The 144,179-nt window shown below is 33.3% G+C and overlaps 5 protein-coding genes across 8 annotated transcripts; 4 read left to right on the top strand and 1 right to left on the bottom strand.

Annotated features, from left to right (window-relative positions):
• Positions 1-47,815: 47,815 nt before the first annotated feature.
• On the top strand, positions 47,816-53,440 carry LOC120177360 (heterogeneous nuclear ribonucleoprotein 1-like). The gene is made up of 3 exons (XM_039183541.1): positions 47,816-48,046; positions 48,535-49,738; positions 52,952-53,440. The coding sequence occupies exons 1-2, from the start codon at positions 47,816-47,818 to the stop codon at positions 49,513-49,515; spliced, it is 1,212 nt and encodes a 403-aa protein (XP_039039472.1). The 3' UTR covers positions 49,516-49,738; positions 52,952-53,440.
• A 6,470-nt stretch (positions 53,441-59,910) lies between these two features.
• Positions 59,911-69,782, top strand: LOC120177268 (protein ENHANCED DOWNY MILDEW 2-like). Its single transcript, XM_039183482.1, has 8 exons — positions 59,911-60,022; positions 65,898-65,950; positions 67,926-67,967; positions 68,709-68,819; positions 69,124-69,195; positions 69,277-69,395; positions 69,475-69,535; positions 69,615-69,782. The coding sequence occupies exons 1-8, from the start codon at positions 59,911-59,913 to the stop codon at positions 69,780-69,782; spliced, it is 738 nt and encodes a 245-aa protein (XP_039039413.1).
• Positions 69,783-79,818: 10,036 nt separating this feature from the next.
• On the top strand, positions 79,819-81,930 carry LOC120177134 (protein IQ-DOMAIN 1). The gene is made up of 6 exons (XM_039183360.1): positions 79,819-80,054; positions 80,146-80,427; positions 80,574-80,780; positions 80,954-81,067; positions 81,161-81,541; positions 81,612-81,930. Exons 1-6 carry the CDS (start codon positions 79,977-79,979, stop codon positions 81,708-81,710), a joined length of 1,161 nt encoding a protein of 386 aa, XP_039039291.1. The 5' UTR covers positions 79,819-79,976; the 3' UTR covers positions 81,711-81,930.
• A 22-nt stretch (positions 81,931-81,952) lies between these two features.
• LOC120177135 (eukaryotic translation initiation factor 1A-like) lies at positions 81,953-83,345 on the bottom strand. 4 transcript variants are annotated; one of them, XM_039183362.1, is made up of 2 exons: positions 83,199-83,345; positions 81,953-82,559 (listed from the first exon to the last, which is right to left on the bottom strand). In XM_039183362.1, exon 2 carries the CDS (start codon positions 82,534-82,536, stop codon positions 82,108-82,110), a length of 429 nt encoding a protein of 142 aa, XP_039039293.1. In that variant the 5' UTR covers positions 82,537-82,559; positions 83,199-83,345; the 3' UTR covers positions 81,953-82,107. The 4 variants fall into 4 exon arrangements, with proteins under 4 accessions (XP_039039293.1, XP_039039294.1, XP_039039296.1 ...); XM_039183363.1 differs by having other exon boundaries at positions 81,953-82,555; XM_039183365.1 differs by having other exon boundaries at positions 81,953-82,578; positions 83,199-83,340.
• Positions 83,346-89,778: 6,433 nt separating this feature from the next.
• On the top strand, positions 89,779-125,353 carry LOC120177207 (protein-tyrosine-phosphatase IBR5-like). The gene is made up of 7 exons (XM_039183427.1): positions 89,779-89,785; positions 92,132-92,138; positions 109,652-109,893; positions 111,648-111,747; positions 123,794-123,851; positions 124,263-124,369; positions 124,864-125,353. The coding sequence occupies exons 3-7, from the start codon at positions 109,657-109,659 to the stop codon at positions 125,160-125,162; spliced, it is 801 nt and encodes a 266-aa protein (XP_039039358.1). The 5' UTR covers positions 89,779-89,785; positions 92,132-92,138; positions 109,652-109,656; the 3' UTR covers positions 125,163-125,353.
• The last annotated feature ends 18,826 nt before the right edge of the window (positions 125,354-144,179 follow it).

Below are 144,179 nucleotides of genomic sequence, written 5' to 3'. Positions count from 1 at the left end.
TTAGTCCCTGGTAATTTTAATAAAATTTATTTTAACCCGGATAATTAATATTGAGGCTAAATTACACTGTTAGTACATATCTTTTTTAATAATTCAAATTAGGATATTTAGGTTTTATATTTTATATATTTGTCACTGTTTTTTTAAAATTTTCATTTTGTCTATTAATTTATATATCTTATATTTTAATCCTATAATTTTAGTTTTCTTTATTTTGTCATTGTTTTATTTATTTATATGTTTAATTGCAATTTAATTTATATTATTATCATTTCAATTTCAATATGTTTAAATTATTACTTTAATCATTATTGTTATTATTATTATTTAGTCATATTCATTTATTTATTTTATTTGTTTTTATTAAAATTCTATTTATAAATTTAATTTTATAAATTACTTTTAAAAAATAATATTTTAATATATATTTATTTTTTAATATTAAGAAATGACAGTCTTAAAGCAACTGGATGTCCATTTTTTGATATTTTTAAATAAATAAATATTTTACTTTTATAAATTATATATATTAATCTATTTTTTATTTTTAGATAAATGTTTTATTAATATTTATTTATTTTTTAATACTAAGAAAAGAGCTGTCTTAAAGCACCTAGAAGTCTTTTTCTGATATTTCTAAATAAATATCTTATTTATAAAAATAAAATTATTTTGAAATAACATGATTATAAATTAAATACATCTTTGAATATTTAAATTTCTAATAATAGAGACAATTTATAATTAATAAGTACCAATTTTGGGCGTTGTGGGGGTGCTAATCCTTCCCCAAACGTAATCGACCACGAATCCCTCTTTATTATTAAAAAGAACAAATTTTTGGTTAAAACGTAGACCAATTTATCTTTTAACTGATGTTTTTTTAAAAACTCTTTTAAAAGATAATTTTTAGGTATTCGACCTACCTGATCCAAAAGGTCGATGGCGACTCCCAAAACATTTTTAAAAAACCATTTATTAATACATCACTTTTCCCGCCAAGTAAAAATTTCGTTCCCGGGCGAAAATTAGTTACGACAGCTTGGCGACTCCACTGAGAACCTGATCAAGCTTTAAAATCAATTATAAATTGTTTCTATCAATTAGAAATTAAAAATTCATATTTATTTAATTTATAATTCTTTTCTTTCAAAAATTTTTTTACTATGATTTTCATAATATTCATTATATTTTAATGTTTTTATTTTATTTTCATATATTAAATTTCATATTATTTGTTTGTCAAAGGTTTGAATATTTTTCCTCACACACAACACTTGCATTGCATAACATAAGCTTGTCCCTTTTAAGTGGGAGTGAAAACGACGTCTTCGTGAGAATTTATTCTCCGTGTTAGACCTAGAAAGTAACTCTCAGGGTTTATATGTCCTATGTCTTCGTGAGAATTTATTCTCCGTGTCAGGCATAGCAAAATGTGTCCCCTCGAATTGAACTCGATTCGCTTAAGTCTGTAATGGACTAGGATTGGGGGTTTGACAGCCCAAGGGGGCATCAACAAGGACAGTTTGAGTATCACTCCTAGAACTGAAACCCTGCATATAATAAATCCTAGAAATTCTCCTGATCTAAGACAATGCTGAAACCCTGTCCGTAGGTGTACACAAAGGAGAAATAAGTTCTAATTTTTGTTTTTTTTATTGATTTTATTTTTTCTTCTGAATAAATGCATGTGAACTAGAAATCATGCAGTTAGGTTAATATTTCCAAACAAAGCATGGAACTAGAAAACATGAGGTTATGATATATTATATACCATGATAGATAGAATATTTTCTTTCCATTAATTGATACTAACCATTTTATTTTTCCTTTCTCATTTTTATTTTGATTTCTTTTGTTTGCATTACATGATCATGGCATAATCAAAAGGTGTTGACTTGAAAGACTGCTCATCAAATTGGAAAGAATTCATAAATGGACAAAAAGTTTTATGATCAAGCAAACTATGACGCAGCCAAGGAATGGCACCCTGAGGGAACTCCGAAGAGAGATGAGAGTTATGCATTCAAAGATCCTGTTATATTAATACAAAATGTATTACACAAAGATCATGCCATATTGATACCAAAAGCAGTCTACGGTAAGAGCATCAGTCAGGGAATTCAGAATAAAAGAAGTTTTTATGAAGCTTAAGTATGTTATTTGAAGGATCAAAATAAGAAATTGAGCACAAAAATAGAAACCATTCATGGAGATTTCTAGAAGATCAGTCAAGCCTTTCAAAATACTGGCATAGGAAATACCCCAGAAGAGTGGATAACGGGGGTCACCAAACTGAAAAAGAACTGCAACATATATGAATATCTTATCCAAGAACTTGTTGGACATAAAGATTCTATTACAAGGGAAAATGAGCAACTCCGAGAATTGACACAGAAGATAAAGGAAAAAGAGAATGTCATGGAAGAAGCTGCAGTCCAGACAAGCAATATGGCCCATAAGCTGATAGACCAAGTTGACTTTACAAGGAATTGAAGCAGACTGATAATTCAACTGTTAAGCATGAATGGAAACTAACTTGGTTTCAGAGAAGTTAGGAGGGAAAGTTATCCCCTATATGTAAAGTTTTGAAGATAGGACTGAAAGTTATCCCCTATATATAAAGTTTTGTTTGATGCACGTAAACTTTTGTGTTCAATGAAATCTGTTCTAAGATGATCACTCTTGAGTAACACCTTTTCATTTGCATTGTGCATCTTTGTATTTTGCATTTATACTTTTATTGCACAATTTGCATTTTTATTGTTACATTCATATATTTACATTTGCATTTACATTTTGCATTTTTGCATTTTTATGTTTGTATTTACATTTTCATTTTTACATTTGCATCTTTGCATAATTACATTTTATTTCAAATTATTTTACATGCATTTAATCATGAAAATATGGGAATAATTCAGGGAGGATTCCATGACAGAATTTCTGAAATCAAAGTGGGGCTAAACTTAGTCTTCCTAAAAGAAGGATAATAGCCATGAATGAGATTTTAGCTAGGGTTAGTAGAATTAAAAAACTGCAAGAACAATTTATCAAGACACAACAGGAGATGACTGATCAAGTAAAAAAGTTCCAGGACGATTCAAAGGAACAACTGACCAAATTAATGGACCTGGTGAATATTGTAATCCATGGAGAGAAACCCTTAGAGAATCCTGTTGTGAAAGATTTGAATGGGATTATGAATGATATAGCTAATACAATGGAAACAAATGATCAGAACTTTGTCAGGGAATGTGGAAATTCGATAAATCTCCAAAAATAGGGCATGTCCCCAGAAAATGAGACAAAGATCAAGTTGAAGAGAAGCATGGAAGAAGTTTCAGTGCCATTGAAGAAAGTTAAACAAAGGAAACATCTAGTTCATCAGTCACAAGATCTTCAAGAAAGCAAAGTAAACAGTTGTAATGTGACGGTGATGTCAGGGGAAATTCTACCCAAGTTTCCTTCAGTTTCATGCAGTAAGTTATATCCTGAGTTACTCAAAGCCCATCTTATTGGCCCATGTCAGGCTAAGCCTTTGTTGCCTCCTTACCCGAAATGGTATAATGAGAAAGTCTTTTGTGAATATTATGCTGGAATCCGAGGACACTCCATCGAGAATTGCGGTAACTTCAAACGACAAGTTCAAGACCTTTTGGTTCATAAAATCATAAAAATGGATGTTAACAGTCAATCTATTTTGATCAAATAATTGGGATTCAAACCCCAAAATGAAGTTAACAAGGTCAAGGACAATGAAGATCATACAGCAGAAGATATTGAAAAGAAAAAAGGCAAAATTGAGGAATATGAAGTATGTATGATAGATTCAACTCCTGATACTTCTCTGATGCTAAAAAATGAGAAAGAAATGAAAGGAGAAGTAATTCGAGACTGGCCCACAGGTTTAAGAATAAATGGGAAAATGTAACTCTGAAGAAATCTCAAACAATTATATTAGATTTTCTGAGGACAAGTGAAGCAGTGGGCAATATAAAGAGTCTGGTGAATACTACTCCAATCACAGCTGCAAGATGCATTCAGAATCAAAACAAAACTATCATCACCAAAGGAACCTGTTCTGAATATAAAATTGAGCCCAATTTCCACTCGGGGAAGAAAAAGATGATGATAGAGACTGATCAGGAAAAAAATAAAGATTTCTGCATTTGAGGGTTTATCCAAAAAAATTGACACAAAAGATGATCAAGAAATGGGGGCAAATGAGGACAAGAACCTTAGTCCGATTACACGCCCAACATTATAGGAATAATGAGGCATTATAAATAAACAAGTGGAAGTTGTTATCTACCACTGTAGTACCTTCCATTTTCAGCATCTTGTTTGAACTTGTTTTTTGTTCCTTTTCTCCGCCTTTTGTACAATAAATAAATTTTTGTTGCTTTTATGGTTATGAGCAAGGAATTAAGTTTTAATCTTGAAATTCTTGATTATCAAGTAGATTAAATATTCTTTTTCAAGAGTTATAGATCTTTGGCAAGTGGTAAAATTATATCTTCCATATCCCATCCAACCCCAATTACTTAACCCTTACTAAAACCAAATCCTGACACTATAATTATCTGAGACTCTGAAGAAATGTCTCTACCTATTTTTGAGAGACCAACTCCAGATGTTTACTGGTTTATGATACTACCTTCCATCATATACATGACTTCATAAGTCACACTTTTGTCTTTCCAAATACAAAACCATCATACTGGTAAAACCAAAAGACTTCAAAAGAACTAAACTTTCAATTATCCGTGAATCTTCCTGCAAGAAGAGACGGGATGAGGCATCATGGATCAATTTATTGAAGATAATTTCAAGTGATTGGGGCATACTCAAAGAAGAAAAACTGGATTGATTTAAATAAATATATCATGCATTAATTACATTGTTTTCATGTAAATTAAAGTTAATCTTGAATATTCATCCCCCTGGAGGTACCTCTTTTTACAAAGATTTCTATGTATGAGACGACTGAACTTTACGATCAAGCATACAAACTCAGTGACATATCGCTAAAATATGAATGGGATAGTTGAAGGATCAAATAAAAACATTAAGAGGATCATTACAAAGATCACTGAAACTTACAAGGATTGGTACGAGAAGCTAGTTTTTACCTTATATTCATATCGAAATACTGTTCGAACATTACTGGGGTAACACCTTATTGTTCAGTCTTACCAATTTGAGATCCCATTACTTTGTATCTTAAAGGAGGTAAAATTGGAGGAGGCTGAAGGGATCCAAGCTCGATTTGATCAATTAAACCTTATTGATAAGAAGAGATTGAAAGCTATTTACCATGGGTAGATGCATCAGAAACAGATGATGAAAGATCACAACAAGAAAGTACATCCTAGAGAGTTCCAATAGGGTGATCTAGTGTTTAAAAAGATCTTTCCTGTACATAAAGATTTCCGTGGGACATGGATGCCTAATTGGGAAGGGTCATATGTTGTAAAAAATGGGCCTTTTCCGGAGGAGCATTGATTTTGGCAGAAATGGATGGGAAAGTTCTATGTAACCAAATAAACTCAGATTCTGTCAGGAAATATTATACTTAAAAAAAAGAAAAAAAGAGAAAAAAATTGAATCAAAATAGGCGACTCATAGAGCCTTAAGTTACAAGATTTATCAAGTAAAATTAGTTCAAAGAATCATATTCAACAAGAAACACAAGAAATACTAGAGATGAATGAATCTTATGGAAAAATCCCTAGCAAAGCAGATCAAAGTCAAGCAAAGCAATGTTGAAGGCATCTAATTAAAAAGAATATCTTCAGAATTCATTCCGTCTCTCAAGATTGATTTTTATTTGCAAAAATCGGTTTTTAAAATCTTTAATGCATTATATGAAAAATGATAAAAGGGGGGTTCAAGATGTAAATTTTGAATAACATCTTGAAACCAAAGGAGGATTCGAGTTGAAAACCTGAAAAGGTGGCTCGAATATTAAATGGTGCAACAACGACATAAGAGACGATCTTAAGCTCTTAATGAAGCACCACACATCCCAAAGATGTTCCTGAGAGTCTGTAAACAAGAAGTATCTCTATCAGATAAGTATGACAATCATTTCTTCAAAGTTAATGGAAACCCAAAGAGACATATATGCTGGATTAACCTGAAAGACCTTACTTTACCACGATCAACCTACACCTTAAATCAGTCAATAATTTTGACACTTGCCATAGGACTATGATTTTTGAATGATTTAAAAGAGTAGTTGATTTATTTGATACTCATTAATTTCATTTATTATGATTTAATTATATTGTGAACCTGTAAAGGGCAATACTTGACAAAATTCTATCATTCTTCAATAAAGAAAGGAGAAAAAACATTTTCAAATAGGACAGTCTCAAATGAAGAAGGTCCTTAAAGTAAATTGTTGCCTATTCTACTTCTATTGTAGAAAAAGAAAGTGATGCCAAAAAGATGAAGCATTTCACATTCTTAAAGGCAAGAGGTCTGAGAGTCCAAAAAATCTGGAGAATTGAACTTGTGACGCTCTCCTGTGACATCATTAACAATCCATCAAGAAAGATTATCACTTATCTTATGCTGAGGGCGATAAGCATCACCAGACAAATTATTTTCCCCAGCCATCAATCCATGTTCTCTAGAATATTAAATCACAGATATATAAGTCCCATTAAGGTCTATTATAGGAATAAACCAGTCACCACCTGCACTCTGGTTATACCATGATACTGGCTCAAGTTTTGATATATCATTGCAGCTTCTTCCATGTCGATCATTTTTCCTTATCAGGATTATATCCATTATGTCCTTCAGAAGATTACTGAACTTGAATTTGAGGACTTATGGCACATAATAAGGCATTGGAACAGATCCTAAACTTATAGACCTTTCATATGGGGTAAATTTGGTTACAAGATTCAAAAAGTAAAGATAACCAGTTTTGCTATCAACTAAACCTTTCCATGGTTCAGGAAGAGTGTGATATGTAGGTGTGTATCTTGAAGTAGCAGAAGAGGCAGAGGCAGTAACTGTATCAGTCATTGCAAGAAAATGTACCAACAAAAATCTTCTAGTTCATCCTGATGATGTTTATTTCTTCCAGTAAGGTTGTTACACTGAATGCCACCAACAACAAGGTCAAATTTGCCAAATCTACTCATTAATTGCTCCAACCGATCACCATTCAGTTCTTGCTCATCTATTTTCAAAGGTATGCCAAGACAGTAGAAAGCAACATCTGCATCACTGATCCTAGAGAAAAGAGACAAAACATTGATATCACTGGGGAACATGTCTCTAGCAGATCCTCCTCCTCGTGTATGGTTTTTAGGAAAACCTATAAGCATTTCCACCTCATCAGGTTCAAGTGGAACAACTTTATTCCTTCCAACCCATACCAGATTCCATTTTCGGCGCTCATCAAGAACATACTTCTGAACACTCGAAGGTGGTTCATCCTCATAAGCTTCAAGAGCCTCACAGATCATTTCTGTCAATTTGGAACTTCCTGTACATAAACAATTCAACTTTGTTTTTGGAACCCAGGAAGGCTACCATTTTTTACAATGGAAAAACATCATGTATGGTGCGTGGAGGAAGCAGAATAAGAGGAAATCCGTTCTTAATTGGTAGATTATGAATATAGCCCTTTTCTATGCAGCAGCACAAAAATACTTCGAATCTACAAATTCTGACTCTACATCGTATAAGTACCCTAACATTTCGGTCCAAACACCAACTAGAACAAGTACCACGTTCTCGTAGTAGAAATAAAGAGTCCCAATAGCATATTCTAGAAGTGTTCTTTGAGTTATCTGATCTGGTTCGGTAGAAACCCCAAAACCAATCATTAGATTTAGAAGATGAACTACATGATCACCTTCATTAAGAAGCTTCTTTTCAAGCTTCCTCTACTTCTTCCTTTTCCAAAAATCATAGCCCGAGTTTTACTTTTGCTTGTAATTGGGGTCATTACATAATGGTTTCCTATATTCTATCGAAAGAAGTACGTCAGCAGCCTTAGCCATTTGAGCACCACATATAAAATCTGTCAACTCTACAATTGATGAATCCGGGCCACATCTCTCCATGGCTATTGAAGCCTAAGCCTCTGAGTACCCCATTTTTGACAAGTATAACAATTTATTCTCCTCGTCAGAATAAGAATTCAGGATTTCTTCAGTATTAGAAGAACTATCAATATCTGTGCAATCATCCTGAAAGATTACTTCATAATCAGATGAGTAGTTATCAGAATCAACATGTTGCATGAGTGCAGACTTTTCAAAAACCTGTACCACTGTATATATAATCTTGCTATTGCATCAATGTAAGATTATTGTTCACATAAATTGGTTTCTTTCCCACAGAAAAGTATATTCTAGAAATAGCCTTCACTGAAAGCAAGATTCACTGTGTCAGCCTAGAATGAATTACCAAGCGATTTATACCACTCTGTCCGACTAGATCCCTCTAGATCCAAAAAAAGTGCACATCATTCAGAAGAGACACATATCTCAGACATTTCCGTTAGAATGATTGAGTATTTCTTAAGTTTGTGACAACATGAAGAGAATTCCTCAAATTAATTGACAACTGCTGTTTAATGACACCATAATGAGAGTATTCAAGATAAACAGATTTGAGGCACAGACAAAGCTGTAAGTACCCACAACAGTGCATTATCAAAATTAGAACTCGTGGGGATCATAATATTAAAATCAAACAAACATTGAAAGTGAATCTGAAGCAAAAGGTTGGGGGCATTTCGAAGGCCCAATTCAGACAAATCCATTTTAACCATAAATAAAATGTTGGGACATTTTGAAAGCTCATGGCAATATAATATTTGGGCATTTTTGGAGGTTCAGATTAACAAGAAGCAAATGATGGAGCATGCTGAAAGCCCATTTCAATCATAATCAGGAATATTGACACATTTTGAACGTTTGTATTAGTCAATTCTAGGGCATGCTGAAAACCCCATTTCAATTAGAATAAGGAGTGTTGATGTATTTTGAACGTTCATATCAGCAAATCTTGGGGCATGCTGAGGGCCCATATCATCATGTGTCAAGATCATTGACTTGAGTAAATATTTCCAATGAGACAGAAAAATATGAAGAATGAAAATGGAGAAGTAATGGCAGTCGAGCTGACTATACATAATTGCTTCATTCATCAAACAATTGTATTAGTGTCCTGATGTTGAACAAATACTTACTCAACAAGTATGGTTTCAAATACCCAATATTCTTAACCATGTGTCATATGAAAGCGTGCTCTTTGTTAAGCTACATCATGGTTGCATGAATAAAGATGGTCCCCAGGCAGACCATTCGATCCAGGGTTCAGTTCCTCAAAATCTCGGCTTTGAATTTTGTATTCTGTGTGTCGATGATGATTGGAAATATTTCTTTGAGATTTCTGGCAGTTAGTTTCAATCATGTTGTTGAGGTTACAAAGTCATTTTTCATATCAATTTCGCTTACTTGATGACATTGAATAAAGAGGATCAGCTTACGTATATTGCACTTTCCCGTTGTTACTGGGGTTATCATTGCCAGTCAGGATGAACTGAGTTTTCATCTATTTGGTTTATCATGTGCGTTTCATCCACAACAACAAGAATTCCATGAACTTCCTTCTGTACATGGATTCTATAGCTGATGTGTTTCTACTTCCTACAATGCTCATTACAGAAGAAAACGTTATCAGTATCACACTTGCCTTGCTCAAGGTGATATCAAGATCAGTTGGTATCTCTTATTCAATTCAACATTAACATATTTTGTGAATTTGACCAACTTTTTGGTCATGAAACACACCAACATCTCACTTCTATTCCCACCGGGTTTTGTTCTCAAGTGGTCTTGTGACATCATACAAAAGCTTTGAATACTGTGCAAAGAGCTTCATTAAACAGAAATCCGTGCAGAAACCACAGAAAAGGATGAATATGTTGTCAAAAGCTTTACGAAAAATCTGGGCAGAAGCCACGAGAAAGGATGAATGTATTGTCACATGTTTTACGAACCAATAATTATAGTGCTGAACCAATGTTGCTATCATATGATGTTTTCATTTATTGATCTGAAATAAAGTTTGACTTCTTCAACCCCAAGGTCAGAAGTGAGATATGATGAAGATTTCTTTCCCCGAAAGGGAAGCAGAAATTTTAATAACAAGAAACTAGTGGATCCAACTAAGGTTGACCGACATGTTGTTGTTAAGCATCTCGACATGATATAGTCCAAGTTGCCTTGTTCGAGATCTGATTAGATGTGAAGACATGAAAGGAATTAGGATAAATCCTCTTTGTGATGTGTTTCAAAAGTCAAATTAGAATAGACTCTACTCCCCTAATTAATCCCAACTGAGTCAGACATATCTACATATACACTCTTTAAAGATGATATATTCTCTTTTCAAAGATGATAGATTCTCTTTTCAAAGATGAACGCTTTATTGGATTTCTACACAAGTCCAAACGAAGAAAGTCGATGTTATCAAAGACAATAATGGAGCATCAAGGTCATAGTTCTGACTACGACAAGAGTTCCATAAATTTCTTCTAAGACTTTCATGAGACAAAGGAGACACAAAGATACAAGTTGATCAAATGGTTCTTCAGCTTTATGGCATATGTTGCTACACTGATATCCAAAGGTAACCCTAGAAATAAATGATCAAGTGAAGGAAGACCGAGTTCACCACTTTGAAGTCAAATAAAGATTGCATAAACATTTATGCATTCATAATAACATCATTTGCATAACAGAAAATGCATTACATTGCTACATTTGATTGCATTCAAACATAAGGTTTTTTTTTCCAGATATTCGTATGAAAAAGAAGATTCATGATAAAAAATACCTTACAAGAATAAGGTAGAATTCAAAACCTCAAATACAAAAATCACGCAAATATCTGAAGATAGATGGACGCAATCCATAAAAGAAACATTATTTTGAAATTGGGCTTGTTACTCAATCAACAAGTTATTTTGAAAAATGAGAAAATGATTTCCAAAGTTTCTCATTTAATCTTTTCTGAAAATAAAATTGTTGAATAGTAAGAAAACGATTTCCAAAGTTTCTTACTTAGCAAACTATTTCCCAAATTTGTAAGTCCTATTGGCCATGAATAAGAGCTTCAGTGCAGGATGTTTTAAAATAGCAATTTATCTCACTTGAGATTGTTTTTCTTAAAACAAACTGTTTATCGCTTGAGAAAATTTCACTCGAAATAACAATTTATCTCACTTGATATTGTTTTTCTTAAAAAAAACTGTTTCTCACTTGAGAAAGTTTCACATAAAATAAATTTTATCTCACTTGAGATTGTTTTTCTTAAAACAAATTGTTTCTCGCTTGAGAATGTTTCACTCAAAATAGCAATTTATCTCACTTGAGATTGTTTTTCTTAAAACATTTCCAGAAGAAGTTTGTAATAAGAAGAACTCATCTGAAAAGGAAGAAAAAGTTCATAATCTGAAGAACGTATTCAACCTTTTGCTCGACTCTATCGTAGAAGGAGATAGAGCAGCATCAATATTTCCAGAAGGAGTTCGTAATAAGAAGAAGTTCATAATGAGAAAAACTTTTAGCTCAAGTTTGAACAATTCAAGCTAAAAATGGTGCTTTTAAGTCTTTGTTATATTCATGTTCTACAGCAATGAGCAAATAGGGGAAGTTGTAATCACCATTTTTACCTTCTCATTCCAGCAGCTCCACGTTTGAGCTTCAACAGCTCCAACAACGATAACCGTCCAGCCGTTCCTCTACTTTAACTGCTCCGCCGCCTCTACTCCAACTGCTCTACTGTTATGTTCCCCAATTAGCTACTGCCACGTTACCACAACTGCAATGAAGATTCCAGAAGAGATGAGGACGATCGCACACTTCATTGAAGCTAAGGTGAGTCACCATCGTAGATCCGGTGACTCACCGAACAAATAGCGTTTTGAAGGCCTATAAAAAGGTCATTTAACCTGCAAATAAAAAAAGAAGCAAGAGAACCAATCTACCACTAGCAGTAAAAAAACCGAAAGGAAAAAGAAGGAGAGAGCTTACCACGGTCATCGAAAAACCAAAATATCGAAGGTATAAATTTAGATATAGAAAATTCTATGAGTTTTTAGGGAAAATGGAGGCCGAATTCGGCTTTAGGGTTTTCTGATCTACGATTTGGGGGTATTTTTACATTTTCCGGCCACCAAAAATAGTGACCGACGACCAGAATAGTGATCGACGGCTGGAATAGTGACCGACAGTGCTTGGAATAGTAACCGACGGTAACCGATCGGTGACCGGCAGTGGCCGACTGGTGGCTAAGTTTAGAGAGAAATGAGGAATTCTGGGAATTTTAGGCTATTTAAGGTCTATTTATACCCTCTTCAAAACTACGTCGTTTTGGGGAGGGACTTCTGTGTAATTTCCATCTGGGAAGAATCACGTGTGTAGCCATCCTAGTTTTGTAACTTTCTATTTCAGTCACTAAAATCAACTTCTAATTATTTCAATTCGGCTTTATAGTTTTATTTAATTTATAATTTAGTCACTATTATTATACTTATATATTTATGGTAAATACTTTATTTAGTCCCTAGTAATTTTAATAAAATTTATTTTAACCCGGATAATTAATATTGAGGCTAAATCACACTGTTAATACATATCTTTTTTAATAATTCAAAGTAGGATCTTTAGGTTTTATATTTTATATATTTGTCACTATTTTTTTATAATTTTCATTTTGTCTATTAATTTATATATCTTATATTTTAATCCTATAATTTTAGTTTTCTTTATTTTGTCATTGTTTGCTTTATTTATATGTTTAATTGCAATTTAATTTATATTATTATCATTTCAATTTCAATATTTTTAAATTATTACTTTAATCATTATTGTTATTATTATTATTTAGTCATATTAATTTATTTATTTAATTTAATTTTATTAAAATTCTATTTATAAATTTAATTTTATAAATTACTTTAAAAATAATATTTTTAATATATATTTTTTTTCAATATTAAGAAATGACAGTCTTAAAGCAACTGGATGTCCATTTTCTGATATTTTTAAATAAATAAATAAATATTTTACTTTTATAAATTATATATATTAATCTATTTTTTATTTTTAGATAAATGTTTTATTAATATTTATTTATTTTTTAATACTAAGAAAAGAGCTGTCTTAAAGCACCTAGAAGTCTTTTTCTGGTATTTCTAAATACATATCTTATTTATAAAAATAAAATTATTTTGAAATAACAGGATTATAAATTAAATACATCTTTGAATATTTAAATTTCTAATAATAGAGATAATTTATAATTAATAAGTACCAATTTTGGGCATTGTGGGGATGCTAATCCTTCCCCAAATGTAATCAACCACAAATCCATCTTTATTATTAAAAAGAACGAATTTTTGGTTAAAACGCAGACCAGTTTATCTTTTAACTGATGTTTTCTTAAAAACTCTTTTAAAAGATAATTTTTAGGTATTCGACCTATCTGATCCAAAAGGCCGATGGCGACTCCCAAAACATTTTAACAAAACCATTTATTCACACATCACTTTTCCCGCCAAGTAAAAATTTCGTGCCCGGGCGAAAACCGGTTACGATACCTTTAACCAAGAAATGATGTGCATTTTGAGTGGACTCCTGATTGTCAGAAGAGTTTTGAAGCATTGTAGAAAGTTTTGACGGAAGCTCCGGTGTTGGTGTAACCGGAATCAAACAAGGATTTCATAATTTTTAGCGACGCTTCCCATAATAGTGTGGGATGTGTCTCAATGCAAGATAGAAAGGTAGTTGCTTATGCTTCAAGACAGCTTAAGCCTCATGTAAAGAATTATCCGACGCATGACCATGAGTTAGCAGCTATGGTTTTTACATTGAAAATTTAGTGGCACTATTTACATGGTGAGCGTTGCTACATCTTCACCAATAAAAAAAGTTTAAAATATTTGTTTACGCAAAAGGAGTTAAATTTGAGTCTAAGAATATGGATGGAGTTTTTGAAAGACTATGATGCCATTATAGATTATTATCCCGGGAAAGCCAATGTTTTAGTTGACACTCTTAGTCAGAAGACTTTCACCGCTTTGCGTAGTTTGGTTGCTCGAATCATGTTAAAGAAAAATGGTGCATTGATGGCTGAGTTAATATTGAAACCATTATTATTAGAGCGGATTAAGTAATTATAAAGAAATGATAATAAGTGTTTAGCTTGGTTCGAACAAGTAGAGAAAGACGGACTCAAGGACTATGACATAAAGTTGGAAGGGTGTTTATATTTCAAAAATCGAGTTTATGTTCCTAATGATTGTGAGCTGAAACGAGATATTTTGTATGAAGCATATTGTAGTCCTTTAACAATGCACCCAGGAGGAAACAATATGTATCAAGATTTGAAAGAGTGTTTTTGGTGGCCATGCATGAAAATAGACATTACGAAATTTGTATCAAAGTGCTTAAATTGTCAACAAGTAAAGGCTGAACATCAAGTACCCTCGGGATTGTTGCAACCAATCTCAATTCCTCAGTGGAAATGGGAAAACATTATGATGGATTTCGTAACAGGTTTGTCTTTATCGCAGAGCAAAAAGGATTCAGTTTGGGTAATTGTGGATCGCCTTACAAAGACTGCGTATTTCATTCCTGTACGAACGAATTTCTCTATGGATAAATATGTTGATTTGTATATCAAGGAGATAGTGCAACTTCATGGTGTTCCAATTTCAATAGTTTCTGATAGAGATCCCAGATTCATTTTGAGATTTTGGAAGTCTTTGCAAGAAGCTTTGGGTACCCGATTGAATTTTAGCACTGTTTTTCATCCTCAAACCGATGGTCAATCTGAGCGAACAATTCAGGTTCTGGAAGATATGTTGAGAGCGTGTGTGATTGATTTTATTGGATCGTGGGAAAAATATTTACCGCTTGTGGAATTTGCCTATAATAACAACTATCGATCCAGCATCAATATGGCACCGTATGAAGTATTATATGGAAGGAAGTGCATAACACCACTTAATTGATATGAATTAAAGGAACGAGAAGTGCATGGTCCAGACTTGATTAAAGAAATGAAAGAAAAGGTTCAAGTAATTAAGCACAATTTGAAAGTGGCATTAGATAGACAAAAGTCATACTTCGATTTAAAAAGAATATAAATTGAATTTCAAGTTGGTGATAAGGTATTTCTAAAAGTATCACCTTGGAAGAAAGTATTTCGCTTTGGGCGTAAAGGAAAAATAAGTCCTAGGTTCATTGGCCATTATGAAGTTATGAAAAAAGTTGGACCAGTAGCCTATCAATTAGCGTTGCCATTAGAAATAGAAAAGATACACAATGTCTTCCATGTGTCTATGCTTCGGTGGTATTGATCAGATCCTGCACACATTATAACTCCAGATGAAATAGAAGTTCAATCTGACTTGACATATGAGGAAAAACCAGTTCAGATCCTAGCGTTTGAAATCAAACAATTGCGGAATAACACGATTCCACTAGTTAAGGTTCTTTGAAGAAACCATAAAGTAGAAGAAGCTACCTGTGAGCATGAAGAAGATATGAGGAATCAATATCCCCACCTCTTTGTGTAATGAAAATTCGAGGATGAATTTTCTTAAGGGGGAGAATTGTAACATCCCAATCATCGGGTCAGTGACCAAAATGTAAGAATATTAAATTTAGTGGTTGAACTAGAATTAATTGATAAATTTAATGATTTATGGTGGAATTTATGTGTAGGGCTAATAACAAATTTGGATTATTAGAAAGGGCAATATGGTATTTTCTTGTTAAAAGATAATTATTTCCTTTGCTTAAGAGATTAACACGTAGGAATTGGAGTTATTTGGAAACCTTTTTCTTACTCTCTTCTTCTTCTATCGTGAGTTTCACTCCTAAAGGTAAGATTCTGAAATTGGTGGCTTTTCTTTAATTTTTGGTTTGGTAATGGAAGTTTGGGTGTTATATAAGCTTAAGTAAAGCTTATAAGATTAAAACAACAAGATGAGTAAATTAGAAAGGGATTTGTAAAATGGGTTTCAAAATGAATTGTTGATATAGTGTAGTTTTTGGAGTTTTGTTTACATATTTGACTTGTCAATGATCAATTTAAGAAGGTAGGAGTAATAGAAATGATTAAGAACATGTTTGGAATCTTGGTATGATTTTGAGATTTAAGTGTTTATACAAGATTTTGGATAATTAGGAGTAGTAAATGAGGACAAGTTGATTTGGAAGTATAAGGGTGAGCTTAAAGGCTTAAAGTATATTAAATATAAGAGATTTAGGAAGCTTTTTGGTTTATTTCGAAGTGGAAATAGCCATTATGGGCATCGAGTATCGGTACCATTAGAACAGTACTGATACTTCAAGGGTTAAATATATGGTTTCTAAGGGAGGTATATATATCGTTTGAAGAAGGTATCGATTCTGAGTGGGTAGTATCAATACCATAGGTATGATATCGATACCATTTTCAAAATACAATTCCAGAACCTCGGAATGGTATCGGTACCGTAAGGAGGTATCGATACCCTTGAAGGGAAGTATCGGTACTGTAGTGGTAGTACTGATATTTCTAGGCATGAACAAAAATTTAGTGTTTCTTTCAACATAAGTTATTATGATTGGATATAAACGATTTGAAGTATGATTTTGATTTTTGATTGTTTTGTGTAGTGGTTGAACGTAATCAACATCTGGTCAACTCGACATTATAAGTATCGATTCAAATTTCACTTAGGACTTCAGTGAGACAAAGGTGAGTGCAACTTCTCGTTTTTGTAACAAAATTGAGAAAGACTTGCGATAAGCCAACCTCAATTTTTCGATCGAAAACCTTATAATTTCTTTTATGTTATATTACAATGTTTTATTCAATTTATATTATATAAGTTATGTTTTATAATTATATGATTATGGAAATGTGATCTTTGAACAAGTGTATGAGAAAAGACTCTATGTGAAAGTAAATATGTGAATAAGAAACACTTTGAATAATGATTGAAAATAATTATATGATTAATATCCCAAGGTATATGTATGAGGATTAGAGGTATAGTTGGCATGCCAAGAGTCGAGGGTTTTATGTGGTCATTTGAGACAATTATGTGGTCCTTTGGGACTAATATGTGGCACTTCGGTACAAACCTATGTGGTCATTCGGGATAATTATGTGGAACTTCGGTGCAAATTACGAGCTGTGGTGACATCATTAGTGTACAACCTCAATGCATTCAAATACCTAGAGTTCTCAGTATTATACATTGGGCTTTTGGAACAAAACTATACAAAGTGAATAAAACACATAAGATACCCTTTATGATAGGGAAAATAAATTAGAATTTTTCTATAAAATGTTTTGATAAAAACAAATAAAGATTTTCATTTATTAAGTTAGAACAATCAGTGTTTGCCTCACTAAGTCATCGACTTAGTGTGTGATTTCCTCACACGTAGGTTTGAAGAAAGCTGAAGACTGATTGGTTGAGGATACCGTACTTCGGGAAGATCAGGTCAGGACAAATTAAACGTAGGTTTTTGTTAATTTTGTAAACTTTTGACATGTATTATATGTTTAATTTGAAATGCTTTGATCGATTTTGTAAACTCATATATTGGTATATATATAAATTATCAAAGCTTTGATTTAAATATAAATGTGAAATTTTTTTCTTATTTAAGTTAAGGTTTATACCTTTTTTATCTTGATTAAAAATTTAAATTTGTTAATTACATTTGTTATAAAAAGTCCATGTGACACATTGGATTTGTATCCGGGTCGGGTACAGGTTAAGGGTGTTATAATTTAGCATACTATGAATATATGTGATTATAGTTCATGTAGGGAGCATGTATGAGTGAATAAAGCGAGTACTAGAAAACCGAGAGATTGAGAGAGCTTAGCAAAGCTTTGTTTAAGTGTGGTGTTTATAAACTAGCTACAGTTAGTGTCTATTTATTGTTCATGATTGTGTTGTATTTTGGTTCGTATTAATATTATCGTATGAGTTATAAGTTTATTGATTGTCCACCAATGTTTCCAACAAGTGGTATTGTAGACACTCGTTTTTGTCCGGGTTATAAATATTATAAATATTATATTATTATTATTATTATTATTATTATTATTATAACTATTATATTATAATATATTATTATTATTATTATTATTATTATTATTATTAATGTTACATATTATATTTTACAGGCTCAAGACCCAGATTACAAGTTCCCTACAACTTATCCCAAACCAGTGACCTTTACCCCAGCCGCCGCTCAAGTTACAGGTTTCATGAGCCAATCACCAAGCTAAGTCATTGCCGCCAATCATGCCACCATTGAAGCTGATATGCACGAATTATCAAAGGAAAAAATCAATCAGCCATCGAAAATATCATTATTTTCACCTAAACACATCAGCATCCTATCAAACACAAGCAAATCAAACAAAAGGACAAGGGGCTTTCAGTGAAATGAAAGAAAAAAAAGGAAACAGGCAGAAAAGACGAGGAGAAGAGGTGAACATAAAAACGATAGAGGGATGATCATCAAGGGGGCTCTTGGACAGCAAAACAAAAATAAAAAATTAACTAAAATAGCAATCATCACAAAAGGGAGAGGATTCGAACCAGGGAGAAAAGAAAAAGAAAAACCCAAAAGAGACTCACCTCGTTCATTTTCGTCGCTAATTGGAATCACTACGTTCACAACTTGTCGAAGGTAGTGTCTTTACCTCTAAAACTAGGCTTCGTTCTAGTATTGTTTGAGGTTGGGTAGAGTCTTTGTTCTTGATTGTATCCAAATGAAAGTGAAGGAAGAGATGGGGGGCTTTAGAGAGGAGAAACTGCTGTGTAAAAGAAGAAAAAAGGAGCGATTTAAATGTTTTAGTTTTATGTTAAAACCTGAAACACGGTTTCATTAAAACCCTTTCAAGCTCCATCTGTTTTAGCTTGGGTGTGGGCCCCTCTTTGTTGTTAGGTTATTTCTTGTATGACTTCTGTCTCTAATAAATATATTTTATATCTCATTAAAATAGCCCACAGAGGCACATGTGATTACAAGGGTTTGGTACATTCATTATTGCAGCCCTTTGCATGTCTCCAAGAGTTCATTCTAGTCCCATTTTCCTTTAAAAGTGTATACTTTGATTTTTGATTCAACTTTTTTTCATTTTCATCTTTCATTTCAACAATCACTCTTTGTTATTTAATGTAACGGGAAATTTTCATATTAAGCACACTTATTTTTATTTTATTTTAAATTCTCTTTTTTTGTCTTGGTTTGAATCGATTTATACTCTGTCTGTATACTTGGTTTAATCTGAGACTGGGGATATTAACTTTGTTATCATTTCGTTTATGTCCTTATGTTTAGTTTAAACTTACATTTTATAGTAGTATACCCACTGCTTGTTCATTCTAATCCCGTTACATCATCCTCACCTCGTATGTATGCATACATGCATTATCATATGCCATAGGCCTTGTATTGCGTGCTGTATATCATTTGTATGCATGTCAATTGGGTTTTGTATGCAGTGGATGTTTCTTATAACTTAGGCATATATATATATATATATATAGTGAATTGTCATTTCGTAAATGATGTGCGCGTGTATATATATATATGTATGTTTTGTAAGGAATCATTAAATGTCCTAGTATATGAAGGCCCTGTCTTGGTGAACATTTTTTTTTGGATTTTAAATTTAGTTACATGACATCATCTTTGTAAAATGTATGTTATCTTCACGTGCATAACTCGACCTAATTACATAATCGGATTAATGGTAATATCCTTTTAATTCAAAGTTGTCGGAAGGACTTCTCTTAACTCACTAGAAAGTTACTTTCGACGATTTTAAATTATAAGTGTATCCCATCATTGACACCCAAAAAAATTGATTTTTCACTTTAAAATTTGGGAATAAAAGAAAAAGAAATGTTCGACTATTTAAATTTGTCGAGAAAATATTGTTAGAACTTATCTAAGATCTTGTCTCGATATTTTTAAATTATCGAATATTCTTTATCTTTCTAATGACTGAGTAATTTTAATTTAATCTATTTTGGTGGTTTTGAACATTGTAAAATTCATATGTTTTTTTTTGAGATCATAAATCAAATTAAAATCGAACTTGTAAATTTCATTGCAATGACATTAATTAATCGACTAGGTACCGATTTAGGGCGTTGTGGGGTGCTAATTCTTCCCCACTCGTAACCGACTCTCGAACTCATTTTCTAGTACACAAACCTCAATTTGTTATTTTACTTAAAATTATTTTTTATTTAAAATGACAAAACAATTTTAGGTGCCCAATCACACCCTAATCAAAGATTGGTGGCGGCTCTTCGAACCATACATTTTTATTTTTTTGAAAGGAATCCCAAAATTTTTTCAAAACGAGAGGTTTTCTAAAATCACATTGTTTTTAATTAAAAATCAACCATAAAAAGAATAATTAAAAATTGATGTGGTTTTCAAAATCTCACTCCTAAGAAAAAAATCATTTCGACAGCTTAGCGACTCCGCTGAGGACTTTTTTAGAGAGTCAGGCTGATAGTCAATTAATTAATTGTCTTTGCAAACGAAAGTTATAAGTTCGTTTTAATTTGGTTTTTGATCCCTTGTTTGATTCAAATTTCTTGTTTGCATTCTAGTTTGTGATTTGGATAACGAATAAATAGTTATACTAACATGTGATTTCCATGTTTCAATTTTCTGATCTTCATTTTAGTTTGTTGATTGTCTTGGATTGAGGCAAAGGATTATGAGTTTCCCCTTACTGTCGTTATAACCTTTTGATATTTAGAGCCTTCTAACTGTGCTCTGTCCCGTTAGGTAGGGGTGAATGCTACGCTTACGTGAGAAAAATTACTTTTCTCCGCATGGGCTTTAGCAAGTAACCTCCGGGGTACATGCCTTATGTTTACGAGCGAAATATTGAGTTTCCTTGCATGGACATAGCGAAGTGTATCCTCTCGAATTGAACTTGACCCGTTTAAGCCTATAATGGGTGAGGGTTGAGGGTTTGGCAAGCCTAAGGGGGTACCAACAAAGGACAGTTCAAGGACCCTGTTAGTGATACCAACATTCTGCCTGTCTTATGCTGAATCTCTGTCCGCAGACACAAAGGGGGAAACTCTTTCTAACTTTTTCTTCGAATTTATTTATTTTTTGTAAGAAGTATGAGAACTAGAAAAGCATGCGGTTAGGTTTTATATTTCTGTACGAAGCATGATAATTTGATACATTGCGATTAGGATTTTTTGTGAACAACAAAGCATGAGGGTAGATATCATGTTGGGTAGGATCTACTAAAGCATGATTGGGTAGCTAGCATGTGAGGGTAGGTTTTATTTGATGTTTACGGTACTTACTATCTTGTTGATTATCTTGTATGTACTAACCTATTTTTGTTATGTGTTTATTATTGTGATTTTATTGCATTTGCATCTTCATATCATTCAAAGGTATTAATTCAAAAGTGATTGACTAATAAGAAGGCTGACCATATTGAGGCAAGAAATTCTCATCCATGTAGTCAAACCGGGAGATCCAAAGATGTTCAAGTGATCCATGGAGAAGGATATTCGATGAATGAAGAAATCTGAAGCTACTGAAGAATTCCTTCAAAGGTGTAAAGGCCAAAATGTTGACTCAAGAGATAGATATAATCATATCAAGGACGAGAAGACCCTTCATAGAGACATGAATACCACTTCACATTGGAGGTAAGAGCGAAGATCTCAAGGTTCAATCTAAGGATATCTATCGTCATCAAAGGTGATAAGATACGCCGACAACTTTGGGTGCAATGTTAGATTCCATGAAGAGTATGACTCAAGGAAATGAAGAATTACAATTGTATTTTGACTACATGGTGTACTTACTGAATTCTTGTTGTCTAAATGAAGGTTGTTCTATAAGTGGTCACTTTTGGAATTAACACCTTTTGCATTTGCATTTGGAATCCACATTTGCATTCACATTACTTTAATTTTAGCATTTTACATGCATCAATCATGAAAGTGCGAGAGTAACTTGTTAAGGATACTGTGATTGAACCTTTGAAAGCAAATTAAAGTTACTTGGGTGTGAGAGAATTCAGGAGGCAAAAGTTGGCCAAGGGCTAGGACGTCAGTTGCAAGGATCGGTGGGTCTGATCTACCCTATAACTAAAAGAGACAAGCTTGGTCTAAGGTATCAGCCAACTTTAAAGGAAAAACTGAGAAGCATCAAGAAGAGTCAAGAATTAAGGAAGGCAAGATTGACGGGTGATGACCCAAGCTGGGAACCCATGACATTCCCACCACTAAGCAGCACTTTCGTGTCAGGAGGGCATATGTTTCAAGGAGCTTTGGGAAGCAGTAAAGTGATAGTTGAGAATGCCTTGAAGAATTTAAGCATTAATGTCATTATTGATGAGGAGTTCAAAGAAATGAGGACTACGGGCATTTACCCTGTGTCACCGGGCTTTGTATTAAATAACTAGACTTCGGAGGAACTGCCTGTGGTTTACAAATCTTTTGTAGAGTAATACGCTAGAACCTTTCCCTATTGTTCATACCCTGGGACAATAGGTGATCTGATGTAAAGGGTTAAGTTGTGTGTTTTTACCTGCTTTCAATAAAAGATGTGTTCTGTTAATTCTCAAATGACAAACATTCTATCATGCATTTCATTTTAATTGAATATATGTATATATTATTTGTTTTCTATTTATTTATATGGGAAAAGAGTCTCCCATATGTATATATGTATATATGTATATATATATCCTCTTTTCCATTATTCTTTCAGGAACTCAGATATCAATAATACAAATGATGATGATCCTGACCCGGAGATTGATTTCGAGATGCTCATATGTCAAGGGGAAATTGAAGGTTGTGATGATGATGAGGGATGTGAGTTACCTTCTGAATTTATAAAGATGGTGGAGCAAGAAGATAAAGAGATTATGCTCACACGAAGAGCATACAGAGACTTTGAATTTGGGTACAAATGAGGATAGGAAAGAAGTAAAGATTGGCACCACCTTGTCTGTTGAAGGAAGACGAAGCTTGATAGAACTACTTCAAGATTTCAAGGATGTATTTGCTTGGTCGTACGAAGATATGCCAGGTTTGGATACAGAGTTGGTTATCCATAAACTACCGATCAAGCCTGATTGTAAGCCCGTTCAACAGAGACTGAGAATAATGAGACCGGAGATGTTGCTCAAAATTAAGGAAGAAGTGAAGAAACAATTTGATGTCGGTTTTCTTACGGTGGCCAAATATCCTGAGTGGGTAGAAAATATTATCCCGGTACCAAAGAAGGATGGGAAAGTTTGAATGTGTGTCGACTATAGAGATCTTAATAGAGGTAGTCCAAAGGACAACTTTCTTTTGCCACATATAGACACGTTGGTGGACAATACTACCGGAAATTCCTTATTCTCATTTATGGATGGTTTCTCTGGCTATAATCAAATTAAAATGCACCCTGAAGATATGGATAAAACAACGTTTGTCACTATGTGGGGAATATTCTGTTATAAAGTCATGCTGTTTGGGTTGAAGAATGCGGGGGCAACCTATCAGAGGGCCATGGTGACGTTATTTCATGACATGATGTATAAAGAAATTGAAGTTTATATCGATGATATGATTGTCAAAGCCAAGACGGAGGAGGAACATATCGAGAATTTGAGGAAGCTCTTTCAAAGATTAAACAAGTGCCAACTAAAACTTAACCCAAATAAGTGTACTACTGGGTGACATCGGGAAAGCTGTTGGGATTCGTAGTGAACCGAAGAGGAATTGAAATAGATCCAGATAAAGTAAAAGCCATTCAAGATTTGCCACCCCCAAGAACACAGAAAGAGGTTCGAGTATTTTTGGGGAGATTGAATTATATAGCCCGATTTATCTTGCAGTTGACTGAGAAGTGTGATCTCATATTTCGCCTTCTACGGAAGAATAAATCAGGAGAATGGAGTGAGGATTGTCAAGAGGCTTTTGAGGCAATAAAGAGATATTTGTCAAATACTCCGATACTAGCGCCACCCATCTAAGACAAGCCTTTAATTATCTACTTGTCAGTTTATGACAATTCAATGGGATGTGTATTGGGATAACATGATCAGACTGAGAAAAGGGAGAGGGCTATCTATTATCTCAGTAAGAAGTTCACTGAGTGCGAGGCCAGATACTCACCAATTGAAAAGTTGTGTTGCACTTTAGTATGGGCTACCAGAAGACTTAGACAGTATATGTTGTATCATACTACTTGGCTCATATCTAAGTTGAACCCTTTGAAGTATCTAATGGGTGTACTTGCATTGTCTAGAAGATTAGCCCGTTGGCAAATCCTGTTGTCCAAATTTGATATCCAGTATGTAAGCCAAAAGGCGGTTAAAGGAAGCGCCATAGCAGAATTCATTGCACGTAGGGCTTCTGAAGAATATGAACCGTTGAACTTCTATTTTCTAGACGAGGATCTAATGGCTATCTCGGAGGAAGAAACAATTACACCCATCGGTGAATACTAGAAGATGAACTTTGATAGTGCTTCAAACGCCTTGGGGCATGGGATTGGGGTAATTTTGGTTTCACTAGATGAAGATCATTATCCTTTTACCAGTCGGCTCAATTTTGATTGTACAAACAATATGGCTGAGTACGAGGCTTGTGTTATGGGTCTTAGAGCTGCTATTGAACGCAAAGTAAAAATGCTCAAAGTATATGGGGATTCAGCTTTGGTAATTTACCAGCTCAGAGGAGAATGGGAAACAAAAGATCCCAAACTTGTGGAATACCACAAATTAGTCCTGGGACTTATTGAAGAATTTGAAGAAGTGACTTTCAATTACCTCCCCAGAGAAGAAAATCAAATGGTAGATGCCCTGGCTACTTTGGCAGCAACCTTTAAGATGAACGAGCATGCAAATATGATGCCTATTGAGATGAAGGCTTATGAGTATCCAGCTCACTGCTTTAACGTTGAAGAAGAAGAAGATGGAAGACCTTGGTACTATGATATCTTGCAATATATAAGGTATCAAAGTTATCCTGAACAAGCGACTGAAAATGAAAAAAAGACCATTAGAAGAATGGCTGCAGAGAATGTGCTCGATGGTGAGACCCTATATAAGAAAAGCATGGATCAGGTCTTATTAAGGTGTATGGACACTAAAGAAGCCAAAATGATTCTTGAAGAAGTATATGAAGGAATATGTGGTATCCATGCTAGTGGGCATGTAATGGCCAGACAGATTATGAGATTTGGGTATTATTGGTCAACTATGGAAACTGACTGCGTCAATTATACCCGAAAATGTCACAAGTGTCGGATTTATGGAGATAGAATGCACACCCCTCCTCATCAATTGCATGTGATGATAACTTCGTGGCCATTTTCTATGTGGGGTATGGATGTCATTGGACAAATTTTGCCGAAAGCGTCAAATGGCCATCGCTTCATTCTGGTAGCAATAGATTACTTCACCAAATGGGTAGAAGGAGCTTCCTATGCAAGTGTTACCCAGTCAACGATATGTAAGTTCTTGAAAAAGGAAATCATCTGTAGATATGGCTTACTGGAGAGGATTATCTCTGACAATGCATTGAACTTAAACAACAAGATGATGAACTCTGTCTGTGAGCAATTCAAGATAAAGCATCATAATTCTACTGTTTATCGCCCAAAGATGAATGAAGCAGTAGAGGCGACTAATAAAAACATTAAGAGGCTTATAGAGAAAATGACAGAGACTTATAAAGATTGGCACGAGAAGTTGCCATTTGCTCTGTTTGCCTATCGAACTTCAGTACGGACGTCAACTGGGGCAGCTCCGTTTTCTTTAGTTTACGACATGGAAGCTGTCCTCCCTATTGAAGTGGAAATTCCCTCACTCCAGGTTTTGTTAGAGGTGAAGCTAAATGAGGCAGAATGGGTACAGGCCAGATATGACCAATTGAATTTGATTGAAGAAAAGAGATTGAAAGCTATTTGTCATAGTCAGATATACCAAAAACGGATGATACGAGCACACGATAAGAAGGTTCGCCTTCGAGAAATCCACGAAGGAGATCTGGTGCTCAGGAGGATATTGCTTATTCAAAAATATTTTCGAGGGAAATGGATGCCCAAGTGGGAGGGACCCTATGTTGTCAAAAAAGCCTTTTTTGGAGGAGCTCTAGTATTAACTGAGATGGATGGGTCGGAGCTACCATATCCAGTGAACTCCGATGCAGTTAAGAGGTATTTTGCTTGAAGATGGAAAGGAAAAAATGAGAAAAAAAATGAAAAAATGAAAAAAAAAAAAAAAATGAATAAAAGGGGGTTCAAGATGAAAACTCGAAAATGGCATCTTGAAACCAAATGAGGTTTCAAGTTGAAAACCCACAAAGGGCGGGTTGAGTTTTAAAATTCAGAATTCATGCATAGTGGAGGTTCTGAATTGCTTTTGGAAGTGGAAAAGAGCTCCCGATATGGGTATCAGCAATAAAAGTGGGTGATCAAGATTGAGGCCAAAGATTAATGAGTCTCGATGGAAACAACATGGGAGAAATTGAATACACACGAGATTCAGTACTGGTTTAGGGCATCCAATAATGGGAGATTTGGTAATTTAGAAAAAGCTTCACACTCTTAGGCATCATCACAATTTTGGAAGTCCTTTTGACAGAAGCTACACTCGAGTCATTCTAACGGCGTGCCAGTTCAAAAGCATTTGCATTATTGATGTTTGAGGACGCCTATCCTTTTGTTTTTCAAACCAAAAGTTTTCCATGTAGTTGCCTAAAAATTTTCAGCATTTATATAAATAAAGAGACATTTTTCCTTTTCAATTTCCCTTTTACAAGCATCTAATTTTGAAAAAGTTAAAACGCATAGCTTAACTTGTGGTACATGAGATCATGTTGTATTGTTATGCAAAAGGTTTTGGATAATGCAGGTATTTTGAAGCTAACAATGGTTTTCACATGTAAGCTTGTATGGTTATGGGAAGCTAAAACCTTGGAATTCATAGAAAATCCAGTCATTAATAGATGAACAAAAGAGATTGTCATTTATCAAGAAGTGGTCATGGATACTGGCAGGTTTCAAGAAAGAAAGAAGTCAAAGCCCTGTCAAGCCGAAGGTTATGGTATTGAGATTGTAACTGGGGTGAACTGGTCAAATGTTCTATGCCCGAGACGAAATCGAGTTCCATTGAAATCAAAGGAGATGGTGTTCCTTCGAAGAAGAAAATGCATTAAATTGCATACTTGCATACATTTTAGGTATGAATAGGATCATGAAATTGCATGATGACTTAAATATTTATAGGTTTCCCAATGATAATTGAAGATTGAAGATATTGAAGCATCAAGATTGTTCGAGTCTTATACTCTCTGAAGGAATAGGGAGCGGACACGATTGTTGAAGATTTTTCGAGTCTTATACTCTCTGAAGGAATAGGGAGCAGACAAGATTGTTGAAGATTGTTCGAGTTTTAGAATAGGGAGCAGACACGATTATTGAAGATTGTTTGAGTCTTATACTCTCTGAAGGAATAGGGAGCAGACACGATTGTTGAAGATTGTTCGAGTCTTATACTCTCTGAAGAATAGGGAGCAGACACGATTGTTGAAGATTGTTCGAGTCTTATACTCTCTGAAGGAATAGGGAGCAGACACGATTGTTGAAGATTGTTCAAATCTTATACTCTCTGAAGGAATAGGGAGAAGACACGATTGTTGGAGATTGTTATAGTCTTATACTCTCTGAAGGAATAGGGAGAAGACACGATTGTTGAAGATGTTCGAGTTCTATACTCCCTAAAGAAAGAGGGGGTGAACCCGTGGGAAGAAGATGTTCGAGTTCCATACTCCCTAAAGAAAGAGAGAGTGAACCCGTAGGAAGAAGATGTTCGAGTTATATACTCCTTGAAAGAAAGAGGGAGCGAACCCGTTTGCAGAAGATTATTCAAGTTCTATACTCCTTGAAAGAAAGAGGGAGCGAACCCGTTGGCAGAAGATTTCTTGAGTTCTATACTCCCTGAAGCAATAGGGAGCGAACCCGTTTGCAGAAGATTATTCGAGTTATATACTCATTGAAAGAAAGTGGAAACGAACTAGTAGGCAGAAGATTGTTTGAGTTCTATACTCCCTGAAGCAATAGGGAGCAAACCAACTAGTCGAATTTTGTTCAAAGAAGAGAGAGTAGATCCCTCATCAAGTTTCAAAGCATGAAGAAAGAACTGCACAAAAACGCACTGTCTTTTTTTATCTTTGCCATATTCTTGTTAACACAAGAATGAGCAAAGAGGGGCAGCTGTAGACACCCGTTTTTGTTCGGGTTATAAATATTATATTATTATTATTATTATTATAACTATTATATTATAATAATATATTATTATTATTATTATTATTAATATTACATATTATATTTTACAGGCTCAAGACCCAGATTACAAGTTCCCTATAACTCATCCCAACCCAATGACCATTACCCCAGCCGCCGTTCAAGTTACCGGTTTCCATCAGTGCATGAGCCAATCACCAAACTAAGTCACTGCCGCCAAGCATGCTACCATTGAAGCTGATATGCACGAATTATCAAAGGAAAAAATCAACTAGCCATCGAAAATATCATTATTTTCACCTAAACACATCAGCATCCTACCAAACACAAGCAAATCAAACAAAAGGACAAGGGACTTTCGGTGAAATGAAAGAAAAAAAAGGAAGAAGACAGAAAAGACGAGGAGAAGAGGTGAACATAAAAACGATAGAGGGATGATCATCAGGGGGCTCTCGGCCAACAAAACAGAAACCATAAATTAACTAAAAAAACAATCATCACCAATGGGAGAGGATTCGAACCAGGGAGAAAAGAAAAAGAAAAACCCAAAAAAGACTCACCTCGTTCATTTTCGTCGCTAATTGGAATCACCACGTTCACAACTTGTCGAAGGTAGTGTCTTTACCTCTAAAACTAGGCTTCGTTCTAGTATTGTTTGAGGTTGGGTAGAGTCTTTGTTCTTGATTGTATCCAAATGAAAGTGAAGGAAGAGATGGGGGGCTTTAAAGAGGAGAAACTGCTGTGTAAAAGGAAAAAAAAAAGGAGCGATTTAAATGTTTTAGTTTTATGTTAAAACCTGAAAGACGGTTTCATTAAAACCCTTTCAAGCTCCATCTGTTTTAGCTTGGGTGTGGGTCCCTCTTTGTTGTCTTTTAGGTTATTTCTTGTATGACTTCTGTATCTAATAAGTATATTTTATATTCTCGTTAAAATAGCCCACAGAGGCACATGTGATTACAAGGGTTTGGTACATTCATTATTGCAGCCCTTTGCATGTCTCCAAGAGTTCATTCTAGTCTCATTTTCCTTTAAAAGTGTATACGTTGATTTTTGATTCAACTTTTTTCATTTTCATCTTTCATTTCAACAATCACTCTTTGTTATTTAATGTAACGGGAAATTTTCATATTAAGTACAATTATTTTTATTTTATTTTAAATTCTCTTTTTTGTCTTGGTTTGAATAGATTTATACTCTGTCTGTATACTTGGTTTAATCTGATACTGGGGATATTAACTTTGTTAACATTTCGTTTATGTCCTTATGTTTAGTTTAAACTTACATTTTATAGTAGTATACCCACTGCTTGTTCATTCTAATCCCGTTACATCATCCTCACCTCGTATGTATGCATACATGCATTATCATATGCCATAGGCCTTGTATTGCGTGCAGTATATCATTTGTATGCATGTCAATTGGGTTTTGTATGCAGTGGATGTTTCTTATAACTTAGGCATATATGTATATATATATATAGTGAATTGTCATTTCGTAAATGATGTGCACGTGTATATATATATATGTTTTGTAAGGAATCATTAAATGTCCTAGTATATGAAGGCCCTGTCTTGGTGAACATTTTTTTTTTGGATTTTAAATTTAGTTACATGGCATCATCTTTATAAATGTACGTTATCTTCACGTGCATAACTCGACCTAATTACATAATCGGATTAAGGGTAATATCCTTTTAATTCAAAGTTGTCGGAAGGACTTCTCTTAACTCACTAGAAAGTTGCTTTCAACGATTTTAAATTATAAGTGTATTCCATCATTGACACCCAAAAAATTGATTTTTCACTTTAAAATTTGGGAATGAAAGAAAAAGAAATGTTCGACTATTTAAATTTGTCGAGAAAATATCGTTAGAAATTATCTAAGATCTTGTCTCGATATTTTTAAATTATCGAATATTCTTTATCTTTCTAATGACTGAGTAATTTTAATTTAATCTATTTTGGTGCTTTTGAACATTGTAAAATTCATATGTTGTTTTTTTGGGATCATAAATCAAATTAAAATCGAACGTGTAAATTTCATTGCAATAACATTAATTAATCGACTAGGTACCGATTTAGGGCGCTGTGGGGGTGCTAATTCTTCCCCACTCATAACCGACTCCCGAATTCATTTTCTGGTACACAGACCTCAATTTGTTATTTTACTTAAAATTAATTTTTATTTAAAATGACAAAATATTTTTAGGTATCCAATCACACCCTAATCAAAGATTGGTGGCGACTCTTCGAACCATACGTTTTTATTTTTTGAAAGGAATCCCAAAAAATTTTCGAAACGAGAGGTTTTCTAAAATCACATTGTTTTTAATTAAAAATTAAATCGAAAAGAGAATAATTTAAAATTGGCGTGGTTTTCGAAATCTCACTTTTTTAAGAAAAAAATCTTTTCGAAAGGTATCAAACTAGGTTCAAACTTGGTTTGAATTTATGCAGTGGTGAAGATGACCAATATGATATAATTGTAAATCTCGAGATTGACAAAGTTAAATTATGGCAACTGAAGCATTTAAATGAAGGTGCTACTTGATTTCCAAGATTGTTGGGATATTGTTGAAGAATGTTATATTGAACCTGAGAATGCAACAACATAAACGACCTTAACAAATGAAGAGAAATGGGTTTTGAAGGAATCCCGTAAGAAATATAAGAGGGTGTTGTTATTTATTTTTCAAGAAGTTGAAGAATCAACCTTTGAAAAAAATCTCTGATGCAAAGATCGCAAAACAAGCGTGAGAGATTTTGTAAAAATGTCTTCAATATGTTGAAAAAGGAACATTTACAATCGCTTAGGGCTGAAAATGAAAAATACACTAAGCATAAATGATTATGTCAACTATATGAAAGCGGTGGTAAATGAAATAAAAATAAATGGAGAATAACTCGATGAAGTCAAAGTGATGATTTTTTTTACGATCTCTGATACAAAAAAATTGATTATGTGGTCGTGGCAATAGAAGAATCAAAAGATTTATCTCATATGTCTATTGACGAGATTGTGGGTTCACTCCAAGCCCATGAGCAAAAGATGAAGCAAATTGAAGATACTGAAATTTTAGAGCAAGCCTTGCAAAGTAAGATGAATGTCAACAAAGGAGAAGCTAGCAACAGCTACATATGAGGCCGTTATGTTTATCGTGGTAGATTTAGAGGTGGACAAGAAACTCATGGACGTGGTGGTTGTTCATATGGCATCACTCAATCAAGTGAAAACAACCAAACATCAGGCCATGGACGAGGATTTAGAAGTTGAGGTCAAGGTCAATATCAACAAGGAAATAAATCACAAGTACAATGTCATAATTGCAATAAATATGGTAACTTTAGTTACGAGTGTAGATCATCTCCGAATCAAGAAGAAAAAAATAATGTTGCAGCAACTGAAGAAGAAAACGTTGAAAAATCCCATGTTTTTCTTACTCATAAAATAAATGGTGAATTCTAGAAAAATATTTGATATCTCGACAATTGTGCTAGCAATCACATGTGTGGCCGAAAGGAGCTGTTTGTGAAGTTAGATGAAACTATCCATGGTCGAGTAACATTTGGAGACAACTCACATACAGAATTCAAAGGCAAATATGAAGGCAAAGTTATGGTCACATAAAAGAATGGTGAAAAGAAATATATCTCAGATGTGTATTACATATTGACTTTGAAAAGCAATATCATCAGTCATGGTCAACTCCTAGAAAAAGGATATAAAGTTCAGATGAGGAATCACTCCCTCGCCATCAAAAATAAAGAAGGATAATTAGTTGCAAAAGTCATGACTCGAAATTATCTTTTTACCATCGACATCGAGGTAGGAGAAATCAACTGTATGAAGACAAAAATTAAAAATGATTCATGGTTATGGCATTTAAAATAAGTGCATATTAGTTTCTCAGGCCTAAAATTGTTATCAAAGGAAAGTATGGTGAAAAGAATGCCAGAAATCAACCCTCCAGATCAATTGTGTGAGGCTTGCATAAAAGGAAAACAACATAGACAATGTTTCGAAGTTGGCATATCCTAGCGAGCCCAAAGACCGTTAGAGATTACGCACACACACATATATATATGGCCCTTATGACATACCATCACTTGGAGATAACATGTACTACTTAACTTTTATTAATGATTTTAGTCGAAAAATTTGGATATATACCCTAAAAGAAAAGTCTGAAGCATTGAAGAAATTGAAAGAATTCAAAGCAATGGTAGAAAAACAAAGTGGATAATATTTAAAGATACACAAATCTGATAGAGGAGGCAAGTATACATCATATTTATTTGAAGACTTCTACAAAGAGCATGCCATTATCCATCAGTTGATAATTAGATACATTCCTCAACAAAATGGAGTAGCTGAAAGAAAGAATCACATTGTCCTTGACATGTCAAGGTGTATGGTAAAAGGTAAGCATCTACCAAGTAATTTTTGGGCTGAAGCTGTTCATTGTGCAATTCACCTGCTGAACCGATGTCCAACAAAGAGTGTGAAGTATAGGACGCCAAATGAAGCATGGAGTGGTCATAAACTAAGAGTTGGACACCTCAAGATTTTTGGATGCATCGCATACGCCAATGTTCCTGATCAAAAAAGAAAGAAGCATGATGACAGATGAGAGAAATATATTTTCATTGGTTATGATGAAAGTAACAAAGCCTACATGCTCTATAATCATCTTACCAAGAAGGTAATAATTTCAAGAGATGTCGAGTTTGACGAAGTAGAATATTGGAAATAAAGCAAAGAGGAAAAGAAAGTTGAAGGACTATGTTTTGATGAATATAAAGATGATGATGTTCTTATCGATCAAGACAAACAACATAATGATCAAGGTCCTCAACAAAATTCAACTACATCATCATCAAGCAACAACAACAGTGGTAACAACGGATAAGAAAATCCTGAAGTACCTCCCAAAGAAGTTTGAAGATCTACGAGGGAGAAAAGAATTCCAGAAAGTTATAATGATTAAGCATTAAATAATGTTTCACTATTCTGCTTACTTACAAATAATGACCCAATAACATATGAAGAAGCGGTTGAATATGACAAGTGGAAGAATGCAATGGATGAAGAAATTTCATTAATAAAAAAAATGATACTTGGGAGTTAAACAATCAACTAGAAGGTCATAACCCAATTGGATTTAAGTGTGTGTACAAGACGAAGACCAACAAGGAAGGAAAATTCAAGAAATATAAGGCGAGATTAGTTTCCAAAGGTTATAAGAAAAGACAAGGAATAGATGACGACGAAATATTTGCTCTAGTGGCAATGATCGAGATGATTAGACTTCTCACAGCAGTAGCAACACAAAACAAATGGAAAATTTATCAGATGGATGTGAATTCAACATTTTTGAATGGTTACCTAGAAGAAGAAGTATATATTGAGCAACCACCTGGATACATTAAAAAAGGGCATGAATACAAAGTCTACCGATTGAAGAAAACCTTGTATATATTGAAACAAGCTCCAAGAGCATGGAACACGAGAATAGATTAATACTTCCAGAGAAATGGATTCATGAAGAGTCCATATGAGCATGCCTTATATACAAAGAAAAATAAAGATGGTTGTATCATGATCATGTGCTTATATGTGGATGACATGATTTCACGGGAAACAATCCAAGTATGTTTAATGATTTCAAGAAAGATATGACTAAAAAAATTGAAATGACAGATATTGGTGAAATGTCATACTTCCTTGGAGTTGTGGTGAAACAAATACAAGATGGAATATTTATTTCCCAAAAAAGTACGCAGAGCAAATTTAAGCAAATTTATAATAGAAGATTGCAAGCCGGTAGCCACTCCAGCAAAATTAAGCATGAAAGTAAGTGTAAATTCAACAAGGGAATCGGTGAATCCAACCTTGTTTAAAAGTCTTGTCGGAAGTCTAAGATATCTGACTATCACACGACCATACATTACATATGATGTGGGATTGGTGAGCTAATTCATGGAAAAGAGAAAACAATATCACTAGATTACAGCGAAGAGAATATTAAGATATGTCAAAGTTACGACTGATCATGGTTTATTTTACACACATTCAGTGTAATACCCCAAAATTTGACTAGTGACTAAAATATATGTTTTGAAAATTTGGTGGCTAAAGCATAAACTTTGTAAAAGTTTAGAGACCCAAAAATGCAATTTTTAAAAGTTAGATTTTGGGTATATTAATAAGTAGTTCATTCCAAAACATTTATTTTAGTATGTTTCAGAATTTTGATTTGGAGTTTGTATAAAAGTTTATTAAAAGACAAATATCATAAGTATATTTGGATAATCGGATTAAATTGAAAGTCTATAAAAATTTGAAGGAAGGTCGTTTTGGGTTAGAAAAATTATATGGATATTTTTAATTTATGAAATTTAAGTTGTATTGGTGGAATTTGGTGAAAATTGCACTATAAAGTGGAATAGTGCAATTTTGAGACTAAAATTAAATTTTAGAAAATTGGATGGTCAAATGGGGAAATTGAGAGATGCTATTTTTATAGCAATTTAAGAATATTAAAATAAAATTAAAAGAGTGGCATGTAGGTAAAAATAGGGATTTATTAAGGGAAATTTAGACTTTTAAATTAAATTGAATTAAAAATTTAATTTAATTAGATTTTAAAAGTCTAAGTTAGGAGATATTTGCTTAGAATTTTCAAGAAATCAACTTTCTTCCAGCAAGCTGCCGAACCTCCATAGCCAAAGGTGAGTTTTTTTTAATTTAAATTTTTGGTCCATTTTAATTAGATTTTAGACTAAAGTGTGAAATATAAAAATAATCTCAATTAAATTCTCTTTCATTTGGTAGTAAAATCTCATGGTTTCATGCTTGATTTGGGAAGTTGTGAATTTGGTGGATGAAGGGGAGATGTGAATTTAATGAAATAAGGTTGAATTTAGATGTTAGTATTGTTATAGAATGGAAATCAAGCATGAAAATTGATTTGAAATCATTGGGGGATTAAAAATGAATTTTTTGGCCACTATGGGAAATTTTAGGAAATTTTTAAATTTAAATACTTTGATATGAAATTGATTGAGAATGATTGAAATTGAAGAAAAATGAATTTTGGGTGAGGAATCCATGATGGAATCAAAATTTAGATATTGGGAAATTAATCCCCTAAGTTTCGACCATATAGAGGAAATACGGGAAAAATATATAAAAATGTTTTAAGGGCTTAGCTTGAGTATACCAATGATTGTATGTGCTTGGATTTGTGTTTTGGATCAAGTTGAATATTGATTGAGTTGTTAGAGATTGTTTCGTAAAGTTTGAAAATTACAAGATTATAAGGTAATTGTGGGAAAGTTAGAGTATTTGAATGATAAAATGTTGAATTATAATGATTACATGCTGGAATTTTAAATTTGGATGTTGGTTGGACCAAGTTATAAGTTTGGCAAATTTTAGTGGTGGAATTCGAAAAGTCCTAAAGTTTAGGGACTTGATTTTAAGTTTATTAAATGTGAAAGTAACATTTGGTTAAAATAGCACAATGCTGGAAATTTTATCAGTATGCTGATTTTTAGAGTTTGATTACAAGTTGGGAGCATTTTACAAGTTTATTAAAATAAAGGGTTGAATTTGAAAAGTCTAAGAAAGTTTATGATGAAATTGTAAGCATCTGAATGTTTAAGTGTTGATTTGAATATTTTAATAAGGTGCTTGAAATTTTAGAAAAATTAACATGAATGATCATAATGATAAAGGGTTATTATGAATTTAATGGAAAAGTTAAGACAAATTCTAGGAAGAATTTATAATTAGTGGCTTGATTTTGTAAATTAGCAAAAGTTGAAGGGTTGATAATGGAAATAAATATTTATGGAATTTAAAGAGTGTGTTTTAAAAGTTTGAATTTATGATGGAAGTATGATTCAGTTTTATATCGATTTTATTTCTATTGAATTAATACTTAAGCTTAAATTATGTTAGTTCGATATTAACATATAGTTTGAATATTTTATGACGTTGTTAGACCATGATAAATCTAGTGATCCAAGTAACTCAAAAGGGAAGAAAAAGATGCAGGATTGAGAAGATTATCTTGGAGAAGTTTCGATAATGAGACAAAGGTGGGTCCATTTAATTTGTATTTATGTTATCGAACAAACATTGACTTGTATATAAAGTATTAATGTGGTTTCACTTTATTTATTTAATTATTCAGATTGAGGAAGACTTGCGATAAGTCAACCTCATATGTTTTATTTTAAAAAGTATGATTTAATTTTGATTATGGAATATTTTCATAATGCTTTACAAATATTTTATGAATGATATATTTGGGTGTGAATTACCCAAGATTTATATATATGATATTTTCTGAAAGTTATTTGAATGAAATTTTAAAGTGATTTTTGGGTATGAATTTCCAAAAGTATTTTATATAACCGATAATTGTTGGGTATAAATTGCCCAAGCGATGATTTTAGTAATAATGATTCGAGAATGGTTTTAAATTGGAATGTTGATATATAAGTGAATATGATATGATTTGAAAGCCTATTGTATGTTGCATTGAGAGTCATAGGTACAATTGGCATGCCATGAGATAGGGTGATTATGATTATGATATACTGTGGTGTTATCAGTGGGTACACTAGTATATCTTCGATGTGATTGCACTTTGTGTTCATATTATGATTCTGATGTGATAGCACTGTGTGTGCTTATATGTTCTGATTTTGATGACGACACTGAAGTGCTTATTACACATACTTGTCAAACTCACGTACCTTGCATTCTCTTACATATATATTGAGCTATAAAAATAAATATGAAAGTTATGACAAGAATATGAAATTGAAATGAAAGTTCTGAAATATGTTCGAATGAAAATAACATGAGTTGTTTATGATATTTGATGTTGATTTACATGATTTTTATAAAATCATTAGATGGTGATTTTCATGTTTCAAGCGGAAAACGACTTGACTAGCTCGGTTTGAAAGTTTTAATGTTTTTATTTAAATTACAGTTTTATGTTATATACTTTACGAAATTTATGTTTTATATCACTTTAGATAAATTGCCTCAATAAGTTTTGCTTAACTCGTGATGATTTTGATGTGTAGGTTCGAATATAGAAAAGGACATGAAGTGAGGAGCTTTTTGAGCATCTTTTGGAAGTCAAACATACCTACAGAATCAGTAAGACATACTATCATTGACTTATTAGTGGTATGCACATTACATCTGATGATATGCTTTATTAAATTTACTTTAAAAAAGTCTGTAATAGTAAATTAGGATTATTTTTAGTTTTGGCTAATTTTAGTTATAATCGTATTTATGAATGAATAATATTAATGTTATGTTTTAAATGATTTTTAAATTAAGTAGTATTTAGACAGTGTTATATAGTTATGATCAACACTGAATTACCTAATTACTGATTGAAATCAGATTCGTTTTATCACATCCCAATATGAAATTAGATTTCTTTCATATTAGAATATGTGAGATTGACATTGTTTATGAATAGATTTGACGTTTGATTGACAAATATTATTACTATTATTTTATTAAAAATAATGAGTGCCACACAATACATATATATTTTCTAATTATGGGGTAGTTGGGTTTTAAAACCAATAATAGGGATGACTATGAGGAAATGGAAACACAAGTTCCATACTTATCCATGGAAGACTCCAAAGTCAAGGCACGCTTGACCGTGCTTGCTGGTCACTTGGTAGCTCTTGATTGCTCCTCCACCAACCTGAATTCCTTTCTCCTCGACCCATACTGCGTATCGGCTCAGGCCGCCCTTGCTCTATCGGTGGTTCTTTAACCGTTATCGACGAGCGAACCGGGAAGAAGTACCAGGTTCATGTCTCCTTTGAAGGCACCATCAAAGCTATTGATTTTAAAAAGATAACGACAGGGAAAGATGACTTGAATACTGCTACCATTCGGTCGTCAGTTTCTTATATAGATGGAGATGAAGGAATTCTTAGATACAGAGGGTACCCAATTGAAGAAAGTAAATAAGAAATTCCAGCACGTGGAATTGGGAAAATATAATGGAAGTGAGAAATGGATAATTACAAGGTAAACCATCCAAGTTGTTAAAAGTTCAACCTTGTCTCTTAGCTTTCATATTGTTATGATTATGGCATAATGGTTTTATTAAGATCGATTTAGTCCCTAATTTTAGTAATTAAAAATTATATTGACTCCTAAAGTTTTTAGTTTTAACAATTGGGTCCCCAAATTATTAATTAGATTCTAATAAGTTATTTTTATGGCGAGGAAAATTATTTGAAGTCCTATTTGTACGATAGATTGTCCGTATTCGTTAGAAAAAGATTGGAAGCTAGAAATCAAGTTGGCGAGCTGGAATTCAAAAGTAATATTTTGGGTTTTGTTGATGTTCTGAGTCTTTTTTTGGGTCCGTTTCGCTAAATTCGAACCCGGTAAGCTGTTTTTCACTGATTTAAAACCGATTCGATCTATTTTTCATAATTAAGCTACGGTTTTGATGAAATTTCTTTTGATATATATCTAAGGAATTATTGGAAGTTGATTTCAAAATCAAGGACGTTCAAATGGAATTTAAATGGTCGATCAGTATGACATTAAAATCGAGGTAATACATTACTACCTTTTTTATGCTTTATAGAACATGTTGCTATTGGTAAATGCATGAATGGAGATGTTTGGTCTCATATGTGTAATTAATGAAGTTCTACGCTTGATTCGAATTCGGTAAAAATGTGATAACTAAATATGGATCAGATGACTAATATAAGAAATTGAAGGACAATTTGAATTTAATTACAAGTTATGAGATTAAGTGATATAGGAATCAGCACTGTATGTGTAATTTATAATTTGTCTCATTTGATAAGGTATGAAAATACTTCGATTAGGTAAAATTTTGAAATTACCCTTATGTTGGAAAATGACAATGATTGTCCCTGAAAGTTAATTAATAATTCTAAAAAGATATATTGATCTGATAAAACTACAGTTGTGCATAAAAAATGCTAGTTTTGCTTGGAAAATTTGGATAACCGGTTTTTAACCCCAATAGGGTTTATGTAATATATTAGGAGTCTGTTAAAGAATCATTTCAAGATCCGAGAATGTTCGGGTAAGCAATTAAGCATAGAATCTCTAAATTATAATTATTTTCATTAAGAGATAACACTGAAATTATCTGGTTAAGAAATTACGAAAATGCCCTTGAGAGATAAAAAATAGTCCGAGTTGACCCTGAATGAAAAAGTATTTTGAGGATTCATACTTAACTCGATAAATTACGGATTTGATTGTTAAGATCCTGTCTTTGTGCAGAAAAATCCCTGATATTTTGTTGTAAAATCTGAGAAGGAACTTGACCCGAAAATATCCGAGTTATGAGTAAATAACTGAAGAACAATTTATCGGGGGTGTTCTTTTTTCAAAATTGTTTGAAATGACTGAAATAAATGATAAGTTTGAATTTAATAATAAGATCAGACGGAAGGAAATGATTAAAATACACTGGATTTGTAAAATGGCCAAAATACCTCTGGAATGGAAATGACTCAAGAATATCACCAAGCCCAGGAATGAAGGGATATCCTCAAACTTTGAAATGAATGGAAAAACATTGAGCACCAAAATGACCAAAATACCCTTATGGCCTAGACTAAGTAGATGTCTTGGATTAATTTAGGAAATCCAAATAAACATGGGTGTGATACTGCACTTAAATGTTATGGATCGCATATTAAGTCGAGCAACCGATGCTAGTGTTATATCAGTACCAGAATGACATAGATGTCACTTGAATGCGTGTTCAATTTCTCAAGTTTGGCTTGATGATAATTTTGGAAGTATTCAGCTCAACTCAATTTTAGATCGCATTCAGTACTAAGAAGTGGATATTCATTAGACAAATCAACTACGAAGACCAAATTAAACTGAACAGAAATACAATATGTATCTAGAATTCAAAAATGTCTGAATTACTCTGGAAAACTTTGAAGTAACCGGGATAGAATTGATTGTTAAATGAACTAAGTTACTTCAATTAATGAGGATTAAATAAGGGATTGGATGAGTCTGAAACACTGTTGAATTTACATGATGAATTGTCCATATGGATCATGAACCATGAATCAAGTATGTTCGTATTTTCTTATATAGTTGAAACATGGAAATGAAATAAAGACCTTTAGAATATCTGTTACTCTCCTTAAGACCTATTCGGTGATGACTCTAAAGGTGATCAATGGACAAGAATTGTTAGTTGTATAACTCAAGTTATTTGATAATCCGATCGATCGATATAAATCGTAAATGTCTTGAATCTTCGTTTCTATATCTTCATCTCACATCACTTCGGTCAGGTCTGAACATGCAAGTAACGTTGAAGGAAAAGATTCTGAATACCTCATTTGGTTCAATTGGGCTGAAATCTTATGAATTCAAAGTATATTCTTGAATACCCCTGATTGTTTGGGTAATGGTATCACACTCAAGTGGTGTTTGTTTTTACTGTGCAAGGTCTGCAAAGCTCTTATGTCTGCGCCGCACAAACCACGCGCAGACATTGGGTTTCGCAGACCGTTTGTTTTTTAGAAGACATAAGCTCTTCTAACGTCTGCGCGAGGTCTTCTTGGTGCAGACATGGTTTTATGTCTTCAAAGATCTTCAAACCTCTTCAAAGAAATTAAAATTATTTAAATCTATTTTAAAATTTTATTTTAAAATATGGATTGATTTATTTTAAAATATGGAAAAATTTATTTTAAAATATGGATTGATTTATTTTAAAATATGGATTGATTTATTTTAAAATATGGATTGATTTATTTTCAAAAATTTATTATTGTAGTTGCATGGATTATTTAAATTTCAGTATTATAAAACTAAAATTATTTAAATTTCAGTATTGCAAAACTCTTTTAAGTTTAAAAAATCAGTTTATTTATATTTTAATTTATTTTAGTAGTCTGCAAACGTTAAAAAACAAACAGTCTTCTTCTTACAGACTGCAGACTTTTGGTCCACCTCTTCTGCTGCAAATGCCTGCAGATGTGGTCTGCAGACTGCAGACCTTTTACCTCTGCAAAAAAAAAACACCACCTCAGTAAATCTGAATCTAGAATTATTATATATAAAGGTTCCTGAACATTTTTTATGCACATGAAAACATAGTGGAATTCTACAGTATCAATCTGAAATGTCTGATTAGATCGGTTAGAAATCGATTCTCTTCAATAAGTTCTTGCTCATGTAATTCGATCAAATTGCACAAGTTCATGTTATCCATACTGATAACTACAAAATGTCTCTGATAAATATTGGGATTTCTCTAGTGTGTTCCTTATATTTTAATAAATTATTTTATTGTTTTAACATGAGGTACACTGAAATCTATGGATATGTTTTATGGATGCACCGACTTAATGATGATGGCTTATAGAATTGTATCATTGTATAAATTATATCTTGGAGATACAGATTTGTAAAGTACAACTCTGATCAAGCTGGAAAATGTTTATGGACCTAATGTGACTCTTAGGTAGGCTCTACGACCCTGAGATCATTCTCGGGTAGGCCCTGCGGCCCTAAGATATGTCCTTAGGTAGGCCTCGTGGCCCCGAACTTTCTTGGGTAGGCTCTCATGCCCTAAGATGTTCCCTTAGGTTAACTCTTTATACGATGGTTTTAAAATACGAGCTTAAAAAGCTCCACTACAGTATGATTTTTGAGATTTACTGAACTATCATTTGATTAGTGTATCTATTATGATTTTATCGTACTGTTGGAACACACTAGACATCCTATTCGATCTCCTGAAAATGTGATACTATGAATGCTTCCTATGAACTGAGATGTTCATGGCTTCTATTCGTTGAACTATCAGTGGAACTACAGATTATTCCGAAAACCGGTATACGTTTGATTAAATAAGAAATGATATGGCTTTCCATTTATCGACATGTCTTGCAGCATCATCTGGTAGTTCTGTATTACTGAGCTTTTCGAAGCTCACTCTATTACTCATCATTACAGGTTAAAAGAATTGTACTAGTACAGCTATCAACATCAGTAAGGGAGTTCTTCCGGCGTTGCTTGCAGAGTATGGTACATGTGATTAGGGGGCATGTAGATTGTATTTTGTTTTATATCTGAGTTTGAAAAGCCTGTTTTATTTCTGAATAAAAATAAATCATTTTATGATTTTATGATTTTACATGTTTTAAGAAAAGTTTAAAATTTTCAACTATTTTTACAGTGGGTCGCTCCGGTGGCCCTAATGTGACACCTTAGATCGGATCGGGTTACCCGCATCGGTATGAGGGGGTTACACGTTTTCAATTATTAAACATAATTTTACAATTTTATACGATTAAAGTAAAAGTTTTAAGTAGAAATAGTGAAAGTTAAAAAAAAGAAATGAGATTTTAATCCTTTATGCTCAGTGAATGTTTGTTAAGTTGATGTGATATCTTTGGCTCGTATATCGAGATATATACGGGCTATGGGTGTTACATTCAGAAAATCCGAAGTTGGTTATTCTGATATTGATTATGGGGGAGATTTGGATGATCGAAAGAGCACATATAGATATTTATTCCAAATTGGTCCTGTAGTATTTTCATGGTCTTCAAAGAAGTATTAAACAGTAACTCTTTCGACATGTGAATCAAAATATGTAGTCGCTGCAACATGCACTTGCCAAGCAATGTGGTTGAAGAATATTTTGAACAAGTTAAACTTGACACAAGAAGAACCAACTACAATTTATGTCGACAACAAGTCTATAATTTCTCTTGTAAAGAATATCATCTCCCATAATCGAAGCAAGCACATTGATACAAAGTATCATTTTAACAAGATCAAGTAAAGAACAAAAATGTGGAATTAATCTACTGTCGAATCAAAGATCAATTACCATATATTTTTATGAAGCTATTGAAAACAGGTGTATTTCACATACTTAAAAAAAACTCAGAATGGAAAATCAAATTTGGGATAGTGTTAGAATCAAGTTAGATTTATATATCGGTAAAACTATATGGAAGTAGCAAAAAAGTGTCAAAGATTGACAACAAAAGCATATAGGTGGCATTTACAAAGTAATTGGAGAATGACGTGATTTGGCAACAAAGGGTGAAATGCTTACCTATTAAGAAATGAAGAATTGAGGTGGCAAAATTATGGAGCAAAGATGGCAGCAAATTAATAAATACGCAGTATAACTCCACTACGGCGAGTAATGGTTGGCGGCAAATTGAGGCGGTTTAGCATACTATAAATATATGTGAGTGTAGTTCATGTAATGAGTATGTATCAGTGAAGAAAGCTAATAGTAGAAAATCAAGAGATTGAGAGAGCTTAGCAAAGCTTTAGTTAAGTGTAGTGTTTGTAAATTAGTCGTAATTAGTGTCATATTTTATTGTTCGTGATTGTATCATTTTGGTTCATATTAATATTATCGTACGAGTTATAAGTTTATCGAATGTCCACCAACATTTCCAACAGGTAACATGAATGTTTGGACATGGTTGGGTTGTGGATCCATCTCTATGTGAAATCAAACACCAAAAAGTAGTAAAAAAATTATCTTAAGAAAACTGCAAATTGTGTAACTATTACACTGAACTAGTTTCAAATTCATTATTAAGTCAGAAATTAGATTTTTTATTCTAAAATATACATTTTAATTATTAATAAAATATTTATTTTTTATTTTTTTATTTTGTCTCGAGTTGTTATACTTGTAACATTCTGTTGTAAGCGATATTGCCAAAATTACCATTTAGGTATTATACCAAAAGTATGTTTTGGATCATTACAGGATTGGTGTCAATATTATTAGGATATATTATAATACTATTGAAGGAAAAAGAAAGGGAAGTGTACTCGACTACCTATGCTTATTGAGTCAAATAAGCCACAAGTTATTATCAATGGATTTCATCAACACAGTGTGAGGGTTTGTCGACAATATGTTATTTGTGTGGGAGGTATGGTCATACAAAAAGAATATGTGAGCATGGGATGACACAAATTCATGGTGATGTTGAATATATATATATAGAAGAGATCGTTTATTAGTTCTTAAAACACTGTCGATTATAATTAAAAAAATTATTAATTTTGATCGATAAAAGAAATTTAGGATGAAAGGAAGAAAAAAAAACTGATGCTTGGGGTGAGAGATGTTTTTGAGCTAACATTGAATGGAGGGAGATTAATGAATTGACCTTTCAGAGAAGTGTATTAGTTTTCATTTATCATTATAACTGAAATAAATAATAGAGTAAATTATATAAATAATCACTCGATTATAGAGTGTTATTTTGTTGAATTCATTGACCATTAAGAACTACAAAATAATTTTTTAATTATAAAATATTATTTTGTTGAGTTTTCAATTAGTAAAAATTATAAAAAAATCACTCAACTATTTATGTGTTCTAAACGTGTTTTTTTGTTAAAATTTGATGTCCATTTGAGTTGAACGTTAACATACTTAAGTGATAAAATTATATTTTAATGATGTCTACTTACACCACCGTTTCTTTCAAGTACTGACTTGATGACATAATATAAACATAAAGTTGATCTATAAAATACAACTCAAACATTTATACGATCAGATTTTATTATATTACAATTAACAGATTAACGTCAAACTTAAACGATCACAAATTTTTTAACGGAAAATGACGAGTTTGGAGCATATGAATAGTTGAGTGATAATTTTATAAATTTTAATAGTCGGATGACTCAACAAAGCTATATCATGTAATCAAGGGATCATTTTATAACTTTTAAAAATAAGATGACTCAACAAAATAACAATATATAATTGAGGACTATTTATATAGTTTATACAAAACAATAAAACATTCACTAAGGACTGATTCGGACACCAAAAATGGAAGCAACCAAATAAATCGAATTTCTCTACTAAATCATCCATCTTAATCCATCGATGAAGAAATATATAACGAAAACAAACCTTTTGATTCAATTGCAAATGAACCCACACAATAACTCAGTGGAACTGCGTGTATTAAAACATTCATGCATGCAAAGCAGCATTAACGTATACGAAGACGCGACGTAGAGTAAATTATCGCCAATAAGTATAAAAGGAGGAGGACAAGCAAATCTCCTACCAAATTTATTATATCAAATAGCTTAATATTTTATTTACTAAAAAACATTTTAGTTTTCAGAAAATAAAAAAAATCATACAAAAATTGTTAAAATATATAAAAGAAATAGAAAAAAAAATGAAGTTGCATCGCAGAGACTTTGGTAGTGTTTATTTTCACTGTTTAAAGTCTTCAAAGCTCTTATGTCTGTGCCACGCAGACCACGCGCAGACATTGAACTTCGCAGACCGTTTGTTTTTTTAGAAGACAGAAGTTCTTCTAACGTCTGCGCGTGCTCTGCGCGGAGCAGACGTGACCTTATGTCTGCAGACGTATTCTAACATCTTCAAAGAGGTTTTATATTTAATTTGATTTTATATTATATTTGATTTTAATTTTAATTTTAATTTTTTAAATAAATTAAATATTAAATTTTTAATATTATATTTATAGATATTACTATTAATTTTTTAAATAAATTAAATATTATTTTTTTAATATTATATTATAGATATTTAATTTTATATCATATAAATTATTTTATATATTATTAAAATTTTATATTTATTTTAATTATTTTGATTTAAGTTTAAATATAATATTTTTTGGATTTGTTATTTTTAAATTATATTTAAACTTTTTATATGAAATGTAAGTATTTAAACCACATTGCTTAATAAAAAATGATTTCATTGTTTGATAATTAAGATTTTAAAATATAAAATTATAAATTATATTTTTAAAATTTTAAAATATAATCACAATTAAATAAAAAATAATCATAAAATAATTTGATAAATTAAAAAATATTTTCTAAAAATATTTATATAATTATAAAAATAAATTATGAATATATATTTTAAAAAATTAAAAGTATTACATAATTGCATATTTAATAATAATTTAATGATAATTAATGTTTAAAAAAATAGAGGTGTATGATTCATTGATTAATAATAGTTTAATGATAATTAATGTTATTGTGTCATATGATAATAAAATTTAAAATTTAATATTATTATATAACTTTAGATAATTTAATGTTTAAAAAATCATATAATTTAATAATCATTTATAAATTTTATTTTATAAAACTAATAATACATGTGATTATGTGATACTTATAATAGAATTAATAAAGTGATGTTTGTTTTTATAAAAATTTTATTATTGTAGTTGTATGAATTATTTAAATTTCAGTATTGTAAAATTAAAATTATTTAAATTTCAGTATTACAAAACTCTTTTAAGTTTAAAAAATCAATTTATTTATATTTCAGTTTATTTTAGCAGTATGCAGACGTTAAAAACAAACATACTTCTTCTTACAGACTATAAACTTTTGATTCACCTCTTCTGCTACATATACATACATATATAATTCACAAACTACAAATCTTTTACCTCTACAAAACCATACACCACCTTTCTCATGTATATTCGTCGAAGGAGTCTCTGTAAAGCTTCCTTTTTTTTTCTCACTTTATAATCTCTCTCTCTCTCTTATTTTTTTCTATTTTTTATTTGTTGCACTTATTGAATATAAATTTATATCAATACTAAATTTGAATTTGGGTTGCAAAGTAAAAAAGAAATCAGGATTGAGATTATTTTGCAAGAAAGAACACCATTGACAGGAGGAAACTATAGTTATTTGAAGGGGGCAGGGAAAATAGAAGAGAAGAAAGAGGATGAAACTAGCCTCCTCTATTCTTTTTCTAATCGTGCCTCCTCTCAGATCTTATATTTCTGCAAGATTTGGTACTTGGGTTTCATTTGATTCCTTTTTGACGAATCTGGATTTGGGTTTGCGATCTTTTGCTTAAGTTTCTAATAAATATTTGCAGCTATGTCCAGCTTCGGATTGATCATTTATCTGGGTATTTTAGTTTGTTTTTAGCCTTCTCATTTCTGGATTCCAGGTGAAGTTAAATTATGGATTGGTCGGTTGATTGATCGTCGAAGGATCTCTTTGTTTCTAAATTTAGGATCAGAGAAAAAAATTTCATTCTGTGTCAAATTACACCTTTTTTTGTTACAATAAAGGGTATCGAATTGTATCTGCATTATCCTGATTGGATTGGTTTAGTAAAAACAATCGCAATTTTGATTCTTTATCATTAATTTGATGCTATGCTATTTGCTTTTTATTGGTCTTTGTCGTTGTAATGGAATTTTTATGGTTTGCATTGGATTCAGTTATGAATTTTGCCTTTTATGTTAAAGTGAGTATTTGGTTTCCATTTGTGATAGTTTGGACTTTGTAATGACAGAACGAGTTTTTCTTTAATGCAGAAAAAGATGTCTGGGAATGGTAAGCTACTTATTGGTGGGATATCTTGGGACACCAATGAAGAGAGTCTCAAGGAGTATTTCAGTAGTTTTGGCGAAGTGGTAGAGGCAGTGATCATGAAGGATCGGACCACAGGACGTGCTCGTGGTTTTGGTTTTGTTGTTTTCTCTGACCCGACTGTCGCTGAGAGAGTCATCTTGGAGAAACACAAAATAGATGGCCGGATGGTAAGTTTTTATCTTTAAGCACTACTTCATAGCAGGGTTTTAAAAAACGGTCCGCGACCACGATTTCGGCCGCGATATAGCGGTTTCGCCGCCGTCCGAGTTACCCGCGAAGGCCGCAATCAAGGTAAATCCGAAATAACCGAAAACGTGACCGCGATTTGAAACCCTGCTTCATAGATTAATGTCGTGTAATGTACTATTTATTGATGCTCTTAGCTTATTGAAGCAAGAGGTGTAGATTCAATTCCTTTATCGGAGTTATCAACCCAATATTGTAATTGCAGGAAGTCATAAAATTCCAGTTCTGAGTCCAACTAAATTTCAAAATTGAGCCAAGAGCGATCGTGCTTCCTCATTTTTATTTTTTTCTTTGCAATTGGTATTGGTTATGTTTTTAATTCTTTTTATTTAGTGTAATTACATATATTGTGCTGAAACAGTTTGTGGTGTTTAAGATTTATTTTCATCATTGAGTTACCTTTGCGCAGGTGGAGGCAAAAAAGGCAGTTCCCAGGGATGATCAGAACATTATGAGTAGAAGCACTAGTAGCATCCATGGTTCACCTGGTCCAGGTCACGCAAGAAAGATCTTTGTAGGTGGTTTAGCATCTACAGTCACAGAGAGCGACTTTAAGAAGTATTTTGATCAGTTTGGGAATATCACAGATGTTGTAGTGATGTATGATCAGAAAACCCAAAGGCCTAGAGGTTTCGGATTTATCACTTATGATTCAGAAGAGGCGGTGGGCAAAGTCTTGCTAAAAAATTTCCATGAACTGAATGGTAAAATGGTCGAGGTCAAACGAGCTGTTCCCAAAGAGTTATCTCCGGGTCCCAGTCGTAGCCCCCTTGGTGGATATAACTATGGTCTTAATAGGTTTAATGACTTTCTTGATGGTTACACTCAGGGATATACACCAAGCAGTGTTGATGGCTATGGACTTAGGATGGATGGTAGATTCAGTCCGGTGGCAGGTGGTCGAAGTGGGCTGCCTCCTTTTGGTTCTGATTATGGAATGGGCATGAACTTTGAGCCAGGCTTGAATCTAAGTTTTGCAAACAGTACAAATTTTAGTGCTAATATGAACTATGGATGGGGTGTTAACCCTTATTATATTGGTAATACAAATAGGTTTGGTAGTCCTAGTGGGTTTGATGGGACTACTGGAGGTAATACTTCCTTTTTCAGCTCATTGACTCGGAATCTTTGGGGAAACGGGGGGCTTAATTATAACACAAATGCTGCTAGTTCTGGAGCATATATGGGATCTGGAAGTGGTAGTATGGGAGGAAGTTCCTTCGGAAATAGTGGAATTAATTGGGGTTCTTCTTCAATTTCCAGTCAAGTTGGAGGGAATAATGTTTCTAGTAATAGTGTGAATTTTGCCTATGGAAGTGGTAATAACAGCTTTTGGTTGGGGACAGCAGGGTATGGGAGAAACAGTGGGACCAATGTGGTGCCAACATGATCATATCCTGCACCAAATGGTGGTTACGATGGAGCCTTTGCAGATCTTTATGGTGGTGCTTCAGTTTATGGGGATACCACTTGGCGATCTTCAACATCTGATCAAGATGGTTCTGGTTCCTTTGGTTATGTACTTGGTAGTGCCACTTCTGATGTTTCGGGTAAAAGTTATCCTGGTTATTATGTTGGTGGTTATAGCGTTAATAGGAGACAATCAAATAGAGGTAAGATTTCTTACCTCTATTTAAATGTTTTTACAAATTCATATTGATGTTCATAGGCGTTTAGTAGCACGATCCTTTTTTAGTGCTGTTGAAGTGTAATGAAAGAAAAAACCTTCAACTTTCATATAACTCGGCTATCTATTTTGAATGCTAGGTGTTAAATTTGGCAACACATTCCTCTTAGTAATATGATCTTTCATTTCCTAATAGCTGCATTACCGGCCTGCTAGTTTTGGAAGAATTATCTCTGGCAAGATTGATAGGAAACTTTTGGATATAATGCCATATAATTCATTTATTAACTAAATGTGGTTTATATGAAATGAGTATGTTATTTACATTTGACAGTTTCTGTAACCTTTTTGAAATTGGTTGTATAATTTAGTAGCATTTAATATATCTTTGAATCTCCTAAGAGGGAACGAAAGAAAAGTAGTTAATGAAGTTTTCTGTTGAGTCATTAATTAATGCTACACAGATTTAAGGTACTATATGTTCTGTGAAAATAATTGTTTTACAAAGATACAAATCATAAAGTAACAAGAACACAAACAAACCAAAACATTTTGCACCTATCTTTTTGTTTAACACTCAAGTTTTTTATTGATTTTGCCCTCATACAAGTTGAATTGGTTATTTTTGGCTGCTTATGACCTAGTGTTTCCCAAGTTTATGCCGCAATCAGAAGGTTTTGAATGCACTTGTTTTGTTTCCTTCTAACTTGTGCCACATCATTTATTGTTTTTTCAACATCTTATTGATGATCTTATATTTTTCTAATCTTCTAGGCCAAGCATTACTTGAATTGTGATCAATCATTCATTCCTTGATATATCATCTTCAGTCTTATTAAGGTTTGAAGCATAGTTGTAATTTACTAACCTCTTCACTAGACTTCTTCAATCTGAGATAATTTTTTATGTAGAGAATTATGTGTCTTATAAGGACATATTTCTTCTGCCCCGCCTTCTATAGTTTAGCTTTTAGTGTTTTGATTTTGACTTTTTGTGCCTATTTTGGGCTAGCGATGTATGAAGCAACTGCTTTTGAGCTCTCTTCTTGTATTTTCTCCTTACATTTATTTTTCCTTCCATGTTAACCGGGTTTGGTGGTCTAATGCATACTTGACAATATTTTCTCTTGATCATGGTGTTTTTGGGTTTAAAGCTTAAAATTCATTAAGTGCTCAGAGCAGAAGGATGCCAGAAATTGAAATGGAAAACACAAATGAGTTGAATTTTGGTCTTGCATTGGTGTAGTTTAGCATTGTATTTTCCGATATGGCATTGATCATGAACTTCTACTCATTTTCTCATGATATTGACAGAGGGCTACCTACATCACTATATTTTCCTGATTTGTCACTAGTTTTGTAGAAAATAAAGAAGACGATTTGGAACAGAGAAGAGAATGTATTCTCAGTTATTTCTCTCGTTGAAAATGACTACATATGTTAGGTCTTATATAGGCAGATTTACAATAGGTATACTACTCTAACTTAGAGTCCTGTTAGAAGTTAACTTATTCTAATTAATATTCTATCTAATTTTATCTTATCTGATCTCTTAATTAGATAAGATGCAGAGTACAAAATGAAAAAAATAAAATAAAACTCTAATAATTAAATTGCAATCGAACTCTAATTTATTCGGTTACAATCTACACTCCCCTTAAGCTGGTGGGTATGTAGATTCCCATCTTGGATATTAGCTCATCAAAGTTTGCTCTTGAAGGGCCTTGGTGAGGACATATGCAAACTATTTGTGTAGGAGCATAGTTTGATTTAACTGAACCGTTATTGACCTTCTCTGAAATGTAGTGTCTATCAATTTTCACATATTTGGCTCTGTAATGGTGGACAGGGTTCTTGGCAATGCTGATGGTAAATTGGTTGTCGTTTTTTACCTCGAACTGTCCATCGAAGTCCAATTCTTTCAACAATCTTTGCATCCACATTCCTTCACAAATTCCAAGTTCTAGTGCTTGAAATTCTTCTCCAGTACTGCTTCTTGACACCACATTTTGTCTCTTATTTCTCCATGTAATCAAATTTCCCCATACAAATGAGCAGTAACCACTCGTGGATCCTGTATTGGTTAACTCTCCAACCCAGCTAGCATTAGAAAAAAAATTCTATCTTGCAGTTCTCATTCTTCCTGAAAATCAGTCTGCATCCAGGTGTCAAAATAACTTAAAATCCTGTTGACTGCTTCAATGTGCTCTTCTCTAAGGTCATTCATATGTTGACTCACGATGCTTACTGAAAAAGCAATGTTTGGTCTGGTTAGGGATAAATAAATTAACTTACCAACAAGCCTTTGGTATTGATCTTTGTTTACTGGAATGCGCTTCTCATCCTTCCTTACTTTCACATCTTAATTGTGAAATTTGTATTAACAAAAGTAGAATTAAAAAAATGGTTAGGTTGTTAGTTGATGTAGGACTTCAATGCATATTTTCTAGCCTGTAGTTTACTTTGCATGGAATTTTGAATGAGTAGATTGATATTTTAGTTGATCATTGGAGGAGCCAAAGTTTAAACCCTACTTGCATTGCACAGAGATGGAGTGTTCTAAAGTTTTAACTTCTGGCTTTCAGCAACAATTGAAGATTTATAGGTTTGAAGGATTTCACTCATATCATCCAGTTCACCCACTGGATTCAAAAGAAGGGAAAAGAAAAGAAAGCGAACATTCTTTCTTGGTCATCTATGGAAGAAACTACTCAAGAATCTTATCCAGGACTATAATCAAGCAGATTACTGTAAAACTGGCCTGTTTTATTTTAGAATTGGATTTCTTTGATAACAGAAGTTCTTTTAATAACGCTAAATGGGTCCCATGGCCTGAGGCAAAGATGGTTAGCATATGATAGAATAAATTCTTCGAGAATCTGCTTGTTGACTAATGAAAATGGTCATAGGCTCAGTCTATATTAAGGTTTTATCTTTCATGATTCCTATTTTCTGCCCTTCGTAATATAATTGCCTGCCTGCTGATGGAATAAATTATGCCTTCTGATGTCTATCCTTCCTATTTTTTAGTTTCATTATAATTTAAGTTTGAAATCTCTGATGCCCTTGCAATTGCTGGCTTGTTCCTTTGAATGAACAAAACATGCTTCTTAACATAGTTTCTAAAACATTTTTATAAATTCAGCGTTCTGGAGTTAGTTTCTTTACACTTACACACTTTGATTTTCCATTGGTTCCAGGAATTGCTACCTAGAAGATTATTTTGGTTATTGCAAATATTGTAGGTGAAGATAATCTCGTGAGACAGGTGATCTGTGAATTTTGCACATTTCCCTCATTAATATGTTTCAGTCAACAAAGTCAGTTATCTAAAGCTAAACTAGAGTACCTGTTCTGGAGAACTGAATTTAGAGTTGGACATTATCCATATCCTTTGTTCAGGTTTGAGGTTCGAGTTAGAGCTTCTTTTATTTATTTATTTATTTATTATTTTTTCCTTTGGTATGTGAGTGAGATGTAAAATCAGATTCCGGGATGTAGACAGAAAATGGTCATGCATCTCGCGTCAGGCGGGGATACATATAGATATTAGACTACTAATGGTTATTATTTTGCTACCTAGGTTTTATGTTCTGTCATGGCTGTGGCAAAGTATGCCTTGGTTTTTGTTTTCTTTTCCATGTCTAGTTCCATTATTTGAGTTTGTGTTTCAGTCAGATTGTAACTAAGGTTCTTGTAGATTTACTAGTGTGAAACATTAAAAGGGATGCCCATCTCTGAATAAATTACTGCAGATTCTGATTCCTTCTCCATTCACACTTTATATCTGAAATGGATGATTTTTTTTGTTCCCAATAATCTGATATTATACCCTCTCCATTCATATTAACAAAATATGCATTAATCTTTTTCTCAATTCCAACAACTCGTACGCAACATCAATTAACACCACATTGCATGGTACAAAGTGATTTGGGCTTTGAGGTTCCAAGTCTTTCAGCCTCCCAACTCTTCTCTCTTAATACCATTCGGCTTTCATGGCGTTTTCCCATACACATGATTGAAATATTATTTGACAGGTCTTTGTTTTGGATCACAAATACAGATTATAGAGGAAAGTACTTGCTTTGTCATTCTCATAGTTCTTGGAAGCTTTCACTTGCTGCATTAATTTCAGGAGGTGGAATAATAAGGTTTTAGGTTATTGGTATTAAAATTCAAATACAATATTGCCATTGCTCCGTTAAATGGTTTCTTCATTATGTTGGTAGGTGGAACATTGCTCCGTAAAATTCAGTCCCTTTTAATAAAATGCCTCTATTGTAATTGTTAGGGTTTTATAAGCGGTAAAATAAATAATGTAAGATCAATATAAAATAAGAAATGAGATTTAATGTGTTTCAGTTATGCCTATCTCATATAACAACTTAATTTTTTTCAAAAAAAAAATTCTAGGAGAGGGGAAGTGTGGACTCTCGGGGAAGGAAGGAAAGTGTTCCTAACGAATCTAGAACTCATGACCTAAGAGAATACAAGAAAAGATGAGTGTATCTTGACCACATAAACGTGCTCATTGAACAACTTACTTTTTAGGGTAAATTACTCATTTAGTAGCTAAACTATCATTTTTGGTCTGCTTTAGTACCTGAACATTCACTTTTTTTTCAAAATCATACATAATGTTTAGTTTTTATTTCATTTTAGTATACAACAGTTAAAAACTTAACGTGTTTAGTACCTAAACTATCAGTTTTGTCTGTTTTAGTACCTAAAATTTCAATTTGTTTCAAAACTTAACGTTAAATTTTTAACATGGTATTAAAATGAAACAATAACTAAACTTTAGGTATGGTTTTGAAAAAAATTAATAGTTCAGGTACTAAAATATACCAAAACTGATAGTTCATGTACTAAACTTTAGGTATGATATTAAAATAAACAAAACTGATAATTCGGGTACTAAATACATAATTTACCCTACTTTTTAACCCTAACCTCTAGTATTTATGTATAGGATAAACTATACATTTAGTATCTAAAGTTTTACTTTTGGTACATTTTAGTACCTGAAGTTTCAATTTTTACAAAATCATACTTAAAGTTTAGTTTTTTGTTTTATTTTAGAACCCCAAGGACCCAAAGTTTGATTTTGTAAAAATTGAAATTTCAAGTACTACCGTACCAAAAATGAACTTTAGATCCCTAACTATAAGCTAATTGATTACAAAGAAAACTTATTTAGTTGAACTCAAAGTATTTTCTACTACTGATCAACGTAAAAGAAAATATATTTTACACTTTCAATCAAATTAATTTTTTTACTCTCTCCAATCAACTTGAGTCAGATTTAATTCGATTCAAACTCCAATATTAATATTAAATTGTTGTTTAGAGATTTTCAACATCCACTTTGTTTTGATCGCCAAATGTATTCTACTGGATTATATATATTCCATTACTTGTTTGTGTTTCTTAATCATGGCGGCATTGAACCTGAAAGAGAGCAAACTTGTGAAGAAAAGGCCAGGCAGCAGCAAACATGATGGATCGTCTTCCTCAGGAAGCCGTCGTCCATATACTATCCAGGCTTCCCATAATATCTTTGCTGAATTCAAAGATGAATTGCAGAGCTTGGCGAACCCTAATTCAAGACCCATTTCTCATAAGCAAGCCCCAGTCGCACATGGCTGAGGCCGACAATGATCCCAGCTTCATTTTACAGAGCAACTGGCCAAACCCCGACCAACGCCACTTCATCGATCTCAAAGAAGCTCCTCACTCCAACAACTCCGCCCATGTACATGGTAGATTCATGCAACGGCTTGCTTTGCATGCGTGATAGTTCTCGAAAGTCGAAACGTATTCATCTGTAACCCTTTCACCAGGCTTTACATGGAGCTCCCCAAACTGGTCCAGTATCCATCGAAACTGGGGCATTTGGGGTTCGGTTTTCGTCGAACCACAAAAGAATACAAGGTGATCCATTTAGTGTTTCGAAGAAAATTGAAAAGAGACCACCCGAACGAAGATCCATTAACGTTGATTCAATGGGAGGTTCAGATTCTAACGATCGGAACCCCTTCATGGAGAAATTTAGAATCCACTTCATGAAGAAGTGGGAATCCAAGGCTTTGGCAAATGGGAGATTCCAATGGCTTTCCATGCCTAACAAGTACACCATGGCTAGCTACTTTATATCGTTCGATCTCGAAACCGAGCAGTTCCAGCCAGGAGGGCTCCGACATGTGTTTGTGTCATCTGTTGGTTGTACGAGGTTGTCTGTCGGCCGGTGCGTTTCATGATGGGGATGGACGGTTGGAGATCTGGGTTTGAAGGAATACGGATTACGGTGTGAAAGAGTCTTGGATCAAAGAGTTTAGCATTGGGAGTTATGTGCCCCCGATATTGATACAACAAGAGTGCTGACAATACTTGAGTTATTCAGGACATAGTTTTCCTAATTTATTTGTTCGAGCTCTTTGTGTGTTGAGAAGTGGGGATATCTTGTTGGAGTACGAGAGGAGAGCTCTTGCTGTTTACGATCCACGGTGTGGGACATTCAAGGAGTTTGCGTTTCCGGGAATGCCGGCTTAGTGGTTCAAAATAAGCATTCATGTCGAAACCTTGAATTGGTTTCACATTAATTCTATGTTTACCAATTGATTTTTATGGTTTAAAATAACTGTATACTTTTATAATTCTGTTGTTATCTTGTCAGCAAACCTCCAGGGTTTAAGAGAAGAAATTTCCTTCTATAAAAATTGATTTGCTTTCTTGTACCTTGAGCATTGTGATACGTTAATATTAATTAATCTGAATTTAATTTGATGTAAATTGATTGAAGAAAATAAAAGATATAATTTGGTTGAAAGTAGAACATTTATTGTATTTTATGTTAATTGAGAGTGTGAAACATAATTAGAGTATATTTATGGTCTTGATTTTTTATAATCAAGTAATAATTAATATAAATAGATACTAGTATTAAGGTTAAAAGAGAAGTATATATTCCTTTATTTTTTTTATTTTCGACATTAGTGAAAAATTTTCCTCTTTCACCTATGAATTTTACTAAAATAGTGTTTCGCGTAAATTCTTGTTGTTTATTTTATTATGTGATGATTATATTTGTCGTTATCTTCTAAAAAATTGTATCAGAATATCTAAGTTGTATATCTTAATCACAATATTGACATCTTTAAAGTATGAAATTCTATTGTTGGGTTGTAATACCAAATTCATTTTGTGACGGATGGAAGTATAAAAATTTACAAGGTTCTCCTATTTTGATGAAAGAGTAGAAAGATTATTAAATTTTATGTTTTGCATGGTTTAATAATTTTTAGAGATGAATTGATTTTCTTTTGTCGTGTCAAATGATGCACTATTTGTAAACACATCTTGATTGAATCAAACAAAAAAGAATTTTGTGTTGAACAAAATTAAATGCATGATATTGCATGATAGCGAAAAGATAAAATTATCATTGATGATCGGTGACAAGCGTTATAATTGTCAAATAAATAATCTTTTTTTCCGGATAATTATGCTAAGAAAGTAATATAGAAAATAAGGGTGTTGGTCCACATGGATTAGGAAATTTCTAATTCTAATTCAATTTGATCTTGAACCAAGAAACCTGTAAAACAAGTAAATTAAAAAGAAAGGGGGATTTTAAAGTAAAAAAGTAAAATAAAAATAAAGTAAAACTAAGATGCAAACAATAAGGAAAATTGAGAAAAGCAAATTGTAAAGGAATAATAAATATGAGAAATAGCTCCAACTTCTCTTTGCCTCAATCCATCTCGAACACTGAAATAGGTTTTACTTCGGATACTTTCTGGTTATAGTTTACAAGACCCAACCCTTGTAACATGCTCTTTTCTCTTGTGAACTTATTTCCAAAGTGATCTATACACTTCTTGGATTGAAGATATTGAGATGTTGAAGAAATGCCGATTGCCTCTCCTTGTTTGTAGAAAAATAAAGAAAAAAATTTTGAAGATGTTACATACCTTTTCGATTCTCACAAGACTGGATTGAGTTGTCGCTCAACTATTAGCTAACGAAAAGTTTAGTCAAGCATGGTAGAAATCATGTTTGGCGTGTAGAAAGAGAGTAGATAGAGAATAAAAATAATTTTATTGAAATAAACTGAAATAAAGAAAAAGCAAGAATCAGTTCTATACTGAATTCTAAACTTGTACCCCCTCAAGCTTCACCCATAGGGGTATTTATTGTCTTGAGTTAACCTGATGAAAATAAAATACTAGCTCTTAAAATATTCAAACGATTAATTCTAACACACTAAAATCCTAATTAATAAATATAAAAAATCCTAAATAAAAATTCTATGCAAACTAAATTCTTAATAAAATAATAAAATCTCAAATGTTTGAATTCAATTACAAATTTTAAATTCCTAAAGAATTATGGTTCACCTTACTTTCCTCTTTTGATATTGATACTTGAAATATTTAATTAGAGTTTGTGCTTGGATCGACCTTTAAATTTGAGTTGGCACCGACTTTTCCCAAATAAGTAGAAACATCTGTTTAATTTGCCTTTTAATTGTTATTTCCTAAAAAATAGAAAACATCCCAAATTAGCATTATAAAAGGAAATAACACGGTTTAATTAATAACAAAATATTAACCAAATAAAACACTCATCAAATTCCCCCTCACTTATTCAAAGCTTGTCCTCAAGCATGCCTTAATCAATTGTAAAAATCTCAAATCATTAATCTTTTATCTCACAGTGTACCAAGGAAAACCAAACAAGCTAATGATCACATCGAGTATCAGAAGCAAGGTAACAATTAAGCAAATAGGCATAACTAAAAAGAATTTTAAGTAAAAGCTAAGGCATCCCAATTATCTATCAATTTCAATGCAACAAGACTCTACCTCCAAGGATTCACTCATTATCACTAAAAGTGTTTAGGGTAAAAGAAATCGCTCAAAACCGAGATTAATAAGGACATTACCATAAGCTTGTAAGAAAGTCAAGTCTCCACCACCTGTTCGAACAAGATGCATATAATCAAAAGGATCTTTAATAAGGTTGTAACAGAGCTTAGTTTGGGTTAGGGAAAAGGCTGAAAAATTGGGTTCAAAGGTCAAGACAAGAGATGTAAAATATATGAGTTCAAGCCACGAATTCAACAAAGTAAACACTCTCGAGGAAGCATAACAAAATAAATTTTTTTCTTTTTCTTTCCTTTTTTTGCGATTTTCTTTGCTATTTCTTTTATTTTTTGTTCGAATGCTTTGTTTGATCCAAAAAAAAATTATGAACTGCTTTCTCTTTCTTATATTAATTTTTTGTTCGTGGAGTAAATCTATCTCATATCTTGACAAGGGTAACAAGATAGGAGAAACAAATAAATAAGGCGAAGGTTTTGTAATGTGGTAAAAAAAAAGAGAAAAGGGTAAAGGCTCAAAGTTGGTTCCTTAATGGATATAAATGAAATGATAGGCCATTTGGGTAGAGAAAAGGGTAAAGGCTCAAAGTTGGTTCCTTAATGGATGTAAATGAAAGGATAGGCCATTTGGGTAGAGAAGTGGGTTAATCCTAAGTTCACTAATCATTTTAAAGCATCAAGTTTCAACATGTGGTCTCGATATGCATTTAATCACAAGTTCTAGAATGTTAAAATTAATCTGGAACACTCAATCAAACAAATGAGCAAGAATAAGAAGATATGTTTATTTAGGCTCTAATCTCACAAGAAGGGATAATGTGTATCAAGTCAAGAAACATATCAACTAAAGGATTCATGGAGTATCCAATAAAACTTTTAAGAAAAATACTAGTCATACCATTTTTACTATCATGCACCCTAAATCTGATAAAAGTGTGATCACAAACTCCTAAGTTATTTAATGAGACAAAGCAAGATTCAAAATTTATAAAAAGAGATTTCAGCAATTCAATCAATGCAACTCAATTTAAAGAATGTAGATAAGCGAGAGATAATTCGACGTAAGTGTTCTCTATGTTCTCTATCCCTCACTTAAAGCATATTGTCCCAATATGTATATTAAAGCATAGGAGAAGGAATAGCGATATTGCACGTGTTTAGTGACGGCCTCGACTTCAACTAGAGGTATCCAGGCTGAGATAGGAGAGAATATTGGCAAAAGTGGACTCAAAAGAGTTGAGAAGATCGTGAATTTCGTTAAATTGATATTGCATGTTTGATCGTACATTATCTGTCAGCGCCAAAGGTGGTGCATGTCTTCAGAGGAAGAAACGAACGCTTCGAGGTGTTGTGGTGTCGGAAGGTACAATGAAAGGTGCATCAGGTGTGCCATTAAGTAATCCCATCATGTCCAAGCATCGCAGATCTAAACCATCCATAGAAAAACTATGAGTAAATTGTTCAGTAGTACAAGAACATGGGAAAAGTCTAGATGTGAGATGAGTTATGTAAGGGCCGAGAATCAATGGTTGATTAGAGTGTACAACACGCTCAAAAGCTCATGTGAACCAAAATCCTAGGTTAACTTTGATGCTGGTAAGCATGCACCAAAGTAAGAACACTTCAACTTTGCTCAAACTAGGTGTATTGTCGTTATTCCCTGAGTAGTTGAATGCAAGAAATCTGTGGATGTATTGAAGTACAGATCGTAGATGTGACACCCTTTCGTCGCTTGTGTATTGAATGTTTTTCTTGAAGAATCGATCAACATGGAGTAGGCATAGTCTGTGTCAAAATCTTGTGGAATTTCAAGTAAAGATGTCAGATAGCTCTGGTCTGTGACATCTGTAATGAACCCCATGGAAAAATTAAAATCAGAAATATACATCCTAAAGTACTTTCCTAACCGGCAAAATGATATAACATCTAGGGAATTCACGCTAACAACTCGATGTGGCAAAAAGTTAAATGCGGTATAAAATTCAAGAACCGATTCGTAATATGTTCCACATTTAATTTCAGGATATGAAGTCCAGCCAATAGCATTGAAGTAATGTGTAATGAAATGTCTCAGATACAAATTATCTGGAGTACGAGTAGGAATATACTTACAAGCTTAAAAGTTTCGACTCCATATATTATTAAATCAAATTCGCTCATTGTCATTGAATTTCTAGTAGCCTTGCAACTCTTCTTCAGATGGTATGGTAAGGTAATGTGATGATATCGGTGAAGGTGGATGTTCTCGTGAATTTGAAGGTTCGAAATTGTTGCAAGGTCGAGAAGATTGAGCAGAGTTGGAATTGCTTGGTTCAAAATTGAATTCCAAAGTAGCGGATCTTTGACTTCTTGTTTTCATCATCTTGAATTTTTTGCATTAGAGAATAAAGATGAAAATAAGAAAGGAAAGATCGTGAAATACTAATCGGTGACACTTTTGGTGGTTTACGAGCGGCGGCGATCGATGGCGTGTAAGAGATGGTGCATGATAGTCGACGATGGTGATGGTGTAGGTTTAGCAATCGACGGTAGGTTAGCAAGAAGGGAAAAGAAAATAAGAAAAAGGTTTTAATAGTTTTAAAGAAAATAAGAGAAGTGGTTCGTTTGATTTGTGAGATTAAGAAAAATCAGTAGGTTTATATAGGGAGAGGAAAAGAGTTTGTGTTGAAGAAGATGTTTAATTAGTTCTAGGAGAACTAAAATAAAAGAAAGAATTTTGGTGGATTAAGGTGTTTTAAAAGAAAGATAATGAGTAAAATATTAATAGTAGTAGTAGTAGTAGTAATAATAATAATAATAATAATAATAATAATAATAATAATAATAATAATAATAATAATAATAATAATATCATCATTCAATTACTGAATGAAATTATTTCCTCTTGATTCGAGCTTCGAATTTCTCTGTATTTGCATTTTATTCATTATACGACTTGTTGTATGTTTATTTTAGTTAATGTTTTTTTGGTTGTATGTTTATGCTTTAGTATATTTTGATCCTAGTCTATGCGTTCATGAATCCAACTATATTTATCACTTATTTTTTAAGGCTTTCATGTCTCCTATTTTAGTTCTTAAGCAATGTGTTATAAAATAATTGTTAATCTTGGATTTTAATTTTGAGCTCATTTTGGTTACTTTTTTTGTTATTTAAGTAAGGTTCCATGGGTTTAATACATATTTACATTTATTTTGTTTATGATTTTGTTCTTATTCATTTAGTTTTATTTTTTCGGTCCCTCTCATGTTTATATGAAATATATATATATAATAAATTATTGCATAACTTCATTTTATTTTTTATCAGTTGCGTAATATTATGATTGTTTCTGTATACACTCATTTTCGTCTGTATTTAATTATTTTTATTTATTTTTTATTATATATATATTATAGTTTGCAAATGATTTTTGAAATATATATATAATATATAGTTTTTGAAAACATATATATTATATAGTTTTTAAAACATTTTGAAAACATATAATATATAGTTTTTAAAAACTTTGGAAAACTTATATAATATATAGTTTTTAAAACATTTTAAATATATATATATATATATATATATATATATATATATATATATATATATATATATATATATATATATATAAATAATTTTGAAAACATATATGTTGAACTATGTTTTGATATACCAATTTATGGCAAAATGTTTTTTGAACTTGAATTGAATTTATTCAAAGTTTTCAAAATTTACAAAATTAATTCAAAGTCCATTTAATTTGGAATTGAGCACAAAAATATTTTTATGAATAGTATTGTACTATATGAATAGTACCGATAATGTGTGAACAATAATGAATAGTACCGATCCTCAGAAACATCGAATGTGAAACTGTATCGATACCTCTACAGTGTATCGATACACTGCTACAGTATTTTTAGCCCAACGATTATAAAATTTGAATTTTATGAAGGGGTACCGATACACCTTAATAGTGTACCGATACACCCTGTTATGGGCAGTTTTATTTTGCAGAAAATGAATCCCCAACGGTTCCAAAACATCCCCAATGGCTATATACGTCTTCAAATTCATTCCAAATTATAAATACATGTTCAAGACACTTGAAGAACATAGAGAACACCTATCCAAGCATTCAAACACAAGATAAGCGTTTTTTCATTCTTATTTTCATTCTCTCTTGTAAATATTGTTCTAGTGAGCTTAAATCTTGTAAACACCTACCTTAGAGAGGTTTTATTGTTTACTTCTTTTATCCTTTTGTAAAGGGGTTTTGGTTCTTGCTGAGCATGTTAAAAGCTAGGGATTGGTTCTAGTTTAGCCATTGAAAATTAGGGAGTTGTAAAGGTTATATCTTTGTCCTTGAAAAAGAAAGAACAAATTAGTGAATTTATTAGAAAATCCTTGGTGAGGAGCTAAGGTAGTGGATGTAGAGTTGGTTGAGAAGTAGAACCACTATAAATCGCTGTGCAATTTTCTATCTTTCAATCTCCTTACTCCCTAAACACAAAAACCAATTCAACCCCTCTTGGCGAACCCTTACGGTTGTCGATTCGAGCTTCCGTAAAATCCCAACAATATATATATATTATATAGTTTTTAAAACATTTTGGAAACATATATATATATATATATATTATATAGTTTTTAAAAAAAAACGTTTGGAAAGCACATATATATTATATAGTTTTTAAGATCGGTTTTTGAAAACATATAATATATAATTTTTATAATATTTTATTTTTAGAAATATAATATTATTTATTTATTTATTTATTTTTATATTTATTTTTTATTATTTTTATATTATATCTTATTTATTTAATTTTTGGGTTTTTCCTTTCTTTCCTTTTTGGTCCAGGGTTCGAACAATCCAAGAGGAAGCCCAACCGGGTAGGAAGGCCTAACCCAGCCAGCTAACCCGGGTAGCCCAGATTCATTATAGTTTCACACTCATCCAAAGGCGCCGCACCAGGCGAAGTAATCCACGCGTGTGGCGGCCACACGCCAACAATCAATAGTTTTCGACCGAAAACCCTGGGACTGTACTATCCTAGGGTTTTCGGCCAACCAGTAGAAACCATGACCCTGTCCCATTCGGGGATCAAAATAGCCAGAGCCAAGGTTATAAAATTCACGGTGGAGGCCAAACAGGGAACACAGTAAACCATAACCCATCACAGTACCAAAACACACAACACAACAGTCGGGAAAAATCCAACCATAAAACCGTCAAACCACAACAGTAACGATCAGAAGCAATAATACATCGAAACCACGAAAAAACCAAGAACCACAAGACACACAAAAACCAATCACAAAACAACTAAAAAACCAAGGACCAAATACAACATCCAAGGCCAAGGGACCCTGATCGTCAAAGCATCGGAAAAGCGAAGAGTTTTCGCCAAAAAAATGTAAAACCTGAAACTTTCTAGGTTAGATCTACTCTGATCTATAGGGTATCTTACTATTTTGAGGTCGGATATGGTATCGGGGTGTTGAGGAGAGCAACGTGGGTGAGTTTGGTTTTTTCCGGCCACCGTAGGCGGCAGTCGGCCTGGGGGTCGGTCTCCCTCCGGTGAGGAAGGTTGAGAGAATTCTCAATTCTCTCTCTCTTTATTTTTGGGAGAAGGAGCAAAATGAGGGGGAGTGAGAAAATAAGCCTGGCTCAAGGCTTTTATAGTCTATGGGAAACGACCTAAATTTCAATTATCCCATACTCTGAAAATACACGAAAAGTCGGATTTTTAAATCAATGTCTTTAAATCGAGAAGAAGACCGAAGTTGACCATAATTTGGCAACGAAAAGCCACATTCTGATTCAAATTCCGAACTACGGCTTCAATTCCATTTCAAGATGGACTCGACCTCGCGACAGAGGAGTCATTCGCAATTCAATTCGACATGGAGTTATTCTTAATTAAAATATCAGAGTCAATTTTCAACTCCACCAAACGAAAATTTGTGTCATTTTATCTTTGTCCTATTTTTCGTTCCACGAAAAAAGATAAAGAGAGGCAGCTGTAGACACTCATTTTCGTTCGTATTTATTTTTTATTTATTATATATATATATATATATATATATATATATTATAGTTTGCAAATGATTTTTGAAATATATATATAATATATAGTTTTTGAAAGCATTTTGAAAACATATATATTATATAGTTTTTAAAACATTTTGGAAACATATAATATATAGTTTTTAAAACATTTGGAAAACTTATATAATATATAGTTTTTAAAACATTTTAAAATATATATAATATATAGTTTTTAAAACATTTTGAAAACATATATATTATATAGTTTTTAAAACATTTTGAAAATATATATATATATATATATATATATATATATATATATATATATTATAGTTTTTAAAAAAACGTTTGGAAAATACATATATATTATATAGTTTTTAAAATCGGTTTTTGAAAACATATAATATATAATTTTTAAAATATTTTTATTTTTGGAAATATAATATTATATATATATATATATATATATTTTATTATTTTTATATTTATTTTTTATTATTTTTATATTATATCTTGTTTATTTAATTTTTGTTTTTTCCTTTATCTCCTTTTTAGTCCAGGGTTCAAACAGTCCAAGGGGAAGCCCAACTGGGTAGGCAGGCCTAACCCAGCCAGCCCATATTCATTAGGGTTTCACACTCATCCAAAGACGCCGCAACAGGCGAAGTAATCCACGCGCCAACAACCAACAATTTTCGACCGAAATCCCCGGGACTGAACCATCCCTGGGTTATCGATCAACCAATAACAACCACGACCTCGTCCTATTCGGGGCTCAAAATAGCCATAACCGAGGCTATAAAAACCATAGTGGAGGTCAAACAGGGAACACATTAAACCAAAACCCATCACAGTACCAAAACACATAGCACAACATTCGAGAAAAAGGCAACCACAAAATCGTCGAACCACAACAGTAACGATCGAAAGCAATAATACATCGAAATAACGAAAAAACCAAGAACCACAAGACACGCAAAAACCAATCACAAAACAACCAAAAAACCAAGGACTGAATACAACATCCAAGGCCAAGGGACCCAGATCGTCAAAACATCGGAAAAGCGAAGAGTTTTCGTCGAAAAGGGTAAAAAACAAAACTTTCTAGGCTAGATCTACTCCGATTTATAGGGTATCTTACTGTTTCGAGATTGGATCTGGTATCGAGGTGTTGAGGAGAGCAATGTGGGTGAGTTTGGTTTTTTTCGACCGTCAGAGGCGACGGTTGGCGGCGGTCGGCCTGGGGGCGGTCTCCCTCCTATGAAGGAGGTTGAGAGAATTCTCAATTCTCTATCTCTTTATTTTTGGGAGAACGAGCAAAATAAGGGAGGAAGTGAGAAAATAAGCCTAGCTCTAGGCTTTTATAGTCCACGAGAAATGACGCTGTTTTCCCCAGGACTTTTCGTGTATTTTCAGAGTATGGGATAATTGCAATTCAAGTCCTTCTTCTATTATAATGTTATGTTGCATCCACTTAAGGAGCTTTCACCTTATTTTATTTTGAGCATTAATGTTTCAATACTTACATTTTAGTCCTGTTTTAATGTTTTATTTTTTAGTGTTAATATTCGAATTTGACCCCTAGATTTGTGTATCTTCTGTTTTGGTCACTAATTTGGCATGAATGTTTAGGGTTAATTATTGTTTAGTCCTCGATGTTCTTACTTATTTCATTTTATTATAATTTTTTTATTTTATTATTTATTTTTATCCCTCACTTTTTTATTTTCATTTTTCCCTCTTTTAATGTCCTTTATATTTTTTTATTTTATTTTATTATTATTTTTCTCTGAAATTTAACATTTTCTCCATTTGTTTCATTTTTAAAACATTTTTATATATAACATTTTTTCTTTTTTTGATTGATTGATTTATTTTCCCTTTTATTTAATTAATTTTTATTTGATGTTTTCTATTCTAACATCTCACATATCTTTGACATTTTTTCAGTAGTAATATTAATCGATCAAAGGTAATTAATTCGAATTAAATTTTTAAATTTAAATTTAAATTTTCTCAATTAAAGACAACCGACAAATTAATTGGTATCGAAAGGGCAGTTCAAGGGTGCTAATCCTTTCTTGACTGTAACTGACTCCCGAACCCGATACATTTCTGGTAAAACGCATATCAGGTAAGATGGTGTCTGATCAACCTAATTATTTTTAAAATGATCGGTAGCGACTTTAACCCATTATTTTAAGTTGAAGCCCAATTCCGGGCGCACCCGAAAGAGGACTGCGACAATTTCATTATTATCATTATTTATGTACTTTATGTTATAACATATTACATATGCATATGTACATAAATCTTAACCTAGCATATCTATATAATATTAAGTACATTCACAACATTTTAGCTTATAAAAAATTCTTTTGTTGATGTGTCTATATTTTTTTATGTTGGTATTACCAGTTTGCTCTAATGTCATTTGAATATTCTCAATAATATTCGTCGTAGAATAGGGGTGAAAAGCACAACCTTATAGAGGTAGTGTGATTCAATACTATATTCAAACGGGTGAATTTGAAATAATCGAACATTTTATGTATTAAATGTTAGTAATATTTTTATTCTATTTTTATGTTATTTTATTTTAATTCTTTTTGGTTTACTTAAGTTTAAGTATTGACCATTCATGTTTTTTAGATAATTTCATGTAAAATTCTGATATTGTTTTCTTATTCAGTTTTAATATTTTTAAATAAATCGAGGAGAGAATTTTCTTTTACAAAAAAAAATAGATGTGATAGTTTTCCCGATGGAGGATTGCGATTCCCGAGATTTCTTTTTCAAGTCAAAGAATTTTCTCTAACAAATAATTCGAAGCAAATTACTTAACTTTAATAAATGGATCATACTTTAATGATCGATGTAAATTCATGATTTCCGCCATTACGACAACGTGTAAGCGATTAAGTACCAATTTTGGGCGTTGTGGGGGTGCTTATCCTTCCCCACGTGTAATCGACTCCCGGACCCATTAAATTGAATCTTTGATAGCGCAGACCGGTTTTTGTCTTAAAAACGATTTTTTTCTTAAAATTGTTTTAAAAGACGTTTTTAGGTATTCGACCTACCTAGCTCAAAGGTCAATGGCGACTCCTATTCAATTTAATTCAAATTAAGTCAAAATTGCCAATTTTTCAAATAAAAAATAATAATTGTTTTTTTTAAATAATACTTAATTGTTTAAAAAAAAGGGTTATGACATAGCGAATATCACTTGTTTATTCTGCAGATTGTTGATAGGCTCCATTTGTATGTACAAGATGGTGATACTGTAAGATTGTTATTCATTTGGCCTTAGCTCACTTTATTTGCATTCATAATTGCACACAATGTATGGTTTTCCTAGTGAAAAAACAGAACCCAATGGGCAAAATTACATTGTTCTTAAAAGCTGGATAGAAATTCAACAGTTCTTAAATTTTATATTTGTAACTGTAAATGCTTTTTTTTTTTTTGTATTCTCTCAGCATGTATCACTTAAAGCAGTTCATAGAATCATCCCATTTTTTTGTTTGCTTGCTATGCTCAGTTTTCAAAAAGCTTGATTATTTATTCTAGGAGGCATTCTGTAGTTTGAGATTAATTGGGGATATTAATTTATGCTGGAATAAATGATATGTAAGCATCATACTTCTGAAAATGTGAAATTGGGAATGCAATGACTTCGACTAGAAATTAGCTTGGCCTATTTCACACTTGCTATTACTTGGAATTTGGTTACTCATCTAAAGATCGAAGGTTATCGTATAAGGTAATGATGCCACTGACTTGAAATTTTAAAATGGTCAGTGGGATCTGAATTTTCGTTCCTTTGGACGGGCTTATTCAGGATATATTTGGTGGTCATAAAAATGGCTTAAAAAGCCTGATCATGTTTTATGGCATTTTTTGTCCCTCTCAATTTATGACTTCGATTTTTTTTTCTTCGCTAATTACTGGATTTGCTTTTTATATTTATCATGGTTATGTCAATATGATCATTTTATTTACACAATGAACTCTACTGGAGCAGATAGTCGACTTCTGCTGTGGTTCCAATGATTTCAGTTGTTTACTGGAAGAGAAGCTAGAGAAAGTTGGGAAATCCTGCATATTTAAAAATTATGATCTTTTTCAGCCAAAGGTAAAGTTAGTCTTTCTTTTATCTAAGGTCCTTTTGACTGATAATGCTTACTGATTTTGTTGGTGTTTTTCAGCCTCCTTTGGTTATGTAACAGATGTATCTGCTATTTAGGCTCTGTTTCTTAAATGCCAGAACTGCATTTTTGTTTGTTTTCTGTAATGCTATACGATCATCACTGGCTTGTGTTCTTTTACTTGACATCTGAAACAGTTAAAAGATTACCTGGTTGTTGCAGTTCATTATTTCCCCTTTCTTTAATCAGTGAATGTCATTTTAAGGGTTTCCCAATCCTTTTTTGTTGCAGAATGACTTCAATTTTGAAAAGAGAGATTGGATGAGTGTGAACCCAGACGAATTACCAAACGGTTCTAGACTGGTAAGAAGCTTAAAAAGAGGAAGATGCCGCGTATGCTCTCTCTTTCTCTCTTTGATATTCTTGTTTTGACATTTCAAGTAGATTATGGGACTGAATCCCCCTTTTGGGGTCAAGGCATCTCGTGCTAACAAGTTCATTAGCAAAGCTCTTACCTTCAGACCAAAGCTTATTATTCTTATTGTTCCTAGGGAAACTAAAAGGTAAAGGCTTCTCTTATAACCTTATTCAAACTGTTAAAAATTGTACTCAAAAGGTATTGTTTCTTTCTCATTTTAACAGACTTGATGAGAAAGAAGGTTATGATTTGATTTGGGAGGATGATCGAGTTCTATCTGGCAAGGCACGTAAAGATTTTAGCTTCTCTCTTTGCTACTTCCCTTTGATTTTAGATTTATTTTCAACATATCTTTTTTCCGCAGTCATTCTACCTACCAGGTTCAGTTGATGTAGAGGATAAGCAGTTGGAACAATGGAATGTAAAAGCACCTCCGCACAAGGCAATATCACAACAGCAAGGTCATGCATATTATGGTCCGGAAGAGTTGGATGGAAATGAACACAATGCCAAAGATATTGAATTTAATTAGCTTATGCAGGAGAAACACGATTGCTATGCCGATTTCTCACAAGACGTATTCGCTTTCGAAGGTATTTCCAGCATATTGGATGGTGTCCCTGAAGTGAACGATGGATTCGAATCCGAAGGAAGCAGAGGAAAGCACGTGCAAGGTCAGTTTCCTGGAAGCAGTAGTATTTGGAAGAACAATGAGTTGTCAAAGCAGCAGAACCATAAGAATGTAATTGAGATGCAACATGTGGGACCTGTTCATATGGATGCATTGCCAGAGGCAGCAGTACATTATGGGACTGCTTTGCAAGCTGATGACTTGTGCATCGATATGGAATTATCATCTCTAGACCACAGACATGGTCAAGAAAGCGGTGTCGAGGGCTGTGGAAAAGGCCGTATTAATTTGGGGGTTCAAAACAGAGTACACGTTTAGGTATATGGAAACCACTTTCTCAGCTCCTCGTCAAGAAAGCAAAACCCAGTGAGTAGAAATTGCGTTGCTGAGTTAGTGGACCGAACTAATCCTCCCACTTAACCTACAACTAAAACCATATGGGAATAGGATGCAATCATATTAGTCTTTTAAGAACTAATTACGGTGCACGAGTCAGTGATATTATGTTGTGTTTCCTTTTAAGAAATGCAGAAAACGTAGAAATTAAAATTAGTGGTAAAAGGCAATCCGATTCTTAATTCTTCGACGCCATTAGCAATCGACTCGTTGCTTCCACTCACCCTAGCTGTTTCCATGAAACTACAAAATTATCAATAATTATTTGAGGTAAACTTATATATATATATATATATATATAGCTTCCAAACGACTTCAGTGATAAATAAATTATTGTTATATGTCTTGAGTTCGAGCTTCAAGAATTATAAAAGTATGAGTGTCCAATATTAAATAATTGAAAGTTATATTTAAATAGGTATTATTTTGTATTTATTTAGATTACTGCTTGATGCATGCTAGTGCAAGAAGAGTTATATTTTTTATTTAATTTATAATTTCATCTTTTTCTTTCTATTAGATTTTATTCATGGTAAATTATATCATATGTTAATTATTACTAAAATTATAAATGAGTCGTCCAATTCCAAAAAGATGATAAATGAATTATTTAATTGATCGATTGTCATAAACATGTCATTAAATCATTAAATATCAGATGACTTTTGATGTAAAATATTTTGTTCATGAAAAATAGGGTAAATTACACTATAAATCACTTAATTATTAGTAAGATTATAAATAGATTATCAATGGTGTAATTTTCCCAATAAAATATCATAAAAATGTTTCCCAACATACCCGTGTTATTTTTAATGGCCTAATGACTTGTTTATCATACTCAATTGAGTGACTTATTTGTGCTTTTTCGACATTGTATGATTAATTTGTAATCTTGCTAATAAACGAATGATTGATTCAATTGTAATTTTACTAATAGATGGGTGTCTTATAGTATAATTTACCCATTGAAAATCATTACAAATGTTTCTTAACAACATCTTCTAACGTTGGTTTCATTTTTAATGGCCGAATACCTTGTTCATCACATTTGGTTGATTGGATGGCTCATTTGTGACTTTTTAAAATTGTATGATTTATTTTAATTTTATTAATAATTAAGTGATGGTGGTGCAATTTTCCGTTTGTTTATTAAATCCGATATAAAGACATGTTCGGATTCCTAATCTTAGTTTTGGAGTTAAGAATTTATGTTGACAATTGATAGGAGAACAGTGTTCTTGTTATGATAAATATGGTATAAAGAAAATTAAGTCCTTAATATATTTTTTTGTTAAATTGATAATTATTGTTTTTGTTAAATTTGATTTTTAATCTTTGAAGAGGTCAAATTATTTTCAAATCGTTTAAAATATTTTTTTAAGGATTATGAGGTGACATTATGTACGATGGTCAATATGAATTTCATTGTAATATGGTATTATTTATTTTAAATATTATGTAAATAAATAATTAAAAATCATAAGTATTAAAAAATACATAAAATATTTATTGATTATTATATCAAATGTCATGTCAGCAACATTCAAAGTCTAATGTTTTAATTTTAATTTTAATTTTATTATAAAAATAATAATTCAACTCAGAACACAAAATGTTTGTAGGGATATAGGAGTATTTTTATCAAATAATTAAAAATATTTCGAACATATATTATCTTATAATTACTTCAAAAAAAATAAAAGCTACTATGAAATATCGGATTGGTTAATAAAAGCTTTACATAAAAATCATGTTTTAATTATTGGTTTTAGGTGCTAATATGATTTTGAGCTATTACAACCTACCAAGTATGTAGAGTTTTCTTAAATAAATAATTAAAAATTATTGGTGAAAGCGACGCCGCTGATGAAATAAATATGAATAATGTTATATCAAAATATATTAAATATATTAAATATTATAAATAAATAAATATTTAATATATTTTGATATAGTGATGACCTCCAAATTATTGTTTCATTGCTATAAATATGATAAATGTTAAGAACAAAGGTAGATAAATAGATGGACTACTATTTTCTCAATATTTCTTAAACCAACACCAAAATGTTAAACTTCCGACATTTATTTTAAGGTAAAGTATACAGATGATCTCCGGCTATAGGATTATGTTTTTTTTATTTCTCGAGTATTATAATTATAAAATGATTTTTCAACTATACAATATTATTTTATTGAGTCCATTGATTATTAGAAGTTACAAAATAATCACTTAACTATTCATTTGTTTCAAACTATCATTTTTAGTTAAGAAATTAACAACCGTCCGAGCTGGAGATATGATAAAATTTAGTCATTAAATCGTTTGAGTTGTATTTTATAGATCAATTATCCGTTTACACTGCTTGAAAGAAACGAGGATGCTAGTAGACATCGTTAAAATATTATTTTTATCATATCTCAATCAATATGTTGACGCATAGCTCAAACGAATGTCAATTTTTTTTAATGAAATATGATTAGTTTGGAATATATAAATAGTCAAGTGATCATTTTGTACCTTCTAATAGTCAGGAGACTCAACAAAACAATTTTCTACTGTTAGGGATCATTTTAACTTTTGATAACCGAGAGACTCAACGAAACAACATTATGTAGTCGGGGACCATTTTTATACTTTACCCTTTATTTTAATTATTGAATTGATAATTTTAAATAAAAAAACAGACCAAATGTTAAGCTATGTCATTTGATTTATTTATTTTAATGGTGGAATCGATAACTTTAAATCGTAGATTTAAATATATTTTTGCAGAGATTAAATCTCATTACAAAATTAAGAAAGAAAAATAATCACCCAAAAGAGAAGAAGGAAAAAAATAAAGGAAATGCCTGGCTTTCCCGTGTACGCCGCTGCAAGTGTTTCGGATTCCCGACGACGGGAATATAAATTAATGGCCTCCAAAGTTGAAACCGACAATATATTTACTTTCTTCCGAGCAAAACGACGCCGTTGGAAGTGTACCACTGGCTGCCGTGAAAGAGAACTTCAAGGCTACCGGAAAACACTTGAATATGAGATAATGATGCAGGCAACCATAATTTCTTCCTCCTCTTCATTACTATTTTGAACCTTCAGCTACGCCTTAATTTCCTTCACAAACCAAAGGTTTCAGCAAACGAAGAGATGGCTGAGAAAAAAGGAAGGTGGTGGTTCGCAAGAATTAGAAGAGTACGAGCGTTTCCCTTATGGGGGGGTTTCAAAGGTGGAATCGAAGGGTTTTGTGAACGCTTCTATTCGTCTTTTGGGGTTCAATTCAATGGCCTTTTTTGTTTCACACGTTGGGCTGCTTTTTTCTCAAACATATATCTCACATTTAATGACATTCATCGTTCCTTTGTATTCGTTCCTTCCGTTTTACCGCAATTACAAGTAACGAACGTTTAAATATCAATCAATAATTAATTAGTCTATTGAGATGAGGTAGTAGATCTCTTAAGCTAAATGGTTTGAATCATGACGGTTGCGAATAGAGTAAACTGGGTTGGGAGGGTCGTCCTCGCCTCTGCAATATTCGATCTGGATTAGTCGGTCGATATATCGGATACCAGTGATTAATTCGAAAAATATATATATCATGTTTATGTTGATGTTTGAACTCAAGACCTCTAAGAATAAAATCATCCTTTTTAGTTTGACTCATGTAATAAATTGATATTTTTAAATTGTCTAAAGTGGTTATAAAATTATATCTATTCAAAAAAAAAATTAATTCATTAACAATGTATAAACATTTTGTAGACGCAATTACTTGAATTGAGAACCTATAAAAATAGCATTCACTGTTGTTAATAATATTGTTTTTATTTGAATTTTTATTAATTATATCAACTTTATACATATACTTATTCTTTTTAGGTTATGATAAGTTATTTTAACCTCATATTTTATATATTTATGATTCTTTTATTTTGAAAATAATTAACTTTTTTATTTTAAAGAGAAACATTTATATGTACTCAAAAGAAGAGTACATGATATATTATTAAATCTTATATAATTTACAATAAAATAAAGTTATTTGAAATACAAATGTTTTATAATTTAGAATACATAATTTTATCCATTTAAAACTTAAAATTTAAAGATTTAGATTTAAAATTTAAAATTTTTATAAATAAAATTTTTTAATCTAGACGGGCTTAAAGGAAAGATAAACCTTAAATTATACCTCTTTTTACTTTTTAAACTATTTTCTTATCAAAATAAATTCTTAAACTATTATATTTATGGGTAAACTACGCATTTAGTACCTTAACTATCTATTTTAATCGATTTAGCACCTAAACTTTCATTTTTTTCAAAACCATACCTAATGTTTAGTTTTTGTTTCATTTTAGTATCTTGTCATTAAAAACTTAACGGATAGGCTGATGTGGCATAGCTCTGGTGGATGGACGATCAATCCGAACGATGAACCACGAGATAATGACAAGTCGACCAACATAGTCTAGTTTTAGGCCCATTGGATGTTGGATCACGGAGATTAGAGGATGAATAAATCAAAGAGTCCATTATCGATTTTGGGAGATTGAGGTGTTTCCCGATGAAACGAAGATCGAAATCACTTTCAGTGGATAAAAAAGATTTGAGCTGGAATGTTTGGGCTTCATAAAAAACAGATGCAACGACCGACGACTATAGCCACAACAATCGATGAGCCTAACCGTTAAGTTTTTAACGATGAAGTACTAAAATGAAACAAAAACTAAACGTTATATATGATTTTGAAAACAAATGAAAGTTTAGGTACTAAAATAGATCAAAACTGATAGTTTAGACACTAATCGAGTAATTTACCCTATATTTAATCATTCTAAGTCCTATCATATTTTTAGTAAAAATTTGCCATATAATATGATGTTGCATGTTACACAAAGTTAGATATTTTTTTTTACTAAAATGCAATTTGAAGACTTAAGCAAACAAAGGGCATAGTTTGGGGCTTTTTTAGACAAAAATATTTTAAGTAATTAAAGTGGTTATATATAATAGTTTAAGGATTTGTTTTAACTAGGGACTTAAAGCAAAAATGGACATAGTTTAAGGACTTATTTTTAGCTTAAACCATCTACATTGATTATATATAATTAAAGTGGTTATATATAATAGTTTAAGGAAATAGTTATATATAATAATGATTGGTCAATAGTTTTGAAAGGTTAGGTTTGATTTTTGGGTTTCCCTGTACCTACTGCGATACTAGCTTTGATTTGATTCCGGAAACGTTGTTAACACATAATAAAATACTGGTAATACATATATATCGAGAATGTAGTAAAAATATGTGGCACCAAAGTACAACAAAAAGGCTTAGAGATATACAGTGGTAAAATAATAGGAGTAGTCGGTTCTCCTAATTCCAAGTATGCTATTCTACGATCTACTACTGTCTGAAAAAGTTAAAATTTACAGAATAAGCTAAAAAGCCCAGTGTGCTCTTTACGGTGTATAAAACATGATGATAAAATACTTCAGTAAAAAGAAATTTATCAAACATGTTTTTAAAATATGATCACTACTCTCATCCGATCACCAGAATGTGTAAGTTCCCCATAATCATACACCTACATGTACACCCGGTAAGGACCTTATACATATAGTATAAGGACCTGCAATAAGGATTTACCATGTGCACAAAGTAGAGGAGTTTGCGGTAAGGTCTTACAAGTCATAGATCATGCCTTATATACTTCCTCCAATAATACCCCCAATGACAATAATAAACATGTATGTATTCAAGTGAAAACGGTAGTTTTATCCAATAAAACATGAAAATATTTCATACTAAGAAATCAGATACAAAAATACAATAATTAGAGATCATATCAGAAATATCCAGTAAATCAAATATCAGATAACTGATATTCAGAAAATCAGGTATCGTCTCGTAAAAATATTCAGTATCATTAGAAATCTAAAACAATTCAGATAAATAGTTTAAAACAGTAATATAATACCATCATGGCACACACATGTACCAATCTGAGTAATCTGATAGGAAAGCTTACTATAAAGTCTATCGATCAAGATCAGTGGCAGCGCTAGATCCTACGAATCGAAAAATCCATATCGTAATCCTAATATAAATAATAATAACCTCTATTTAAACAATTTATAGAAACATGCGAGTAACTCTCGGAAAACGCAGATCGAGCGAATATAATGGACGGGAAGCACAGGATCTAATCGACCCTCAGTCGGGAGAAACACGAACACCTTCATAAAAATATTTTTCTCAAATCAATTACATAACCAAATCTCAAATAAATAAGCAAAATGTTAAAAATACTAAGCATTTTCGAATTAACGGGCTCAATTCAAGGTTTTCAGGGTCAGAATTTGGCAAAACATATCATAAAATCGGACTCAAGAAGTCGAAAAATGTCAAGATGAAGATTTTCAAAAAAAAGTCAACACTGATTAACGATCAACGATCAATGGTCAAAGGTTGACCGATTCGGTTTGGGTTGCATCGGGTCGGTTCAGATCGTGTCGGCCCGTTTCTAAAAACCCACCAGGCGGTGGGACTTTCCCATGCCTAGCGACGACGCGTGGGGCGTGTACGGTGCCTGCGGGGGTCGAAAAAATCCTAAAATTTATTTTCAAGCATTTTAAGGTACTTACCAACCTCAGTTCACAACAGTAAACGACGGAGAGCTTGATTTCGCAACGTCATAAACTTGATCTTCGACGGCAATAGAGACAAGATGGACATCGGTGAACTCGGGACGATACAAGGAACACGATGATACGAGAGGTGTCGAAAACGGAACAACAGTCGGCGACGAAACATCGATTAAAATTTTTTTACTAAAATAGAAAATGTTGAAGAGAGAGAAAATGAGTTTAGAAAAATGGAAACGGTTGAATTTTGGGTCTTAAACCCAACAAAAAAGGAAAATTGATAAATTCCACTATAAGTCCTAAGGCTTTGGTTACTTTCTGATTTGAGTATAAATTTAACTAAAATCTCATTTTGGTCCCCAAATTTAATTAAGATTTTAATTTAATCCTCGGAAAATTTTTTTAAAAAAAATTAGACCCTAATTTGAGGTGTGACAGAAAGAATTACAACACGTATTCTCCGGGAATCAAAAAGCGGAGCGCAACCGTAATAGCGGCCGCTATTTCGTGGTAGCGCCGTCGTCCGAAATCGATAATCGGAAAAATTGCGATAGGTGGCAGAATCACAACAATAACAGTCTTTCGCGGCCGCAATTTAGCGTCTAACGGCAAATAACGTCGACAACGGGACGCTATTCCCGTTATCCACAAGTTTTCGCGTAAAAGAAACCCACTGCCATAGCTTGCTCTCATCATCAAAATAGAGCAAATATTAAAGAGAGAGAAAAGCAAGCAACGCCAAAGAAAGTAAGTAAGGCTTTTACCAATGGCTGAGAGCTGGTCGATAAGCAAATGAGTCTTCGTTTTTATGCTCATTCATCTTCTTCTTCACTTGTTGATGATGGTATGTGCTGTCACTTTCCTCCATTTTTTTGAAGCTCTAATTTGCATTGTTTATGGATTATGCTTTCAAGGTTTCTTGCTTTTGTTTGAGAATTACATGCTGCTTTTGGGACTTTCTAATTTTTCTTTTGTTTTGGTGCTCTCTGCATGTGTTTGCTGACGAGGATTGTTGGGGTGTTGTCGTGGAGAAGAAGACAAAGGCTTAGTCTAGGTCAAGGAAAGGATTTGGGTTTGGGGTTCAATTTGGGTATTTAAATTTTTGGGTTGTTAAAGCAATGGACCATTTATAATTTGGATTTGATGCTGTATTTTGGTGTATGGATCTTGGATTTTAAATTAGATTAAGAATCCAATTAAAAAAAATGTGGTAAACTTGTTACCGTTTATAAGTTAGAAGCATATGTTGTTACCTTAAAATGTATGATGGAAAAATGGGTCATCAAGTATAATTATTATATTTTAGGATAAATTGTGCGAATTTTAAAAAAAATTCACGACCGCGACACCCGCAGTGACCGCGATTGCATCCGTTATGTCCGCAACCGCGATAAACGCGACGGGACCGAAAACGTGACCGCGAACGCTATTTAAATCCCTGCGTATTCTCATTTGATTAAACAGAGTTTAGCATTTGTGTTCATGCTTAATTTCTACAAACACTTATAGACACTTAGAGTATTTGAATAGACTTGGGTATGTAACCCAAACCAAGAGCTTTCAAAGATTTTTGGGATCTTTTAGTTAGTTCGAGTGCTATTTTTATCTGATTTTTGTGTATATGTTCTCGAGGAGAATTCTATGGATTGAACTTTGGTGAAAGAAATTTGATTTCACTTGATTATAAATGAGTTTTAGATGGGTAACAGATTTATTTTTTGTTCGGGTGTTGTAAAACAAATAAATAAGATATTCATTTATTATCTGAGAGGGATAAATGAAAATAAAAATAAATGATCGGATAAAATGAATTATTATTTCCACCACTCTTCGTTTATTGGTGTGTAATGGAAATAGAGGAAAGATTAAGAAATATGATGATTTTATATGTCCAAGATGAATATGAGTAAAACTTTGATTCACCCCACTACGACTTGCACTAGCACGATAGATCAAATCTGTAAAACTTTAAAAAGCAATCCACTCTACTGTAATTTCAGGATGGATCGTACCTGAAACGTTAGGGAATGTTTTATTCAAATTTAAACTTTACTTATCAAGATTTAAATTTAAATCACTTCTATTTTGAATCTAAATTTTAATGAAATCAAGCCTAAACAAGTACGAAGCGGTGGATTTTCATATTTCATTGCGACCACAGATGTTCATGAATTATATTAACATAGAAAGAGAAATAGGACAACACAGAAGAGTTAATCTTGTAGGACCATTTTGCACATTGCTTTCAATTTTCATGGCCCCTTTTTTCCAGCTTCAACCCTACTTTAGTACTCCGGGTACAATTCATGGAAAAGGAAACACTAATTTGTAATTGAAATTTTGATTTATATACCACAATAGTATGTTTGAATAAATAACGGAATCGAATATAATAAAATCAATTGATATATCATACAAAATAATTTTAAAATTTAAAATTATAAAATAATAATATTAAGTATTTAAGAGTTTAGGAAAAGAAATAAAAATGGAGCTTTGAATTTTATCGACTGAATTCAATTAAATTTGACCAATGAACAACTCTACTAAAAATAAATAAAATATTGAAAGGTTAGGAACAGTAACCAGAAAGCAACAGACATAACCCCAGAAGCAAGCAAACTTTCTTTAGGCCAATCTGATTCAAGACATGTGCAGAAAAGTCATTTAAAAAAAAACTAAGCATGCCTTCAAAATCAGTCTTTTCTATCTGATCTTTACTTTCATGAATTTCTATTATTATTTTTTTCCAATTTAAAGAACTAATTTCCAGCTCTAAAGCCAACAGATGTTTTTCTTTAATCTTAATTACAGCTATCATATGCATTAATGTAATTCTAAACAGAAGATTTATTAGTTGTATTTTTCCATCATTATTCAGTGAAGCCTGTATTAAACCGACCGGAGAATGTCAACTCATTTTTCAGCTTTATTTTTTTTCTTTTTACCAATAATGATTCGTGGATTCTCCAGTGGTTCTCAATATAATTGCAGACAACCCATTTGAGGAGTTTACTCATTGAATTGTTCAGTTCAGAAATTGAGACATGGGTATCACCGGAGAGCTGGTTAGAAGTGTCTTCTCTAGGAACAGGTCTTTTGGGACTCCTCGAGACACAAACTTAGTAAGTTTATATATATATATATATATATATATAGCAATGAACTCATATGGCAGTATTTTGCTTAAATTTTTATCGTCTTTGATCCTTTTAGGCAAGAAGTAATGTGACAGATAAGAAAAGATGGGGTTCGGTCCGATCATACCTTTGTGGTGATGAATTCAGTTCAGTTGTTGCAGAGGAAGATTCAAGTTCAGTCAAGAGCTCTGAAGCCACTGTTACTCAGCCTATACCAGAGGGATCAATGGACTTGCCAGAAAATCAGAGCGATGAGACCGAGCCGAATATACCAGACGGCAACCATAACCCAATTTCCAAATTGTTCCATGAAGAAGATGCAGCCATGGTTATTCAGTCTGCATTTAGAAACTTTCTGGTTTGATTCTCCACGCAAATCGATCAATTCATATCTTTTTGTTTTGACGACAGTCTGTAGTTTCATGCAAAAGTTTAGGATCCTGGCATGCTCGAGTTGCTTCGATTTATTGAATTTGAAAGTCTGAATTGGTTCTTGAAATTTAGGCCAGGCGTCTATACATGGAGATCAAAAGAGGGGGTGATAAACAGGAGCCTCCAGCCAGTACCGAAAGTCCGAGCAGGGAGTCTATAAGTACGTCTATTGAAGTTCAAACTGGAAATTCTGTGGAAGTTTTCTCAGTTCAAGATGAAAGCAAAGGAGTACATCACCGAGTTCAACAAAAACCCAAAGCTCTGGTTCTGAGGATAAAGGTAACACAAACAGTAACCCATATTTGTTGTTCTGGGTTCCATCAAATTCATGAAATGATAAGAACCCAGTTTCAGTGATGATCTTGATATTCTCAAGTGCACAGCTGAATTGTCTTTAAATCTAGATAATGCAGATTTTGCTTTAACTTTTTTGTACAAAACTGAAATAACAGGAAGACTGGGATGATAGCACGGTGAGTAGTAACATTTCGAAAATGAGGATTCAGAACAAACTGGAAGCGATGACCAGGCGTGAAAGAGCTCTGGCCTATGCTTTTTCGCAACAGGTTTGCTACTTAGCTTTGTATTTTCCTATAAAACAAATGAGAATGCAAGTTTAGGCTGTGAACTGGTCTAACTTATCGAAACTCCATTCTTAGCTGCGAATCTGCTCGAAGAGAAAACAAGCAAAACCTGATGGAATGGAACAGAACATGAGCTTGAGCTGGAACTGGCTAGAACGATGGATGGCAACCCGTGTTCCGGATAGCTCACTAGGAGAAACCAATACAAAAAAACCATTTGAACCTGTAGACAACAATAACAAACTTGCTATCAGGAAAGGAATTATAGACGCAGCAGGTGACGAGAAAGAAAGTTGCGGATCTAATGAAGTATCCGTACAACCAGAAGCCTTACCAGCACCAACTTGTAAGGAAAAAGATCAATCCAGGCGGCCAAAAAACAGGCTTAAAGCTACACGAAGCATATCGAGGAGAAAAACTGTACCAAGTTATCAACCATCAAAGGAATCTGGCAAGGTTTGATGCTAATAGATGTATGTTCCCTTCCCGGTTTCGATGATGCAACTTGATTATAATATTGTTGCAGGTGAACAAGAAAGAAGGTTCAAGGGAGAGTGTAAAATATAAGATGGCACAAGAGCAAGCTATAATGAGGCCTGAAAGAAATCAATGCAATGATGATTGATGCATCAACGCTAACCATCAACAGTCACCAGATCCTTTAGCCTCTTGATCTTTGGATTTTTATTCTGCTAAAAGGGTAAAATATGTTGCTAGTGCTTACTCTGTTTTATATGTGGCTTCAAGAAAATGGTACATTTCTTCTGTAAATGCTGTCGCTAAGCCATTGTGTTCATCCTGTAAATGCCTGAGTGTCAACTCTTAAGTATCAAATAGTAGCAACATAAAAAAAATGGGAGGAAATGCTCATATAAAGCTTAAATTTCATTATCACTTCTGTAAAAGTAATCATGAGATATGGAACACACTTAAAATTAACAACATACATCTAAGAATGACATGCAAGCTTATGCTTATGGATAACTTAAATACATTATTCAAACATCATCAAATCCAACACCCTAGATCTTGTCTATATCTTCATCTTCGAATTCGACATAATCATCTGCACCTCCATCGTCCTCCTCGTCAACAATGCCTTCATTGAGACGTGTGTTCTCTGGGAGCTCACCATATGCTTTCAAGAGCCTTGCTTCATCAGGCATGTACTTGAGGATTACATCAGCCTTGTCATCCTGATACTCACGAAGCCCGAGAAGAATTATATCACCGGCAGCAATCCAAACCTTCTTGTGCATCTTACCACGGATGTGGCAAAGGCGCTTTGTGCCATCTATGCACATGGCTTCACACCGACCATTGCCTAGCATCCGAAGCACTTGAGCATACTCTTGCCCATCTTCCTTGAACACAAGTTCACGCTTCTCATCATCTGCTTCATTCTTTCCTCTCTTTCTGTTCTTTCCTCCCTTTCCCTTGTTCTTCGGCATGGTTTCTTATTACTGTGTTGTGCCTAAGTAAAAAAACAGATACTTGACATAAGCCAAGTAATCAAGATGCATGGGATATGAAATTATTGCAATATAAATAAATTCGATTTAATGAAATTGGAATAGAAACAAGTGCAAAGAAAATATAGACATAAAATCAATATGAAATTTTGAACGCAAACCTTAAAGGAATATGGGTGGGTATCAAAAGAAACATTATCGCCCAACTAAAAAATCGAATAAATCCCATCTCAGAATCAAAATTTCTCGGGTACTAACTAAAATTTTGAAATTACTTGCCTTCGATTTAATAGCCATAAGTGCAGCTCACTAAATAGAAAAAATGCACAAAAATACAGTGAATATAAAACAAATAATAAGGGGGCAGAAAACATGCTTTAATCAGCTGAAAGATCAGAATTGCATGATCAAGAAATTAAAACAACCAAATCAAACAGAATCTCAATTATCACAACATAACCCTAGAAGTTAACTTATTTGAAAAAGGGGGAAAAGGAGTAATATAATCAAGATCAATTTACGGTACTAATACGGAGATAAAATGATCACAATTAATTACTGAAAAGCTGAAACAAAGAAAAAAACGATAAATTAATAAAAAATAGTGAAAAATTAAGAAAAGGATAAAGTAAAAGAAAAACCTTTTGGATTCTGCTTCTGCTGCGTCGAGCGTAAAGACTAAGGGAGGGATGAAGATGAGAGAAGTTTATAGAGACGAATATGATTCTTCGTCGGTCGTCACCAAAGGCCAAACCCGAGCTTCGAAACGTCACCGTATAGATCTACGTCTATTAATTATCACATACTTTTTTTCTTTTTCTTTTTAGGGTGGTCCTATATACATACCAAAGTTGGTAATATAGGCCTGCCCGAATTTTATAAGAAACCGAATTCAGCTATTAAGTCTAATTTTAATATTAACTATTCAATTACAATTTTATTTTTATTTTCTTATGAAATTATATTTACTAAAATTTCTATTGAATTTTAATGTTGTAATCTTTTTCTTACAAGACAAAGAAAACTAAATGAATTTTTTTTTATTATTTTCTAAATATAATGTATATGATATTTCTTCAAATCCTATATTTATAAATGCAAAGATAAATACCATATAAAAATTTAATACATAAAAGTGATAATACAAATAACAAATATTTATAATATTTCTATCTTAATTGATTTTTTTTCTTCTGCTTGTCAAAATAGAAATGTTACAAGTGTTAAATTGTTGTGTGTTTTTATGTTCTTTTGTTAAAACGAATACAATTGCTTTAATTTTCGGTGCTTTCAATTGATTTCTTTATAATGTTTAAAAAATTTAAGGGGTATGGTTCAAATATGTTTTTGTTCCTCCTCCCCCAAAGGGTCGAAAGTATCACTCCAAAGAAAATGGGCCATTCTCCTGCTTTGTTCTCCAGCTGGTATTTGTTTTGAAGGTTGTCCTTAAGTCATATTCGTATATTGCTTTAGTAGAACTCGTCTATCTTGCTTGGTCTGATCGGTTGACGCCAAAGGGTGTTTGGGACCTGGCAGTTTTGAAAATTGTGATGTAAGTCTTCCATCGGTGCTCCGCAAGTTTGACAGCTTCCATCAGAGGTCATATGTCTGTGCACCTGTTCTGCATTGGCAAGGAGTTTTCCTTAGAGAAATATTTTAGCCCTAGGAAGACTCTGGTGCTTGGCTAAAATCCCCCAGATTTCATCAATTTGGTTTGGTTCCTCAGCACTCATGGCTTTGTACGCCGACCTAATTGTGAACTTCCTATTTTCATTCCCTTTCCATCCTATTGTATCCTTTAGATCGTTCCTGTTTGGGGTTGGGATGGCTTCAATATGCTCTATTACTTCCTCAGGCAAAAATTGCCCTGTTATGTTCCATTTTCAGGCACTGTTCTCATCTACCATTTCCTTCACCTTCTGAGTACTTCCCCTCATACTATTTGCAGCATCGCAACGAGTCTAGAGAGGTCCCAGGAACACCTCTTTAAGATTTTCCAGATTTCGTTCAAGCCCTTCCAGAGGTGGAGACTTCTTTGCCTCTGAATAGACTCAGGAACACCTCTTTAATTTTATATTTATTCAGGGGCGGAGCTATATGCTTTTTAGGGTGGGCAACCTGAAATTTAAAATTAGTTTATTAAGTATTCAATTTTTATACATGTGTTCACCCTAAAATTAATTTGTGTCTATCCTAAATTTTTTGTATGCACCTTTGATTTATTTATGCTCAAAAGATAACTAAAAATACCTATTATAAAAATTATTTTTGATTGAGTTTAAAAATCCATTCATCAAGTCCGAATCAAGATAAAACTAAAAATATATCTAGTTAAAAATCAAATCAAATATACAACCCAAATTTAATACACAATCTAGATACAATACCCTTAACCCCAATGGCAACCATAATCGGTCAACCCAACCCCCAATCCCCTCCAAATTCATTTTATACCCGATACTGAAAAATGACAAAATTATTACCTATTCTCAAATTTCAACGGGGTTAATCTATAAAAACTCCAATAACTTGATAAGACTATAATCTATAAAAAAAATTGTAACACAACCTAAATATTCGCACAAAAAAAGTCTACAAACCTGCAAAAAAATAGAGAATAACTAACAAATGAAACTAAAATAAATAGAGCAAATTTACAGGAAATATCAAATCTTTATTGAGAATTTTTTATGATGGTGAATATCTCCGACCTTAAATTCGTACAGTGAGCAACTTCACGACAGGGAGTGGACAAAGATTCTTTGAGACCACATGGATCAAATGACAGTGAGCAACTTTATATAAATCAAAATATTATATTTGAATTAATTAATATATATCAAACATAATATCAAAATAATATATATATATATATATATATATATATTAAATCAAATAAAAAAATTTATGCATACTAAATCAAAGAATTAAAAATTACAAATACTAAATTAACATATAATCAAATAACTAAATCAAATCTATATTTCATAACATTAATTAATAAATACATTTCAAAAATTAAAATAATATATTTGAATCAATCAAATGATTAAAATCTATAAATACTTTTGAATAATTAATAAAAACATTAATAATACATATCATAACCTATTTCTTAATTAACCATAACATTTTTGGCAAAACCTAAAATGTTAATAATATCCATAACATTTACCGATTATAACTCATTTTCTTACCCTGTATAAAATTTTAGTGCAACATGTTATGTTACTCCTACTAATAACTTTTTCGGTTCTGATTTATAACATTTTGTACGAGACATCTCAACGTTCTGAATATATTACAGGGTCGACATTGTTGCCTCATTCGACTGGGGAAGCAGGAGAAGAAACTCAAGCTAAGATAAAGAGATTGTACCAAGATATATTGTAAGTCATATCAGATATCTAACGGATACGAATACAAAAGCTAAAATGCTTAGAATATTCTCAAATAATAATAAAATAATATATATCTAAAAGTATTCATAATATAATCTAAATATTTGTGATATTTTATATTATATCTGGAATTATCTATAAAATATTCTCAACATTTATAAGATTGATAGCTAAAATGTTGACATGTATCAACAATAGACGAATACTAAAATCTATAAATATGATATGGGATTTATCATTGTTACTAGAGTAGTGAAGGGTGTATCCACCCTGAATTTTAGTTGTATCCACCCTTTATCAAAATTTTGTGTAATTAATATATATGTGTACTCACCTTGAAAAATACTTCTAGATCCGCTATTATATTTATTATGCAAAAAATTTTGCTCATAGCTCCTCCGGTTTCGTGATGAGTTGGAAGTCAACCTTCGTTAGAAATGCATCATTTTACTTTTTTAGAACCTTTAAGCTGAGTCCCCTTCCTTCAAAGGTTTACATAATTGTTCTCACTTGATTAGGTGAACACCTTCTCGTTCATGGGTCTGACCCTATATAAAGTTTATAATTAATCTTTCAATCTCCCCGCAGACGGTAATTGGCGGATTCATTGTTTGCATGGTGTAATAAGGAATTGTGGATAACAAAGTCTTGGCTAGTGTAACACACCCAACCATTGATAGGGTTTTGGTTTTCCATCCCGTCAGGTGGTCATGCACTTTTTGGTAGGTGATCTTACTGACTCTCGTGAAGCAGTGACAGTTTAAGGTATCAGCCAAGGATGTGGACTTTTTGTAATCCAAGACTTTCGTTGACTTTTTCTTTATCATGGTTTGAAACATTTCTGGAAAAGAAAATGTTCGTTTTGGTTATGCTAATCTTGTGACTAGTGCATTGACAGAATTCTTGGAGCACACATTTGATGTCTTTACCTTGATTTTTATCGGTTTATGTAAATCAAATCAAATCGTCAGTGAAAAAAGATGCGATAAATCCGATCCAGTTTTAGACAATTTAATCATGTTCCAACTTCATTTATTGTTTCCGAGTTTATTGTATGTGATAACTTCTCCATACAGATAACAAACAGGGATAAGGATAATAGATCGTCATGTCGTATATCTCTTAAAGGTTTGAAGGCCTTAGATAAAGTACCATTCCAAGTAATTTGCGTCGTACTTGACTTAACCCAGCCCATGATCACATTCCTTAGGTTCGTTGGAAACCGGTGTCCTGAAATGTATCTTCTATAAATTTCCATTCCAGTCGATCATATGTTTTTTTCCAATCGTATTTAATCGTCATCCAACCTTTTTTTTTCCTTTTTATGATATATTGAATGAATGGTCTCCTGAGTAAGGATGATATTTTGTGATAGATCGGCATGAGATAAAACTTGTCTGGTTGCACGAGATAATCTCAGGTAACATCAGTTTGAGGCGGTTAACTATCACTTTTGTGATGATTTTGTACGTGACCTGGCGGAGACTTGTTGGCCTAAATTGGAAGACGAGGGTGGGGTTTTCAATCTTGGAAATAAGCACAATTAAGGTTCTACTGATCGTTTCCTTCATAGCTTCTCCACCCATAATTCTTTTAATAAGTTGGCAAACACTTTTACCCAGTATGTTCCAGTTTTCATGGTAGAAAACTGCATGGACTCCATCCGCACCCGGTGTTTTGAAGGGACCCATGTCGAATACTGACTTCTTAATTTTAGTATTGTTCAGTGTAGGTTCCAATTTCCTCACTAGGTTAGTTTTCAAATTTGGAAATTGACCCCTGACCTTATAATTCTTTCATTCACTCGTAAAGGTTGAGAAAAGGGTTTTAAAGTACTCCACTACATGCTTCAATAGCTCCTGTTGGTTGGTGGAAATAGTTTTAAAAGGGAGTTTAAGGATTAAAATGGAGTTCATTCTTTATTTAGATGCCGCACATTTATGAAAATATTTTGTATTTTTATCGTCGTAGTGGATCCAATTAGTTTTAGCTCGATGGAACCATAGTAATTCCTCTTGCCTAAGTTTCTTCTAGCTCATTTTTTGACTCCTCGAGATGTACCAGAAAATTCGAATATCTATTTTGCAGTGCCTTGTCAATTCTTTCAAGTCTTGCGATGATCCTCTTGTTTCTGACTCCGATGAATCCAAAGATATTATGGTTCCAATCACCAATTTTCTCCTTGAAAATTCTCCAAATTAGAAGAAATGTTGTCATATGTGTCCCTTATGCAAAAATTCTTTGAATTTGGGGTGGTCTAGCCAAGCGGTTATCATTCTAAAGGGTATTTCCTTCTTCATCTGCTGACCATGTGTAGTTTTCAAGAGGATAGAGCAATGATCAGAACCGACCCGGTCGATGTGGATCATCCTAGAATTCGAGTAGATATTTTCTCAGTCACTCATTATCCCCAATAAAATGCAAAGTGAAAAGATCAAATCAAAGCAAAGAGAAAAAAAGAAAGAAAAAAAGCAAAAAGCAAAGGAAAAAAACAAGAAGCACATGCAAAGAGTCCCTCGAGTCAAGTGACACATTGAGCTTCAAACTATAAGATTGATCAAGTACAATCATTCCAGAATCAATTTACCAGACATATGAGCATACTCAAATCGAGCAATACAAGACTGAAGGCATCAGAATGAATTGATCCTTGGTCCAATTACCCTTAAACACTTGTTTGGGACAATTTATCCCTTTCTTTCATAACCGTGAACCATAGCCTACATTACGTTCCTTAAAAGACCCTTCTAATCATACATGATTTCTAAACATAAGAGATTATCTTCAGATTTCATCCCGTCCGTCAGGATTAATCTTTTATTCATAAAAGGTTTTCTAAAATTTTTAATGCATGATAGAAAAATGACAAAGGGGGTTCAAGACATAAAATTTTGAATAACGTGTTGAAACCAAAGGAGGATTCGAATTGAAAACCTGAAAAGGCGGCTCAAATATAAAAGATCGTACAACTGTTGTATAGAAGGTGATCTCACAAATCCCTTGACAAAACATGGCACAAGCCGAATGTGCTCATGAGAGCTGAGAGCCAGAGAACACTTTCAATAAATAAGCACATAAGCTACTCCATCAGATCAGTGAACATCAAAGAAATGAGAATGACAAACCTTCGACCAAAGACAACAACCTGAGACATCTTATCCTTTCCTTACTTAACTCTATCTCAAAGTTAGCATTAATCTTGACACTTGTCAAATAGTTATAATTCTTTTGAATGATTAAAAGTGTAATTAATTCTTTTATATCTAATGAACTCTTGTTTTATGATTTGTCTCAATTGTGAAACCTAGAAAGAGGCAATATTTTTTTTAAAAAAATTTATTGCAATCACCAATTTTCACCTAATAAAAATTAGGAGTCAAAGTAGTCTTACCCTGCTCCACCAAATCCCGGGTGAAGTTCACCACCCCCCTGTCATGCCTGCTGCCACCACCAACCGAGCCTGCTACCACCACCAACCGAGCCTGCTACCACCAACCATTGTTGTTGCCCATCCCCTGCCAACTGCACCAACAATAAACAAATATATCATTTTTTTACATGTAAAAAATGGGTTGTTATAAATAACAAAAATCAAACAATTGTAGGAGAAATTCAATGAAATTAAAAAAAGAACTCGAGCATATTCAAGGTTCTCTCTTTCTTTTTTCATTTTTTTGTTATTTTTTGTTTCATTTTTTTCTTAAAAACAACAAACAAATAATAGGGGGAGAGTTTTCTTTTACCTTGGGTAGAATAGCCTTGCCAGAACACGAGGAGGTCGTCGGTGGCCTCGTCGGCTATTCGGAGTGGGGTATTGTTTTTTGTGGGTCCTAGATCTCGGTTTAAGAAGAGAAGAAGAATATGAGAGTTGCTTTGGGGTTGTTTTTTTTATGGTGGAGTTGGATTTTTTTTCGGCCACCATAGGTGGTGGTCATGGTAGCCACGGTGATCGAAAGGTGGCGGCCGACGATGTTTTTGATGGTTGAGGTATGGTGAGCGTTTGGTTCAAATATGGAGAGATTGAGAGAAAAGATGGAGGATGGGGGTTTAAAACTTTTGGGTTCACGTAATTCTGTATATGAGAAAATGGGAAGATTTTAGTTTTAAAACTTTTAGGTAAATCATGCTTTAGGTCATCCATTTTGAGTGTGTTTCATGCTTTTGGCGCCAAAGTTAAGGGTTAATTACTCTCTGGTCCCCCAATGTTTGCCTTTTTTTTTATTTTGGTCATTGTATCTCTCTTTTCTAATTTATCATACTTTTATCATTCTATTTTATTTTATTTTAATTTAGTCACTATTATTATTCTGATATATTTGAATTTAGTCGTTATTTTTTTTTCATTTTAACCATTGTTTGGATTCTTCTTTTTATTTTATTATGAATTTTATATGATAGTTGCAAGTTGTTCATTTTAGTCAATGTTTATTTGTAATTGGCCATTGTTTTTATTTTGTTTCATTTTAGTCCCTGTTAATTTAAATACGAATATTAATTGCTAATCAGACTTTGAGGTGACTGGACTCAGGGTACGACTCACATTATTGTCGGTCTGGGTTAAAAATTAAAATTAATACTAACTTTATTTTATTTGCACTTTTAATTTATGTTATTTAATTTTATGCACATTTAAATTTATATCTTTTACTTTTCTTTATTTAATTTAAGTCCTTACTTTTTATGTACTTTAAATTTATGATCTTTTATTTTTTACCCTTCATTTTCCAGTACTTTAATATTGGTCCTTTTACATATTTTAATTACCTTTAATATTTATATTCTTTTAATTTAGTCATTGATAGATCATTTTTTAAGGTTTAGTCCATAATCTTTTAATTATTTGATTTATATTTAGTCATTAAATTAGGAGAATTCTTAATTTGGTCCTCACTTTTGTTCGAGGTTCCAATTTAAGTATTGGAATTGCAATACTGATTAAAATTAATTTAAATTAATGTTAGAACATCTACTTTAGATAGATTTCAATCTAACTCTTTTAATTTAGGGAATAATTCGAGTTGGCCCTAGCCTAAATGCTCAGGGGACCATCTCGATTATTCGATTCAATAATTAATTAAAAATCAAATAGTGTAAATATTAGAGCCTACATTTAGGTTTAATCATCTAGGTTATTTTAATTTTCATAATTTGATGTTTTAAGTTAGAAAAAAGTCTTAATTTACCATTAGTTTAATTAGGATGAATAAAAACTTGTTTGATTGCATTTTTTTAAACCTAAGATAATGTTCACTTATTAGGGAATTAATGATATATCTCCTGCAAGTATGCTCAGGGGGTAACTACTAGTGATTCCCAAAATAGGTCGATATTCTTTTCAAAGACTGTATCAGGATTTTATAAAAACGAGGTAATATTCGATTATTAGGCACAATAGTTGATCTCCCGCATTTACGCTTAGGAGTGAATGTTATTGGTCTCAATAATCGAATACCCTTTTTAACTTTGCATCCGTAATGATTTTCAAATTAAATAAAGATTGAACTCAAAATTTTGGATTTTAAATATATGGTAAGCAACTAGGTACCAATTTTTGGGCGCTTGTGGGTGTGTTAATCATTCCCCACGCGTAACTGACTCCCGAACCCGATTTCTGGATTTTCGCAGACCTTAAAACATGGTATTTTGATAAAAATAAAATGTTTTATTAAAACCACCAGTTTTTACGTTGTCCCAATCACACCTTAAATGATTGGTGGTGACTCCTCACATTTCAAAATGTTTTTCAAAGAGTAAACCCCCAAGTCAGTATCGGTCTTTCCCCGCTCGGGCGAAAAACGGTGTCGACAGCTTGGCGACTCTGCTGGGGACGTTTTGTTTTTTTAAAACAAATTGAGAGTCGATCCACAAGTTGGTTACCTTATATTTAGGATTTTGGGAAATTATGAGCTCAATCTTGTTTTAATTTACAGTTCATTATGTTATTTCAAAAGAAAAAAATATTTTCTCTCTAATTAATGCTTAAACTTCTGTGAATATTTAAGATTATTGCATATCATAACTCTAAACCCGTTCTCCAACCCGGTTCACCTAAGTAGGGAGAAACGTCACACCTCACGATGAGCATTGGGCTTCCTTGTGTGGGTCTGATAAAGTATCTCTGGAAAGCATCCTAAGTTGCCTACCCGAATATCAAATCCGAGGTACACTTTTAGTGGTGTGATCCTCTGAGCTAAACCCAATTCGCAAGTCTGTAATGAGCCATAATCGGGGTTAACCTTAGCATGTTATAAATATGGCTTGGGAACCCGTTGCTAGAATCCATCCTCATGCAGAGAATTTAGTAAACGTACCCTGCTAGAGCCATGTGGATAACCTAGGAGAATTAGAACACATGTGGTTAGTATTATTAATTTCCATTGTATGTTTTATTTTTTGGTCTTAACTTTGACTCATATTTAATTATTTTGGCTAAGATTACATTTCTTTGACTAATCATTTCAACAGACTTGATTCTTTTTGTCTTGTTTCTCTGACTAACATTGATTTCCTTTTGTCTGGTTTTGTTGCATTTTTGCATGAACATGACATAGCATTCAAGGTATTGATCCCTTAAATAACTGATCATTTAGAAGGTTCTTGAAAAACTATGCCACAATAATGCCTTTCGTTGGGATCGAAAGAATTTCGAAGATGCTCTACGTAGATCGAGAAGCGCCAAGAGAGAGTCTACCTATTAAGAACACAAGCCGAACGTATACCTACTAAGATAACAATGTGGGCTCAAGAAGATTCGATGTTGAAGCCAACATTTGAAGATTACGATTCAACTCGAAAGATTTCTGAAAGTAGGAGATAAAGTAGAAGCTTTGAAGATGATACAATACCCAAATGCTCGTAGGAGTTGGACAACTTGAAGATGGACCAGATTTTCATTTCCCTGTGTACCTAGAAATTGTCGGTTTCTCGAGAATTATTTAAGGAACAATTATTTTTGGATCAATTCCTTGTCACATCTCGCATTTTGCACTCCCATTTTTTTTGCATCTTTGCATTTACATGTGCATCTTTACATTTTTATATTAGTATATATACATTGTACATTACATGGTATACATTGCATTAATCATGGATCCTGAGAGTAACTCACGAATAATCTTGCGATAAAAGTTTCAAGGTAAGAAGAAGTCACCTTATTCATACAAAAAAAAAAGATCGAGAGCTATGGACGTGATGTTAACACCGTCAGAAGTTCAAGGTACATCACTGATAATTGTGGGGCATTAAAGCGTAAGGTTCAGAATTTAATCGATTCAGGGGCATGAACATTCAATGAATAACGGGGCATTCTAATGCAAACCAAGAAAAATAATTACAGCCACTATGAACTTTTGATGCACTCGTATATTGTGTTATTTGAATTTCTTTTCTTTCTCTTTTCGTTAAAAAGTTTGTAAGTCACTTGACAATTAAACATTTTAAATAAAATGCCACCTTCTGAGGTTATGAGCAATGAGTAATTTTCAGACTCGAAACTCTTTAAATATCCACTGGATGAAAGACTCTTTTAAGAATCAAATTATAGATCTTTGACAAAATGACAAGATTGAAAACTAATAAAACAAAGACCCTTGACCTTACCCCGGATGATACATTTGAACACCATACCCTTCTCTTACAGGGACCACTATAGTCTTCTCCTCTCACGAGGAAATGATCATAAGGCTTGGCATTCAGGTATGAATATAAGCAGAACACATGTGGCATCTCTTGTGTATGACATTACAAAACTGCATAGACTACACTTCTTTTGAAGACGTTCAGTGATGATACTAATCTTCGCAAATGGAATGGTAGAGTAGACAAATTTATTTTAGGTCAGTTGTTTGGGAACTAAACTCTAAATGTGAGATTTCTTGACCATCAAAGACACCTAGACTATAACATGGTCTTCTCGATGAGCTTAAGAAATTCTAAATCTGAATACTCAAAAGGTTAATAAATTATTATCATACAATAAAGTTGAGCTATCCTACTAAAGCAATTGGTTACAGAGATAACTCAAAAGCCCTGGCTCTATGAATTAATTGTATTCGAACCATGACATTACTCGGATACTCATCAGTTCGGTTTTTGCTCCACTGCAATTGTCAAGTCGAAGATTTTGTGATAAGACGAACCCTTCAGTTAGCCTAATAAAGGTGCTTATAATACATATACAATAAAGCTGAATTCATCTAGATAAACAATGGAAGATTAAATCAAGTTGATCTAATAATGAGATTCGATGAAAATGGACTAAGGGAATCGATGAACACCTATTATAGTCAACCTCACACAAGCATGGAGGAATTTTATGTTTAGACTGATTTCCATGTACTATCTTTGTTAAAGGAAGTCTATGAAGCTTGAACAAATGAAAGATTTCAAAGAACCGGAATAGAAGTGTTCTAGAAAGTCTAGTGATTGATTATGCTAGTTGCGTCATTTTGTCCACATCTGATTAAAATGCCAAGCAAAAGAAGAGGGGCATGTCGTAAGGTTCACAAGGACCGAAGAAAAAATGACATTTCGATAACTGAAACCTTAGAAACTTTAAGGAGCTAACCTGAAACCAACTCATCATTTTGACACTTGTCAAAGAGGTATAACTTTGAAAGATTAAAAGAGTTATTTCTTCTTTTGATATTTAGTGAACTCATGTTCTGTGATTTGCTCCAATTGTGAGCCTAAAAGAAGGATATTTTTTAAACGAACTTTCCACATTTTGAAAATAAAAAGAAAGAAAAGATTTTCAAACAGGACAATCTCTTTGGAGAGTTCTAGCCTGGAAATTGACAAAGGTCCCTCAAACCTAGAAGTTCAGAATCAAAAAGTGGGGCAAAAAATTGGAATGTTAGGGAACGAGAAAAACATATTTTTGCAAATAAATGCGACGGTACACCATGTTGTGGGAGGAATGAAGACGAGCAGATCAAGAAGAGAACCAAGATTGCATGAGCACCTTTTTATTTATATTAATCAAGAAAAACATGCATTACTCATACATGAATTTGCATATTTGCATCAAACATCCATCATCTTATGCAATGAAAACTTTAATTTTTCCCTCTCACGAGGGTACCATTAAAATTTCTCTTGAAATCTTATCTTTTTCAAGGACCTCAGCAAGAGGGAGCAATCATCTTCAGATTCAACATTTCCAAACAAATTTTGTCTCGATTGAGACAGTCTCGCTTAATACAGAAAATTTATTTCACTTGAAATTGTTTTTCTTTAAAACCAGATTTGTTTCGCTGGAGACAGTTTTTACTCGAAATAAGATATTTCATTTCACTCAAGATTGTTTTTCTTGAAACAAGATTTGTCTCGCTTGAGAAAGTTTTTACTCGAGATATTTCATTTCACTCAAGATTGTTTTTCTTAAAACAAGATTTGTCTCGCTTTAGAAAGAAGACATTTCATTTCACTCAAGATTGTTTTTAAAAACAAGATTTATCTCGCTTGATATTGTTTCAATCGAAACAGAATATTTCATATCGCATGAGATAGTTCACTTGAAACAGAAGATTTTATCTCGCTTAAGATAGTTTCACTCGAAACATAAGATTTTATCTTGCTTGAGATTGTTTCATTCAAAACAGAAGATTTATCTTGCTTGAGATAGTTTCTCTCGAAACAAAATATTTTAAGAAACTAAGCTTGATTTTCAAGGGTTTCTTGATGAGTAAGCCTTTCGAGCATGATGCTTAAATCCTTCGGGTCATCTATAAGTCTTTTGAGCAAGATGATAAGTCCTTCGGGCCATCCATAAGACCTTCGGGCAGGATGTTTTCAACATTTCCTTTGCTTGATTCACGACATTTCGAATCAGCGACGCCTCACTTGAGGGATCAACATCTCGCTTGATATAGTTTCACTCGAAATAGAAGATTTTATCTCGCTTGAGATAGTTTCACTCGAAACAAAAGATTTTATCTCGCTTGAGATAGTTTCACTCAAAACAGAAGACTTTATCTCACTTGAGATAGTTTCACTCGAACCAGAAGATTTTTATCTCACTTGAGATAGTTTCACTTGAAACAATAGATTTTTATCTCGCTTGAGATAGTTTCACTCGAAACAAAAGATTTATCTCACTTAGGATTGTTTTCTTAAAACGAATAACACCTCACTTGGGGGATCAATATTTCCTTTGCTCGATTCACAATATTTCGAATCAGCAATGCCCCACCAGAAGGGATGACATTTCCTGTGCTCGATTCACAACACTTTGAATCATCCACGCCTCACATGAGGGACCAACATTTCAGTAGAGAATTCATGAGAAGAAATTATTCAACCTTGGCTAGACTCACAGTATTTTAAATCATCGATGCCTCACTTGAGGGACCAACATTTCCAGTAGAGAATTCATAAAGAAGAGCTTGTTTCCTTTTCTCGATTCACGACATTTCGAATCAACGATGCCTCACTCGAGGGACGAACATTTCTAGTGGATAGATCATGATGAGAATAACTTGGAGCTCGAAGTTCATTGATGGACCAAACAGATGAAAATTGGTGTCTTATGTCTTTGCTATATTCCTGTTTCACAGCAATGAGCAAAGAGGGGCAGTTGTAATCACCAATTTTCACCTAATAAAAATTAAAAGTTAAAGTAGCCTTACCCTGCTCCACCAAATCCTGGGTGAAGTTCGCTATCCCCCTGTCATACCTGCTGCCACCACCAACCGAGCCTGCTACCACCAGCCACTGTTGTTGCCCATCCCCTGCCAATTGCACCATCCAATTGCACCAACAATAAATAAATATATCAAAATTTTTATTTGTTTTACATGTAAAAAATGGGTTTATATAAAGCCCAAAAATCAAACCATTGTAAGGGGGATTTAAGGAAATTAAAAAAAGAACTCAAACATATTCGAGGTTATTTATTTATTTATTATTCCATTTTATTTCCTAAAAACAGAAAACAAATAATAAGGGGAGAGTTTTCTTTTACCTTGGGTAGAATAGCCTTGTCAGAGCGCAAAGAGGTCGTCAGTGGCCTCGTCGACTGTTCGGAGTAGGGTATTGTTTTTTTTGTCCTAGATCTCGATTTAAGAAGAGAATGGGAATATGTAAGTTGCTTTGGGATTGTTTGGGGTCATTTTTTATGGGGGATTGTTTGGGGTCATTTTTTATGGAGAAATTGGAGTTTTTTTCGGCCACCATAGGTGGTGGCCATGGTAGCCACGGTGATCGAGAGGTGGTGACCGACGATGTTTTTGATGGTTGAGGTATGGTGGTCGTTTGGTTCAAATGGGGAGAGATAGAGAGAAAAGATGGAGGAGGGGTTTAAAACTTTTTGGTTCACATGATTCTGTATATGAGAAAAGGTGGAAATTTTAGTTTTAAAACTTTTGGGTAAGTCATGCTTCAAGTCCTCCATTTTGAGTGTGTTTCATGCTTTTGGCGCCAAAATTAAGGGTTAATTACTCTCTGGTCCCCCAATATTTGTCGTGTTTTTTCATTTTGGTCATTGGATCTCTCTTTTCTAATTTATCACACTTTTATCATTATGTTTTATTTTATTTTAATTTAGTCACTATTATTATTATGATTTATTCGAATTTAGTCATTGTTTTGTACGTTTTTTTTTCATTTTAGCCATTATTTGGATTCTGCCTTTTATTTTATTGTGAATTTAATATGATAGTTGCAATTTGTTCATTTTAGTGATTGCTTATTTGTAATTGGCCACTATTTTTATTTTGTTTCATTTTAGTCCCTACTAATTTAAATATGAATATTAATTGATAATCTGACTTTGAGGTGACTGGACTTGGGGTACGACTCGTATTATTGACGGCCCGAGTTAAAAATTAAAATTAATACTAACTTTTATTTTATTTTCACTTTTTATTTATGTTATTTAATTTTATGCACATTTAAATTTATGTCTTTTACTTTTCTTTATTTAATTTCAGTCCTTACCTTGTATGTGCTTTAAATTTGTGATCTTTTATTTTTTACCCTTAATTTTTCAGTACTTTAATTTTAGTCCTTTTACATATTTTAATTACCTTTAATATTTATATTCTTTTAATTTAGTCCTTGATATATCATTTTTTTAGATTTAGTCCATAACCTTTTAATTATTAGATTCATATTTAGTCATTAAATTAGGAGAATTCTTAATTTGGTCCTCGCTTTTGCTAGAGGTTCCAATTTAATTATTCGAATTACAATATTGATTAAAATTAATTTAAATTAATGTTAGAACCTCTACTTTATATAATTTCAAAATAACTCTTTTAATTTAGGGAATAATTCAAGTTGGTCCTCGCATAAATGCTCAAGGGACCATCTCAATTATTCGATTCAATAATTGATTAAAAATCAAATAGGGTAAATATTATAGCCTACATTTAGGTTTAATCCTCTAGGTTTCTTAATTTTCATAATTTGACGCTTTAAGCTAGAAAAAGCCTTAATTTACCCTTAGCATAATTAGGATGAATAAAAATTTGTTTAATTGCTTTTTTAAAACCTAAGGCAATGTTCACTTATAAGGGAATTAATGGTATATCTCCCACAAGTATGTTCAGGGGGTGACTACTAGTGATTCCCGGAATAGGTCGACATCATTTTCAAAGACCTCAGCATGATTTTTAAAAAATGAGGTAATATTCGGTTATTAGGCACAATAGTTGATATCCCGCATTTACTCTTGGGAGCGAATGCTATCGGTCTCAATAAACGAATACCCTTTTCAACTTTGCATCCGTAATAACTTTCAAATTAAATAAAGATCAAACTCAAAATTTTTTATTTTAAATATAGGGTAATCAACTAGGTACCAATTTTTGGGCGCTTGTGGGGGTGTTAATCCTTTCCCACGCATAACTGACTCCCAAACCCGATTTCTGGATTTTCGCATACCTTAAAACATGGTATTTTGATAAAAATAGAATATTTTATTAAAATCACTCGGTTTTTACGGTGTCCCAATCTCACCTTAAATGATTGGTGGTGACTCCTCACATTTCGAAACGCTTTTCAAAGAGTAAATCCCTGATTTGGTATAAGTATTTCCCTGCCCGGGTAAAAAACGGTGTCGACATTGATTAAACATTTTTCAAAATTCTTTTAATTGATATTTTTCAATTTTTTTGAAATAAAAAGAAGAAGAAAAACATTTTCAAACAAGATAATTTCTCTGGAGTGGGTCTTGATAATTGACACATGTCTCCCAAACACAAAATCTCAAGGTTAGAATCAATATTGGAGCAAAAAATGATAAATGTTGGGGTATTTTTTGAAGGCCCGTATCTTCCAGGAAGAGAAGATCATTGAACTGAGCAGATATTTATTTTCAATGAGGTAGAAATACGTGAAGGCCGAAAATGGCGAAGCAGAGACAATGGAGCTTGCTATATATGATTGTTTTGTCTATCATCACAACATACAGTTGTATTATTCTGGTGCTTTCCCATGCATTAATGTTCGCAAGCCAAAACATCCGTCTTATTTTCCCACTAAATTTTGTTCTTTAATTCCCTTGCAACGCTATTCAAAAGCTCCGACCATCATATAAAGAGCTTCCCAGGTTGAAAAAACTAGGCAAAAGCCACAAGAAAGTATGAATAAGTTGTAGAATATTTTACGAACTAATAACTATGGCACTGAACCAATGATTCGATTATATGGGGTTTTTAAATTCAAATTTCACTCAAGTGGAAGGTCGTGTTCTTCCTGTACCAAGGTTAAAAGCGATGAAGCTTTCTTGCCACGGAGTGAGTAATGAAATCTTAATTGTAAGAAACTAGTGAAGCCAACTAAGATTGAATTATGGGCTGGCGTTAACTTCTCAACATGACGTGATACAAATAGCCTTATTCGGGATTCAATTCATATAGATCCTCTATTCAAGGTGAGTCAAGAGCCCAATCAGAGCAAACACTAATATCTTGTTGAAAGAATTTGAAGAAATGATCAGGGAAACCCAATCTGAACTTCCTGAAGCTCCACACTTCCTCCTTTGTGTTTTATCTGATAAAAAAATCCTAATATTTATGAATCTTGTCGAGTTTGGCATAATGACACAGTGTATGGCTCCAACTAGGGTCAACGATCAATACGTTATGAACTTGCTTCTAAAAATCAATGCAAAGCTTGGAGGACTGAATTCGATGTTAGCAATTGAGTAAACACCTTCAATTCCAGTTGTTTCTAAGGTTCCAACCATCATCCTTGGCATAGATGTGTCTCAGTTGTTTCTAAGCTTGGGGCAGTATGATATTCCATCATTTATTGCGATAGTCAACTCTAGGAAATGGCCTTTGATTCCTCGCTATAGAGCAACAGTACACATAGAGTCTCCAAAGCTTAAAATGATGGATTCTCTTTTCAAAGCAAGAAGGAAAACTCTATTAGATTTCTACACAAGTTCAGGCATATAAAGCTAATTTTATCAACAAAAAAATTTGTTGGGGCAATAAGTAATTGACACGAGTCAAGTTTGCAAGGGTACACTCTAGCGAAAAACACATACAACCGAATCAGGAATAGAAGGGAGATTTCTCATACAACCATTCCCATCACAAATCAATAAAACATGCATCAACATAAACATACACATCACATGAATTTGCACATTTGCATCATACATTCATCATCGCATACAATAAAAAAGGTTTTCCCTTCTAGTAAGAATGTTTTTATAATCTCTTTTGAGAAACTAGTTCCGTTTTTCTCTAGATTGTTCATCTAAAAACATCAATCTAGTCTTTCTTAAGATTATTTTTCCCTGAAATCCTTATTTCATTCTTAAAAGACATTTTTCTCCTCTCATGAGGTAATCATCTAATTTTCCTCCCTCAAGGTCATTTTCTCCTCTCATGAGGACGAATTCAAAAAGCCATTTTTATCAAAATAAAAGTCAAGTCAAATACATGAAATCAAATTCATCATAACATGGAAGATAGTCATTCATAAATACATGATTTTTCTATTGATCTTTTAGGAAATGAAAGTTTGGTGACGATTAGATGTCCTCAACATGAAGGAACAATATCATCCACATATTTGACATCCTGGAGCGAATGATCATATCTTCTAAAGACAACTTGATCTCCTCAACATGTAGGAGCAGACTGTTTGTGGCCTTTGAGATTGTTTCTCTCAAAACAAATTTTGTCTCGCTTGAGATAGTTTTCCCTTGAAATGCAAATTTTTAAAATTTTCACTTGAAACTAAGTTTATTTCACTTGAGTCAGTCTTCCTTAAGACACGAACATTTGAGATTGATTCTTTCAAAACAAATTTTGTCTTTCTTAAGACAATCGTCCCTTAGAACACAAATTTTGAAGCTATTTTACTTGAAACAAAATTAATCTCATTTGAGATTGTTTTTCTTAAAAATAAATTTCGTCTCGCTTGATACAGTTTCCCATAGAAAAACAAATTTTGAAATTCTTTCACTTGAAACAAAATTTATCTCACTTGAGAATGTTTAAAAAAACATCAAATTTCGTCTCGCTTGAGATAGTCCTCATTCGAAACACAAATTGTGAAATTGTTTCACTTGAAACAAAATTAATCTCATTGAAGATTGTTTTCCTAAAAACAAATTTTGTCTCGCTTGAGACATTTTTCCCTTGAAAAGTAAATTTTGAAATGTTTCACTCGAAACAAAATTTTATCTCACCTGAGATAGCTTCTCTAGAAACAAATTTCTTTCCACTTATTTGATTTCACTCAAATGTTGCATATTTTACAGGAATTCAAAGAGTTAGCAAAGAATTTATTCCATAATTCCAAGATTGGGAGAGAATATTTCATCTTCAAGTGACTCATTGGCAACCGACCAGATCTCCTCAACGAGAAGGAGCAGTGTCATCCTTAGACAATCAGACTTTCTTAACGTGAAGGAACTATATTGTCTCCAAATTATCCCCAAAGATGGCTATACATCCTCATCACGAAGGAACAATGTCATCCACCGACCAAATCTCCTCAACGCAAAGGGGCAGCGTCATCTTCAGATAACCAGACTTCCTTAACGCGAAGAAATCATGTTATCTTTAAATTATCTAGATTGACCAGACTTCCTCAATGAGAAGGAGCATCATTATATGAAAGCGGTCAAAACTCTTCAACATGGATGAGCAATGTCGTCTTTAACACCATATTATCTCCAGATTTACCCGACTTCCTCGACGAGAAGGAATAATGTCATCTTCAACAAATAATTTACCTAAAAGCTGCCAGAACTCTTCAACATGGATGAGCAGTGTCGTCTTCAACACCAAATTATCTCCAGATTGACCCGACGTCTTCAACATGAAGTAACAATGTCATCTTTAAATACTCTATTTTCAAACAAAGAATTGGAGCTCTAGATGTAGAGCAAACATCATAGCTAGACAAAATTGGTGTTTATGGTCTTTGACACATTCTCGTCATGCAACAATGGGCATAGAGACAAATAATTCTGTTGAAAGATCGAGGCAAAAAATGAGGGATCTTGGAGCCTGAAGATGGATTGACAATGTGTTCAGACAAAATTAGGCCATTATTTGTCTTTGTTTCTTCTTTGTTTACACAACAAACGAGCAAAGAGGTACAACTATAATACCCTAATTTTACTTGAAAATTAAAGAGGGAACAAAATAAAAGGACCAGGATTGTATTTTTACCATTTGTTATTTTAGAAGAGTTTAAAAACCAATTTTTCTTGTAAAATTGGGGCCCCGTTTTGTAGAAAAAAAGAGAGCCAAATGAAACATTTTCCTCTCCCCAAAAACTGGAATAGTAGACCACCTTTTTATATTTTTTACTTATACTTTTATTTTTATTTTTTTCTTTACTCAATTTTTTCTTGCTGTTTGGGGTTTTTTTCGGGGGGTCACCATTGACGCCGGTTATGGAGCTCTGTTAAGCTCCAGTTGAGAGGTGGCAGCCATGTTTTGAGGTTTTTGATCGAGCCAAAAAAAAGAGAAAATAGGGTTATAGTCGTTTCTTTTTTACTTTAGGTCGCCTTCTCGGTCAGAGTAGGTAAGATTCGGAGCACGGAGTGCCACCGTGGTGGTGGCCGAAGTTGATCTTAGCTCCTTGACCGGTCTAGCGCAGAAAAGAAAGAAAAAGGAGAAGGGTTTGTCTGTTTTGTGTTAATGGGTAAATTACACATAAGCCCTCCCCATTTTCGCTCTTTTTACATTCTGGTACTTGTTTTAAGGGTTAATCATCCATATATCACTATATTTCTTCCATGCTTTCACATTATGGTTACCATCCATATTTTTGTGTTGTTTATTGCGATTCTGACCCCCTGCTTTGCTTTATTTTATTTTGGTCACTGATCTATGCATTTTTATTATTTCGAATTAATTGCTAACTTTTATTTTATCTCACATTAACCACTGAATTTTATTTTCTTTCATTCTAACCATTGTTTATTTATTTATTATTTCTCATATTCGATTCGATCTTGTGGTGACTCGATCCGTGGTAAAATCCACATTATTATAGTTCGGACTCTACTAACTCCTAATTGTTATTTTTATTAATTTGTTTGATTTATTATTCAACCTTGTGATGACCCGATCCGGGGTATGATCCACATTATTATGGTTCAGACTCTGCTAACCACTAACTGCTAACTTTTCTAACAGCTAAAATTTCTAACTGCTAACTGCTATCACTGGTGGTTTGTTTATGTCCAATGCATATATTCTTCATTGTTTATGTTTTAGCCTTATTTATTTATTATCATATTTGTGTGGTATTTTAATCTTGGTTGTTATTTTATAAAGTTTTCATGTTAGTCCCTTATTCATGTTAGTAGACTACCGATGCTTGACTTGTATTATCGACTCAAAATCGAACTTGATTACCTTTGTTATTGCTACCCGTTTCATGTACATACTTTCATATTATATCTATATTATTATTACTCGAACTTTATTTATTATAAATCACCGTATTTCTTTTTTATACATACAAGAAGGATAAATTTCGTTGTGAGTGAGATATATGAAGACATCTCCCAACTATAAGGGAATGTGTCTTTCGAAGTTTTTTCGCACAAAAGGGTTTGTCTGTTTTGTGTTAATGGGTAAATTGCACATAAACCCTCCCTATTTCTGCTCTTTTTACATTCTGGTACTTGTTTTAAGGGTTAATCATCCATATGTCACTCTATTTCTTCCATGCTTTCACATTATGGTCACCATCCATCTTTTTGTGTTGTTTATTGCGATTCTGACCCCCTGCTTTGCTTTCTTTTAATTTGGTCACTGATCTATGCATTTTTATTATTTCGAATTAATTGCTAACTTTTATTTTATCTCACATTAACCACTGAATTTTATTTTCTTTCATTCTAACCATTGTTTATTTATTTATTTATTATTTATCATATTCGATTCGATCTTGTGGTGACCCGATCCGTGGTACGATCCACATTATTATGGTTCGGACTCTACTAACTCCTAATTGTTATTTTTATTAATTTGTTTGATTTATTATTCAACCTTGTGATGACCTGATCCGGTGTACGATCCACATTATTATGGTTCAGACTCTACTAACCACTAACTGCTAATGTTTCTAACAACTAAAATTTCTAACTGCTAACCGCTATCATTGGTGGTTTGTTTATTTCCAATGCATATATTCTTCATTGTTTATGTTTTAGCCTTATTTATTTATTGTCGTATTTGTGTGGTATTTTAATCTTGATTGTTAGTTTATAAAGTTTTCATGTTAGTCCCTTATTCATGTTAGTAGACTACCGATGCTTGACTTGTATTATCGACTCAAAATCGAATTTGATTACCTTTGTTATTGCTACCCCTTTCATGTACATACTTTCATATTATATCTATATTATTATTACTCGAACTTTATTTATTATAAATCACCGTATTTCTTTTTTATAAATACAAGAAGGATAAATTTCGTTGTGAGGGAGATATATGAAGACATCTCCCAACTATAAGGGAATGTGTCTTTCGAATATTTTTCGTACAAAGGGTCATATTTTTTGTATTCGATAGTTTTATTTATTTATTTTTACCTTATTATCTTGTTTTGTTTTATTTTGTTTTATTTTATTTTATCTCGTTCCATTTTTTATTTTATTTTTCTTTGATTTAAATATATATATATATATAAGGCAATATCTTTTTTGTGAGGGGAATCCGTGGAAAAGTCTCCTAACTATAAAAGAAGTGTATTTCCAATGATTGTTCGTACAAAAAGAATTATTTTTATTCGAGTATTTCTAAATTTTTAATAGTACTATACTCTTTTAAATTATATTATCCATAAAATTAAAGAAATATCCTTTGTGAGGGGATCCATGAAAAAATATCCTAACTATAATGGAAGTACATTTTCAAGGATCGTCCATAAAAAACAATGTAATTTCTCTAAAAAAGTAATTATAATTTTTCGGGTCAAATAAATAACTTTAATTCATAACAATATATTTGTGATCTTTAATTTTTGTGTCCATTGCATTTATTATTTGTCGTCATATTATTATTTGGAAAGGCAATGTTGTTTTAGTTTGAGAGAATTAACATCTTTTTAAATAAATTTTGAATGAATAGAAGGATCATAATTTAAATATATTTTCAAGTTTGTAATTTCCCAACATTTAGACATCATATAATCATTTAGGTACCAAACCTGGGCGTTGTGGGGGTGCTCACCCTTCCCCACACGTAATCGACTCCCGAACTCTTAAAAATGAATTTTTGTTAAAATACATACCATTTTTTGTCTTTTAATGATTTTTGTGAACTCATTAAAAATGATATTTTAGGTATTCAACCTACCTAACTTAAAGGTTGATGGCGACTCTAAAATAAAATTGTTTCAAACCTAAATTTCATTATCTTTCCCCGAATTAATTTTTAAGTCTAACGAATCTCCGAGGGATACGTTATGACACGAACCAAAACCAATAAGTAGAGTTGGATGTCAAGCATTTATTAAATTCATATTTAACGAACAATATAAATTCTGGAAAGTTGAGAAATTCCACGCATATCATTGTCATGAAATGATAAAGCCAACTCAAGTGTCTTATATTAGGTAAATAAATGTGCAATTATGTTATATTTTTTACCATTTCTTTTTTAATATATTTGTAATTTGTAATACTCATTGATGATTTGGCTGTAGGCCCTTTTCGAACAATTATTGAGGTAGATAAGATCAAAATTAATACCATGTACAACTCCGGAATTGCTCCGAATAAAATGATGCAAAATTTCATTAATGAAGCTGTTCTCTTGAGAATGTTGGATTTATACAAAAAGATTTATACAACTACGTACATAGGATCAAACGAGTGCAAGATGGTGATGTTGAAATGGTGATGGTGTATCTTTATGGAAAGTAAGAACTTGATCCATTATTTATTGTGAGACATATGAGAGATGAACATGGAAATTTAATTGAAGAAATTATTTTGGTGTGATGATATATCACGTATCTATTTTAAGGAATTTAGACATGTACTTGCATTTGACACTATCTACAAGTGCAATGCATACAAAAAACCATTTGTAGTCTTGGTTAGTGTTAATCATCACCAAAACACAGTTCCATTTGGATGTGCATTGGTAGTAAATGAGAAAAAATATACCTATGTGTGGGTTTATTAATAATTGATACAGTTGGAGATGGCTACAAACCACTTATTGTCATTACTGATGGAGATAAAGCTATGGAAAATGCCATTGCTCAAGTACTCCCAGAGGCGAAACATAAAATATGTTTATGACATTTATGAGGAATGTCAAATCAAATGGTAATAATCAATTTCACGATGGATTTATGAGGTGCGTTGACAAGTGTAGAACACCACTAGATTTTGAAAAAGCTTGGATTGAATTAGTTAATAAACATAAATTTGAAGATAGGAGGTGGGTAAAAGAATTATACGAGACCAAAGAAAAATGGACAAAAGCATATATGCGGAGATACTTTTATACATGTGAGTTTATTTATATTTTAAAAATACTTTAATTTTAGTTGAATCCATTTTATATTTTCTTTTATTTATTGTATTAAATGAAAATTACTAAAAAAAACTTTATGTGCAGTAATGAGAACTACTCAACGTTGTGAGTCAACGAATATAACACTTAAAACTTGTTATAAGGAATAAATAAAAATTAAATTTTCTTTCGTAACGAGAAACTTAACATTTTAACCACAAGCTAAACATATACAACTCTTTTAATTAATCACAATGAATGTACTTCAATATTAATCTTTTCTGAATTCATTTTGATATCCCGCTTACACTCCCTCTTCGCTTGTTCTGAAGGAGATAAATTAAGATACATCAACTACTTCAAATAGTTATTAAATCCAAGGTCAAATTTATTTGATCAAAACCAATACTAAATCAAAAGCAATGATAAAATTGAATATCAAGTTAAAATTAAACATAAAAAATTTAAAATTAATGATCAATATTAAATTTTACGTATCAAAATTAATTTTATCTTGATTCAAATAATCACAACTAATATCAAGTAAAATTAAATATCAAATTGTTAAGATTAATGATAACAATTGATATAAAATAATATGAAATTAATGCTAATAAAAATTATTGAATAAATTGGAATATTAATATTATTATTAATACTAATAAAAATTAATTGTTTATGAACAATATCTAATTAAAATTAATATTATATGATAACAATTAATAAAATTAAAATTAAAACTAATACTAATACTAATAAAAAATAATTGATTTTTTAATTGATAATCCTTTATTAAAACAAACTACTAAAAAAGTTTTAAGATTCAACTTTATTACCATCGAGTTAAAAATAAATGAATAAATTAAAATATTAATAATATTATTATTTAAAATTAAAGAATAAATTTGTAATTAATTATTAAAATAAAAAATAAATTAAAAATTATAGAAGATTTAGAACCTATAAGTCTAAAGTCTAAACAGGGAAAAGTGTGGGAAGTTTTCATGGAATTTGACTATTTAAATTAAAATAAAAGTATGGGGTGGTTAGTGTAATTTAGCCATGTCTGTTTAAACATAAACATTCGGTTTGTCTAAAATCTAAATGAGAGAAACTATGGAGGGTTTTTTTTTAATGAAATTTGACCATTTCAGTTAAAATTATGGGGGTGGATAGTGTAATTTTGCCATGCCTAATAAAACATACATATGCTTTTGTCCTAAATTTAAATGTGAGAAATTATGGGGGGGGGTTTCCATGAAATTTAACCTTTAGAAATAATACACTAATAAGGAGAGTTAAAATGAAATTTAACCATTCACAAATAAAATCTAAAACAAACTTGTAGCTAGGGGTGTAAACGAGCCGAGTCGAGCTCGAGTATTGCTGAGCTCGATTCGACTCGAAAACTCTGAAATGGAGCTCGACTCGACTTGAAAACTCATGAGCTTCTGAAGCTCGTGAGCAGCTCGAAAAGGCTCGAAATGAAAAAACAATTTCTTAAACTTAACTCGATTAAAGCCTCAAACTCAAACTCGAACATGAACCTTAAATACATGAAATCTTACTATATTTTTTTAAAAAATCAATACATAAATATTAATATTATTATTAATTTATTTATTTTAAATAAAATCTTAATATATTATATTTTTGAGCTGCTCATGAGCTTTTCGAGTCGAATATCGAGTAGCTCGTTTCAGCTCGTTAAGAACTCGAGTCGAGCTCGAGCTCGAGTCGAGCTCGAGCTCGAGTCGAGTCCATTCGATCTGAGTATTTATCGAGTCTTGATCGAGTCGATCTCGAATAGCTCACGATCTATCTCGTCTCATTTACAACCCTACTTGTAGCAGTCATGTAAAGAGGAAAAAGACGATCGAGACTTTCTTGCAGAGGAATTTCTATGTGACGGTGATTGGAAACTAACGATGACTGATGGTCGTGGTGGTCGCCGGAGGTTGGAGACGGCCGACCGACGGTGTGGATTGATTTTACGAAGGCCAACGCAAATAAAAGAAAATGAAAACAGTTTCAGTTTAAAGGCTGCTGCTCCTCTGAGATGACGAATGACGACGATTTGGGTGACAATAAATTGGGCGTCGACAAGATTAGATTTATTGTTAACTATTTTGTGACGACCTTCCGACTCCGACAGTGACGATGTTGAAGACCACCCTCAACTTTTAAATAATTTAAAATATCTAATTCTAAAACAAATTAAATCACTCAAATAATTATTAATTTTTTTAATAAAAATCATTATTAAATTATATTTCTATTAAAAATTAAATTAAATTTTAATTAATAAATAATTTTAAATAAATCCTTATATTTTTAATATTTACATAATAAATTTATTTATGATATATTTCAATACATCAATTTAATAATACGTTACTCTGTACGATCTGCCTCGCAGACTCTTCCCTAGTTTAATAAAATAAATTCAAGCGTGATAAATTACGTTAAATATTTTGACAATTATTATTTTTAAGAAAAGTGAAGTAGATAATTTCTCGACAATTTGCTTCTAACAAGTATCCCTTTGAATCAACTCTCTCTCTCTCTCTCTCTCTCTCTCTCGATCAAGCAATATCTCGATGCAACAAGAACTTTCATGCAACTAAAGAGCCCTTTGATTCAAAAACAAAACTCTGGGCCTTTCGATTTCTGCTTCCTCCATCAGTATTTAATCAGAAAATCGGGGCTTTTTTATTATTTTATTCAGTGTTTTGGGGATGAGGAAGAGGGAGAGGGAAAATCCATGTGGGGTATGCGGGCACTACCACAAGTACGAAGAAGGGGAAGTTTGTGGGATTTGTGGGCACAGACCTCCTGTTTCTTCCGATAGAACATCGCTTCAACTCAGTGCTTTTCCATCGCTGATCTTGCCGGACTTTCTCTATTTGGGTAGCTACGATAACGCCTCTCGCTCTGAGCTTCTCAAGACTCAAGGGATCACTCGCGTCCTTAATGTCAGTCCCTTTCTTCTTCTTTTCTTTTCATTGTTATTTATGTTTCTTTATAGTATTAATATCAACTTATTATTTGTTTTTCTTTTGGTGTTCTGCTTATGGATTTGATGAATGCTAGTAATTTAGTGAAAAGTTTATTTATGGATGTTTACTGATTGGAATAAGATAGAGATGGTTTTTTTTTATGTTAAGGTTTCTATTCTGCTGTTTGAACTTTGATGTGATTTATTCTTTGTAATCATTTGGAATGTAGGGTTGGGGATTGAGTATTAAACTAATTATTTGTATGAGTAACATCTTGTAACTTTATTGATCTATAAAATTCCCATGTCAGTTTTCCTGTACAAGTCTTATTGTGATCTGGGGGATTAAGGATGTGAAGAAAAGATCAACTGCAACATCTATATTGAAACTCTAGGTGAAGCCTTTACTTATTGGATAAACTCGTGGATGAGTTCAAACGGATATATATTTTTTATCTCAATTTAGAAACATAGGGAAGAAGTTTAGAATCAATTATATGATTTTGGAACGAGGCAAGAGCAGAACAGGATGTGCGAGTGCAATCGAGTAAAGTTAGAACTAGAATAATAGTAAGACTTGATGGTCATACAATCCAAAGAGCAATTGTTGTCTTTTTCAGCCTCGAGTGTTAAAAGGAGAATCTGTTGGCAGTGTCAGATATGCAAGTGAAGTAAGATTTTCATAGTTTTACTTGAGAACTTTTAATTTGGATAATTGTTGTTTCCATTTGCTTGGGTACATAGGCATAGAATGGCAGACAGTTCTAAGATAAAGTGGCGAATGATGTCTAGAATTAAACTTTTAACAGTATTGGATCTAATTTATCATATCTAGAGCGTAATAGATGCATTGGGGTGCCTTTGACCAAAGTGACGAGATTTCCTTTTGATAGTAAATTAAGATTCTATCGGAGCCATCATACATTTAGAATTAACCAGCAGGTGGCAAAGCAGAGCAGCCTGTAGAAAGCTTGTTTGTTAGATTTACACATTTTAGAAGTTTATGGATTCTGTTTTCCTTTTCTAAGAACACAGATCTGAATTTTTGTTTGAACGGGTCAAAGATTAAGAACTTCTTATCAAAGAATGATGAGATGATTATGTTTTGAACCTAATTTAATTGATAATGTAGTTGGAATGAGGAGAAGCTGGGATTAACTTTGGTGACTGCAGAGTTATGTTTTTTCATGTTGTGGATCTTACATTTCAACTTAGCAAACTGATAGATGCATCTTCTGGTTAAGAAGAAAAACAGCAACAATTGAAAGAAATAAGGCTGAACAAACGATTAGGAAATAAGATGGAACTTTAGCTAACTTAGGGTTTTAAAAAACCTCTCGTTTCTTTATAATAATTTAAGAAAATAATAAGAATAAGTTGCAGCTGTAATATTTTACAGCTTATTTATACCAGGATTACGAAGATAGTATTATCCTAGCCCTAGGTAAAGTAAACTTATAATCCTAGCCTTCTAGAATATCTCTAATGTTTAATAAAACTGAAATAGATAATATTATAATAATATAAGCTCTTGTGCCAATACATCTCGAAAAGTGGTAAGATTGACATTGTCAAGATACTCTCTTTTTATTTCCTATCATAAGGTTATCCCCTGTTCCTCTTTGTTGGATGTTTGCGACTGCTAAAATACATATTGAAGACACCAAACTTTAAAAATTGTAGATTGCTTGTATGGCATATCCTTATGTTTTTTACATTATTTCTCTGCAGACCGTACCTGCTTGTCAAAATCTCTATAAGAATTCATTTGTCTATCACTGCCTTCAAGATGACAAAAGTTTACAATTTGACGATGCAATACAATTTTTAGGTGAGTTAACCTTTGTCTTTCATTTTGAGTCTTGTCAAAAGCTTGACTTTGATACCTCCTCTCTTGTGCACGACTTTGTTATTTCCTCTGTCATGCGTAGGATTATTTTTTTCCTGTGCATCACAATATTGGTTTGAGCAAACTCAATAACATATGCACTTTGTTTCTAGTGTCCTGAGAAGCACTTATTGAGTATATTCTCCCTTTTTATGTTGCATCATGAGTTGCTTTTTAAATTTCTTGATTCCTATTGTCAATTATGAGTGTTTTGCCGTCAAATGCATGTGCTTCAATAGGCACTCTATACATTCACGATTGGGAAACATGGCCAAGATAAATTTGAGTTTAGGTCTCGGACGCTTTTCTCAACTTGGTATTTTTCTTATGGTTTGTTCTGCTTAAATCATGATTCCTTTGTTTTTTTTTTCTAATAAGAAAAAGAGGCCTAGTTAAAAACCCCCTTCATAACCATCGAAATACTAAGGAGTATCTCAACGGACATTGGAATGAGCAAAAGAGTGTCCCATAAATTTATTGCCAATCAAAAAGTTATCGAAATACATAGGACCAGGACAATACAAACATTACCCTACCCAAGGTAAGCTATCTCCTACATAAAAACTAGAAACAACAAAAACATCAACCAATTCCCAGTTTAGCTAATTCATCTACCTTTATTTTTTGATAAGAGGAGCATGCATTGTTAAAAAACCCCTTCATGATTAAAGGAACGCCTATTGGAATTCCTTAATCAGCGGAAGGAGGAAAAGAGTGCCTCAAATATTATTGATAAAAAAGTATTACAAAGAGTAGACTACATCCAAGAACAACCCCCTTACAACTGAAAGCCCGAAAAACAAAAAGAAAGAACCACCCAAGCTAAAACTCTCTAACTTAGCCAATACCATATTTAGTTAAACCATCAGCCTCTATATTTGTTGTCCTAGCTACCCAACGAATAAGACCCTCCAAAACTCTTAACCTATCCTTAACAATATTAACAAACACCCCTGGACATTTATCGAGATTCTTTACCCATTCCACAAACAACTTGTTATTACTTTCAATAATTAAACGTTCCTTAAAGCACCATCGAAAGGAATCAAAGAAGATTAAACCTTACTTGATTGCCTTCAACTCCATTAAGGTAGGAGGACCCGAACCAACAACTTCTTGGAAAGAACCAAGCACCGAACCAACTTCATCTCTCAAAATACCACGTAGTCCACTAGTCTTCCAATCACCACTTACGGTTGCATCCACATTCAGCTTTAGAAATCCTTTGGGAGAAAGGGACCAAGGAATCTGTTCAACTAACAGATTTTTAGAATTCGAGCAGACATCCCCTAGAGAAGGATCACTAATGAGAAAGTCTTTGAAAATGCAAACATCTTTAATCTTTGCTAAGAACCAAGAAGCAAGCTTGAACCTTGCATTGAAAAATAATTCATTATGATCTAATAATAACATTTAGAATTCATATGCCTTCTAATTCTCACACCTCAAAATGTGCCTAACAATAACATTCTTGTCTAATACAATAGAAACAATTTCCTTCACCAACGATTCAAATAAAGCAGAACATGAGCCATGTTTTTTAATCCAGTCCAAAGCGGTGGTGCAGTCACTCTCCAAGATGAGGCGGCTATTAGATCCCTAACCAGACTCCAAGATAGCAGGACCTGGACCTACGCTTTCAGAGAAAGACCTTAATGAGATACCATCAGAGTCCCGAAGTAAGCCACCACTACCACTTTTAAGCCAATTCTTATCCATGGCACCATCAACATTCACTTTGTAGAAACTTGGTGATGGGGGGCACCACAACGGAGGGAGGAGGAAGTCTTCGGTCTACATGACCAGGAATCAGCCAAGGAAGGGTTCTCCACAAGACAGTCAAAAGGAATAGACTTTGGGAAATTTTGCAACAAACCACGTTGATAACCTGTATCTTGTTAAGAAGAAAAAATGAGTTGAGTAAAGTTCCTTTTATCGAAGATGATCTCGTTATTACATTTCCAAACTGACCATAAGATCGCCCCTAGAATAAAGGTCCGTATGATCGAACAATGGGCTAAATCCAGCCAGGCTGGTATGAGAGCAGAAGGGTTATCGAGCATGAGAAATGATAAATTCCAAATCCCCAAGAATTTAGTCCATAACCCCCACGCTACATCACAAGAAACGAACAGATGTGAAACTGACTCCAGGACCAAGCCTTAAAAAGGGAAAAGAGAATCCACTATCCCAGGAACACTGTTCTTAAGTAGCTCAGCTTTAACAACCAACTTCGGATGCATCACCTGCCAGACAAAAGATTCAACACGAGGTGGGGCAACCCAAGCCAAACATGTTTAGACCATAAAATATCAGCTGCATCCATACCATTCAATAGCGAATGTGTTGATAAAGAGTAAACAACATAGTGGAGAAGAAAAGGAACTCTTTTTATTATATATCGTGAATGGTGAAAATACATCTTTTTATAGGAAAAGTTAGGAGTAAGTTTTCTATTAGAAGTAAACTACTTAGTAGTTATCCTTATCTATCTAACTTTCTAAGAGTTATATATTAAAATATTAACTTATCTATTGCATAACCTACACTCCCCCTCAAGTTGGGGAGTAAATGTTGAAAAGACCTAACTTGGATATAATCTCATCAAAGGTAATTCTTGGAAGTGCTTTGGTGAGAATATCTGCTAATTGATTCTTCGTTGAAACATAATTGAGCTTCACCGTTCCACCATTCACCTTTTCAGAGATGAAATGTCTGTCAATCTCCACATGCTTCATTTGGTCATGATGAACTGGATTCTTTGCAATACTTATTGCAGATTTACTGTCACTTTGAAGTTCAAACATTTGTTGGCACATAACCCCAGCTCAGTTAACATTCTTTGAAGCCAAATTCCTTAGCAAATTCCAAGTGTCATTGCTCTAAATTCTACTTCTGCACTACTTCGAGACACCACCGCCTGTTTTTTGCTTCTCCAAGTAACCAGATTTTCCCAAACAAATGAACAATAACCAGTTGTAGATCTTCTATCCGTTAATTCACCTGTCCAGCTTGAATCCGAAAAAATTCTTACTGTTCTATCATTACTCTTTCTAAAAATTAATCCATGTCCTGGTGTCATTTTCAAGTATCTTAGAATTTTATTCACAACCTCTAAATGTTCTTCTTTTGGATCATTCATATATTGACTCACTATACTGACAGAGAACGCAATATCAGGTCTAGTAAGTGATAAATAAATTAGTTTACCTACTAGCCTTTGATACTGTTCTTTGTTCATAGGACTTCCCAATTCTTCTCTCAGCTTCAGATTTGCTTCCATGGGTGTTTCAGTCGGCTTACATCCCTTCATTCCAGTTTCTGATAGTAGATCAAGGATATATTTCCTTTGGTTGATCACTGTTCCTTCTTTTGACCTTGCAATCTCCATGCCTAAAAAATACCGTAAAGTTTCCAAGTCTTTGGTTTCGAACTCCTTCGCCAGTAGCTTTTTCAATCTTTCTATCTCCATACAATCATCACCTGTTAGAATGATATCATCAACATAGACAATCAAAATTGCCTTTTTGTTGTTTGAAGATGTTTTGACAAATAAAGTGTGATCTGATTGACATTGCTTGTAACCATCCTGAATAATCACCTTTGTAAATCTGTCAAACCAAGCTCTTGGAGATTGCTTAAGTCCATACAAGGACTTTAGTAATCTACATGCTTTTCCTGTATTACTCTTCACACCCGGTGGAATTCGCATATATACTTCCTCCTCCAAGTTTCCGTTTAGAAATGCGTTTTTGATGTCTAACTGATGAAGCACCCAATTCTCATTAACTGCTAATGACAGTAACACTCTCACAGTGTTTAGTTTTGCTATCGGAACAAACATTTCATGATAATCAACTCCAAAAGATTGAGTGAATCCTTTCGCCACTAATCTCGCCACTAATCTCGCCTTATATCTTTCAATGCTACCATCAGCTTTGTATTTTACCGTGAATACCCATTTGCAGCCGACTGGTTTTTTATCTTTCGGAAGATCAACTATAATCCAAGTATTGTTGTTTTCTAGTGCTTTTAATTCCTCTTCTACTGCCTTTTTCCACTTGGGATCTTTCAATGCTTCTTCCACCGTATCTGGAACAGTAATGCTATCTACACTTGCTGTAAAGTTCTTAAAACAAGGCGTTAGCTTTCCATATGCAACAAATCTCTCAATTGGATAATTTCTGCATTTTCTTACTCCTTTCCTTTGAGCAATCAACAAGTCATTATCATCAATTAAAACATTTAATTCAGTGGAAGAACTCTGATTACCTTCTTCATTCTCCAAAAGATTCTCGTTTGGTTACGGTACATGACAGTGTCCATGCTGTGTAGGAGAATCGGGATTAGGTTCAGGGATTGATTTAGAAATTGGTTTTTGTCGTCTCTTGTAAATCTACAACTCGGATTGAGGTATTTGAGGCGAAGTGATATGTTGATTATGCCGAGGTAAATATGTTTCGGTGGACTGGTTTGGCAAGGATATGTTTTCTGGGTTAGGTAGTGTTGTTTGGTCTGGCTGTAGCGATTTTGTAGGCTTATTCGACTGGTTTAACTGGTTTGACGGTGCTGGTTGATCAAAAAGAGCTGGCTGCAAATCAAGTGACAATTGTTGTGAGTCAATAAACTGATATTCATTAAATGACTCCCTCTGAATAGCAGTTTTAAGGAAAAAAAGTGTTTTTTTCAAAGAAAGTAACGTCCATAGTAATAAAGAATCTTTGTACGAGGATAATAACACCGAAAGCCCTTTTGAGTCGATGAATAACCCAAAAACACACACCGAAATGCTCGAGGATCTAATTTAGACCTGAAAGGAACATTGTTATGAACGAACACAGTACAACCAAAAACTCTAAGGGTAACAATGAAGTCATCGGTTTAAAATTAGGAAAAAAACGGAAGAAAAACATCTCTCGGACACTTAAATTGTAACGGTTTACTAGGGAGACGGTTAATCAAATAAGTGGCAGTTAAAAGGGCTTTCCCCAAAAATAGTTTGGAACATTTGTGGAAAAAAGTAGAGACCGAGTAACCTCAAGAAGATACCTGTTTTTTCGCTCAGCAATCCCATTTTGTTGAGGAGAATTGACACACGAAGTAAGATGAATAATCCCGGTTTCTTGAAAGAAAGAACCCAAAACATTGGCAAAATACTCACTACCATTGTCAGAATGAAACATTTGGATTGAACACTGAAATTGGGTTTCAACCATCTTATGGAACCGTTTAAATATTTCACAAGCTTCAGATTTGGTTTTCATGAGAAAGGTCCAGGTAGTACGAGTGTGATCATCAATAAATGAAATAAATCACCGAAACCCATGTAAAGATGCGACCCGAGATGGTCCCCAAATATCACTATGGATCATGGTAAATGGTTTGGACGATTTATATGGAGAAGGTAGATAAACACTCCTAGTTTGTTTAGCAAGTAGACAAATATCACAAGAAAAAGATTTTGGACTCTTATTGATAAATAAATGTGGAAACAATTTTGCAAGATAAAAGAAACTGGGATGTCCTAAACGAAAATGCAATAACATAACATCGGTTGAAGGTAAAGGAAATTGTTGTATAACATGGTAGGAAGTAGATGGGTGGGAAAATAAAGTTGCTGGAAGTAGGTAAAGACCCCCACAAAGCCTAGCACTGCCAATCACTTTCCCCGAGCTAGAATCCTGAAATTCACAAAAATCAGAGTTAAATTTCGTGATACAACATAAATCGGCAGACAACTTGCTAATGGAGATAAGATTGCAAGTAAGATTGGGAACATAAAGAACATAAGATAACAAAATGTCCTGATTTATTCGAATAGACCCATGACCGGCAACACCGAATAGAGAACCATCAGTTGTTCGAATATGAGAGATAGACGAGTCGGCATGAAAAGTGTGAGAGAGCCGAAGATCACCTGTCATATGATCACTTGCACCAGAATCCACAACCCAAGTAAGAGTGGTGGATGTATTAGCCAAAGTAGCAAAAGGAATTCTACCTGCAGGTACTGATTGGGAATGAGTGTTTAAATGACTAAAAAACTGCTGCAACTCTTCCATTTGTTTTTTAGTAAACGAACTTCCTTGTAAATCAGTATTCACAACACAATTTTCTTGAGTATAACGTTGTTGATGCTGTTTTGAAGACTTCCCATCAGTAGGCTTGCCATGTAATTTCCAACAGGAATCCTGCAGATGGCCAACCTTCTTACAATAGTCACACCAAGGTCTCCCCTTCTTTGGCCGAGTAGTAGTTTGAGAGTGAGGGATATAATTGTCACCATTCAATCAGTGACAGGTGATAGAGGCTGAAGAAATATCAGAATGTGGTGAATTAATGTGGATTTCCGAAGTGACATCTGATGAAGAAGTGGTGGAATTCATGATCGACGACTAGATTTAGGGTAAAAAAAGAAAAAGAAAAAAAATCGGCTAGATTTAGGTGAATGATCGGTCACCTAGCTGATACCATGTTGATAAAGAGTAAACAACATAGTGGAGAAGAAAAGGAACTCTTTTTATTATATATCGTGGATGGTGAAAATACATATTTTATTAGGAAAAGTTAGGAGTAAATTTTCTATTAGAAGTGAACTACTTAGTAGTTATCCTTATCTATCTAACTTTCTAAGAGTTAGTGTTATATTAAAATACTAACTTATCTATTGCATAACCTACAGAATGCAGGACTTAACTACGTATGTACCCTCCCCATTTCCACTCCAGACATAATAGTCTTCTTCAAAAGACCTAGACGAAAAGTTATATAGTAGGGAATTGAGTTCTAACCATTGCTTAAGTTCTCAATCTGCGAGAGTTCTTCTCATTTGGATGTCCCAGCACCAACCCGAGGGAATCTTACTTCTAAACGCAACGATTTTTCCCCTTTTACTAGTCGAAAGTGCAAATAATCTCGGGAAGCAATCTTTTATTGGGTTATTACCTATCCACATGTCCTGCAAAAAAAGAATGTCCTCCCCATTGCCCATTTTTAAATGAACGTTTTCCTTAAAACAGTTCCCGAAATCATCACTAACCGTATAATACTTCACCACCCCTTTCCAAATCCAAGAAATCTGAGTAGTAATCGAACTATCCACCAAAATGGACCTCGGGTCCAGATTATTTTTGCTACAAATTACCCTTTTCCACCACGAGTTCTTCTTGCTAGCGAACTTCCACGCCCATTTACTCAGGAGTGCTTGATTCAAAAGATTCAGGTTTGTTATTCAAGCCTTCCCAAATTCTTAGGCTTGCACACTGTAATCCAATTGACCCAATGTATCCTACTCCTGTCGATCATGCCCCCTATAGAAATTTTGCCATGATAGAATTTATTCTTCTTAGCACGCAGGACGACATTCTGAAAATGGACAGGAAATAAATAGGCAGGGAACACAGAACCGATTTAATCAACACCCTTTTCTTGCTAGAGAAAAGGAAGCTACCTTCCACCCGACCAACTTCTTATAGAACATGTGAATTACAGGATCCCAGAGCAAGACCACATTTTTCTTTTCCCCTAGTGGGAGGTCAAGGTACTCCGACTGTAACGCACCCATCGAACACTCGATAGATGCCGCCCACTCCTTAAGGACATCAACTTTTACATTAATTCCATAAATTTTACTCTTAGAGAGGTTCAATTGTAACCCAAATAACAATTCAAAAATCATTAGAACCTTATTCACAATTTTCAATTCCCCGATGGAAGCATTGCAGAAAATTAAAATGTCATTTGCAAATTGTAAATGGGAAAGCATTGCAGAAAATTAAAATGTCATTTGCAAATTGTAAATGGGAAAGCATGGAGGAATTTTTAGTATTGCCTATCTCAAAACCTCTGAATAGTCCAACATTCACCGCCTTAATCAACATCAAACTTAGAAGCTCACCCATCAAATTGAAAAGCAGCGGGGATAGGGAGCACCCCTGTCTAAAACCTTTATCAATGTGGAATTCCTCCGAGGGGGACCCATTCACTAATATGGAGATAGAAGCCGTTGATAAACACTTATAGATCTGTGAACACCACTTTTGTCCTAAACCCATTAGCTCCATAATTTTCAAAAGGATGCTCCAATCAACCGAATCATAAGCTCTTTTAAAATCCACCTTAAATGCAATCCCCTTTAAACCTTTCTTCCTCCAGAAATCAATGCCCTCATTAGCAATAAACGAGCAGTTCATAATTTGTCTCCCCGGAATAAAAGCAAATTGAGATGGGTCAATTATTGAGTCAAACTCTTTGAGAGCACCTTGGAGAGAATTTTATATTAGACCCCCAACAAGGTTGATAGGCCTATAATCCTCCAAACATTCCGAGTTTACCTTTTTTGGTATGAGGGTTATAAAGAGTGATTAATCCCTTTCTCCCAGTTTTTCCCCTTATAAAATTACTTGAAAAAGCTCAATATCCCATTTTTCAGATTTGGCCAAAACTTCTTGAAAAAAACCACGTTCAAACCATCGGGCCTTGGTGCCTTATTACTATTTGAGGAGGCAATAGCATCCCAAACTTCCTCCTCCAAGAAAGGCCTCTCTAGGAAGGAGTTTTGTGCCTTAGAAAGCTTGGAGAAACTTTTCAACTTCTATAGTAGGCTTCTGGTTGTATGCGTCTTTGAAGAAGTCCACCACACTTGATTTGATTATCCCAGGGTCCAAAATCATCCTATCTCCAACTCTCAGCCAGTTGATGGAATTCAGCCTACCTCTGTTTGCAGCACACTAGTGAAAAAATCTGGAGTTTTGATCACTATCAGAGAATCAATTCACACGGGACTTTTGGAACCATATTTGCTCTTCCTTGTACAATTCCCATAAATTCTTCTTTGCCTTTGCTACCGACTCTAAAGTAACAAAAGTGGATCCTTATTGAACAGCGAGTTCCATATCGTGAATGGATTTTCCAAATCCAAAATTAATCCCAGCAAATTGAGGTGATTATTTTTTGACCACCTTTTTATTGCATTTCTTGAACTTTTTAGAATGCTACAGATGCTCTTTTTCTTGCTGCCATTTTGAAACTCCTGCGGCTCCAATTCCATCATCTCTTGAAACCCTTCCTCCTTTAAGTAGTTGAACAGTCTGAATGGCTTAAGACCCCAATTGACGTTGCTGTTCTCTATTAGTATGGCATTATGATCGGATAAGGATATCGGGAGGAGACTCTGGCTGATTTTAGGAAAAATAGATAAGAACCTCTGATCCACCAAGAACCTATCTAACCTAACAAAAGTTGATAGTTCCCTGTTATTGCACCACGTAAACTTTCCTCCAGACAAAGGAAGGTCAACCAGATTCACATTCAAAACAAAATCACTAAAGATCCTCATAGAAAACCTATTATGGGATTTTCCCTCTTTTTCTTCTTGGGACATACGCATTAAATTCACCTCCTAAACATAGAGGGTAGTCTAGCTGGGTAATGAAAGAGAGAAGCTCCCCAAAGAATGACTCATTTTCCAAATCAATTGATGGTCCACACACGTTTATGAAACAAACTTGTATCGACGAGCTCTTAAAGTTACCCTTAATATCTATGAATCTTCCATGAATGTGTTTGGACTGAAAATCGAAAACGTTTTCATCCCAAATAGTTACTAAACCACCCATTGAACCTTCTGTAGGGGACCAAGCACAGCCTCTCATCAAATTCCCTCCTAACCTTCTGCGCATTGTGGGTTTTAATTGATTCCACTTTCGACTCCTAGATGAACACAAAAGAGGGCTTCTTTTCAGCAATCAGGTTTCTGGCAGCTCTGGATTTTTCTCGTCTCCCCAAACCCTTAACATTCCACGATACTAATACTAACTTTATCATAAAAACTTTAATAAATACCTGGAAAACCCTAGAAGATCATCTCCCACCTCCCTTAGACCTAGCGTTCGCCATATTTACTCACTCTATTAATAAAAGCTCTTTTGCCTCCACGAGATGTGAGCCCCAACAAGTTACTGACATCTCATGCAACATTCGCTTTCTCCACCTCCTCCTGGCGTTGATTAATAAGTCTGGAGCCATCCTGGACTCGTCCATGCAAAACACTTTTTTCTTTAATCCTATAAACTTTATCATAAAACCCACTCTCAATTCTGTCTGCTGAAGCACTTCTTCCTCAAGGGCGATTTCGAATTGAAGAGGTAACAGATTGGAAAGATGGGGACCTCGATTGAGAACGGTTATGACCCACATTCAGAGGTTCGTCTCTTTCTTGGGAGTACCAAACAACACTGTGACCGTTACCACTACTTCTTGAAGGATCCAAAGATCTAGATCTCCCTCCAAGCCCATGCAATAGGCGCCCACCTTCTGGATGACTTGGATCAGCCTGAATGGGCACCATATCTATCATGGATGTATTATCAGGCCCAATAGGAATGATAGCATTACCTCTTCCATTCTCATGATCCATGATGGCATCTCCCGACAAACCCTGATGAGTGGGGGCTACACAATTATTCGGCACTTCCCCCTATTCGCCCATGGGATAAAATTGCCTCGATCCACCTGTAATATTAAATTCAAGAGACATTCCCTAGGTGGCCACCTGTCGAGTTCTCCTGGAGCCATGAATCCACCCTTTCTTGGGACGGCAATCCTGTCTGCTGAACTTCCCGATCCTCGTAGCCACTGCGACCATCGCCATGATTACTTTATGATGAATCTTCCTCCCATACGTCAGTTGATTCCTCTTCTACATCTCCTCTCAAAATTTCAGGAAAGTAATCCTCCACCATTTCAACCTTAACCTTAATCAAATAGGATCTGCCATTTGTCTTGATAGTTACCAAACTAGGAATGTCGAACGGACTTGCCGCCCTAACAAGCATCTGAGCAACACGACAATCCATCTTCTGGAGGGTCTCCTCCTGATTCTTAAGGGTCTCCTCCTGATTCTTAACCAACAACCCCCGCCTCGAAGTCAAGCTAGAGAAAAATACTTCACTCCAACAATTCGGAGGTACACCCGTCAACGACAACGAACAGAAAGCTAACGACACCCCCCAGTCCATGGAGACCGGGATTAGCCAATCGAACCAGAAGTTTAACTCTTCTACCTTCTCTTCCAAAGCTGCCCCCATTTCTTCTTCAGACGGGAACGTGATAATGCATGCATTCCTAGCATAACCCCATCTGGCAACTTTAGCATTGAAACCATCATTGTGTATGGCTTTCTGAAAGAATTCAATATCATACAAGTCTTTGAAAATTCCAGTTAGAGACCTCCTAATCCACTCCTTCTCCTCCGTAGGGATGAAAACGTTTAATGGACTCTTAAATTACCTTTAAACCACTCTTTTTTCTACTCAGGGTGCCCTTTTGCACCCTTCTGTCGCCTACCAAAGAGTCTTTGTACGATTTCCCATCATGAAACTTCTCGACTCTGATCTGTCTTCATAGCTCTTAGTGGAGTCTCCTGACCTCCTCGACTCAACAGCTTCTGCTCCGGACAGGTTTTTCTGAGACTAACTTTTGGTATTTTGCCACCCCAACCATTATCCTTTTCCGGCCAATCACCGAATTGTTAACCTTCTTGATGGCGTTTAAAAGGTCCTTAGGACTTGCAAAATGAACAAAAGCAAAAGTGACATCTCTATACTTTGGCATCCTATTGACGATGGGGATAAAGACCTTGGTAACCTTGCCATGGTGGTTGTAAAGTTCCCACATGGCACTCCTAGAGACTCTTCTACTAAGATTATCCACGAAAGCAATCCATATGGCTCCAGTGGGGAGCGAACCTATTCTAAGACTCATTGCTCTCTGAGTTTTTTTTCTTTATCACAATGAATCCTTTCTTTAACTGTGCCAATATCAGCTCATGATTCTCTTTTATCCTAGTGCAAAATGGATGTTGGAGAGTTTGCCTAGTTAATTAATGTTTGTCAGTCGCATTGCAGTAGCTCAGATTCTGCCAATTGACATGTTGTATATTTTATTCTCATTGGCATGTTTGACCTGTGCTTCATTTCTGAATTTGCAGCGCAATGTGAGAGGGATAAGGCTCGAGTCCTTGTGCACTGCATGTCGGGAAAAAACAGGTTGACTTTTACTGCTGCTTCATTCTTTCTAATCCCAGAAATTTTGAATGCTCAAAATAGGATTTTCAATATTGTAAGAACCTATTTGAGGGTCATTCTAGAATCTTTCCCTTAAGCTACCCTACAGATAAGAATTTGGCCACCTTGTTATTTTGTACATAGGAGATAAACTGCTTTGCGTGTTTGTGTATACATTTTTCTATTCTTCTTAATAATTTATTTGAGGAAGTTGGGTATTTTACTCTTTGAGATGGGATATACGTGCATTGAGCCAAATGATTGGGGGGGCGGGGGGGGGGGGTATGCCCATTTGAACTTTTGAAACTGTTTGTGAGGATGATTATTTTCTTTGGTGTATGCCCATTTGAACTTTTGAAACTGTTTGTGAGGATGATTATTTTCTTTCTGCAGGTCGCCAGCTATTGTTATAGCGTACTTAATGAAGTCTAAAGGATGGCGGCTTCAGCAAAGCTATCAGTGGGTGAAAGAACGGAGATCATCTGTGGAGTTAAGTCAAGGTATTTACCAGCATGGACTTAAATCACCTAACAAGTCATAATTTTAGTTAAAATTTAATGTCACTAGCTTAATTGAAAAGAATATAGGAGTGACACCTGATATTATTTGTATGAGGAAAAATGTCATGTAATAATCATGTGGAAGTGAGAAAAGTATAATGCTGCTGAAACTATCATCAATCTGTTTCCAATTTCTGATTGGTATTTGTTAGATTGCATGGGATGGGTGAATAATGTTTCATAGTTTTTAACTGACAAATCGACTTTTCCTGCAACCCAAGAGAATTCATGAGTAAACTACGTATGCTGTGCTTGGGTAAAGTAATTTCTTTGGTAGGATTGAAATTGAGTTTAAGGATTATAGATTTGTAATGTTTATATTAGAATAACCTTGTAAATATTGTTAATTTTTCATATTATACACATAAATGCTATTTTTGACTCATAAAACTGGTATTACCTTGTCATTCTCATATGCTGTCTGTGATTCGCAGCTGTTCACCAGCAATTGCAGGAATATGAGCAAAAGCTCTTTGGATCCGAAAGTATCAATCCTGCGTTGTTCCCACCTGCTGGAGTCCCATCCTTCAACTTCGGTCTATCCAATGATCCAGTTCCAGTCCCTGTTCCTATTCAGGTTTTCAGTAATGTTGGTGCTACTTCTATTTTTGCCCGTCCACCTTTAGAAATTCCTCCGCACGGGTTCACATTCGGTGCAGTTCAGACTCAGAAAAGTATGTCTGAAAGCGTAGGGAACCCCAATGCCAGTGATATTCCGATGGACAGCAGTTGAACTCCCGAGACCAACTTTTATGAGGTTCGATATGTCATGTGGCTGTAAATTGCGAGTAAATCTCACGTAGTTTTCTTGTCTGTAGGATCCAATGACCATGGCTCTTTCCAAATTTCATGTACAAAGATAATTCAGTAGAATCAATGTGCATTCACTTTGCTTTTCATAATAAAAAATAGTTTATTCCGGAACAGTAGATTCAGCTTCCTGTACGAAGATGGAAATGTTTTTCTGATCATGGCCGGATAGTCTATACTGGAGGTTAACTTGGTTTACAAAGATCATAAAACCTGATTCTTTTCTTTACAGATCTTTTTATCATCAGATTGCAACTGCTATGAGATTTTTGCCTGTTTCAAAACTGGACATTGTCTTATCTGAAGGAAAAAACACACACACACACACACACATGGGGGTGGCTTTTGCTTTTGAAAACACATAGTTGAATTAATGATTAGTAGATGTAGAATCGTATATTCACACATCAAAATTTTAACATCTTTAAGTTTCCTCTGTCGTCTTTGGATTTGCTATTTATCATTGCTCCATGTTTAACTAAATCAATACGTTCGGGATTCTGATTTAAGCCTGGTATCAACAATTTATATACATGCTTGAATTCCATCGGATTCAACAACTTGACCGGCTCCGGCTCATTTCCACTGCCGATTAATACAGTCTATGCCAATATATATATTGGCCCCATTAATCAATTAATTTGATTTAAGCATAACAAAAGTTCATTATGGCATAACTTTCCAAATCCAGTTTACCAGTTTGCTTTTCCAGGATTTGAATTTTGAATACTAAAATTTGTTTTAAGGAACCTTATGTCTCATCTTACTAAAACAATGAATTATTTTAAACATATTTTTAGTGCTTATATTATGATACAATATATTTTTACATATGAAAATGAAATATATTACATAATTTGAGTTCATTTTTTCTGTAATTAAGAGGAGTCGTGGTTTGAGTTTTAGGTAAAAGGATGTTAATGCCAGTTACTCATCAAGACAAAAATTAATTTAAGATAGTGTTCTTTCTAAAAAAAATTTAACACCTACCTGTTAAAAGGTCGGAATTTAGAAATGATGGAACAAAATCATTAAGCTTGTGTGGATACTAATTTTCGTCCGGCTCAAACACAAGTGCAAATGGCGACCCGAACCGACCCGAGACTCGGGTCCACCGAAGTTCAACCCGAACTGAATAGTTAGGGTTTCCAAAACCCTAACTTTCCACTTTGCTTCCTCAAGCGCCGCTGCCAACATCTCAACCCACCTCCCCGAGAAATCCGACGCATAACCAAGTCAAGAAACAAAAAAGGAGTTAGCATTTTAGTAGGAGTCTTTAACCGAGCTAAAAGATAGGTTTCTTAAGCCTATATATTCGTGCAACACATCCATGCAAAGGGAAACGATTCGGGGGACAAAAACAAAGGGAGATCAAAGGGAAAATCGAGAGAGAAATACACAAGAGATTCGAAAAAAATACAAAGAAAAAGGGGGGAAGAATTTACCTTCGTGCCTCCACCCACGACCGCTCCGGTGACCAGATAATAGATCCGAGCGGTCAGTTTAAGAAAGAGAGAGGGTGAGAAGAGTAACATACCTTGGAACCGAGTTGATTTGACGGTCCAGAAGCAAGATCGAAGGTAAGAAAGCTGAATCGTTTTGGCCTTGATTTGTCAACATCTGTGCATTTTCTTCAAAATCAAAGCCCAGATCCGTATATAGGAGGGGAAGATGCATTGATTGGTGGTCATCTCGTTCCCTTTATCGCCGGAAAACGGCGATTGACGGCGATCCGGGCGGCGGCTCAACGGCGAAGCTTCGCCGGATTATGGGCTCGATTGAAGCTCCTGAGAAAGCTCATATTTCGCTCTCTCTCTCTCTTATGGTTTTGGGGTAAGGAAACAAATGAGGTTTGTATGAGTTTTTCCTTTGCTTTGAGCTTTATATACTCCTACGAAACCACGTAGTTTTGATGGGGAGTAGTTTGTATTTTCGCTTATGGGATAATATCATTTGGAGTCCTTACATCTTTGTAACTTTGCTCGATTATCCATTGAAGGAAACTTTGTTTTCTTTTATTTCGAGCATTGATGTTTTAATATTTTCAATTTAGTCCTTTTTGTATATACATATTTTTTTGTTGCAATTAATTTCTTTTTTTCCTTTATTTATTTTATTTAATCTAATATATTTATATATTTTTTATTATCTTTTTTTTGTTTTTTTATTATATATATATATGTATTTTTTCTTTTATTTATTAAATTTAACATTAACATTTATTTATAAATGTTTATGTTTTTTGTTGTTTTCTTTTTGTTATTATCTTTTAAACATTTTTTATTTATATATATATATTATTAAATATATTTTTGTGGGCTATGTGTTAGCTTTTGTCATTACTCCATGGTCATGGCTCCACTTTTTCCTTTTTTCAACTTTTTTGACTTTTTTTCCTTTTGAAATAAAAAAATATTTTTTCCTAAACGTTTTTTTCTTTTGTTTTTTTTTTCTTTGAAATTTAACATTATTTATTTATTTTATTTATTTATTTCTTTGAAAATTTATTTTCTTCATTGTTTCTTTCTTTAAACTCGATTTTAAATTCAATTAAAAAAAGTTTTTTTAATTTTTATTTATTTATTTTTATTTTTGCAATCTAACATTCTTTTTGACCAGTTTTAGAGGAATTCCAACCAATCAAAGGTAAGTAATTTGAATCGAGTTTTTTTAAATTTCAATTTCATTTTTTCGCAATTAAGACAATCAACAAATTAATTGGTACCGAAAAGGCAGTACAAGGGTGCTAATCCTTCCTTGACTGTAACCGACTCCCGAACCCGACACATTTCTGGTAAAACGCAGATCAGGTAAGATGGTGTCCGATCAACCTAAATATTTTTTAAATGATCAGTGGCGACTCTAACATTTTTTCAAGTCGAAGCCCAATTCGGGGCCCACCCGAAAGACGGTTCCGATAATTTGGCGACTCCGTTGGGGATAGGTAAGTGAGTCAGTCCGAAATTAATTTTCGATTGTCTTTTTGAGCGAAATTATAAGTTTAAATTTTAATTTATTTATTCGATTCTAATTATTTATCTTTGATTATTTCTCAAATAAATAGTTGTACTGACATTTTTTCAATGATTTCAGATTTTTGAAGAAAAAATATTCATCTCTGGCTCTATACCCGAACTTCAAACCCTTTTAACTGGGGGTGAAAGTGACACTTTCTTGAGAATTTATTCTCCGTACAGGCCTAGCAAGTAGCTTTCGAGATTCATATATCTTATGTCTTCGTGTGAATTCATTCACCGTACAGACATAAGAGAATGTATCATCTCGAGTTTAACTTAGTCCATACAAGCTTGTAATATGCTTAGGACTAAGGGTCTGGCGATCTCAAGGGGGCACCAGCAAGGAGAACTCGAGTACCTTCTTTAGAACCTAAACCAGGAGACTATAGGGAATTAGAGCCCACCCCAAAACCACATTTCAAACCCTTGGCTGCTTTGATATTATTTCCTTCTTTATTTTCTATTTAAAGCTTGTGAACTAGAAATTTATGCGATTAGGACTGGTTCAAAATTAATATGTGGGATATAGATCATGTCCGGGTAGGAATAATAAGCATGAGGGGTAGATATCATGTGGGTAAGGCTTTTTATTTTCATTATTGTTTTGATTTACCTCACTAACTCTTTTTCATTTTTGTTCTCTTTCATTTTTTTATCATTTACATCATTCAAAAGAGGTGTTGATCCACCAAAAACATGTTCATTAAACGTAAATAATTTGCATTAAAGGACAAAGGGGTTATAAATCAAGAGATGAAAAGCTCAGAAGTCCGACTATGGTCAGAAAAGACTCAGAATGGACCAGGTTTACACCAAGCTCATCAAAAGTCAACTTTGCAAAAATGGGTTGGCAAATATTGCAAGGGCAAGACAAGAAAAGGGTCATTGACCTAGGGAGTCCCTTCAAAAACAACGAGAACAAGATGACAAAGTGATAGCTGAAATTGGAGGCCATTGTAGACGAATTCAAGAAACAGACCAGTGTTCGATGGAGGGCTCCAATGGCATTTCCGTTAGGGAACATGACTCATCAGAGAGTGAAAACCAGAGATGCAGCCATTCGAGACTTCTTGGGACAAGTACAAAAAGCAACTCAAAGAAGTCGGAAAGGTTTGATAGAGTATTCAACCGGTGACATAAGAAGGCGGAAGACGAATTAACCTATCATAAGTTGTTTGGGGTCTAGAAGAATATACCTTTAAAATGTTTTTTTTATCTTTTAAGAAATAGCACTTTTTCCCCCAATAAAGATTATTTATAATAACATACTCGTTTTTGGAGCATTACCTCGAACATTTCATGCATCATGCATTCTTACATATTTCACAAAATATTTCTTTTTTCATTACATTCACATTAACTAACAATGGGTGTCTCATAAAAAATGGAACAAACATCGAGTTTACCTCCACAAGCTTCGGATATGTGTCATCCTCACAACACCCGCGCAAAGGGAAATGGAAGCTAAGATTGCTCGACTTGAAGAGAACATGCTAAGGTTACGAAAGGAATTGGAAGAAAAAATAAATCAAAATCAACAAAATACCTTGGATTCCATCATTAGGAACCAAGACTTATTGGTTGACCAGATTGTTTCAAGGTTGTCTGGCATGAATCGAATGAATGCCCCTAGGGTAGGGGAATCTGAGGGGGGTAGATGTACCACTTACTCCACAGTTGGTAACTTCACTTGGAATCTTACCAAGACGTCAAGGGAATTCATCTGTTACGAAACCACATGCCTTTGTAACCAGCCTTCAAAATAATTTAGATTATCATCATATTCTGAAATTTGGTGAGGAAGTTAAAAAAAATGTGGTAAAAATGAACATTAAACAAAAAGGTAGGTCGAGTAGAAAACCTCCCCTGAAGAAGAAAGAATGAGAGATCATCAACATTTTTAATGCTAGAAACGGCGTTATGATCTCCAAATCAAAAACCCATTGCAGCTATACCGTCAGGTACTCCTAGGCAAGATTCTAGAGAACCAATGAGAGAAAAGGAAAATGAGCATTTAGATCCCATTCTCATGACATATAAGGAGATTTACCAACAGTTGTTTGCCGCACATGTGGTGTCATCATATCTAAAGAAACCTCTAAATCCTCCATACCCCAGGTGGTATGACGAAAATCCGCACTGTGAATATCATAGAGGTGTTCTGAGGCATGCTATTGAAAACTGCCTCACCTTTGAGAGGATTATCCAAAGATTGCGCAACAGGAGCTGGATTCATTTCAACAATTCAGAATCACCCAACGTTGCATATAACCATCTGTCTAATCATCAAGAGAATGAGAAAAATGCAATCACCAAGGAGAATGGTAAAAAGGCCAAAACCAATCTCCGAAGTGAAGTCACCTCTTTCTTGGGTATGGAGGCAAATGATAAATGCGGGGTTCCTTGCATCACATCCTAGCAAATTAAATTCCAAAGGTGGCATACATTGTTGTTATCATAATGAAGATGGACATGATGTACAAGAATGTGTCAAATTTAGAGCCTTGATCCAACTACTAATGGACAGAAAAGAGCTGGAATTTTATGATGAAAGCAAGGACACTCCCAAAGAAGAAATTCGTGCGTCTGAGGGTATTTCAAAAAGAAGTATTGGCAAGTGAAACAGTTGAGAAATGAGGAGCAAGTGCAGATGAAAGCCCTAATCCAACCAGTGGGGCATCCTGATGAGGCTTTATTCCATTTTTCAACATCCTGTTTGAACTTGTTTTTTTTACTTTCTCATATTTCTTTTGAACTTTCTCATATTTCATTTTATAAGGATATTTCAATGAATTTATACTGAGCATTGAATCAAATTTACAACTTGAAATTCTTTAATATCAACTGGTTAAGAAACTTTGTAAATGATCAGAGTTATAGATCTTTGACAAAGTGACATGATTAAAATTGGTAAAATAATGACATTTGATTTTACCCCAAAAGATACACTCGAACACCATATCATTCTCTTACAAGAACTGATATAGCCTTCTCATCTCATAAGGGAATAAACAAGAGGCTTGGTATTAGGTATGCATAGGAACAAACAACATGGGGTATCCCTTGCGTATGACATTATTATACTTTTGTTTAAGATGTTCAATTATGATAATGATCTTCAAAGATGGAATAGTCGAGTAGATGAATCTAGTTTAGGTCAATCGCCTGGAAATTAAACTCTAAAGATAAGATTCCTTGACTTTCAACAACACCTAGACTATAACAGGTTCTTTTGGACAAACTTAAGAAATTGGATTCGTATACCCAGATTATAATATTATATATATACAATAAAGCTAAAGCTGTCCCTCTAGAGCAATTGGTTAAACACCCCGACTTTATGGATAAGTTTCAGCTAGCTTGATAAATGTGATTATGTTGAGTTAATCGATTGACGAATATGGCCAAGAGGGGGTGAATTGACAATTAAAATTTTGGTGGAAGCTTTTGCAAAAAATTGAAAAAAATTTGCACAGCGATTTAGAGTGGTTCGACTTTCTCAACCAAAGTCTACGTCCACTACCTTAGCTATCCACACTAAGGATTTTCCACAAATTCACTAATTTGTCTTTCTTTTGAGGAAAAATAGTAACCTTACAAACCCTCAAGAATTATACCCCAAATTCTTGAGAACACTCTCTCCCAAAGAGAACAATACAAATTTGCAAACTTACAAGGAAATCCTCACAAGGTAGATTGTTTGAACAATTCTAGAACAAAGAAAATAACACTCAAGAATGAATACAATTGAGCACAATAAGTGTTCTTGAAAGCAAAATGAATATTGAATGAAAAATAGGCTTGAAATGCTCAAACTTGAGGTTTGATGCTTTCTCTTTGATTCTCTCTTGATTCTAGTTGCTTGATGTTTCTTGTTATTGATCAATGGCTTCTAAGCTTGCTTAAATACACCTTGAATAACTTCTGAACATTGGGGGATCATTAATGAAGTTTTTGGAGCCGTTTAAGTGTGAAAACAATTAATATTTCTGCTTGGAGCGTGGGGGGAATCGGTACCCCTAATGGGGAATTGGTTCCCTAGGTGTAAAATTCAAATATTTCGACCGTTGAACAGTGGGGGGAATCGGTTCCCTCTGAGCATACTGGAATTCTCGGAGCCAAACCATTCAGGGGGAATTGGTACCCCCTTGAGGGGGGAATCGGTTCCCTCTGAGCAATCTGGAATTTTTAGCTTTGAAATAGTTCAAAATATTTTGTAAAATCGTTTTGAAATTATTTTAAGATTAAAACTTAATTTTACACTTTAGTAAGGATTTAAAATGAACTTTGAAATACTTTGAGTAATATTTTGATATTCGATTTAATATATCGAATATGCTTAGAAAAATCATTTTCAAAATTAAAATTCTTTTAATTTAATTTGTTATATCGAAACAACAAAATGTTTTCAACAATCTCCCACTTTTTGATATAACAAAACATTTTAAGATTTTCTAATTTCAAAATGAATTTTGATTTTGAAAAATACTACTCCCCCTTACTTTAACACTTCTCCCCTTTAAAACATTTAACACTTCTCCCCCCTTTTTGTTAAATCAAAAAGACTCGTAAAATATTTTATACAAGGTTTTGAAATCATTTAGCCAATTGATTATAAATATATATAGCTTAAGCTGCTAAGATCACAATCAAGAGAAACGTTAGCCATTAGTTCCATAATTCAATATTCATAAACAATGTGAAATGACAAAAATTGGTCATAATGCAACTAATATGTAAATGATGCAAAAATAAACATTAAGCTCAAAATGAAAGTGAAAATCAAACCAAATATATAAGCATGTAAGTTCAAATAGCCAATTATCTAACAAATTCAAACACCAAAAATAAAATAATCCATCAAAATGTTTCACAATTAAAAGTTCTGAGTTCGGGACGATAAACCCATTAACCCAAAGACCGAGTTTGATAAACAAATTACTAAGGAGACAACCATAAAACAAGGTTTCTATATTCTTAGAAGGAACAATGTTTATGGAAACTCATTAAAGATGATATGTGGCAGATTAATCTTCTTTTTATGTTGGATATAATATATCCACCATATATCTATATTCCTAAGGGAGGAGTACCTACCTCCGGATGGTCTAAACCACCAAGAGATCAAATAATGAAGGAAACTATCACGATGAGTTCTTAGGGTACTCTCACTATCCTTAGACTTATAGGGTGAATCCACAGTCTATTTTTCATTAAACATGAGTTATCTAGTCCAAAATAGGTAACGATTGTGCCGGAGTCAATAAAAATGAATTGTCCTAAAAGATAGGATTGAATTCCTATAGTTTATGATCGACGCTCGTTTTGGACACATACCACATTGGAATAGAAAAATATGGATTAATTGATGATAAACCAAAGGTTTGAGTTTAAAGAGTTTATCAAACTTCTAGGATTTAAGAGTAGGAAGATATTGGAAGTCCATATCTTCTATAGCTTGGATCGAAGGGATACGCTCTTCCTAGATTTTGTATGACTCAAAACAAGTATGGTACATATGGTATAGATCTTGTCTACGACCAGGTACATGAAACAAGAGTTCAAAATGGTCATATTTGGGTTATTTAGATTGGGTGGAGGAATAAGAGGTCGGTTTTGACTTGAGCGACTAGACAATGTCCTAGGTCGTTTAGGATTTGACATGGTTTAAGAATCGGAATAGAATATGTAACCTGCAAATTTAAACACATATATACAATATAATCAAACCCAAAACTCAAATGAGTCCTCAATATTTCAAGTTTCTCTAAACCAAATTCTAAAGGGCAATGTTTTGAAAAACTATTTGGAAAATAATGTTTGAAAATCATAATACGTATAGTTTTTATGAAAACAACATAATTGAATCAAAAACATCAATTAAAACAACAATTCTTGAATTTTTTTTAAATTAAAAGATGATTTTGAAAAATTGAGTGTTTTTGACGAAACTGGTTGTAAAATCATCATATAACCAATGACCGATGTAATGTTCATCTTAGAACTAATCAAAACTAGTCTTAAGTTCAAAAATCAATGAAATAAAAGATTTTGAAATATTACCTTGAAATTTTGGATTTTATGAGAATGTGATGTTGTTTGCAAGGATTAGAAGTTGAAGAAAGATCTAATTTCGACTTGTATTTGATGATTTTGGCAAAAATGGAGATTTAGAGAGAAAGAGTGGATGAACGACGTTTAAGAAAAAAGAGAGGGTTTGAGCAAATATTGGGTTATGCCCGTGTTAAAACCATAACCCCATGGGGGTATCGATTCCCTTACAGGGGGAATCGGTTCCCATTCAAAGGGGGAATCGGTTCCCTTATGGGGGTATCGATTCCCTCTGCCAAATATTTAAAAAATCTGTATTTTAAACATCCAATAGTGCTAAAATAATTAATCCTAGTGGTATTAGCAACTCATATTTCGAAAATTAACTATGTTCAAACAATCAAATTTATCATTAAAATTTATTTGAACATAAAATCAATTTTTCACAAAGAATCATAAACTCCCTCTAACTAATAGCAAAGAATGCAATCAAAAATACTATTATATACATTTTTCATTTACTCTTAAAAGTGCTAAAATTATTTTAAACACTAAGTGAAGATAGGTCAGTTAAACCTAGTTCTCTCCTAAGTGTCCAAAAATGTTCCTTGTCTAAAGGTTTTGTAAAGATATCCGCTAATTGATGCAAAGTATCAACAAATTCTAGAACTACATCTTCCTTAGTGACATGGTCTCTAAGGAAGTGATGTCTTATTTCAATGTGCTTAGTTCTAGAGTGTTGGATGGGATTTTTAGTGAGACAAATAGCACTAGTATTGTCACATTTGATAGGAATGATACCTACTTCAATTCCATAATCAAAAAGTTGTTGTTTCATCCATAAAATTTGTGCACAACAACTACCAGCTGAAATGTATTCGGCTTCAGTGGTAGATAATGCAACACAATTTTGTTTCTTTGAAAACCAAGAAATCAGCATATTTCCAAGGAATTGGCAAGTACCGAAGGTGTTTTTCCTATCTAATTTGCATCCTCCATAATCCACATCAGAAAAGGCATGCAAGCTAAAGCTAGAGTCTCTAGGATACCAAAGTCCTAAACTAGGAGTGTCCTTAAGGTATCTAAAGATTCTCTTAACAACTAGTAAATGTGATTCCTTAGGGCTTGATTGAAATCTAGCACATAAGCAAACACTAAACATAATGTCCGGTCTACTTGCAATTAGATAAAGTAGAGATCCAGTCATTGACCTATATAATTTAACATCTACACATTTACCTCTTTCATCTAAGTCAAACTTTGTTGAAGAGCTCATTGGAGTGTCATGAGGTTTGCCATTTTCTAGTCCAAACTTCTTGAGCATATCTTTGATGTACTTAGCTTGATTGATGAAGATGCCATCTTTTCTTTGCTTGATTTGGAGTCCCAAGAAAAATGAGAGCTCCCCCATCATGCTCATTTCAAATTCGCTTTGCATTAGCTTAGAAAATTTTTGGCAAAGAACATCATTAGTAGAACCAAATATTATATCATCAACATAAATTTGAACTACTAATAAATCTTTACCTTTATGCTTTAAAAACAATGTAGTGTCAACCTTACCTTTTGAAAAACCTTTTTCAATAAAAAAATTTGACAATTTTTCATACCAAGCTCTAGGAGCTTGTTTTAAACCATAAAGTGCTTTTGTCAATTTAAGAACATGATCCGGAAATTTTGAATCTTCAAAACCTGGAGGTTGTTCCACATACACTTCTTCTTTTATAAAACCATTTAAAAAGGCACTTTTAACATCCATTTGATATAATTTAAATTCATGAAAACATGCAAATGCTAATAACATTCTAATTGCTTCCATCCTAGCTACGGGAGCGTATGTTTCATCATAGTCTATGCCCTCTTCTTGAGTATACCCTTGAGAAACAAGTCTAGCATTGTTTCTCACTATATTACCACTCTCATCAAGCTTATTCCTAAATACCCATCTAGTACCTACAGTAAATTTATTACTAGGCCTTTCAACTAATGTCCATACTTTACTTCTCTCAAATTGATTTAATTCTTCTTGCATAGCCATAATCCAATGTTCATCATTTAATGCTTCTTTAATATTCTTAGGCTCTATGCATGAGATAAATGCAACATAATTACAAATATTTCTAAGAGAAGATCGAGTAGTTACCCCTTTGGATGGATCACCTATAATCTCACCATCCTTGACATAGTTGTACTCTCTTGGATAAGATACTTCCCTTTCTTCAATGGTTGGATTCTCAAGGGGATCATGAATTTCCTCATCTTTCATTTCTTCCTTTGATGATGATTCTCCAACGTCATGTCTAACGTCATTTGTATTTATAATACCTACATCATCATTAACACAAGAATCCTTCCTCGGAAGGAGATTATCATCGAAAACAATATGTATAGACTCTTCTACAACTAAAGTTATTTTATTAAATACTCGATAAGCTTTAGAATTTAAGGAATAACCCAGAAAAATTCCTTCATAACTTTTAGCATCAAATTTGCCAAGGTTTTCTTTACCGTTGTTTAAAACAAAACATTTACATCTAAAAGGATGAAAATAGCTAATGTTAGGTTTTTTTTATTTTTGAAAATTTCATATGGAGTTTTCTTTAAAATTGGCCTAATCATTACTCGATTTACAACATAACAAGCGGTATTTGTGGCTTCCGCTCAAAAATATTTTGGCAAATTATTTTCACAAAACATGGTTCTAGCCATTTCTTCTAATGTTCGATTTTTTTCTCTCAACAACTCCATTTTGTTGAGGGGTTTTAGGTGCTGAAAAATTATGGCTAATACCATTAGAATTACAAAATCCAAGATTTTCAAATTCAGTGCCATGATCACTTCTAACACTATTGATAGAGTAACCTTTTTCGTTTTGGATTACTTTTGAAAATGTGATGAATTTTTCTAATGCTTCATCTTTAGTACTTAAGAATAGAACCCAAGTATACCTAGAATAGTCATCTACCAAGACATATGCATATTGTTTTCCACCCAAGCTAGTAGTCCTAGTTGGCCCAAAAAGATATATATGGATCAATTGTAATACTCTACTAGTTGACACATCATTAATGGATTTAAAAGAAACTTGCTTTTGTTTTCCTTTAGCACAAGCATCACAGATTTTATCATTATCAAATTTTAGTTTAGGCAGCCCTCAAACCAATTCTCCTTGAACTAATCATTGCAAAACACTCATACTAGCATGTCCTAGTCTCCTATGTCATAACAAATTATCATGCTCATCCCTAGCAACTAGGCACAAAATATTCATATCAATAAAATCTAAATGCATCATGTATATATCCCTATTTTATGACCACCAAGCATAATCGAAAATAGATGCAATGTCAATCAATTTTGCAATCATTTAAAATAAAACATTGTATCTTTTATCAAATTTATTTTTCAAAAGATTATGCTTTTAACCCATTCACATATAAAACATTATGCAATGTTGATTATAGAGATTAAGAGCACATGCATAAAGTTTTTGAAAATGTTATGCATTAAAACTTTATAATATTTAAACAAAAATCTATGCATAAACATTAAGAAAAATTCCAGGTCAAAATTTTGCAAAACCAAAGTTCTTGAAAAATCGATATCAATTGTTAAAGAGATATCAATTACATTTTAAAAACAATTTTGACCAAAAGATAATATGATGAACTAGAGTTTATAAAACATTACCAAAAATTACCATGTTCATCATACAATATTTTTTTTAACATACATGAGATAAAACATAATTCAACATTTTAAAATCTCATGCATGCATAAACTAAATGAGCAACCAAATAATAAAAACATTTAGTTTAGAGGTTACCCATTCCCTTTTTATGTGTGGCTAGAGCATCTTGAATATCATCATCTTTATCACCATTGCTCTCACACACCTACAAGAGACATTTAAGTAGATTTTGGTATCCAAATTGCTTTGGATCCTTGAACATTAGTTTCAATGCCTCTTGTTCCTTTTGGAACCCATTCTTGTCTAATTTTAAATCGTTTTCCTTTCTTTAAAGGACAAGTATGTTCCTTATGACCATGATAATGACAATGTGAACATATTGTCATTATTGAACTAGATGAATTATTTAGAATGATCTCTTTTTCTCTTGTTAAACATTCAAGCTTATCTTTCAAATTGAAATTTTCTTTTTCGATACTTTCAAATTTCATTTTTGAGATTTCTAAATCCTTCTTCAAGATTTCATTTTGATTTTCAAAATCCATTTTCATTTCTAGAATAAGTTTGTTTAATTTGAAAATTTCTTTTTCAAAGTTTTCAGATTTTATTTTTGAAAGCTCTAACTCATTTCTCAACATTTCATTTTGATTTTCCAAGTCTGTTTTAGCTTTCAAAAGAAGATCATTTTTAGCAATAAATTTATAAATCAATTTATTGTATTTGGAGTTCATGGTCTCAAACTCTGAAAATAATTTATCATAAGCATCTTGTAACTCATTAAAAGATTTTGAATTTGATATATTTGACTTAGTAGATACCTTTGGCTCTGTGAGAGCTAATAGAGACATCGCTTTTATTGGTTCTTCTTCTTCCTTGTCTCTATAGATCTCCTCAAGCTTATCCCATATTTCCTTGGCACTTGAACAAGAAGAAACTCCTTTATATACATTAGGATCAATTGCACAACACAACATGTGCATAGCCTTTGAGTTTTGTTGAGCTTCCTTCCGTTCTTGAACACTCCACTTCTTTGCCTTCTTAGTTGGAGAGGAATATCCTTTCTTGATTATCATCCAAGCTTCCATATCAAATGCTTTGATGAATATCATCATACACCTCTTCCAATGATGATAATTTGTTCCATTAAAGTTTGGAGGCACGTCAATAGGTCTGGATTCTTCCATGGAGAACGAACCGGAAGTAGACGCCATCTTTATCGATTTAACTCTTCCCGGATCGACTAAAGAGGTGATTAAACCTTCAAATGAGTGAGGCTCTGATACCAATTGTTGAGTTAATCAATTGACGAATATGGCCAAGAGGGGGGTGAATTGGAAATTAAAATTTTGGTGGAAGCTTTTGCAGAAAATTGAAAGAAATTTGCACAGCGATTTAGAGTGGTTCGACTTTCTCAACCAAAGTCTACGTCCACTACCTTAGCTATCCACACTAAGGATTTTCCACAAATCCACTAATTTGATTTTCCACAAATCCACTAATTTGTCTTTCTTTTGAGGACAAAGAGTAACCTTACAAACCCTCAAGAATTATACCCCAAATTCTTGAGAACACTCTCTCCCAAAGAGAACAATACAAATTTGCAAACTTACAAGGAAATCCTCACAAGGTAGATTGTTTGCACAATTCTAGAACAAAGAAAAGAACACTCAAGAATGAATACAATTGAGAACAATAAGTGTTCTTGAAAGCAAAATGAATATTGAATGAAAAATAGGCTTGAAATGCTCAAACTTGAGGTTTGATGCTTTCTCTTTGATTCTCTCTTGATTCTAGTTGCTTGATGTTTCTTGTGATTGATCAATCTTGAATCACTTCTGAACGTTGGGGGATCATTAATGAAGTTTTTGGAGCCGTTTAAGTGTGAAAACAATTAATATTTCTGCTTGGAGCGTGGGGAAATCGGTACCCCTAATGGGTAATCGGTTCCCTAGGTGTAAAATTCAAATATTTCGACCGTTGAACAGTGGGGGGAATCGGTACCCCCTGGGGGGAATCGGTTCCCTCAGAGCATACTAGAATTCTCGGAGCCAAACCATTCAGGGGGAATCTGTACCTCATTGGGGGGGAATCGGTTCCCTCTGAGCAATCTGGAATTTTTTTGCTTTGAAATGGTTCGAAATATTTTGTAAAATCGTTTTGAAATTATTTTAAGATTAAAACTTAATTTTACACTTTAGTAAGGATTTAAAATGAAATTTGAAATACTTTGAGTAATATTTTGATATTCGATTTAATATATCGAATATGCTTAGAAAAATCATTTTCAAAATTAAAATTCTTTTAATTTAATTTGTTATATCGAAACAACAAAATGTTTTCAACAGATTATAATATACAATAAAGCTTGAGTTTTCCCTCTAAAGCAATTGGTTAAACACCCCGACTTTATGGATAATATTCAGCTAGCATGCTAAAGGTGTTTATAATATTGAGATGTCCCTCTAGAGCAATTGGTTAAACGCTGGCTTTATGGATCTAGCTAGCCAGACAATGGCAAAATCAAATCAAATTTATTTAAATAAGGAGTTTCGGTATAGATGGACTAATGGAGTTAAAGAACACCTGTTATAGTCAATTTCACACGAGCACTCAGGAATTTCATTTTTAGACTGATATTTTTGCACTACCTTTGTTAGATGAGTCTACAAAGCTTGAACAAATGAAAGATTTCAGAGGATCGAAATAGAAGGTATAGTAATTGATTATGCTAGTTGCGTCATTTTGTACGCATCCGATTAAAATGCCAAGCCAAGAAATAGGGGCATGTTGTAATGTTCAAAAGGACCGAGAAAGAAATGACGTTTTGGTAGTCGAAACCTTAGAAAATAGGAAGCCAACCTAAAGCCAACTCATCAATTTCGATATTTATCAAAGAGCTATAACTCTGAAAGCATGAAAGAGCTATTGATTCTTTTGATATTCTTTGAACTCATGTTTATGATTTGATTTGATTGTGATCCTGAATTAAGGGGCAATGTTTTACAAAATTCTTATATTCTAATATCTTTTTTCCCTCCTAAAATAAAAGAAATGAGAAAAACATTTTCAAACAGGACAATTTCAAATGTGAAAGGTCCTTGAAGCTGTTGAGGCTCAGTTTGCCTCTATTGAAGAAAGAACAAACAATGTCAAATTTCGAGCATTTCACATTCTTAAAAGCAATTAGTCCGAGTGATCAGATGGAACTAGTAACACTCCATTGTGACATTATCAGCAACCCGAGAAGAAAATGAGGCATGATTGATTCCAAGGACCAGATCAGCAGACAAAGAACGAGGCTCCATAAAGGAGATAAAACAGAACTAATTCATGTTGCATGCATCTTAGACATACTTAAGAGAATTGTATTTATCATTTTTTAGCATATATAATTTTTTGTAGCTTTTAGAGTCAAGTTCCAACTTCAAGATAAAAGATACTTGATTCAAAAGCACCTTCAGGAATTGATGGTGGTTGCTTAACTCAGAAACGAGGAGCTACACCTCAACCAATTTGACATATTGAAAGATCGACAGATTCTAGAATCAGCTTCAGACGGGTTCGAGAGCCAATTCAGAACGGACCCAGTTCAGCTTAACTCAAGGACGAGTGACTAGTTCCAGTTAACGTTTTCAAGCCACATTTCAACTCCACGACGGATGATATCCGGCTTATAGAATTTTCCACTTGGCTTTCCCTTGAAGGGGAGTCATCTGAAGAACTATGACTGGCTTAGACCCGTGAAGGGGAGCCATTTTTCACTTAAATGAACTATTTACAGCATAGCTCAAAGAGAGAAGGGCTATCTGTTAACCAAAACCTTTGAGTTTGATTACATTCAACTCAAAGACATATCAAACTTACAACATAACTCAAGGCAAGAGAATAGCTCAAGGCGAGAAGGGATATCTGGTTGAAGCCGAGTTCTTCAAATAAAAAATAAGATATGGGGGCAATCTCTCAGCTTAGTACAGCATGACTCAAGGCGAGAAAGGTTATCTGTCAATGAAAACTTTTGAGTTCGATTTCATTCAGCTCGATGACGTATCAACTACTTTCCGATTAAAGTTTAAACCGAGGTCTTTAAGTCAAGAAGAATACATGAGTTAGATGTGCTTTAGTAACAATGAACTATCTTCCAACAACATAACTTAAGTCGAGAAAAGTTATATGTCAACGAAAACCTTCGAGTTTGATTCCATTCAGCTCGAGGGCCTATAAACCATATGGTATAGTCAATGAACTATTTTCCAGTCGAATTTTCAAACCAAGGTCTTTAAACAGAGAAGAAGACCGAAGGTGACTACGATTCAGTAACAAAAAGCCAAAGTTCGATTCAAATTCCAACCTATGATTTCAATTTCAGGAAGAAGGATATCATTCCAGGACTGACTCGACTTTGCGATGAACGAGTCATCTGTAACACAACAAGAAAAAATCAGTTTCATGCTAAAGTCTTCAGGTCAGATTTCAGCTTTACGACGAAGTAATTGGGCCAAAAGATAATCCAGGGGAAACTTTTCAACGCTTTAACATCGGATTTCAACTCCACGGCAGAGGACATTCAATAAGATGGAGGATGTTAAACTTGGTGATACATTCATATATGAAATTTGTATCCTGTAATCTTTTCCCTATTCCCGTTACACGACTATGGGCAAAGAGGGGCAGCTGTAGATACTAATTTTTGTTCGGCCCAAACCGACCCTAGACCCGGGTCCACCAAATTCTGACCTGAATTGAACAGTTAGGGTTTCCAAAACCCTAACTTTCCACTCTATTTCCTCAAGCATCGCCGCCAACATCTCAACCCACATCCCCAAGAAATACGACGTGTAACCAAGTCAAGAAACAGAAAAGCTGTTAGCATTTTAGTAGGAGTCTTTAACCAAACTAAAAGATAGGTTTCTTAACACATCCACGTAAAGGGCAACGATTCGGTGGGACAAAAAACAGGGAGATCGAAGGGAAAATTGAGAGAGAAATAGGCAAGAGATTCAAAAAAATACAAAGAAAAAGGGGGAAGAGTTTACCTTCGTGCCTCCACCGACGACCGCTTCGGTGACCAGTTAATAGATCCGAGCGGTTAGTTTAAGAAAGAGGGTGAGAAGAGTACCATACCTTGGAACCGAGTTGATCTGACGGTCCAGAAGCAAGATCGAAGGCAAGAAAGTCGAACCGTTTTGGTATTGATTCGTCAACATCTGTGTATTTTCTTCAAAATAAAAACCCATATCCGTACTAAGGAGGGGAAGATGCGTCGATTGGTGGTCATCTCGTCCCCTTTATAGCCTGTGAGCGACGTTTGACGGCGGTCTGGGCGACGGCCCAACGACGGAGCTTCGCCAGAATCTGGGCTCGGTTGAAGCTCCTGAGAGAGCTTATATTTCTCTCTCTCTTTTGGTTTTGGGGTAAGGAAACAAATGAGGTTTGTATGAGTTTTGCCTTTGCTTTGGGCCTTATATACTCCTTCAAAACGAAGTAGTTTTGATGGGGAGTAGTTTGTAATTTTGCTTATGGGATAATATCATTTGGAGTCCTTACATCTTTGTAACTTTGCTCGATTAGCCATTGAAGGAAACTTTGTTTTCTTTTATTTCGAGCATTGATGTTTTAATATTTTCAACTTAATCCTTTGTATATATATATTTTGTTGCAATTAGTTTCTTTTTTTCCTTTATTTATTTTATTTAATCTAATATATATATATATATAATCTTTTTTTCTGTTATTATATATATATATATATATATATATATTCTTTTATTTATTCAATTTAACATTAATATTTATTTATATATGTTTATTTTTTTGTTTATTTCTTTTGGTTATTATCTTTTAAATATTATTTATTTATATATATATATATTAAATATATTTTCGTAAGCCATGTGCATGTTTTGTTCATTACTCCATGGCTATGGCTCTACGTTTTCTTTTTTCAACTTTTTTTTCGTTTTGAAATAAAAAATTATTATTAATTTTTCCTAAACGTTTTTTTCTTTCCTTTTTATTTTTATTTCTTTCCTTTTTTTTCTTTGAAATTTAACATTTTTATTTTATTTTTTATTTTATTTATTTCTTTGAAAATTTATTTTCTTCATTGTTTCTTCATTATTTTTTTCTTTAAACTCGATTTTATATTTAATTAAAAAAAGCTTTTTTATTTATTTTTATTTTT

This window comes from Hibiscus syriacus, unplaced genomic scaffold (genome assembly GCF_006381635.1).
Source record: "Hibiscus syriacus cultivar Baekdansim isolate YM2019G1 unplaced genomic scaffold, ASM638163v2 tig00112285_pilon, whole genome shotgun sequence".
NCBI lineage: Eukaryota > Viridiplantae > Streptophyta > Magnoliopsida > Malvales > Malvaceae > Hibiscus > Hibiscus syriacus.
This window is presented reverse-complemented; position numbering and strand designations above follow the sequence as displayed.

Excerpts from the sequence above, each read along its gene's own strand:
- LOC120177360 (XM_039183541.1), top strand. The coding sequence starts at position 47,816 with ATGCAGAAAAAGATGTCTGGGAATGGTAAGCTACTTATTGGTGGGATA. Across the intron at positions 48,047-48,534 it reads ACAAAATAGATGGCCGGATG|GTGGAGGCAAAAAAGGCAGT; the intron begins GTAAGTTTTTAT and ends ACCTTTGCGCAG.
- LOC120177207 (XM_039183427.1), top strand. The coding sequence starts at position 109,657 with ATGAGGAAGAGGGAGAGGGAAAATCCATGTGGGGTATGCGGGCACTAC. Across the intron at positions 111,748-123,793 it reads CGATGCAATACAATTTTTAG|CGCAATGTGAGAGGGATAAG; the intron begins GTGAGTTAACCT and ends CTGAATTTGCAG. Across the intron at positions 123,852-124,262 it reads TGCATGTCGGGAAAAAACAG|GTCGCCAGCTATTGTTATAG; the intron begins GTTGACTTTTAC and ends TTCTTTCTGCAG.
- LOC120177134 (XM_039183360.1), top strand. The coding sequence starts at position 79,977 with ATGGGTATCACCGGAGAGCTGGTTAGAAGTGTCTTCTCTAGGAACAGG. Across the intron at positions 81,068-81,160 it reads CCTATGCTTTTTCGCAACAG|CTGCGAATCTGCTCGAAGAG; the intron begins GTTTGCTACTTA and ends CTCCATTCTTAG. Across the intron at positions 81,542-81,611 it reads CATCAAAGGAATCTGGCAAG|GTGAACAAGAAAGAAGGTTC; the intron begins GTTTGATGCTAA and ends ATATTGTTGCAG.
- LOC120177135 (XM_039183362.1), bottom strand. The coding sequence starts at position 82,536 with ATGCCGAAGAACAAGGGAAAGGGAGGAAAGAACAGAAAGAGAGGAAAG.
- LOC120177268 (XM_039183482.1), top strand. The coding sequence starts at position 59,911 with ATGTTTGATCGTACATTATCTGTCAGCGCCAAAGGTGGTGCATGTCTT. Across the intron at positions 60,023-65,897 it reads TACAATGAAAGGTGCATCAG|AGGCGACGGTTGGCGGCGGT; the intron begins GTGTGCCATTAA and ends TTCGACCGTCAG. Across the intron at positions 65,951-67,925 it reads GTCTCCCTCCTATGAAGGAG|ATTGTTGATAGGCTCCATTT; the intron begins GTTGAGAGAATT and ends TTTATTCTGCAG.